Here is a 144,179-nt window from a genome sequence, read left to right as displayed (position 1 = left end):
GCGAGAGCGTTCTGCACCTGCACAGTACTTCTGCGCAGAACCCTCCCAGCTGCAGGAACGTGGCAGGGGGCACTTTCGCACGCCCTATCAGTGAATGCGCAGAAGAGTGCAGTTGGCCATATTACCAGCGACAATAAGAAGATAACGGAGTGGCTGGACAGGATGGTGAGCAAGCCCATGTACCTCATAGGGCTGATAGAATCTTTAAAGCAGCTTTTGTAAATCAAAAGTCATGAGGTCCTGTTAAGTTGTGAGCAATGAACCCTCTGTTTCTTTGTTTTGTATTGTTCTTAAAAAAAAGTAAAACTGTTTGAAATAGAGATCTGACAGAACCAACAAATTTTGGAGTAGCCAATCTCCTTATAGGGGGTTCTCAGGGTTTTCTTTTTTTTCAAAAGTACTAAGTTAATGACAGTTGCTCTGTCCAACTGCCAAAAAAGTGTGAAGCAACAAGACTACCTAGTCTAACAGGGAATGTTTGGGCTGGTTCACACGGAAGTTTTGCTGACATTAAACGCAGCGTTTTAAAAGTAACGTTTTTAGGGCTCTACTGTCCTCCCATGCAAGTGAATGGGAGCGTTTAGTACAAGCTTTTGCAGGCTTTCATGAAAGCCTGGCAGTTAGGGCTGGTTCAGACGGACGTTTGGAGGCATCGCGTTCATTGGCGTCGCGGCAGCAATGCGTTCGGGCTTTCAGCAGCGTTCGCGTTGCGTTCGGATGCGGTCGCGTTTTTTCTTCCCCTAGGGGGACATTACCCGTAGCGGTTAACCGCCCCTGGAAGCTACATGTAGCTTCCAGGGGCTCCTTGAACGCCAGGGAAAATCGGGACCCGAACGCCGCGTTCGTGCAAACGCGCATGAAAGCTTGGTACAAACGCTCCCATTCAGTTGAATGGGAGCGTTTAACGCCAAGCCCCGAACGCTGGCTGTAAACGCTCTGCAAGCGTCCGTCTGAACCAGCTTAATCCCAGCGTGTCGTCTCATCTCAAAAGCAACATGAAGCTTCTAGAAGGTGTTTGAAAGCCAGCAAAAGCCACTGAAATCCAATGAAAGCCCATAAAAGCCAAAGAAACAAAGAAAGCCCATAAAAGCCCAGCCTATACTCTCCTGTAAAAGCCACCAAAAGCCATTAAAAGCCTTCAAAAGCCATTAAAAGCTAAGCTGTTAAATGCTGGCATTCTTGAGAAAAAAACACAGCGTTTGAGCGAAACGCTAAGCAAAAGCTCAGCAGAAGCCCTTGTGAACTAGCCCTAAGGAAGGGGGTGGGAATAGTGTTGGGCGAACATCTAGATGTTCGGGTTCGGGCCGAACAGGCCGAACATGGCCGCGATGTTCGGGTGTTCGACCCGAACTCCGAACATAATGGAAGTCAATGGGGACCCGAACTTTTGTGCTTTGTAAAGCCTCCTTACATGCTACATACCCCAAATTTACAGGGTATGTGCACCTTGGGAGTGGGTACAAGAGGGAAAAGCCTCTTCGGCCTAGGGGCCCGAAACTCACCAGTCATGTTCCCCCTAAGGGTCCCTACAATGCTAAAAAATTTGGTACTGCTGAGCCATTGCCCTTTGAAAAGATGTGAGATTTTGGAAAGTGAAATAGGGAGGCAATGAAATCCTATGAGGGATTTTACCAATTTTGGACCCCTGTAACTCTGGTTTGCAGAGATGTAGGGACCCCATCTTTGGAATCCAAGTCTAACAATATGTCTTCTACCTGCATGAGACATTTCGTGAGATTCAGAGTTTGCTAACGGCCATTGCTGCGATTTATGTACGTCACCATCACTACCATTGAAATAGCCCCAATAAACAGGTTTTTGTGACCCTAGGCTATGACCTCTTCGGCCTAGGGGCCCGAAACTCACCAGTCATGTTCCCCCTAAGGGTCCCTACAATGCTAGAAAATTTGGTACTGCTGAGCCATTGCACTTTGAAAAGATGTGAGATTTTGGAAAGTGAAATAGGGAGCCAATGAAATCCTATGGGGGATTTTACCAATTTTGGACCCCTGTAACTCTGGTTTGCAGAGATGTAGGGACCCCATCTTTGGAATCCAAGTCTAACAATATGTCTTCTACCTGCATGAGACATTTCGTGAGATTCAGACTTTGCTAACGGCCATTGCTGCGATTTATGTACGTCACCATCACTACCATTGAAATAGCCCCAATAAACAGGTTTTTGTGACCCTAGGCTATGACCTCTTCGGCCTAGGGGCCCGAAACTCACCAGTCATGTTCCCCCTAGGGGTCCCTACAATGCTAGAAAATTTGGTACTGCTGAACCATTGCCCTTTGAAAAGATGTGAGATTTTGGAAAGTGAAATAGGGAGCCAATGAAATCCTATGGGGGATTTTACCAATTTTGGACCCCTGTAACTCTGGTTTGCAGAGATGTAGGGACCCCATCTTTGGAATCCAAGTCTAACAATATGTCTTCTACCTGCATGAGACATTTCGTGAGATTCAGACTTTGCTAACGGCCATTGCTGCGATTTATGTACGTCACCATCACTACCATTGAAATAGCCCCAATAAACAGGTTTTTGTGACCCTAGGCTATGACCTCTTCGGCCTAGGGGCCCGAAACTCACCAGTCATGTTCCCCCTAAGGGTCCCTACAATGCTAGAAAATTTGCCACTGCTGAGTAATTGCCCTTTGAAAAGATGTGAGATTTTGGAACTGTAAATAGGAGGCCCAATGAAAGCCTATGGGGGATTTTACCAAATTTGGAGCCCTGTAACTCTGGTTTGCAGAGATGTAGGGAACCCATCTTTGGAGCCCAAGTCTAACAATATGTCTTCTACCTGCATGAGACATTTCGTGAGATTCAGACGTTGCTAACGGCCATTGCTGCGATTTATGTACGTCAGACTCGCCACCATTGAAATTGCCCAATAAACAGGTTTTGTGACCCTAGGCTATGACCTCTTCGGCCTAGGACTGCATTGAACGCGACCCACGCATTGTGCGCATTCTGGACAACACCAATTACTGGGTTTATACCCTTCTGGATCCACGGTACAAACACAATGTTCCAAAACTGCTTGAAGAAAGAGCCAGACAGGTCAAAATGGAAGAATACCAGCAGGCCCTTGTGGAGACTTTAGAGAGGAGATTGACATCCTCCCCCTCCTCTAGCCAGTTGTACGCCGACAGACTGACTTCCGCAAACCCAGGACGACCAGGAGGGCAGCAAACAACACAAGCCGCAGCTAGTGCCCAAAAGGGAATGGTATCGGCAGTGTCCTTGGAGTGGGAAAATTTTCTGACACCCATGCAGCAGCACACAGAACAGCAAGCGTGCAGATCCACCTCCAACACCGATCGCCTGGAGAAGATGGTCAAGGACTACATGTCAGATGGCGTAGCTGTGTTGAACAATCCATCTGCACCCTTCAACTATTGGGTATCGAAGCTAGACACCTGGCACAAACTGGCAATGTACGCAATAGAGGTGCTGGCTTGCCCGGCAGCCAGCGTTATGTCGGAACGCTGTTTCAGTGCTGCCAGAGGCATCGTCACAGATCGGCGGCGTATCCGCCTCTCCACAGAAAATGCAGACCGTCTGACTCAAATTAAAATGAATCAATCCTGGATTGGAAACGACTACGCAACACTCCCGGACCCCAACCAAGTAACATGAACAATGAACATCTGTGATGGGTTAGCGTTTCCGGTCCCTGTTTATTGAACCTCTCATCTGTATTACATTTATGACTGCATGGCGACAAAATGCAAATTGCTATCCGCACGCTTCTTGTCCTCATGCAAGGCCTGGGTTGTTGTGTCTCAAAGCGTGGCCTTCTCCTCCTGCGCCACCCTCCTCTTGTTCCATCACGTGTGCTGCTGCTGGGTTAGCGTTACCGGTCCCTTTTCCTGGAACCTCTTAAAGGTATTACATTTATGACTGCATGCCGACAAAAAGCATGTTACCTGTGCAAAGAAAACAGACATTTCCCGCATTTAAAAGACAGTTTTCCCTTTGAAACTTTAAAATCGATTTTCTCAAAAACTATAAGCTCTTTTTGCAAAAATTTTTTTCCCTCTTGTACCCACTCCCAAGGTGCACATACCCTGTAAATTTGGGGTATGTAGCATGTAAGGAGGCTTTACAAAGCACGAAAGTTCGGGTCCCCATTGACTTCCATTATGTTCGGAGTTCGGCCATGTTCGGCCCGAACCCGAACATCTAGATGTTCGCCCAACACTACACGTGACCCGTTCGGCCAATCACAGCGCTAGCCGAACGTTCGGGTAACGTTCGGCCATGCGCTCTTAGTTCGGCCATATGGCCGAACAGTTTGGCCGAACACCATCAGGTGTTCGGCCGAACCCGAACATCACCCGAACAGGGTGATGTTCTGCAGAACCCGAACAGTGGCGAACACTGTTCGCCCAACACTAGGTGGGAACACTGTATAACCAAGGATTATCTAAATGGGGAGAAGGCCACTAGATAATCAGGGAAATGGATCATATGGTCCTAAATGGGGGGAAACATATTGGTCCTGGAAGCGGTAAATCAAATCAATAACTTAGCTGCCTTTCCATCGCCTTCACCACAGCGGAAGGTACTTACTATTTACCTCATTCTGTTAACAGAATTGACACTATACTTTATAGACCATAAGAATAACTTTTCTTTTGTTATCTACCCATCTAAAGGGAGGTGAAACTCCAAGCTGTATGACTTACCGTTCTGTATTCATAACAGTGCCTCTTTGTATAAAGCCTTTACTTCATCTTAAAGGGGCACTATGGCCAAATTCTTCTTTTTAAAGGTCCGTACACACGCCGGACTGGAGGCAACGATGGGTCCGTCGTCACCTCCCGCTGGGTGGGCGTTCCAACGACAGTCCGGCGTGTGTACGCACTGTCGGCGGACTGATACGGCTGTTTCTGAGCGATCCGCCGGGCCTTAAGTCCCTTTAACATAAATATTTCTATGTGCAGCATTGTTAATGGCATGTATGGTGGCTGTTCAAATTTTTTTTTTTACTCTGGCACTACCCAATTATTGTCAAGGAGGCACGTCAGAAGATTTACCTTACTGACGCCAAATCAGCATAATCCATTGTGTGGTAGGAGGCATCTATCTATTGTCAAGGAGGCACGTCACAGCTGTGCAGCCATCGTACAGCGCAGGACGGCGCCTTACCACTCTGTAGTTTCACGCTGCCTGCTTGAGACCCCTTCTTTGAAGCTGGCACAGCAATGGACACCTATTGTTGTCCGTTACTGTGGTAACCAGCACTAGTCTTTTCAAGTGCGCACACAGCGGCGGCAACTAGCAGACACGCGCGCTAATGCTGTGTTCTGCTTTATCTCGTCCTGCGCTGTAGCTGTACACATAGCTCAGTAACTGAAGTTACAGTTGGAATAATCCTCGCTGAGAAAACCAGAGGGGGGAGGAAAAAACGGCAAAACAGACAACAGTTAGATGCCTCCTAATGGATTGTGCTGATTTGGCGTCAGTAAGGTAAATCTTCTGACATGCCTCCTTGACAATAAATGGGTAGTGCCAGAGTAAAAAAAAAATTTGGACAGCCATAATGCATGCCATTAACAATGCTGCACATAGAAATATTTATGTTAAAGGGACTTAAAAAGAACAATTTGGCCATAGTGCCCCTTTAAACTGCAAAACTAACCCGCTGAACCAAAGTGTCTGGTTCATCTGGTACAGAGCCATTTCCTGCTTGCAGTAGTGTTATTCCTTTCTGACTGCACGTACTGATCTGATAAGAATGATCCTGTAAGGAATAGCGGAGATGCCGCCGCTGAGTCAAGCGGCATGGCAGCTATCTCCGCGTGTCAGCCTGCGGCCTCTGCCGCGCGGTTACATGCTCAGGTTATGCCTGGTCCTTCCATTGCTCACAGGCTAAGAGCTATGCGCGTGCGAGCAGAGCGACAGGACCTTTATGCAGCTAAGAGGGTAGTCAGCTGATCATGCGGTCAGCTGACTCCAGCTAGCATCCAAATTGGCTGAGTGACTGGGGCGGCGCTGTGGAGCATGTTGAGTATATATAGAGCAGGTCTGTCAGTAGCACCGCGTCTGCTGTTGCGAATGCTATAGTGTGTTAGCGCTTAGACCCCAGTCAGATCCCAAAGTGTGCTAGAACCGGCCGGAGCCAGGGATCCACACTTAGCCAGATTCTGTTGATAGCTTTAACCACTTTAGGATCCTTGGTACGCATATCCACGCCCTTTAAACTTCACGTGCGGATCAGGGGCGTAGATATGCGTACTGCTGCCTTACCGTCGCATTCACGATCCCCGCGCTGTTTTCCACCGATCCACCGTCGCAGCCCCTCTCCATCTGTGATCAGGACATGAGAATCTTTTGTTTCTCAATCCCGATCACCATTCCGTGTCTTCGCAGAGCTTGTTAACATCGCATAAGCTCTGAGACCCGACACTTCCGTGTTCGGCTGTGTTCTATTAATATTAACATCTTGTAGCCAAAAAGTAAAATACACATATTTATGCCACTATACTGTTTTCCATAGCAAGTTTATTATTATTTTTTTTTACTTTATTACTTTTAACCCCTTCCATCCCTGCCCCACAGTTACAGAAATAAAACACTTGTTAAAAAAAATAAAAAAAATTACATCATTTAATTTTTTTTACATAAATAGTTACCTTAGGGACTTTTGTAATACGGATGTCATGTGTATATTTTTTCAAAAAAAGTTCTTGTAATAAGTGAAAAAGTATTAAAAATCCCTCAATGGAAAAATGCTCCTTCATTTCCAGTTAAAATATTATCACCATACATTGTACTAGGGACACAATTTAAACGTTGTAATAAACCAGACAAATGGGCAAATAAGATGTGTGGGTTTTATGTACCAAAGCACATTTTATTTTAAAACTATAATGGCTGCAAACTGAGAAATAATCATTTTTTTCTTTTTTCCTTATTATTCCCTTTACAGTGCATATAAAATAAAATAATTCAGAGCAAAAACTACCACCCAAAGAAAGCATAATTTGTGGCGAAAAAAAACAATATATAGATCATTTCAGTGTGAAAAGTAACAATAAAGTTATCGCTGAATGAATGGGAGGAGCGCTGAAATGTGAAAGTTGTTTTGGTTTTTAAGGAGAAAAACCTGTGATCCTGAAGTGGTTAAAGTACTAGTGCATTGTTTATTTGTTATGACCTTTTGCTTGCTCTGACTATTCTTCCATTTGTCGATTCTGTACCTCAGCCTATCTGATTCACGTTGCCGACACTGCCTGTCCCTGACGTTGAATCAGCCTTCCGCTCCTGTACTGAATCTGTCTGCTCGTTGCTAACTCTGCCTGTCTGACCTCGCTACCCGCATCAGTGGGCTCTGCCACTGGTGAGGGAATCTAGTTTTCTACACCAACCTCTCAGGTGTAGAATACTGCTGCTTAGTCTGTGATACCCGCCCTCCAGGTATCTACAGGCTGCAGTACTATCTGTGTCACTTACTCCTAGGCTGCAGTTCTGTCTGTGTCACTTGCTCCTAGGCTGCAGTACTGTCTGTGTCACTTGCTCCTAGACTGCAGTACTGTCTGTATCAACTGCTCCTAGGCTGCAGTACTGTCTGTATCAACTACTCCTAGACTGCAGTACTGTCTGTATCAACTACTCCTAGGCTGCAGTACTGTCTGTATCAACTACTCCTAGGCTGCAATACAGTCTGTTCCACCTGTTCCTCAGGGGATCCTTAGTCCAGCATTACTGGGATTATCCTTCCTTGTACTGTGCACCGAACACTACCTGGTTGCAGTACAGTCTGAATCACTTGCTCCTTAGGTGATCAGTTGTACAGCACTATTGTATTCCTTCTCTTTGTTGTGGTACATATATACCCCTTGGCTGCAGGCAGCACGGTCTGTCTCATCCACCCATAAGGTGAGCGCTGGCTGCAGCACAATCGGGGTCACCCGCTCCTCGGGTGAACTCTCTCATCCGTATTACTGTTACACCAAACACTATCTCCCATTGCTTGTCCAGTGTCAGGCTATACTAGTATTATTGGTGATTCTGCAGATCACCATATAATCAGGTATAGCATCTGTATTATTGGTGATACTGCAGATCACCAATAATCAGAGATCTCTGTGTGCTGACACCTATCGTTACAGATCCTTACTTATTACCACAGTTGCTGGAGAGATGCGCAAATAGCACACTTCTGCAGCGTAGACTGGCCCCGACTGACGGAAGTGCATGGAACCCGATACCGAAGCTGAGAGCAGAGGAGGACAGCAGCATGGCAGCGATGAGAGCGGTTGGGGCTGGAGGAAGCCCCAGGTATGTATAAAATGTTTCCTTTAGTTCAGCTCTGAGTCCCTTTAAACAGAGACAGATTGAGATAAGGTTTTACTGCAGGATCGTTCAAAGGGTCATTATTTCTGCTTTGTTTTGAAGTTTAAGTCAGAGTGTGCTTTTAAAACCTTGTGTAACTGTAACAGAATGATGCAATGTAGCTGAAAACAAAAATATGAGACTCCTTTCTTTGCTACTAATGTCCTATTCCTTATCCGTACTACACATACAATTCATTATATCATTTTTATTTTTTTTTTGCTTCAGATTTACTTTCTTTAACCACTTCACCACTAAGGGGTTTTACCCCTTGAACACCAGAGCAATTTTCACCTTTCAGCGCTCCTTCCATTAATTCGTCTATAACTTTATTATTACTTATTGCAATGCAATGAACTATATCTTGTTTTTTTTTTCGCCACCAATTAGGCTTTCTTTAGGTGGGACATTATGCCAAGAATTTTTTTATTCTAAATGTGTTTTAATGGGAAAATAGGAAAAAATGTGGGAAAAATTATTATTTTTCAGTTTTCGGCCATTATAGTTTTTAAATAATGCATGCTACTGTCATTAAAACCCATGAAATGTATTTGCCCATTTGTCCCGGTTATAAAACTTTTTAAATTATGTCCCTATCACAATGTTTGGCGCCAATATTTTATTTGGAAATATAGGTGCATTTTTTTCAGTTTTGCATCCATCCCTAATTACAAGTCCGTAGTTTATAAAGTAACAGTGTTATACCCTCTTGACATAAATATTTAAAAATTTCAGTCCCTAAGGTAACTATTTATGTTTTTTTTATTGTATTTTTTTTTTTTTATTACAAAAAATAAATAAATTGGGGAGTGTGGGAGGTAATGAGTTAATTTATTGTGTAAAACTAATGTATTTGTATATGTAAAATGCTTTAGGGTGTAGTTTTACTATTACAAACTACAGTGAGTTTGTTGTCATGCAACCTGTAAGCGTCCGGAAGTACGCTTACAGGAAGCAGTATGAGGCTGGGAAAATTACAATGATCGCGCTGTTTCTCATAGAAGCAGCAGCTCATTGCGGGGGCTTAGATCAACAAACGGTAATGGATTTTCCCGTTCATTGATCTCCGGGCGAGTGGGCGGCGGCGTGCACGAGCGGCGGGAGCGCGCGCGCGAGCGACGGGAGCGCGGACAGCGGCGAGAGCGCAGGAGGTACGGATTTCTCCGTCCCTTGGTTTTTTAGGGGGGAAAAAGGGACGGAGAAATCCGTACCGCGGGGGGTAAAGTGGTTAAAGAAGCTTGGGAGGTGGCAGAAATGCCATTTTTTCTTACTTTAATATACATTTTAAATAAACAAAAAATTATGCAGAAAGCACTATTCTGAGATGAGCAATGTGTTTCTTATCATCTGGGTAAACCCAGTGATGAGATTAGTGCTCATCTGCCCTCATTTTTCATTTCAAACTTCACCTCGCACATCTAAAGGCCCGTACACCAGTTTTGGGCGAACACCTGGATGTTCGGGTTCGCGAACGTTCGCCGAACATGGCTGCGATGTTCGGGTGTTCGTGCCGAACTCCGAACATAATAAAAGTCAATGGGGACCCGAACTTTCGTGCTTTGTAAAGCTTCCTTACATGCTACATACACCAAATTTGCAGGGTATGTGCACCTTGGGAGTGGGTACAAGAGGAAAAAAAATATTTGAAAAAGCTTATAGTTTTTGAGAAAATTGATTGTAAAGTTTCAAAGGAAAAAATGTCTTTTAAATGCGGAAAATGTCATTTTTCTTTGCACAGGTAACATGCTTTTTGTCGCCATGCAGTCATAAATGTAATACAGATAAGAGGTTCCAGGAAAAGGGACCGGTAACGCTAACCCAGCAGCAGCACACGTGATGGAACAGGAGGAGGGCGGCGCAGGAGGAGAAGGCCACGCTTTGAGACACAACAACCCAGGCCTTGCATGAGGACAAGAAGCGTGTGGATAGCAATGCATTTTGTCGCCATGCAGTCATAAATGTAATACAGATAAGAGGTTCCGTAAAAAGGGACCGGCAACGCTAACCCAGCAGCAGCACACGTGATGGAACAGGAGGAGGCGCAGGAGGAGAAGGACACGCTTTCAGGCGCAACCCAGGCCTTGCATGAGGACAAGAAGCATGCGTATAGCAATGCATTTTGTCGCCATGCAGTCAGAAATGTAATACAGATGAGAGGTTCAATAAACAGGGACCGGAAACGCTAACCCATCACAGATGTTCATTGTTCATGTTACTTGGTTGGGGTCCGGGAGTGTTGCGTAGTCATTTCATTTTAATTTGAGTCAGACGGTCTGCATTTTCTGTGGAGAGGCGGATACGCCGATCTGTGACGATGCCTCCGGCAGCACTGAAACAGCGTTCCGACATAACGCTGGCTGCCGGGCAAGCCAGCACCTCTATTGCGTACATTGCCAGTTCGTGCTAGGTGTCTAGCTTCGATACCCAATAGTTGAAGGGTGCAGATGGATTGTTCAACACAGCTACGCCATCTGACATGTAGTCCTTGATCATCTTCTCCAGGCGATCGGTGTTGGAGGTGGATCTGCACGCTTGCTGTTCTGTGGGCTGCTGCATGGGTGTCAGAAAATTTTCCCACTCCAAGGACACTGCAGATACCATTCCCTTTTGGGCACTAGCTGCGGCTTGTGATGTTTGCTGCCCTCATGGTCGTCCTGGGTTTGCGGAAGTCAGTCTGTCGGCGTACAACTGGCTAGAGGAGGGGTAGGACAGAGCCGGATTAAGGCTAAATGGGGCCCTAAGCAAAGTAACTGATTTGGGCCCCCCCCCATCATGTCGTAATAGAATCAGAAGATGCAGCTGCACAGCAATATGCCGCACACACCGGGCAGCCGAGCTACTGGTTGCTATGGGCAACAGCACGCTTTCCTCTGTGGGTGCACAATGCAGGGAATAGCAGCGGCAAAATGCAGAGTGAGAGATGAATGGCTGGGACATTTGCACTCAGGGGCTGGGGCACCCCTGTGAAGAGTGCGCCAGATATCACAGCAGCAGCACTTTCCCCATGCATCTCCAGCCTGGCAATAGCAGAAAGCTCTGGACACCGCCAAACCGGAAGCCGTTCCCCAGACAGAATTACATAACCACTCCCACCACCGAACAACCAATTTCCTCCCAAACTAGACAGCCACCATGCAGCCTCCATCCCAGTGAATACGATAGTCCAGCAGAGAAGGCAGCCGCAGTGGGGGAGAATGACAGCACCAGATGAATCACATTCACCTATTGCGATCCAAACAATAGAGGTCCCGTCATCCGGAGCCCATCTGTCTCCTCTAGAGTGCTGCCGCTCTGTTACTACTACTATTACTACTTCCTACTTCCTGTCTGATCTGAGAATCAGGACGTTCAGAGCGAGCGGCTGCACTGTAGAAGAGACAGATGGGTTTCAGATGACGGGATCTCTATCGCTTGGATCATGGATAGGTGAGTGAGCGTTTGCCATCTGCTGCTATCATTTTTGCTGCAGCTGTGGTTCTCTGTGGGAAGGGAGGGTGGAGTGGGCAGCGGCAGAGCGCACAGTAGCAGGAGGGGGACCTAGGAGGAGAGCCTGGCTCTGAAGACAATCAGCAGCGCACGGCATCATTTGACAAGACAAGACAAATAACATTTATATCGCGCTTTTCTCCTGGTGGACTCAAAGCGCCAGCGCTGCAGCCACTAGGACGCGCCCTATAGGCAGTAGCAGTGTTAGAGAGACTTGCCTACGGTCTCCTACTGAATAGGTGCTGGCTTACTGAACAGGCAGAGCTGAGATTCGAACCCTGGTCTCCTGTGTCAGCGGCAGAGCCCTTAAAGGGACTCCAAGCAGTGCCTGTGGATATGCCTTTAAGCATACCCACAACTAATTCATTACATCCTCACACCTACCAGCATGATGTTTGTAATTATATCCCCCTGGGTTCCTTATATTTCATTGCATTGTGCTGAATCGAGCTGCCAACTTTAAGAAAAGTCGTCCTGTGGCCGTGATTTCGATCGCGAAAATATCAAAAACTAAAAGGCATAGAGCAGCCGTTTATATATCATTGGAAAGAGGAGAAAGAGAGCTTTAAAATGATATGCATCTTTCCATAGTTACTGCACTGCTCAGAGTCCCTTTAACCATTATACCATCCAGCCACCGCTGACTTTGGAGAAAAGTCGTCCTGTGGCCGAGATTTCGATCGCGAAAATATCGAAAACTAAAAGGCATAGAGCAGCTGTTTATATATCATTGGAAAGAGGAGAAAGAGAGCTTTAAAATGATATGAATCTTTCCATAGTTACTGCACTGCTCAGAGTCCCTTTAACCATTAAACCATCCAGCCACCGCTGACTTTGGAGAAAAGTCGTCCTGTGGCCGCGATTTCGATCGCGAGAATATCAAAAACTAAAAGGCATAGAGCAGCCGTTTATATATCATTGGAAAGAGGAGAAAGAGAGCTTTAAAATGATATGCATCCTTCCATAGTTACTGCACTGCTCAGAGTCCCTTTAACCATTATACCATCCAGCCACCGCTGACTTTGGAGAAAAGTCGTCCTGTGGCCGAGATTTCGATCGCGAAAATATCGAAAACTAAAAGGCATAGAGCAGCTGTTTATATATCATTGGAAAGAGGAGAAAGAGAGCTTTAAAATGATATGAATCTTTCCATAGTTACTGCACTGCTCAGAGTCCCTTTAACCATTATACCATCCAGCCACCGCTGACTTTGGAGAAAAGTCGTCCTGTGGCCACGATTTCGATCGCGAAAATATCGAAAACTAAAAGGCATAGAGCATCCGTTTATATATCATTGGAAAGAGGAGAAAGAGAGCTTTAAAATGATATGCATCTTTCCATAGTTACTGCACTGCTCAGAGTCCCTTTAACCATTTTACCATCCAGCCACCGCTGACAGGATGGCAAGGGCTGGTTTACGTGCTGATGGGGCCCCTTTGACTCTGAATGGGGCCCCAAGCGACTGCTTTTGTTGCCTGGTCGGTAATCCGGCCCTGGGGTAGGATGTCAATCTCCTCTCTAAAGTCTCCACAAGGGCCTGCTGGTATTCTTCCATTTTGACCTGTCTGACTCTTTCTTCAAGCAGTTTTGGAACATTGTGTTTGTACCGTGGATCCAGAAGGGTATAAACCCAGTAATTGGTGTTGTCCAGAATGCGCACAATGTGTGGGTCGCGTTCAATGCAGTCTAGCATGAATTGAGCCATGTGTGCCAGAGTCCTGCCAGAATCCTCATCATCCTCTTGTGAGCGTTGTGATAGTTGTGATGCATCATAGTCGTCACCTTCTTCCTGGTCTGCTTCTGCTGACCATTCGCGCTGAATTGTGGAAGTCCAAAGTGCACCGCTCTGGCCCTCGTCAGTGGTGGCATGAAATTCCTGCTCCAACTCCAGCTGTTCCTCCTCCTCTTCTTCGTCATAGCTGCTGGGGCCAGCGTTTCCTAAAGCAGATGGCCTGATGTTGGTATCATCACGCTGATCATTTTCTCCTTCAGATTCCCCCAGTTGCATCATGACAGCTGTTTCCTTGATTTTCAACATTGACTTCTTCAGTAAACACAGCAGTGGTATGGTAATGCTGACTGAAGAGTTGTCACTGCTCACAAGCAACGTGGATTGCTCAAAATTTTGGAGGACTTGGCAGAGGTCCAACATGTTGGCCCAATCGGATCCACAGAAGCTTGGCAGCTGTCCGGATGCGCCTCGGTACTGCGCCGTCATGTACTGGACCACTGCACTCTTCTGCTCGCAAAAGCGGGCTAGCATGTGCAGCGTAGAATTCCAGCGCGTAGGGACATCACACAGCAAGCGATGGTGGGGGAGATTGAAACGCTCCTGCATCTTGGCGAGTGCCCCCGAAGCAGTACTGGAATTTCTACAATGTTTGGCCACTCGTCGCACCTTCAACAGAAGATCGGCCACGCCTGGGTATGTCCTCAGGAACCGCTGAACTACTAGGTTCATCACATGCGCCAGGCAAGGGATGTGTGTCAGCTTAGCCAACCTTAAAGCGCGAATGAGATTACTCCCATTATCACACACAACCATGCCCGGTTTCAGGTCCAGCGGTGCCAGCCACAAATCCGTCTGTTCCTTTATTCCCCTCCAAATTTCCTCCCCTGTGTGCTGCTTATCCCCAAGGCAGATCAGCTTCAGCAACGCTTGCTGACGCATGCCAACAGCTGTGCTGCACTGCTTCCACGATCCTACTGCTGCTCAGTTAGCGTTTCCGGATGAGGTACAGCTTTGAGATGCGTTGGAGGAGAAGGAGTCAGAGAGGTAGGTGCTGCTGTTGTTATCCAGTGGGAGGGACGGCGGTGCAGTTGTTTGCGGCGTGGGCAACACCCGCGCCGTAGCAGGTGAGGAATCGCTGCCAGGCTCCACAAGGTTCACCCAGTGCGCGGTAAGGGAGATGTATCGACCCTGGCCGAACGCACTCGTCCAGGTGTCAGTGGTGAGGTGAACCTTGCAGGCAACGGCATTCTTCAAGCTTTAGGTTATTTTGCTGACCACGTGCTCATGCAACTCAGGCACTGCAGAGAGCGCAAAGTGGTAGCGGCTGGGAACCACGTAACGTGGGATGGCCACTGACATCATGACCTTGAAGATGTTTGTCTCCACCTCTCGATATGGCAGCATTTCGCGGGCCAGAAGCTTGGCTATGCTGGCTGTTAGTGCCACGGCCCGGGGGTCATTTGCTGGCAATTTCCTCTTGCGCTCAAACATCTCCGAGACAGACAACTGAACCGTAGGGCTGCACACTGAAGGGCTGTTGGTTGTTGTGTTTGATGAAGACTGGGAGACCTCAAGAGCACTATTCCGGAAAGTGACAGTGTCAGCGTCGTCTGATGTTTGTGAATGTTGTTGTGAACCACGCAATTGCTGGGCTACTGCTGCTGCTGAGGAGGGCCTGGTGGTGAGTCTGGTGACCCCAAGAGAGGCAGTGTTGCTGGTACCCTGTCCTGCCACGTTTGCCCACAGAGTGGGATGTTTGGATACCATGTGGCGGGTCATGCTGGTGGTGGAGAGGTTGTTAATATTTTTCCCCCTGCTCAGGCGGGTCTTGCACACCTTGCAAATCACCATAGTACCATCCTCACTGCAGTCTTCAAAGAAAGGCCAGACTTTGGAGCACCTGCCTTGCTGGCGATTTCTGTTTGCGCCTCTTTTGCGTCTCACTTGAACTTCCACACTTGTGGTGCCTGAAATTTCGCGCCGCCTACCTTGTGGCACAAGGCGAACTCGTGCAGCAGTGGGTTCTTCAACAGACTCATCTGTGCTGCTACGACGGCGATGTTCTCCTTCACATACAAAATCTGGGTCTGTGTCTACATTGTCCATACCCTCCTCTTCCATCTCCTCAAACTCGTCATATGTGATTGTGGGCCGCCGCCGTGGAGTAGAGCTCCCCAGAACAACCTCTGCGCAGCTCACTCCAACGTCATCTTCCAGATCTTCTCGGCCGACCTCCTGCAATTGAAACCCCTCCTGCCCAACTTGCACTGGGATTTGGGTTTCAAAGTCCTCGGACTCGCCTTGCATTTCAGTGCGCGGTGCATTTCCCACAGTAAATGGTTGTGAATCCGGGCACAACATTTCTGGCTGTTCCATTGACCTTTGAAAGGTGGAAGTTTGTTGGGCTGGGAATAGCTCCTGTGAATACCCCATTGTGTCCTGAGGAAATTCTTCGGACTGGTTATTTGGTGTCAGCTTTGTGCCCACTGGCTCCTTGTAACTGGCTGAGGACTCGGACCTCGTGCGTGATGTGCTGGTGCTGCTTAACCCACTGCTGGACACTTGAGAGGTCATCCAATTAATTATCTGGTCCTGTTCTTTTGGATTTGTGAGGGTTGATTTCCTGGACAACATGGGCGGTATTGAGTGGGTTTTCTTCGATGCTCCACTGTGGCCTGTACGTGAACCGTCAGGGGAAACACCTCTTCCCTTGCCCCTCCCTCTTTCACAGGATTTCTTCTTCATTTCACTTATTCTTAAAGTACACGCTGACTGGCAGCAGTACAGTGGCAGTACAGAAATGCTATATAGTGGTGGGTGAGCGGTGTACTACTATTCCCAGCAGCGACACAGAGCACAATGCAATACAGTGGTGGGTGAGCGGTGTACTACTATTCCCAGCAGCGACACAGAGCACAATGCAATACAGTGGTGGGTGAGCGGTGTACTACTATTCCCAGCAGCGACACAGAGCACAATGCTATACAGTGGTGGGTGAGCGGTGTACTACTGTTCCCAGCAGCGACACAGAGCACAATGCTATACAGTGGTGGATGAGCGGTGTACTACTATTCCCAGCAGCGACACAGAGCACAATGCTATACAGTGGTGGATGAGCGGTGTACTACTGTTCCCAGCAGCGACACAGAGCACAATGCTATACAGTGGTGGGTGAGCGGTGTACTACTGTTCCCAGCAGCGACACAGAGCACAATGCTATACAGTGGTGGGTGAGCGGTGTACTACTATTCCCAGCAGCGACACAGAGCACAATGCTATACAGTGGTGGGTGAGCGGTGTACTACTGTTCCCAGCAGCGACACAGAGCACAATGCTATACAGTGGTGGGTGAGCGGTGTACTACTGTTCCCAGCAGCGACACAGAGCACAATGCTATACAGTGGTGGGTGAGTGGTGTACTACTATTCCCAGCAGCGACACAGAGCACAATGCTATACAGTGGTGGGTGAGCGGTGTACTACTGTTCCCAGCAGCGACACAGAGCACAATGCTATACAGTGGTGGGTGAGTGGTGTACTACTATTCCCAGAAGCGACACAGAGCACAATGCTATACAGTGGTGGGTGATCGGTGTACTACTATTCCCAGCAGCGACACAGAGCACAATGCTATACAGTGGTGGGTGAGCGGTGTACTACTATTCCCAGCAGCGACACAGAGCACAATGCTATACAGTGGTGGGTGAGCGGTGTACTACTGTTCCCAGCAGTGACACAGAGCACAATGCTATACAGTGGCGGGTGAGCGGTGTACTACTATTCCCAGCAGCGACACAGAGCACAATGCTATACAGTGGTGGGTGAGCGGTGTACTACTATTCCCAGCAGTGACACAGAGCACAATGCTATACAGTGGTGTGTGAGCGGTGTACTACTATTCCCAGCAGCGACACAGAGCACAATGCTATACAGTGGTGGGTGAGCGGTGTACTACTGTTCCCAGCAGCGACACAGAGCACAATGCTATACAGTGGTGGGTGAGCGGTGTACTACTGTTCCCAGCAGCGACACAGAGCACAATGCTATACAGTAGTGGGTGAGCGGTGTACTACTATTCCCAGCAGCGACACAGAGCACAATGCTATACAGTGGCGGGTAAGCGGTGTACTACTGTTCCCAGCAGAGACACAGAGTGGCAGTAAACACAATGCTATACAGTGGTGGGTGAGCGGTGTACACAGAGTGGCAGTAAACACAATGCTATATAGTGTGGGTGAGCGGTGTACTACTGTTCCCAGCAGCGACACAATGACTGGGGGGACCCTGGCTAGCCTGGCTGGAGAGAGAACTACCCTGCCTGCCTACCCAAAGCTAAACCCACAGACAAATGGCGGAGAAATGACGTGGATCGGGTATTTATTTACCCGAACCACGTGACCCGTTCCGCCAATTAGAGCGCGTTCGGGTCCGAACCACGTGACCCGTTCGGCCAATCACAGCGCTAGCCGAACGTTCGGGGAACGTTCGGCCATGCGCTCTTAATTCGGCCATACGGCCGAACGGTTTGGCCGAACACCATCAGGTGTTCGGTCGAACTCGAACATCACCCGAACAGGGTGATGTTCTGCAGAACCCGAACAGTGGCGAACACTGTTTGCCCAACACTACCGTACACACACTTGAATAAAGACGGCTGAGGCAGCCAATAATGACCCTGCAAGGGATTCGCCAGATGGATCAACTTGGCAGAGCAATGGGCAATACTTTTATTCTCGTCCTTTTCCCCCGCATTGCAACAGAATGCGTTGCCAGCTGTACAGCTGACTCCCCTTCTGTACAGCAGTGGCCCAGCAATATTGCCCAGTAGAGATGGCCCGAAACTCCGATTTTCGGTTCGCGAACTTCCGCAAAAAGTTTGGTTCGCACTAACTTCCGCAAACCGCAATAGACTTCAATGGGGAGGCGAACTTGGAAAACTAGAAAAATGTATGCTGGCCACAAAAGTGATGGAAAAGATGTTTCAAGGGGTCTAACACCTGGAGGGGGCATGGCGGAGTGGGGTACATGCCAAAAGTCCCGGGGGAAAATCTGGATTTGATGCAAAGCAGCGTTTTATGGGCAGAAATCACATTGAATGCTAAATTGCAGGCCTAAAGTGCTTTAACCACCTTGCCGGTTATCCAGAGCACAGCTCGGGGTAACCCGCCGCAGAGGATTGGCCTGCTGGGCCGATTTGCATAATGTTTTTGTTACATGTAGCTGGCACTTTGCTAGCTGCGTGTAACATCCGACCACCGCCGATCCGCCGCTACCCGCCACGCCGCCCCCCTCCAGACCCCTTGCGCAGCCTGGCCAATCAGTGCCAGGCAGCGCTGAGGGGTGGATTCATGCCGTCAATGACATAAATGACGTCAGGCCGATCATCGCCATGGCGACGGGGGAAGCCCATACAGGAAATCCTGTTCAGAACGGGATTTCCTGTTGGGTATTTGCGCTGGAGAAGATCGGAGGGGTGGGAGGGATAGCGAAGGGAGGGGGGAAGCATGTAGCTAGAGCTAGGCTAGCTACATGCTAAAAAAAAAAAAAAAAAGCAAAAAAAAAACCTCCCGCTGCCATGCGCAGCAAATAATTAGAATGGCAGGGAGGTTAAAACATCTTGCATGTGTATACATCAATCAGGGAGTGTAATTAGAGTACTGCTTCACACTGACACACCAAACTCACTGAGTAACGCACCGCAAACGGAAGCAGGAGATTTGGGCGCATGAGACAAGTGGACAAAAAGGGCGCCCCATTCACTCCCATTATAAATATCGTTTAATGGGCGCCGAACAGGGAAAAAAAGGCGCAGGAGATTATTAACGTTTTACAAACGGCGCCCGGAGATTTTTAAGGTTTTATAACTGTGCTTGTGATGATTTAACTTTACAAAATGAGCCCGTGACAAATAACGTTTATAAAGATACTAAATCACTATTTGTAAAACATTAATAAAACATTATTATCCACCCAAAAAAATTATTTACATTTTTTTATTTAAATTTTTTATTTATTAATGTTTGTAAAATATTATTATTATCCATAGGGGGTCTTAGGTTTAGGCACCACCAGGGGGGTCTTAGGTTTAGGCACCACCAGGGGGGTCTTAGGTTTAGGCACCACCAGGGGGGTCTTAGGTTTAGGCACCACCAGGGGGTCCAGGGGTTAGGGATAGGTAAAGGGAGGGTTTTTAACAAACGTAATTATAAGTTTCAGTTTAGAAACAGGGAAGATTAACGTTTTAAGAATTGCCGATTTCATACACATTATTTAATGATTTATAAATTATTAAAACACTATTTGTAAACGAAATTCTACACAATATTTTTATAAACGATAAAACTGCTTATCGTTTATAACCACGCGCCTTTTTTACCCGACGCCCTTTTTTGATGTACGCCCGCAAACAGCTGTTTGGGTAGTGACGGCCGTGCTGGACTGGTGTACACCATGGCCAGAATGCTCTTCCTCACTCAGTGATGTCAGGTAATGTCTGACTGCCTTATCAACTTTCAATGTTTTTTTCTCTACCATTATTAAAGCTTACATCTATTTTTGTAAATACTTGTTCTGCTTGCTGTTCAGTACCTGCATCGAGAATCTGTTATGGAGGGCAAGTCTGCCATTGCGGGTGACCACGGGTAATGGCCGGGGAATCCTGGTTCGATTCCGGTCCGCAGTGGGAGCCTAAAAAATGGCTACCACCACACATCCAAGGAAGGCAGCAGGCATTGCATGCACGTCCCGAGGTAGTGACCAAAAATAACAATACAGGAGGACTTTCGAGGCCCTGCTGTATATGTGAAATTAATCAACTTTAAATCCTTTAACGAGAATCTGTTATGGAGGGCAAGGATGATGGTGCTTTCACTGCGACTCACCAGGTTGGTCACCTCCTCAAGGAGGCGAGAATCTGTTATGGAGGACAAGTCTGCCATTGTGAGTGACCACGGGTAATGGCCGGGGAATCCTGGTTCGATTCCGTTCCGGAGTGGGAACCTAAGAAACGGCCACCACCCCCACACATCCAAGGAAGGCAGCAGGCATGGCATGCACGTCCCAATGTAATGACCAAAAATAACAATACAGGAGGACGTAGTGTAGTGGGGGTGTCTCAGCGCCTTGCAGGGAAAAATATAGGAGACAAATACGGGAGCCCAATAGTGTAGTATATTAGTATGCAATTGAAAAAAGGAATTTCAATAAATTACTACTCACAAAAGGAGGTTGCAAGGGCAACCAACCGTAGGAAGCAGGTGGAGACCATAAACCCGACTCCACTCGGGGTAGTCCCAGCCGGGACCTGGATGTGGTCGCTCTCCTTGAAAAAGTAGGGACAGGTGTCCACTGTGGGGCAACCACAGGTGGTCTGTCACCACCCCTCAAACACAGATTGTTTGGGGGTATAGCTATGCCCAATTGAAGGTAAAGAGGCGCCCTGGTTGAAATAAAAGCATCTAAAAACAGCTTAAAATCGAGGAAATAATATGAGGTGGCTTACCTCAATAACTTAATCCTTGTATATGACAAAAGATTTTTATTTAGCACAGGTAACGCGTTTCACGGGTCCAAGCCCGCTTCATCAGGCCAATAAAAGTGCCAAATGAACAAGTTGATATGGCAAAGGGTAGGTATATGCAGTAATGGGTATTACAATGTGCACCTGTCACACAGACAGGTAGTGGACCGGCACAGTGACACTAAGTGCACTCACTTAGGTAGGTGGGTGCACTGTGAACAACTGGTAGGTAGGTAGGTATATGCAGTAATGGGTATTACAATGTGCACCTGTCACACAGGTAGTCACTGAATGTGCTGGGCCTGGCAGTGGCACACACACAGTATAAATTAGCCAGGCTGTCTATGCAACACAAGTGTCAGTGGGAGATACAGGAAAAAAAATAGATCACAAGAACAAGATTAGCTCTCAAAAGAGTTGTTGTGGGGTGCTATCTTAGCAATAAGAAATCAGCAAGGAGCAAGCTAACAAGCCTACAAGAGCCTAACTAATCTTTCCCTATGAGAGAGTCTGATGCAGCTGTCCCTTCTCTAATGCAGGCGTAATGCTCTAGTGAGTGTAATGGCCGGCGGGGCCTGCCTTTTATAAGGTGGGGAGTAGCTCCAGGAGAGAGTCTAGCCTGATTGGCTACAATGTGCCTGCTGACTGTGATGTAGAGGGTCAAAGTTGACCCTAATGGTGCACTATGGGGGGAACCGAACTTCCGTAAAAGTTTGCGGTTCTCCCGGGAGTTCGCCGGGAACCGTTCGCCGTCGAACCGTTCGGGCCATCTCTATCGCCCAGGGGATCGGGTCCTTAGCCCAAGTGGGAAACATCCATCCACCTGTAAGATACTAATTGAGTCGGATAAAAAGAGCTCAGGAAGATAAGAATGAGGTCCAAGAGAGTTATTTCTTGTACTGCTGGGTAAGCTTTTACTTGCCAGGCAGTGCAATGCAAGGCTATTATGCGATAAGGAAAGGAGTATGTCCGCAACACTTGGCAATATAAATAGAGTGTGCAAGGGCCCAAAACTAGTAAATTAGTAGTAAAGAGAAAGAAGGCCCATTTTGACAGCACCACTCAAAAAATGTAACAATTTATTCAAGGAGTATGTATAATAACATTAATGAACTTCAGAGAAATTAAAACAACTTCAGTGTTTGCCATAGACACTATTTTGCCCAGATACGCCACTGCATGTAGTAAAAACATACGGCTGTGTATGTATGTATGTACTGGGAACAGAGCTGCGACAAGGGACTTGTCAGCCGCAAGGGGCTGGAGGAAGCCCCGGGTAAGTAGATCTGGGGGTAGCATAGATTGCCTGATGTTTCCTTTAAGTCTAAGTGTTTTTATCTGCATGGGGAAAACACATTGTTCCTCAGTTTTCCTGTGCAGAAAGCGAGGGAGGTGGGGGGCCCCATCCAACGTTTCGCAGGGGGGCCCCATTCAAAGTTTCGCAGGGGGCCCAGTGATGTCTAGTTACGCCCCTGTATAATATAACAATATAAAAAGTGTAAATGCTAGGTGAACAGTGAATAATGGGCTGCTTAAACAATATCACACAGGAGCAGCCTATAGATAAAGTGCCGCCTCTCCATCTCTGCTACACACCTGGATTCTGATTCTGGAAGGGCTCAAGCTACTCCGGTAAGCAAGTTTATCTGCCACCCTAGCACCCCTGTTTGCACCCCTGCTCGCCCTATCTGCACAATGGATCCGAACTCTGTGCCCTAGCACCCTTGCTTGCCCTTCCTGTACATGGATCTTCAGAGGGGCCCCCATCTACTCTGTACTATTGCTGGTCTGGTCTTCCCATCTGCCTGCCACAGGGTGTATCTGCCTGTTACCTTGCCTCCTACCTGTGCCCCTTGGCCCCATCTGCTCTGCACACCTTGCTGTCTGCACTCCTTGCTGGTCCTGCTTTACAAGCTGCCTGCCACACCGCTTGACTGTTACTGCCTGTCATCTGCCCTGCACACCTTGCTGGTCCTGCTGTACCCATCTGCTCTGCACACCCTGCTGGTCCTGCTTCACCAGCCGCTTGCCACCTGCCACCAGCCGCCTGCCTGCCACAGTGACCGCTTAGTCTGTTTTTGCCTGCTACCTGACTGTTTGCCTGTTACCTGCACGTGCCATCTTATTGCTCCATATACCACAGCGGCTCCATGGCTCTGAAGCGGCCGCACTCCCCTAGCACGACGCGCATCATCACACACACCAGAGAGGAACTCCTGCTATGGGAGGCCTGCAGTGCAGCATCCTATGCATCTCTGCGGGACACAGTATGGGCACACATCGGGCTACTTACCAGGAGGGCCAGCAGGATATACCGCCCCAGGGGAAAGAGAGCAGAAGCACAAGTGAAGCTTAAAATAAAGGGCCTGCGGTCACCCATCCCAGCCATCCTCCTGGCTAACGTCTGCTCCCTCCCAAATAAGTGTGATGAACTGCTCACACTACTAGGATGCAATCGTTCAATGGGCGCGAACACCCCAGTCCTTTGCTTCACTGAAACGTGGCTGAACGACACCATTCCGGACAACTCCCTCCACCTACCTGGCTTCAACCTTTTCCGTGCGGACCGTGACAGCACACTCTCCGGGAAACAGAGAGGGGGGGGGGGGGGGGGTGGCATCTGCTTCTATATCAAGGCCACCTGGTGCACAAACACATCCATCATGGACAGACGCTGCTCCCCTGATATTGAGCTCCTACTCATAAATTGCAAACCTCAATACTCACCAAGAGAATTCTCCTCCTCCTCTAGGCTGGATAGTGTAATGGTTAAGGGCTCTGCCTCTGACACAGGAGACCAGGGTTCGAATCTCGGCTCTGCCTGTTCAGTAAGCCAGCACCTATTCAGTAGGAGACCTTAGGCAAGTCTTCCTAACACTGCTACTGCCTATAGAGCGCGACCTAGTGGCTGCAGCTCTGGCGCTTTGAGTCCGCCAGTAGAGTTGGGCCGAACGGTTCGCCTGCGAACGGTTCCATGCGAACTTCCGTGGTTCGCGTTCGCGTCCCGCAGGCGAACTTTTGCGGAAGTTCAGTTCGCCCCATAATGCACCATGAGGGTCAACTTTGACCCTCTACATCACAGTCAGCAGGCCCAGTGTAGCCAATTAGGCTACACTAGCCCCTGGAGCCACTCCCCCCCTACTAAAAGGCAGGCAGCGGCGACCATTACGGTCACTCGTGTGCCTGCATTAGTGAGAGTAGGGCGAGCTGCTGCACACTCTCTCTCATAGGGAAAGATTAGTTAGGCTTAGCTTGTCCCTGGCTGCATACCTGTTCTGTGAACCCACCACTGCATACCTGTACTGTGAACCCACCACTGCATACCTGTTCTGTGAACCCACCACTGCATACCTGTTCTGTGAACCCACCACTGCATACCTGTACTGTGAACCCACCACTGCATACCTGTTCTGTGAACCCACCACTGCATACCTGTTCTGTGAACCCACCACTGCATACCTGTTCTGTGAACCCACCACTGCATACCTGTACTGTGAACCCACCACTGCATACCTATTCTGTGAACCCACCACTGCATACCTGTTCTGTGAACCCACCACTGCATACCTGTTCTGTGAACCCACCACTGCATACCTGTTCTGTGAACCCACCACTGCATACCTGTTCTGTGAACCCACCACTGCATACCTGTTCTGTGAACCCACCACTGCATACCTGTTCAGTGAACCTGCCACTGCATACCTGTACTGTTCAGTGAACCCGCCACTGCATACCTGTTCTGTTCAGTGAACCCGCCACTGTATACCTGTTCTGTTCAGTGAACCCGCCACTGCATACCTGTTCTGTTCAGTGAACCCGCCACTGTATACCTGTTCTGTTCAGTGAACCCGCCACTGCATACCTGTTCTGTTCAGTGAACCCGCCACTGTATACCTGTTCTGTTCAGTGAACAGTTTGGTGTGTCAGTGTGAAGCAGTACCTTAATTACACTACCTGATTGATGTATACACATGCAAGATGTTTTAAAGCACTTTAGGCCTGTCATTTAGCATTCAATATGATTTCTGCCCTTAAAACGCTGCTTTGCGTCAAATCCAGATTTTTCCCGGGGACTTTTGGCGTGTATCCCACTCCGCCATGCCCCCCTCCAGGTGTTAGACCCCTTGAAACATCTTTTCCATCACTTTTGTGGCCAGCATAATTTTTTTTTTTTCAAAGTTCGCATCCCCATTGAAGTCTATTGCGGTTCGCGAACTTTAACGCGAACCGAACCTTTCGCGAAAGTTCGCGAACCCGGTTCGCAAACCTAAAATCGGAGGTTCGGCCCAACTCTATCCGCCAGGAGAAAAGCGCGATATAAATGTTATTTGTCTTGTCTTTGTCTATATATCCCCCCCAGTGCCAACACCAAGGTCGCTCAGTGTACACTCAGCGACACCATCTCACAGTGGGAGACATCCCTCCCAGACTCCCTCTTCATTGTCTGCGGGGACTTCAACAGCGCTAACCTCCGCATGGAGATGCCTCGCTACAAACAGCACATTACTTGCCTCACCAGGAATCAGTACACCCTGGACCATTGTTACACGGCCCTCAAGGATGCATACAAACCTATTCGACAGGCTCCCCTAGGAAACTCAGACCACTGCCTAATCCATCTAATTCCCACCTACAGAAGGCACCTTGAATCATCCAAGCCAGTCCTCAGGACTGTGAGAAAGTTGACAGAAGAGGCTAAGCTATAACTACAGGCCTGCTTTGACTGCACCGACTGGGCAACCCTCGAGACAGCCTGCCTGGAGGAATGGTCAGAGAATGTCACCTCCTACATCAGCTTCTGCGAGGAGCTGTGCATCCCCACAAAAACCTTCAGGGTCTACCCTAACAACAAGCCCCGGCTCCAGAAAATCAAGGAAGAACCGCACAAGTCCGGAACACCAGAGGAGTTCAAGGCAGCCAGGTACTCCCTCAAGCGCGAACTTAGCGCCGCAAAGAGGGCCTACATCAACAAGCTGGGGCTCCGCCTACGCTCAAACAACACACGTGAGGTCTGGTAAGGTCTTAGGGCAGCCACAAATTTCAAACCCTCTCCTCAACAAGCATCCTCGAGTCTCGAACTAGCAGAAAAACTCAACAAATTCTACGGCAGGTTTGAACATCAAAATTGTAAAACTTAAATTGAGTATGCGCTTCAGGATATAAGTTAACACTAGATGGTTCGCGTAATAAAGTAGTGTGATACAATGCAATAAAAATTAGAGTTATATACGCGCTCTCTGTCTCAAAAAAACACAGGAGTATACAGTCTCACACCAAGCGGCCAATAAAGTCCTTAGACTGGTTCCTCAGGGTAAACCGTATTCCAGAAAACTGGCTCCTTAGTCCAGGACAATCATCACCATGTAAATAGAAAGAAATAAAAGAACATAGTGTAATACTGTTTTCCTCCAATCACTCCTTCACCCGGAGAATTTTACACCATGTGCCTTTAAGGATCACCCTCCAATCACCAGTGCCGGGACACAGTCCCCCAATGTGCCCGCACTCACCCTAGATAGCACGTAATGCTGACAGCGCTGGTCCCCGGGTAACCACTCCGCAGATGCCGCATCAGATTCCCCTCTGCCCGATCAAAGCTGCACTTCCAGCGTCTCCAGCTCAGCTTCCGGTCTCATGTACTACTGCTCCGCCCTATGCATTTCGTCACAAGTGACTCATCAGGGGCATCTGCGGAGTGGTTACCCTGGGGCCAACGCTGTCAGCATTACGTGCTTTGATTTACCTTATGCTTGTGAGTGCACTACCTTTTAAACTTTTAAATAAATTTACAGTATTACACTATACTAGTGTTTTTTAAGTTGCAGTAAAGTTGGAAGCCTTGCCAGTGTTTGAAACGGACTGTTTTCTGGTACATACCCCCATATATGATCAATCCTGCCTCCGGAGATCTTGGAGGATATCTAGGGTGAGTGCGGGCACATTGGGGGACTGTGTCCCGGCACTGGTGATTGGAGGGTGATCCTTAAAGGCACATGGTGTAAAATTCTCCGGGTGAAAGAGTGATTGGAGGAAAACAGTATTACACTATGTTCTTTTATTTCTTTCTATTTACATGGTGATGATTGTCCTGGACTAAGGACCCAGTTTTCTGGAATACGGTTTACCCTGAGGAACCAGTCTAAGGACTTTATTGGCCGCTTGGTGTGAGACTGTATACTCCTGTGTTTTTTTGAGACAGAGAGCGCGTATATAACTCTAAGGTTTGAACATCAACCTACCCATGTAGGGGACCCGAGGGCCACCCACTGGGCACCCCCCATACCCACTTCTCCTAGTACTGGCAGTGCCCTCCCAGAACCAGTAGTAGTCCAGGGGACAGACGTACTCAGGCACCTCTGGAGACTAAATCCTAGGAAAGCCTCTGGCCCAGACGGCGTGCCTGAGATCCTGCGCTAGCCAGCTAGCCCCGGTACTGACCTCTATTTTTCAGAACTCCCTGTCGGCTGGCAAAGTACCCTCCTGCTTTAAAAGGTCCACCATCATACCAGTACCCAAAAAAACAGGTGTCACAGATCTCAACAACTACAGACCCGTGGCCCTTACCTCAACTGTCATGAAGATCTTTGAAAAACTAGTCCTCACCCATCTGAAAAACCCCACCAACGCTCTCCTAGATCCACTTCAGTTTGCATACAAGGCAAACAGGTCCATAGAGGATGCCATCAACATCAGTCTGGCATACATTATGGAACATCTGGACAGACCCAACACCTACGCCAGGATCCTTTTCCTGGATTTTAGCTCTGCTTTCAATACGATCTGCCCAAACATCCTGTATAACAACTTAGCGCAACTAGGGCTTGACGTAAATCTCTGCAACTGGATCAAGGACTTCCTCACAAACAGGACACAACAGGTCAAACTTGGCAGCTGCCTCTCCCAATTGAGGACCACAAATACTGGCGCCCCCCATGGCTGTGTACTGTCTCCGATCCTGTTTTCCCTGTATACAAACAGATGTACCTCGACTGCCGACTGCGTTAAGGTAATTAAATTTGCGGACAACACCACCATCCTTGGTCTCATCAGTGAGGACTCACTGAGGAGGAAGAACGCACCTACCGCAGCAAGATCGAGTGAATCTGCAACTGGTGTAAGGACAAAATGCTTGTCCTAAACGCTCAAAGACTGTCGAGTTGGTTATCGACTTCAGGAAATGCCCACTCTTACTCAGCCCGGTATTCATCGAAGGTATGGAAGTCACCAGAGTATCAAGCGTTCGGTTTCTGGGCACTACTATCACCAACGACTTGAGATGGAGTGAAAATACCACTAAATGCCAAAAGAAGGCGCAGCAACGGCTGTTCTTCCTAAGACAACTCAGGAAGTTTTGTATGCCGCAGTAACTGTTGTCAAGCTTCTACGCTGCCACCATCAAGTCAATCCTGTGCTCATCTATCATCGTGTGGTATGGTGGAGCCACCGGGAGTGACCGGTACAGACTGCAAAGAGTAATCAATACAGCGGAAAGAATCATCGGTTCCCCCCTGCTACCTCTGGACCTCCTCCATGCATCCAGACTGAGAGCAAGGGCACACAGGATCACGAATGACCGGCACCATCCCGGCAGCCGCTTCTTCAACCGCATGCGCTCAGACCACCGTTACAGGGCTATTTCCACCAAAACCTCCAAGCACAGGAACTCCTTTTTCCCCCAAGCAGTGTGCCTTCTGAACTCAAATCTCACACACAGAAAGCACATCTATGACCCAGGCCTAAATAAATATGTACTTATACTGACCCAGGCCTAAAAGAAAGAAATATGTACTTATCCTGTGGTTTACCGCAGGTAGTTTTTGCACTAATATACCTCAATTCCTTTGACTGCACATGTTTTTTGCACTACCTTGTTTAATGTCTTTGTCTGCTCGTCATTGCATGCTTTGATGTACTATGCTCTATGCCGATGTGTACCACAAACAATTCCGAGTGTGGCAACTGCTGCACTTGGCGAAATAAAATCTGATTCTGATATGCACTTTATCACTTCGATGTACAGTGGCTTGCAAAAGTATTCGGCCCCCTTGAAGTTTTCCACATTTTGTCACATTACTGCCACAAACATGAATGAATTTTATTGAAATTCCACATGAAAGACAAATACAAAGTGGTGTACACGTGAGAAGTGGAACGAAAATCATACATGATTCTAAACATTTTTTACAAATAAATAACTGCAAAGTGGGGTGTGCGTAATTATTCAGCCCCCTTTGATCTGAGTGCAGTCAGTTGTCCATAGACATTGCCTGATGAGTGCTAATGACTAAATAGAGTGCACCTGTGTGTAATCTAATGTCAGTACAAATACAGCTGCTCTGTGCCGGCCTCAGAGGTTGTCTAAGAGAATCTTGGGAGCAACAACACCATGAAGTCCAAAGAACACACCAGACAGGTCATGGATAAAGTTATTGAGAAATTTAAAGCAGGCTTAGGCTACAAAAAGATTTCCAAAGCCTCGAACATCCCACGGAGCACTGTTCAAGCGATCATTCAGAAATGGAAGGAGTATGGCACAACTGTAAACCTACCAAGAAAAGCCCGTCCACCTAAACTCACAGGCCGAAAAAGGAGAGCGCTCATCAGAAATGCAGCCAAGAGGCCCATGGTGACTCTGGACGAGCTGCAGAGATCTACAGATCTAGTGGGGGAATCTGTCCATAGGACAACTATTAGTCGTGCACTGCACAAAGTTGGCCCTTATGGAAGAGTGACAAGATGAAAGCCATTGTTAACAGAAAATCAGAAGAAGTCCCGTTTGCAGTTTGCCACAAGCCATGAGGAGGACACAGCAAACATGTGGAAGAAGGTGCTCTGGTCAGATGAGACCAAAATGCAACTTTTTGGCCAAAATGCAAAACGCTATGTGTGGCAGAAAACTAACACTGCACATCACTCAAAACACACTATCCCAAATATGGTGGTGGCAGCATCATGCTCTGGGGTTGCTTCACTTCAGCAGGGACAGGGAAGCTGGTCAAAGTAGATGGGAAGATGAATGGAGCCAAATACAGTATGTTGTATGTTGTTGCACCTTTACTGAACCCGGGTTCAACCATTGGTGGGCCCTGAATAGATGCCCACCAAAGTGGCAATTTAATTTATTTACATACTCTCTTGGGTATTAACCAATATATGTATAAATATTTTTACACAATAGTGCATATATTGTTTGATCAAATGGGCAGGATTGTTTGCAGCTGTAGCTATATAGGACTATGTGGTCTGTTTTAACCTCCCTAGCGTTCTGGACGAGCTGAGCTCGTCCAGTGACACCAGAGGGCACCGCTCAGGCCCTGGTGGGCCGATTTGAATAATTTTTTTTCAAACGCACAGCTAGCACTTTGCTAGCTGCGTGTTTCTCCGATCGCTGCCGCTCGCCGCCGATCTGCAGCGTAATAGGGCCCCCCCGAGCCCCATGCGCAGCCTGACCAATCAGTGCCAGGCAGCACTGAGGGCTGGATCGGGACTTCCTATGATGTCACGACATCGATGGCGTCATTTCGTTAGTTGCCATGGCGACCGGGAAGCCCTGAAGGAAATCCCGTTCAGAACGGGATTTCCTGATGGGCATGATCGGCGGGGATCGGAAAGGGTGGGCGGGAATCGGCAGGGAGGGGGGTATCATGTAGCTAGCGATAGGCTAGCTACATGATTAAAAAAAAAATAGGTTTAAAAAACCATTCACGGCTGTGCGGCTGCGCGCAATCAGAACGCCAGGGAGGTTAATTGGTTTTAATTTCTCTGAAGTTCATTAATGTCATTATATATTATATGTGATTTATATACTCCTTGAATTAATTGTTACATTTTTTTGAGTGGTGCTGTCCATATGGGCCTTCTTTCTCTTTACTGCTAAGGCTACTATGCGAACTGCAAATAAGATGCATAAACAACAACCCTTAGTACTGAAAATTGTAGTAACTGAATAAAGCCTAATGCCACATTTTTAAAGGGACCCTGAGCGCTACATATAAATGATATTTGGACTAGGGCTTCCTCCAGCCTCCCCGTAGCCCGCGAGGTCCTCTGGCATCCTCTTCTCCCCTGTCCTGGTCTTGCTAGTGGCTCTAGTAATCGCGTCATGATCGTATCGTGCTGAATTAATTATGATTTCACAAAATTTCTTGTAATTTTCAAAATTACTATTACGATCGCAATGGAAAAATCCTAATCACAAAAAATTACACTAAATTGCATGTCTTTATCACCGTACACACATTTTTCATAATTAAATTTACGATCATTTTCAGGGTGACATTCTCGCAATTATTAAAATTTCATAATTATGAGTGTTTTTCAGTACAAATTTTCATGTAAAGCAAATAACAATTTCCCGTATTTCATAATTTTGTGTAATTTTCTTGTTTTAGAAGAAATTACAAGATTATTAGTAATACAATATTAAACACAAAATTATGATTTAACGTGAAATTACAAAACAAATTGCAAAATTACGAATTACAAGTTTTCTGATCATTACAAATTACAATTTTGTGTCGTAATTACAAGTGTTGTGTCATGATTATGAAACCGCTAAATTTCAGCTCATCACCATTGCTAGACATACATTAGTCTTATCAACATACAGCATATTCCCTAACATCCAGCACCAGTGAATGCCGGATAGATGTGCTTGCAGGTTGCTTGAGCAACCCGACCTAAAATGCACAAACCTCCCCCCAAAAACTTACCAAGCTTCCAGTGACTTTCCACATCACGTAGTGGGCTGCTAGCAGCTTTCTGGCTTCCCCACAGAAGCACAGAAGCCGATATGTCAGCTGATTCGCATCGGGTCAGGTGACAAACCGACTTGTGTGCATGGACACAGGAAGCCACTAGGAGCCCGCTAAGTGATGCAGGAAGGTTGCTCCACATCACTGGATGCTCGGTAAGTATTTGAATAGCCTCAAAACCCACCACATGCAAAGTCCCAGTTATCCCTCAGGCATGCCGACTAGTTGAGACTTCCGGTTGCCTGAGTTCTGGATAACGGGGACTTTGCTGTATGTGGAAAAACAGCCATATTTAAACAAGGAATGTATCTCTCACTGTTTTGTTGCTGGTACTCCTTTGTTGACTGTGATTGCTATGTAGCATAGCAGCTGTAAGCTGAGAAAGCTGTATGGAATTTGAAAACAAAGCCCATGGGTTTGCGTGGCTGCATTTTTAGACATGCCTTCAGGGCACATCACCAGGACTAGTACATGCAGTTAATCATAAACGTGACTTGATGTTTACTTGAAAGGACAAGCATCTAGTAACTCAAGAACCTGTACTGAGCCCACCTAACATTAACTTGTAGGCAATGCAAAGTTAGAGACAGGTAATAGTCTCCTTCGAGCCCCTTAACCACTTGCCGACCGCCCACTACCTATGGGCGTCGGCAAAGTGGCACCCCCAGGACAGCGTAACGCTGATCAGCGGAGGTACCTGGGGGACTGAACAGCTGGGGATCGCATCTGCCGGCATTTGGCTCCGTCCACCCGTGACGTCAACCCGCCGGCCATTTAGAAGCGCCAGCTTGTTGTTAACCCCCGATCTGCCGCATAGTAAGTGTATAATACACTTTGTAATGTAGACAAAGGGCTTTATTCACAAAAGAGTGCTAACTGTTAGCACGGCCGTTTTTGCGCGAATTTTCGCATTGCGCGTGCTCGCGAAGTTTTGCACGAAACGATAACGTTTTCGCGCACGAACGCGAATTTTCGCACGAAAACAATATTGATTTCATGGGAAAATTCACGTTTGCGCGTGAAACCGTTATCGTTTCACGCGAAAATTCACGATCGCGCGCAATGCAAAAATTTGCGCGAAAACGGCCGTGCTAACAGTTAGCACTCTTTTGTGAATCAAGCCCAAAGTGCATTATACAGGCTGCCTCCTGCCCTGGTGGTCCCAGTGATCGAGAAACCACCAAGGCAGGAGGCAGCCCCCCTAGTAAACACACACACACACTGATCCTGCCCACCTGCCCCCTGATCGCCCACAGCACCCCCTCAGACCCCCTCCCCCCTGATCACCTATCAATCACCCCGTCACCCCCTGTCACCATCTGTCACTGCTACCCATCAGATCAGACCCTAATCTGCCCCTTGTGGGCACCCAAACAAACGCCCACACCCTCAGATCGCCCTCAGACCCCCCCCCCCCCCCCCCGATCACCTCCCCAGTGCATTACTTACATCTGTTCTCCCCTCTAATCACCCACTGATCACTCATTAATCACCCATCAATCACCACCTGTCACTGCTACCCATCAGATTAGACCCTATACTGCCCCTTGCGGGCACCCAATTACCCGCCCACACCCTCAGATCACCCTCAGATCACCCTCAGACCCCCCCCCCCCCCCCCCCAATCACCTCGCCAGTGCATTGCTTGCATCTATTCTCCCCTCTAATGATACAATACAATACAATAACATTTCTATAGCGCTTTTCTCCCATAGGACTCAAAGCGCTTAGGCTCTCTCAGATTCAGTAATTGGTAGTAGGATGAAGTATTCACACAACAAAAGTTATATTTCTGCAAATGCCAAACTGAACAGGTGGGTTTTCAGTCTGGATTTAAACACGTCCAGGGATGGAGCTGTCCTGATCTGTTGAGGTAAGGAGTTCCAAAACGTAGAGGCAGCATGACAGAAGGCTCTGGGGCCAAAAATTTCCAAGTGGACTCTGGGTATGACTAGATTATTAGAACCTGTGGATCTGAGAATGCGGGGACAACATATCTTTCATGTATCCACCTCTAATCACACCCTGATCACCTATTAATCACCCTGTCACCACCTGTCACTGCTACCCATCAGATCAGACCCTAATCTGCCCCTTGCGGACACCCAAACACCCGCCCACACCCTCAGATCGCCCTCAGACCCCCCTGATCACCTCCCCAGTGTATTATTTACATCTGTTCTCCCTTCTAATCACCCACTGATCACCCATCAATCACCCCCTGTCACCGCCTGTTACTGCTACCCATCAGATCAGACCCTAATCTGCCCCTTGAGGGTACCCAATTACCTGCCCCCCCCCCCTTAGATCGCCCTCAGACACCCCCCCTCCCCCCCAATCACCTCCCCAGTGCATTGCTTGCATCTATTCCCCCCTCTAATCACACCCTAAGACACCCATCAATCACTTCCTGTCACCACCTGTTACCCCCTAGCACACCTACCCATCAGATCAGGCCCTAATTTGCCCGTGTGGGCTCCTGATTACTCGGCCAAACCCTCAGACCCCCCTCAAACCCCCTTCCGATCACCTTCCCAGTGCATTGATTGCATCTATTATCCCCTCTAATCACCCCCTGAGACACCCATCAATCACCTCCCATCACCACCTGTCACCCCCTAGCACTCCTATCCATCGGATCAGGCCCTAATCACACCTAGGCATCAGGCCCTAATCGCAACCCTTAGCGCACCTGGGCTTTAAAAAAGTGTCAGACGTGTGGTATCACGGTACTCAGGAGAAGTAGTATAATGTGTTTTGGGGTGTATTTTTATACATACCCATGCCTTGTAAATGGACAATTGTGTGTAAAAAAAAAAAAAAAATTCTTCATTTTTGTGACCAGAATTAGTGTTTGTAGTTTTGAAGTTCACGAAGTTCGCATGTTCCCAAACTTTTGGGGAAGTACGCGTTCGAGGTTCGCAAACCTAAAATCGGAGGTTCGAGCCATCTCTAATGATAAGCAGCGTATGCACAAAATATACAACAATAGAGAAGAAAATAAACATATTAGAAGCAGATTAATATTCAGTAGTGATCAGCACATTGCAGCTAGTTTACTATCAGTAGACTAACACTTACAGTGTCACTCTTTCCCATCACTCACTTTCTATGCCTGCATTTCCAGGCACTGCTGCAGTTCACAGCCTCTGATGACTGGAAAATGACTGGAGCCTTATTAGTGTGGTTTGCACTCAGGTGTCCCTTTCCTTTCCCCCTTTATTCATCATAACAGATAAACATACATAACACATGACACATAACACTGAAGTGGCATGTGACAGGAAAGGGTTAAGGAACAAAAGGTCATGTGACAATCTAGGTGGATTATGCTATTCGTCAATTCGTTCTCTCTGTAATTTAACATGACGCAATAGAATCGGCATCCAATAAAATGTCAAAGCTGACGATCACTAGATACTTTGGGTATCATGCTGTCACCTTGTCACAATACTTACTTCATCACTTATGATGCCTATGTAAGGAATGGAAATAAGTTGCCATATTCAGATGTGCAAAGTTTATAGATTCCTGTCCACACAGACGGTAAGAGCTGCTGAACTTGGAGTCAAAACAACGGATCGGCAATGTCAACAAAAGGATTACTTAAAGTGTACTTGAGATAGGGGGATTAAAAAGATTTACGCATACCTGGAGCCCCCGTCAGGCTGATTGTTCCCTCACCATCTTCCCAGGCCGCCTCAATCCTCTTGCTAGGCAGCTTGTAAGTCCGCCAGTCTCTCAAGTCGGCGCAGGTGCAGGCCCGGCTGCTTGTGTTCCCATGTCGTGCTACCATGGCTGGGAATGTTCTACCTCTGTGCAGTAGTACTGCCCAGAACGCTCCCAGCGATGGGAGTGGGAAGGGGTGCACGCAGCTGGGCCCGTGCAGAAGCAGTACCCCGAGACTAGAGGAATTACCGGGAAAGCTAGCAGAGGATACAGGCAGCCCGGGAGGATGGCAAAGGAGAGATCAGCCTGAAGGGGGCTGGAGGAAGCCCTATGTATACACTGTATACATTTTTGTATTCCCCCATCTCAGGTTCTCTTTAAGGTGGCTATTGACTATACAGTCCCAGGGCCGATCAATCATTTCCACTGTAGTATACAATTAGAAACTATCAATATTGTTAATTAACCGCCAAATTCGCGCTAATCAATCTGATTAGATCAATGGGCTCACACTAAAAATGAATCAATTCCATTAATCGGTTTGAAGAGGTTAGTGGGAGTTAAAAATGGGCTCTGGGTCAGTTTTTCCGCAGTGCAAATGCGAGCGCACCTGCCGAGTACACACGCCGCACCAGCTCACTGGCCCCGTCCTGTCTCAACGACTGTCTGGGTCCGTGCTGCAGTAGCATGAAGCACAGACCCAGCTACACAGAGACAGCACACGCAGGGACACAGGTTTTTATTATAGAGGATACTAAGAAATGAAGTTGCTCATTTGAAGTAGCTAGATTGGTGCCAATCTCCCCATGGGTCATTTGGTAATAAATTCCAGAACATTGGTTACTGCACATTAGCTACAAGCTTGGCAAATGGTGATACAACATACCCAACACCCTAACCTTACCTCTAACTAATGAGCATAGTGTGAACCTGGGAGCAGCTGGCAGCAGCTGGCAGTGCACCCTAAGACCAGGCCACATCTGAATGACTACCAACAGAGGCGTGCAGAGCCCCCTAGAGCAGCTAGCCATAAGGTAAACTTACATTTTTAAACAGCAGGGAGATGTGGCATACAAGATGTGGAATACAAGGTGTGTATGTTGCCTCTAGGGGGCTCTGCATGCCTCTGTTGGTAATCATCTACATGCAACCTGGTCTTGGGATGCGCTGCCATTTCTCCCCCGTTGTCTATAAAAAACATCTTACCACAAAATGAGAAAAATACTGCGCTCCATAGAACCAAGACAAATTACCACAAGGGGATCCATAGCTTAAAGTGAACCTCCGGACTAAAAATCTACTAAAAAAAACACTGAAAAGGCTTGGTGTTTCTTTAACAGTTTCACAGCATCAGAACTTTGTTTTTCTTACCAAAGCATCATTTTTAGCTGCATTTTTTTCTAAGCTCCACCCATCAAAGAAAAAAAGCCCGGGCTTTTTTTCCCCTGATGCTGTGCAGAGCATGATGGGATTGCCTATGTTGTTGTTCACGTTGCCTAGCAACTGGGAGAGGTGCTCAGGACACAGAACAGTTGGGAACTGTGTCTCATGCTCCCTGTCACCTCCTTTCAACCAAAAACATGGCTGCCATCATGAAATCAAACATTTGCCTGTTCTTTTAAAACAGTGTGGGTAAGAGATTATATTACTTATCTATTTTAACTAACATAACTAATGTAACTTAATGACAGTATGTTTGTTTAGGCTGGAGTTCCTCTTTAACTAGAAGTCACCTCTCCTTTCACGTCCTTACATTAGAGTAGGAAGTAACCCTAAAACAACAAATACAGTGCGCACATAGTGCAAAGTACTGTTTACTTAAAAACACAGTCAGCACCCAGTGCTGCACTCCAGGGGGATGTGCCACCACCCTTGGCATAGCTCCCAACTGTCCCTCTTTCGGAGGGACAGTGTAACGATCAGTGTTAGCACGCAGAGAGAATCTGATTATTGGTGATCTGCAGTATCACCAAGAATGCAGATATATACCTGATTATTGATGATCTGTAGAATCACCGATAATACAGATATATAGCTAACCTCTGGACACCTATAGGTATGTGAGTGTTTGGTGTAACAGTAATACTTTGAGCAATGCACCTGCAGTGCTGGAATACTGCTCGGGAAGGCACAGGAACCTTTCAGCAGCCTGAGGCTCTCCAAGGGGAGGAGTCCGGCTGGAGGTAGGAAGGACCAGGGAGGGAGTGACACCCGAAGGTGGATGTCACTATCTGGTCTGGAGACTATCTCTTAAGGGGAGAGATAGCTCGCGAGGTCGGGCACGCCTGGTCGGTAACACACTGACAGATAAAGGACAAAGACAGAAGGCTGATTCGGTATCCAAGGCAAGCAGGGTCTGGCAACGGTATATCAGATATGCAAGGTACCGAATCAGAAGACAGAGGAGTAGTCAGAAAAGCAATAAGTCATAACAGATATCAAACAATGCCTAGTCTGAGTGCGAGGTCCTTGGTCTCAGCACCCTGGAACTAGTCTGAATAATAACACAGATAAACAGTACAAGTAAACTGGCTAAGTGTGAATTCCCAGGTCCACCTGGTTCTAACACACTGTAGGATCTGACTAAAGGTCTGAGTGCTTACACATAGTGATCGCAACGGCAGACAACCAGCAACTGACAAGCAAGCTGTAGATATAGTTGCAGGACTCTGCCGCCCCGCCCGAAGCACTCAGCCAATCAGGAGTCCAGCAGGAATCAGCTGATCATCCTGATCAGCTGACACATCTCCTGCTGGCATAAACATCCTGACTTCTGGCGCGCGCGTGCATAGCCCTAAACCTGTGTGAACTAACAGGCTCAGCCACACCAGCTGCACGCTGCTGCGTGCAAACTGCCGCGCTGGACGCGGAATCAGCCGCCTGACTGTTGTTGCATGCGGCGGCTTTTCCGCGTTCCGCTCTGCCGCCAGACACGCTTCCGCGTGCAAACCGCCGCACTGGACGCGGAATCAGCCACCTGCTCAGTAGCACTCGCGGCGGCTTTTCCGCGATCTCTCACAGACAGTCCCTCTTTGGGAGCCCTGTCCCTCTCTCCCTCGTTCCTCATTTGTCCCTCTTTTAGGACTTTGTCCCTTTCTATGTAAATATATATATTTCTCTACTCAACCTCTCTGAAGACTTGATTGCCTGTGATTGCCCTCACTCAACCCTGTGAGTAATCCTTTATCCATTATCCAAGGCATATGCACCAAGTGACTATTTTCCACATTTATGTTATCATTTATCATCTAACTCTAAAACAAGGAACTTTACTTAAAATAAATCTATGATCCAACTCTGTGTAGGAATGAAAGGATTTTGCACAGATCCCCTTTGATCTCAGCAGGACTCCAGAAGTAAAAGCTATCTAAACAAGTCTATTGTCTCTATAATGTCAACATACAAATACTCATTAAAGGATCTTCTCTCTGCCTGCCCTCCCAAGAAACAATTACAAATTAACACCTCTCTAGCTCTCCTCTTAAAATCCTTTGGGATACTTAAGAAAAGCAGAAGGGGGAGGAGAGGTAGTGGATCCAAGTATAAAAAACACAGTTGTCCCCAGGAAAGCTCAATCACAGCTACACTCTGCAATGCCAGATCGATAAATAATAAGACTGCAACTATACATGACCTAATAGAGCTCTCTGATTTGACCTTTTTGACAGAGACCTGGCTTGGGAAACATGCAGGCCCAACTCTTGAAGCAACCGTGTCGACCAATTATTCACTCTTGCACTGTGAGAGACAAGTCCACAAGGGTGAGGGGGTTGCCATATGCTTCAAATCCTCTTTGAACATAAGGCCCCTGCCCATAGGCCCCACTGAAACCTTTGAGTGTCTTGCAGCCCAACTGTCAGCAGAAGTAAACATCAACATATTGCTCATATACCGCCACCCAAAAAATGGTCCAGCCTTTCTTAAGGAAATATCTGAACTCTTATCCTGCCTAACAGTGGAACACCCTAGATGGATCATCCTGGGAGATTTTAATGCATGGGTGGATGATCACGACTCCCGCCTAGGAAGTGAACTACTTCTCATAATGAGTGAACTGGGTTTCTCTCAGGCTGTCAACCTCCCCACCCACAAGAAAGGGCACACCCTGGATCTTATATTTCATTCCGGACTTTTAATATCACACATGTATATAAACCCAGGGGTATGGTCAGACCACCACACCATCCACTTCTCTCTGACAGTACCAGCGATAAAACACAGAGGGAAAGAACTCATAAAATACCGTTCTCTGAAAGATGTCTCACCCCAGCACGTTCAGAATACCCTCAACTTCGACGCATTAACCAATCATTGCGCAGACCCAGACTCCATGGTCCTGATATACAACCATGCAGTGTCATCTGCCTATGACGCCCTTGCTCCAGTTCGCATTAAACGGTCTACACCCCTTCACCATGCACGGTGGTTTGACAGCTCACTAAAGGACCTAAAGAAAGAAGTGCGCAGACTAGAAAGGAAGTGGCGAAAATATCAGAATTCAAAAGATAAACACACCCTTGTCTCTCACCTGGAAAGCTATCAAAATGCGATCACCAAGAAAAAATCCTCCTACCTATCACAGGATATCGCAAAGGCCGCCAACAGGCCAACCCAACTATTTCGCACAGTTGATAGAGTATGTAACCCATCCTGTCTAAAACCTACTATAACTCCCTCAAAGGAGCTATGCAAGAAATTTGCTTGCTACTTTGCTGACAGACAAAGTATCCTCTATTCGGTCTCTCATTCAGTCCACAGCACCTAAGACTTATTCAACTCCTGGAAATAGTTGGAAAAACAACCTAACACCCTGGACTGACTTCAAAAGTATTAGTGAGGAAGAGATCTCAGACATCCTCCGTCGCCTCCGCCAGACAACCTGCGACCTGGACCCTGGACCAACTAAACATATGCTGAAATGCCCTGACCTGCTTGGTCCAGCATTTCATAAAATAGTAAATTGCTCTCTGCAAGCAGGGAGGTTTCCTACCTCTCTAAAAGAAGGAATAATCAAACCCCTTCTTAAAAAACCTTCCATGGATCCAGATGCTATGAGCAGCTACAGACCTGTCTCCAACCTCCCCTTCTTAGGTAAAGTTATTGAAAAGGCTGTCTATCTGCAACTTGAAACCAGGCTGTCAGTAAACAACATCCTGGACCCTCTACAATCTGGCTTTAAGAAACACCACAGCTGTGAAACAGCCCTCATCCAAGTCTGCAACGATCTGCTCATGGCAAGGGACAGAGGGGAATGCTCCATTCTAATCCTGTTGGATCTCTCAGCGGCTTTTGATACAGTTGACCACAAAATTCTGCTTAACAGACTGCACGAGTACTGTGGCATCAGTGGATCAGTCCTCCAGTGGTTCAGATCATTCCTGACTGACATAACACAGAGAGTATCCCTAGGACCTATAATGTCCAAACCTGCACCTCTACAATTCGGAGTGCCACAAGGATCAATCCTATCCCCTCTGCTGTTTGCAATCTACATGTTGCCACTCGGTACACTTATCCTACGTCATGGCCTTACGTACCACTGCTATGCCGATGACACACAGCTATACCTGTCCTTCAAACCTGGTGGAACAGACCCTACCCCAAAAATAAACTCTTGCTACTGAGCTACAGGCATGGATGAATGATAACTGGTTGAAACTGAATGCTGACAAAACTGAGGTCTTGTTTGTCCAAAGCCAGCACTCGCCATCAAAACAGCTCTATCCTAAAGCAACACCAATCAGGATTGGGAATTCAGACATAAACAGCTCCAACCTTGTACGCAGCCTTGGCGTACTAATCGATGGGGAATTGAGTTTCAGAAACCAAATTTCATCTGTAGTTAAATCTTCCTACTTTCATCTGAAGAACATTGCAAATATTAAACATCTGATTCCCCCAGAGGATCTTCCAACCCTAGTCCACGCCTTCATCACATCACGGCTGGACTACTGCAATGCCCTTTATGCTGGCCTCCCCAAAAAGGACCTGCGTCGCCTGCAATTAGTGCAGAATGCTGCTGCCAGATTGCTAACAAACCAGCCTCGCCATTGTCACATTACACCGATTCTTCGCTCACTGCACTGGCTACCAGTAGAATGGAGAATACTCTTCAAGATTGGACTGCTGACATTCAAATCCCTGCACAATCTGGGCCCTGGATACATGAAGGACCTGCTGAAGCTGCACCACACCTCTCACAACCTCAGATAAGCAAGTTCTATAAACTTGGTCACTCCCAGAGTGCACCTCAAAAAATCTGGAGATAGAGCCTTCTGTCATGCTGCCCCTACTCTTTGGAACTCCCTGCCACGCCCAGTAAAGAAAGCACCATCCCTGGAGCTATTCAAATCCAGACTGAAAAGCCACCTGTTTAGCCTGGAATTTCCAGAATTCTTCCTCTGTACCACGATGGTCGGAGACATGCTTATGCGCTTTGAGTCCCATGGGAGAAAAGCGCTTTACAAATGTTAGTTGTTGTTTTTGTTGTACTAAAAAATGTGTTTGATTGACTCTAAACTTTATTCCCATACAGTGGCTTGCAAAAGTATTCGGCCCCCTTGAAGTTTTCCACATTTTGCCACATTACTGCCACAAACATGAATCAATGTTATTGGAATTCCATGTGAAAGACCAATACAAAGTGGTGTACACACGAGAAAGGTACGAAAATCATACATGATTCCAAACATTTTTTACAAATAAATAACTGCAAAGTGGGGTGTGCGTAATTATTCAGCCCCCTGAGTCAATACTTTGTAGAACCACCTTTTACTGCAATTACAGCTGCCAGGCTTTTAGGGTATGTCTCTACCAGCTTTGCAAATCTATAGACTGAAATCTTTGCCCATTCTTCCTTGCAAAAGAACCCCAGCTCAGTCAGATTAGATGGACAGCGTTTGTGAACAGCAGTTTTCAGATCTTGCCAAAGATTCTCAATTGGATTTAGATCTGGACCTTGACTGGGCCATTCTAACACATGGATATGTTTCGTTTTAAATCATTCCATTGTTGCTCTGGCTTTATATTTAGGGTCATAGTCCTGCTGGAAGGTGAACCTCCACCCCAGTCTCAAGTCTTTTGCAGTCTCCAAGAGGTTTTCTTCCAAGATTACCCTGTATTTGGATCCATCCATCTTCCCATCAACTCTGACCAGCTTCCCTGTCCCTGCTGAATAGAAGCACCCCCCGAGCATGATGCTGCCACCACCATATTTGACAGTGGAGATGGTGTGTTCAGATTGATGTGCAATGTTAGTTTTCCGTCACACATAGTGTTTTGCATTTTGGCCCAAAAGTTCCATTTTGGTCTCATCTGACCAGAGCACCTTCTTCCACATGTTTGCTGTGTCCCCCACATGGCTTGTGGCAACCTGCAAACGGGACTTCTTATGCTTTTCTGTTAACAATGGCTTTCTTCTTGACACTCTTCCATAAAGGCCAACTTTGTGCAGTGCATGACTATGGACAGATTCCCCCACCTGAGCTGTAGATCTCGGCAGCTCGTCCAAAGTCACCATGGGCCTCTTGACTGCATTTCTGATCAGCGCTCTCCTTGTTCGGCCTGTGAGTTTAGGTGGATGTCCTTGTATTGGTAGGTTTACAGTTGTGCCATACTCCTTCCATTTCTGAATGATCACTTGAACAGTGCTCTGTGGGATGTTCAAGGCTTTGGAAATCGTTTTGTACCCTAAGCCTGCTTTAAATTTCTCAATAACTTTATCCCTGACCTGTCTGGTGTGTTCTTTGGACTTCATGGTGTTGTTGCTCCCAATATTCTCAGCTGTATTTGTACTGATATTAGATTACACACAGGTGCACTCTATTTAGTCATTAGCACTCATCAGGCAATGTCTATGGGCAACTGACTGCACTCAGACCATAGGGGACTGAATAATTATGCACACCCCACTTTGCAGTTATTGATTTGTAAAAAATGTTTGGAATCATGTATGATTTTCGTTTCACTTCTCACGTGTACACCCCTTTGCATTGGTCTTTCATGTGGCATTCAAATAAAATTGATTCATGTTTGTGGCAGTAATATGTCAAAATGTGGAAACCGTCAAGGGGGCCGAATACTTTTGCAAGCCACTGTAGCTAGCCTGTTAGTGAGTTTTTACTTCAGTTAGCTGTAGTCAGTGAGTGTAGTCATAGTGAGAGAGTGTAGTAGTGATTACTGTGCTTAGTGCAGGCAGGCAGGCAGGTTCAGACTGCTTATTCTGCTGTGCTGTATACTTGTTAGCTAGCTGAGCCCGCCAGCCAGTGATCATCTTCAGTTAGTTGCAGTTACTGTCACTGATCAGTCACTAAGTTTACTCTGTGACCTTCTACTATGTGGTACTAGTCTAGTGTGCAGCACGGCTGTTAGTTTGCTTTGCGCATAGTACAGGCAAAGCAAAGTAGCTGTCCACTACTGTTTGTGATGTTTATTATTTTATTTTACTGTATCACTGATCACTTATATTCAGCTCATTAGCCAGTGATAATCTTCACTTTCTACTTGCAGACAGTCACTGCCACTGTTGTTCAGTCAGTAAGTTAAGTCAGTGACAATATACTGTCCTACTAGCGTGCAACCGTTTGTTTTGCGCATAGTGCAGGCAGACCGCGGCGCTGTCAATTGATTTTCGTGTTCTATTACTGTACTCATTTTTTCATTTTATTTTTTTTTTCATTTACTGAAAAATCAACAAAAGCCACCTGTTATATTTCGTCTGTCCCCAGGCCCACACACATAGTGACTGTAAAAATCAGCACACTTTCACCACCTTCAAATATTTGTCATACAACATGTCTGGCAGGGGTCGTGGGTAGGGATGCTCATTCGGATTCCGTGGAAATACAATTTCCGAAATTCCTATTGGAAATTGCATTTCCGCATCGGAATGCGGAAATCGGTAATGCAAGTGCCGTAGGCGGATTTCCGCCGGAAATCGCGGAAATTCCACCCGACTTTAACATTGATTTTCTCAAAAAGTATAAGGTCTTTTTGAAAACTTGTTTTGCATCTTGTTCACAAGATTCAGTTTAATAAACCCTGAAAATTTGGTGTTTCTAGGACTTAAGGGGGATTTGCTATTAACCGCTAAAGTCGGCGGATTTTTACTGTTATGTAAAATGCAGAAAATCTGCATCTGCCTATTTTCTGCATTTTACATTACAGTAAAAATCCGCCGACTTTAGCAGTTAATAGCAAAGCCCCCGTAAGTCCTAGAAACACCAAATTTTCAGGGTTAAACAGAATCTTCTGAACAAGATGTAAAAAAAAGTTTTCAAAAAGACCTTATAGTTTTTGAGAAAATTGATGTTAAAGTCGGGCGGAATTTCCGCGATTTCCGGAGGAAATTGCGCATTGGAATGCGGAAATTGGTAGCGGAAAGCGGAATCGGTAATTGGTACATGACGGAATGCGAATTTACTGCGGAATCGTAAATTGGCATTCCGACCATCCCTAGTCGTGGGGGTGTCAGGAAAGGGAGTGCTACTGCCTCCGTCACTTCTGGGACTGCTCCACGGCCAGGGAGAGGGCTCTCAACTGTACAAGGTCAGGGTGCAACAGAGCCTGGGCCGAGTCAGCCGACGCCGGTATCACAAACCTTTGGGTCCCCATTTGGTGGTTGAGCAGCTACAACCTGAGTTGTTGATGGACATCATAACTTCATGCTAGACCTCTGCTGTGAGCAGCACTCCCAGCAGCAGCAGCAGCCTACGCCCCACGCTTGCTGTGACATTCACCTCAGCAGCCAGTGGTCAGCAGCCCTCCCCGGACGAGAGTGTTCTGTCCCTCAGTCCGGCATCTGGGAACATGTTAATAGCTGAAGCTCAGGACCTACTGGGGACTGATGTGGAGGAGATTGTGCTTGGGCCAGCATCACAAGTCTTTTTTGACGATGAAGAGGGGTCTGTTTCTGGGGATGTAGGGGCAGAAGAGGAGGTGGGGGAGTCAGAAGAAAAGCTTTATCCTGATGATGATGATGATGTTGTGGACCGTCCGTATGTGCAGCCTGAGTCCACGGAAGAAAGCTGGATGATGAGTCACCTAGGCAAGGACGTCGCCATATGTCAAGCAGGGGAAGGTCCAGCAGTGGGCATGAAAGAAGACAGGCCGCTGCTTCAGCTAACACCACCACCAGCAGTAGCACCACTACTACCACCACCACCACGCAAACCCCAACCACAGAGAGAGCCGATGCACCCTCTGCTTGCCATAGTGGCCAGGGCCACAGTTAATTAACATCCCTAATATGGAAGTTTTTTAGTGTTTAGCCAGGACAGAACCTATGCTATCTGCAATAAATAAAAATTGAGCCGTGGGCGTGACGTGTCCAAGATGGGTACCTCATCCCTCCAGGGCCACCTAAAGAGCTACCACCGTGATGAGCATGCTGAGTTCAAGAAAATGCAGGCACTGCAAGCAGGGGGTGCTCAGAGCAAAAGACCCACCACCGCAGCAGCATCATCAGCATGCAGGCGCTGGACTACACCCTCCAGTGCAGCCTCGGCAGGTGACACAGAAATTGAGGCTGGTGAGGCAAGCCAGTCCTCCTACTTGGCCTCCTCTATTTCCCCCACACCACAATGTTGGCGTCAGACCCTGCTGAGCAACACCTTTCAGGGTCTGACCAAGCCTCTGCTTCCTAATCACAAGCGCATCAGAAAATTAGATTGGTTTCTGGCCTGGGCCATGGCATCACAGCTCCTTCCCTACTCCCTGGTGCAGGAGGGGAGCGATATCCGCACGCTGCTCCAGTTTGGCATCCCCGAGTGGCAAATCCCCAGCCACCACTATTTTTCGAGGAACGACATCCTAGTGCTCCACAAGTTCGTGGTGGCAAATATGGTCCATTCGCTGGACTACGCCATGTGCAAGAGGGTCCACATAACAATGGACTCGTGGAGCAGCTGATTTGGGGCAGGCCGCTACCAGTCCTTTACGGCGCACTGGGTGACATTGGTGGAAGGGGGGAGGACAAGAGAGCAACAGCAACTCACTTGGTGGTGCCACCATGCAGGATCAGGGGGGATGCAGCAGGCTCCTGTGATCCCATTCCCTCCACGCCCCACAGCAAGCAAGCCCATCTCAGCAGCAGCAGTGCCAAGCCTTGCCACTGCCAAGCGCTGCTGAAATTGGTCAGCCTGGGGAAGGACAAACTGATGGCCGCACACACTCTGGCCGCCCTCAGGCTGCAGGAGGAGAGAGGGCTGTCCCCCAGAGGCCTGAAAGTGAGTTATGTAGCGTGCGATAATAGGGCCAACCTGGTGGCCGCAGTGCTGCAGGGAAACCTCCAGCACATCCCCTGCTTGGCCCACGTTCTCAATCTCGTGGTGCAGCGCTTCCTGCGCACCTAAGGGGGGATGAAAGACCTGCTGCAAGATGCCCGGGACGTGGTGCGCTATTTCCGCCGCTGAGCCACTGCCTCTGTACACCTGTCCAGCCTACAGCGGCAATATGGCAAGCCACAACTCCGCCTAATTATTGTTGTGCCAACTCGCTGTAATTCAAATCTGGCCATGTTGGAGCGGCTGTGCCAGCACAGGATGTCTCTCAGGGCCTATATTTTGGACCAACGCATCCCCAGCAACCAGCAAGTCCCCAAGATCAATGCAACTCAGTGGACACTGATGCAGCAAGTGTGCCTGGTGCTGAGTCCCTTCCTGGAGGCAACCAAGATGGTCAGCCAGGTGCGGGCCTCCGTGTGTGCCCATGGGTTGCCTGCTGGACAGGGCAATGTGCGATCTGATGGAAGAGGGGGAGGCAGCCCTGAGCCAGGTGGAGCAGGAGCAGTTGGCAGCACAGCCTAGCTCACTGGAGGACTTACAGATAGTGGAGAAGGAGGAGTTGGAGGTCCCTAACCTGAATGAGGAGGAGGAGGAGGAGCAGAGCACTGCTGCTGTTGTACGGGGATGGTGGCATAAGGAGGAGGACAAGGAGCAGGAAGAGGTCAGGCATGTCCAATTAGTTGAAGACGACGAAGAGGTGTTTGCCAATGCCCACATGCTCCCCATGGCTGCGCACATGTTGCGCTGCCTTTGGGTGATCCAGATGCGTCAAAGGGAGGACATCTGGATCATCTTGATGCTGGACCAGCGTCTGAAAGGGAAGCTGGGAGAGTTCATGATGCCATCCACCACTGAGCAACGCACAAGGGAGTTGCATGAGGCCCTTGTGCGCAGACTACTGGAAGCATTCTCCCAGCCTTGCACCTCCACTGCTGCTGTTCTGCCAATCCAGCAACAGGTGCCTTAGACCGCCACCAGCAGCACCACCAGCAGCAGCAGTCGGCGCCCTGGAGACCTGAGGAGCCTAAGGAAGAGCCTGTATGCAGTGCAGATGCCCAGAACAGAGGTGCCAGCAGACACAGCAGTATCCTCCTCCAAACACCACCAGCAACTGACCAGCATGGTGTCTGACTAAATGGGGTCATTCAGCAGGCTTAATGACACCGACACCCCCGTGGACCCCTTGGAGTACTGGGTCAAGAGACTGGACATCTGGAGGAAGCTTACCCAGTACGCCCTGGAAGTCCTGTCCTGCCCCCCTTCCAGTGTCCTCTCCGAGAGATGCTTCAGTGCGGCCGGTGGCGTGGTCACCGAGAAGCGCTCTCGGCTGTCCCACGCCTCTGTGGACAAACTCACCTTCCTCAAAATCAACCAGGCTTGGGTGGAAGGTGAGTTCCTGGCCCCTATTGTCGGCGACAGGGGGACATGAAGTGGCTGCTGCAATTTAACCATGCCTGCATTTCCAAAGCAAGTTAGAACCTGCCTGTCTTGGTTAATTTTTGTGGCTGTGGTACTACCAGTGAGTTGCCACGGTCCTTTTATGCTGCCACACTGACCGGCCACTTAGTCCTCCTGGCTCAGGTGCTACTAAAGTCTGCATTCCCACTGCCCGGGTCCACCGATGCATATAATTTTTTGGGCAGCATTATCATACTATGGTACTACCAGTGAGGTGCCATGGTCCTTCTGTGCTGCCGCACTGATCGCTTAGTCCTCTTGACTCGCTACAAAAGTCTGAGTTCCCACTGCCAGGGTCCATGGATGCATATAATTTTTTGGGCAGCACTATCAAACTGTGGTACTACCAGTGAGGTGTCATGGTTGTTCTGTGCTGCCGCACTGACCACTTAGTCTTCCTGACTCGCTACTAAAGTCTGCGTTCTCAGGGAACACTGACAACTCTGCTGCCATGTCATTGCTATCACTGCAAGGGGGAAAAAAAAACATTGACAAAAACCTCTGGGTTTTTTTGTGGCGTCGTCCACATGTCTCATCCGCCTCCCTCCAGTGGTACCGCCACCGCCAGATGCCATTGGGACTCATCATCACCTATGCGATTGCTTAAAGTGTATTTCCCTGTTTCATTTTCTCAAAAAGTAAAAGTTCTTTTTGATGTTTTTTAAGTTGTAGCCCCTTATCACCTTTATAATCCATGCAATGTATGGGAGCTTTGCTATAAACGTTAAAAGAAAATCCAGATCCGGCCGTGAATCCGGGCATGATTGACTCATTCACTGCAAAAATCCGGCCAAATTCATGGATCAGTTTCAAATCCGGAACGCAATCATGATGGTATTGGATTTTTTTTCCAACCATGGCCATGGTTTCGAATCCGTGGATGGGGGGTATCCGAGCACCACTAGATTGGACCCACAGGGGCTCAGGGCAGGACGAGTGGAGCCCTCGTCATTGCCAATTAGCAGGCATAAGTTTGTAGCACTGCTATGCTACTCTAAGGTGTGTTAACGCTGATAAGGCGTGTTAACTCTGATAAAGCATGCTATTTGTCTTAGTGAATCCCAAGCCCAAGGTGTGTATGTTGTGTGTATGTTGCCTCTAGGGGACTCTGCACACCTCTGTTGGTAATCATTCAGATGCAGCCTGGTCTTGGGATGCAATTGTCTATTAAAAAAAAATTATAAATCATTTTATGGCCAGCTGCTCCCAAGTTCACACTATGCTCAATCTTAGCTAGAGGTTATGTTCCCTTCCAAAAGGATGGCTTCATCACGGTGGAAGGGTCTAGTACGTAATACTTTGCATCTTAACTGTTTTTAGAAGCTAGCATCCGCCATTCATGTTAATTTAGTGCATCCGTTTTGAATGCTAGGAGTGTACCCTGCCTATAATTACTCTGCACTCTTTTTAGCCATTTACATGAAGCCTGCTTTAGGAAACACTGCCACGCTCTCTATGCTGTCTAAAAAATGCACGTTTGCCTCATGGCTAGCTGCTCCCATATGATATTTGTGTGCATTAAGTTTTTCTCAGAGGTTATAGTATGCCCAGGGTGGTCACTCCCGGGGCAGCATGTCAGTGTGCCTGCCCCTTGGGAGAAAGCCAAGGTGGGGTTGGTTTCCCCTTTAACCTCCTTAGCGGTATGCCCGACACTGTGTCAGGCATACCGCTCTGTGGCCCCAGGAGTCCCCCATAATTAAATAATTGTCCCAACTGACTGTAAAGCCTTTAGCTAGCACTAGGCTAGCTAGTAAAAGTGTCGGGCACCCGCCGCTCCCCTGCGATCCCCCCTGATCCCCCTGTTTATACATTACACCCCCCCCCCCCATGGATCCAGCGATTGCGCAGCCTCCCTGCACAGCTCCGGTCTCTCTATGGGGAGGATCGGGTTTGAGCATGATGTCATGATGTCAGTGACATCACAACGTCATGTTTGATCCTCCCCATAGAGAAGACCGGAGCTGTCCGGGGAGGCTGCGCCAATCACTGGACCCAGGCTGGGTAATGTATAAAGGGGGGAACGCCGGGGATTGGAGGGTGCCGGACACTTCTACTAGTTAGCCTAGTGCTAGCTAAAGAGTTTACAGTCATTTGAGACAAATATTTATTAATCGGGCAAAAAGTAACAAAACCTCCTGAGCGGCGTAACGCTCAGGAGGTTAAGGGGAACGTTTGTGGTGGGAGGGAACAGAGGAGGAAGTGGGCATTGGCCTGGGGGTATAATGGAGTCAGAAGTGACGCAATGTCGCTTCACTGGCAGCCGCACGGGAAAGTCCCACCCTCCCTCCCCCTTATCTATGCGTAATATGATTTTAATTTGTTATGATGTTTTGTTAAGATTGAACATATCTGTAATTTTAGTTTTTTGTATCAAAATGTTAAGTTGTCTTCTTTGAAGATATTGGCCTCAATTCACTAAGATTATGCTGGAGATAATAAGGCAAGAGAAAACTTACCTCCACACGTGAGAGAGTTATCTTACCTCTTCATTCCTTAAGTTACCTCTCCTGTAGTTAATTTACCTCCTCTGTAGTTAATTTACCTCCTCTGTAGTTATTTTCACACGCAGTTAATTAACAGCCTGTCTTTAACTCTGGAGTTATTTTAAGGATTGGAGAGTTAATTTAAAGACAGAAGAGTTAACTTTAGGCTTGCCTGAGGTAAAATGTTTCCTGAATACTACATGCCTTATCACCATGGTAACAACTCTAGAAGAGTTATTAAAGACAGGAGATACGCTTAGTGAATTGAGGCCATTATGTTAAGAATTTAGTGTTCGCTGAGTTTTTTCCCGTCACAGCTTGGCAGTATTCCTTTGCTCCTTGAAGGTGAAAGGTCAGGATATCTTCGTGGTCAAGCCTGAGTTGAGTCGAATGGCATGTTTAGCCCAGATAGCCCAGAGTTAGCGATGTGACTTGTGCTGTTTGATTGGCTACATGAGAAGATACCCTTGAGATTGCTGCTGGTAGTGCGTCACTCAGAAGGGAGCAAAGGAATCTATTTTCTCTTGTTAAAATCGGATTTGATTGTAAGCTATGGCCGATATCCATGAAAGGTATCATTCCAACATTAACAGTTAGTTGTGCCTTATGTGTAGTATAAGTCGGGAATGAGAGGGTATCGGTAAAAGAGGGTATTGGTAAAAGACAAGTGGGGTTTGGTGTTGCACAAGTCAAGATGTAAAGGTTTAAGATATGTCTGCTGATGGAAGAGGGTTCAGGCTGCACCTGTCATGCTCTAGTGCATAATTGTAGCATCTGTTTTGAATACAAGGTGTGTATGTTGCCTCTAGGGGACATTGCATGCCTTTGTTGGTAGTCATTCAGATGTGGCCTGGTCTTAGGATGCGCTGCCCTTTCTCCCCTGTTGTACATGTATGTTGCACATGGAAGAGGGGGATGCACATGGCATAAGAAGGTGGTTGCTGCACAAGTAAGAGGATGTTGGACTGGGGAAAAAAATGTTAAACTGACCTTGAAGCTAGCAAACTTACATGTTTTAAATGTGTTTTAAATCTTCAAGATGCATTATAAATCCTTCCACGCTATATAAAAATTCCAACCCCGCTGCCAAGGGTGTAATTACTAAAAACTGGCTATGGGTACTACTGAATGCTTTTGTACATCACTGTCAAAGAAAAAAATAAATTCAACTTTTATAGTTCTGTTACAATAATACATGAAAACTTTAAAGGGTAAACACTTTTTATAGGGACTGTATGAGTGTTGCCAGCCATCAATAATGTCATGGAAAGTATGTAAAAAAAGTATGCATATTGGGTTTATCCTACTGTCTGTGATTTCTTCATAAGCGACCATAAAAAAACTTGCTCTACCACAGCAGAATACTGCACATGTACCATCTTCTGCTGGCCTGCTACTTTGCAGAGGAATTCACAGCACCACCCAGCCCTTGGCCTTGGAAACAGAAAATTGAGTTATCGTTAAAGGAAAGGGGACCTGAACTCTTGCACAGGACAGAAGGAAAACATAAATAAATGCACCCTGTATGTATTTACACAGTTTAGCCTAATTCCCCCTCATCTGTGACTAATCACAAGTGTAATTTGATATCTCTGCTGTGTCAGCTCAGGTATCTCGGCTGCCTTGTAGGCACAGGATGTTAACAATATGTCTGTTTCCATAAAAGCAGGAAGTAGACACAATGTAGATTTATTTCAGGATTTGTATCAGCTGTAAAGAAACCTTTAAAGAAAGGTTTTTCTTTAAAGGTTATTATGCTGTTGTTTATCTTTTAGAGCAGAGAGGAAGTTCTGAGTTCCGGTCCACTTTAAGGAGGGGAAATTTTGGCGGCCATGGCACCCGTTAAATATTGTGCCCATATTTCCTCTCCTTGAATAGAATACCAATAATACTGATATAATACCGATATACTATTGACTTTTCTGGGCCCCAAGCACTTTTTTCGATGCATGCCTTGGCGCCACCCTTCACACCTATCCCAAAAGAAGGGACCGTCAAAGCTTCCAGGGGGTGTGTCTTCATGGCCCATCAGGCCCAATAGCACTGACTAGGGGCAGATATGAGGTCATTGGCTGCACTAAGAAGTCAGCACTCAAGGCCAACTGCCCTGATCTCCCTGATAATGTACTTGATGGATGCTACTGTGACAGCAGATCTTCCCCCAGACTTGCTGTACAGGTAATGCAAAATGGTGGAACTGCTTATCAGGGCAATTCTGCATCGCTGACGGCTCATGTGCCTTACCTGCCTGGCTAATTGTGCAGGAGGATGGACTACTAGCCTGACCTTTACAGGTGACTATGATGAGACTATGGGCTCGATTCACAAAGCGGTGCAAAGTGTTAGCACCGTGGTGAAAAGGCCCTTATCACGCCTAAAGTCACTTTAGGCATGATAAGAAGAAACTCGCGCGAAGTTGCCGCGCGTACGCGCGTACGCGCGCACGCGCGTAAGTGCGCGCGCAACACCCGACGCTTCGCGCGAAGCTCCCATTAAGCCCTATGGGACTTTGCGCGCGCTCTCACTTCGCGCGAAGAGCAGGAAAAATCGGTGATAACTCAGTGGTGAAAAGGTCATCACGCCTAAAGTCTTTTAGGCGTGATAACTGGGTTATCACCGCTTTGTGAATCGAGGCCTATGAGACTAACAGCATTGGTGTGAGAGTTCTAGCAGCCAGTGGTCTGGCCACGGCAGGCTTGCTGGTGCATTCAGTCCTATAGTCTCGTTTTCCTGCTTTTCTGTCTAACCAGACATATTGGTTGTCATATCATTATTTTCGTTCTTCTGGGACAACTGTAAGTGCAGCATATTTTACCATCTGCAGCTATGCCATATGTACAGACAGCTAAGCATTCTTGAAATGCCTGAACATTTACCTGACAATGCACATAGAAAAGTAATACATTTAAGTCTGCACACCTCTGGCTATTCGAAGTCCCATGTACTTTCTTTCATTAAAAGCACACAAAGTACAAGATGTGCTCATCAGTGCCTTGAGAAAGGGGACCCTTTGTGGCCCTGGAACAGTTGTTGGACAGCTGTTGGTTTGAACCACGGAATATCTTGGCGCTTTATAAATCAATAATAATAAATAATAATAATCATAGAAGTAGTTATATGTGACTACGCGATTGTACTTCTCTGCAATTGCGTTTTTCATCGTTTTATCATAAAGGATAGATGTGCTGCCATTATCCAACTGGCAGTACACTAATTAACTAGCAGGTAGAGCATGGGCATAGGGATCACCATAACAACCATAGCATTTGCTATGGGGCCCGGAGCCCTTAACCACAACAGAGGACCCGACTGTCCTGCTGACTATTTTTGTTTTCTAGTTTAAGGGTCCGATTGATACATAGTGAATGGCAGGGGAAGTCATCTACTTGGTTAGACCTGAGACGACCTCTGGGGATGTTCACATGCTCCAAGTGCAAATTATGTCCCTATGTTAATTGTTCGAATGTATTGTCAAACAGTTCAGGGAGTACTGAATTTAAAATTAGATCCTTTATCAATTGCGAGACCACTAAAGTGGTCCACATGATAGGGCGCCCATGCAAACTGAAATATATTGGTAAAACAAAAAGAGCGTTGAAGGATCGAGTCTTGGAGCACTTGGGCAAAAACCTCAGGAGGCAAGGCCACGGGGGGTTATTTATGACCACTATATGGAATGTCATCAGAATAGCTTAAAGGGGACTAGCGCCAAAGAAATTTACAACTTGAAAATTTCAGGCAGGATGGGTGAATGATGAAATTCTCTATTACAAGGAGGCCATGTGGATTTTCAAACTTGGTACTGTCTCCCCTTCTGGCCTGAATGCATTTTTTTTAAATTGTAACAGGTAGAATTAATGCCTATGTGGGAAATGAAGAGGCTTGAGGTGGCTGGGTAACTGCAATATAGTCCTGTGGAGGGGCATGGTTCATTGTGTGGGAATGGTTTTATTAGGCCACAAGTAGTGTTCTGTCATTTTAGGTGCTGAGTGATATGGGAAGAGCATGCTACCTGCATGGATCCGCAGTGAGTAGTCGTGGTGCCACATAAGGATTGAGCCTGTGACATTCATCAAAAATATCAGAGATATTGAAATATGCTACATATGAATTGAATTGATGTTAGAAATACCACCGATTGATCCTTTCCTTCAAATAATTATATGCAGTGGAGTTGTGATGTAAATAATGTAAAGACTGGTAAAGCTCAGCTATCTGGATGCTATCCTAGTAAAGTCGGCATGAGAGGAAATGTGTTTCAGAAAGACTGTTTTGCCTCTGATCGGAGCTGTGTAAAATGTGGAGAATCTGCATAGTTGAAATGAGCATTGGACGCTCCTAGCAGCCCCTGAGTGCGCTGTGCAATAGATTGTGGGGTTGCCATGGCAGCGAGTAAGGGGTGTGGCTTGAGCATGGTTAAAAAGTGCGCAATGACATGGTTGGCCACACCCTGATGAAACATCTAATGGGGATGTGAAATGCGTAGGTGGGCAGACCAAATGCGGTTGCGCGGACTACAGCGCTCTCCACACCACGCATTACGAGATCCCGAGCTGACGTCTTCCGTGTGCTGGCGGCGGCAGTGCAAAGCAGAGGGATACTATCTCCGGCCAGAGCCCCGCACACACAAGTGAATACAACTAAGGAGTGTCGCAACATGAATTAATCCTACATATCCATAAAGGGGTGAGACTCATCCATATTCCTTGATTTGCTAGCAGTGAAGTGGACTATTTTACACGTTACTTACCCAGTTCTCTGCATTCCACTGACAAGATCTCCCTTCAGTTGCGGGTGCCTCTAGCTACTTAATACTGAGGGTACCTCTGGCCAGAGCCGGCTCTACGCAGGGGTAATAGAGAGCGGGGCCCCCTCAAAAAAATGTTGTGCTCCCGCAAGCAGGTGGGGTGGCAGCGGAGAGAAAAGAAGGAGCGATGGGCACAGCGGTGGGGAAGGGGGAATGTCTCCCCACCCCCCCTTCCCTTACCTGAGGCTCCCCCTCTCTTGCTCCCCCCTCCAGATGTGAGACTAGAGAGTAGTGGCGCACAGATCTCTCTCGCGCGCTGGGAAGAGAGGAAGTGTTCTGCCGCCACTGCCAGCTGCTCATATCTGGAGTGAAGAGCGAGAGAGGGGGAGCCCCAGGTGAGGGAAGAGGGGGAGGGAGACGTCCCCCCTTCCCCACCGCTGTGCCCATCACTCCCTCTTCTCTCCACTGCCAGCCCACCTGGAGACATCTATATACTTGGCTACACTGGCAGTTGGGACACGGTAAGTCCTGGCTACATAAAGTTGGGACACCTATATACCTGGCTACATATACTGGGTAAACCTATGCACCTGGCTACATATACTGGGGACAGCTATACGCCTGGCTATCTATACTGGGGACACATATATCTCTGGCTACATATGTTGAGGACAGCTGTACACCTGGCTACATATACTGGGGACACATATACCCCTGGCTACATATACTGGGGACACATATACCTCTGGCTACATATGCTGGGGACAGCTTTACACCTGGCTACATATACTGGGGACACATATACCCCTGGCTACATATGCTGGGGACAGCAATACACTTGTCTACATGTACTGGGGACAGCTATACACCTGACTACATATACTGGGGACACCTATAGACCTGGTTACATATACTGGGGACATCTATACACCTGGCTACATACTGTATACTAAGGACAGCTATATGCCTGGCTACCTATACTGGGGACACATATACCCCTGGCTACATATACTGGGGACAGCTATACAACTGACTACATATACTGGGGACAAATATACATCTGACTACATATCCTGGGGACACCTATAGACCTGACGACATATACTGGGGACATCTATACACCTGGCTACATATACTGGGGACAGCTATACACCTGGCTACATATACTGGGGACAGCTATACACCTGGCTACCTATACTGGGGACGAAAAAAGAAGAAAAAAGGACCATGAAGTGGCTTGTGTCTTGGAATGTCTTTGTTGACTAGCCCACTAAAAAAGTAGATTGTGGGCGGAGCTAACCCTAAATTAATTGCAAAAAAATCATTACTATTAGCCGTTATCAGAGGAATTTTTTCTTAAAGGGGGCCCCCCACCGTTGCATACACATGTATTATTTTTGCATGGCATCTGTATGCTTGCGCGGAGCTTATGTTGGCATGCAGGGTTGTGTGACCTCTCAACATAGTTTAGCCCTGTTGATACACAAGCTGCTAGGTATGGCTGAATCCGCTTCTTATATACGTTTTTAATATTCAAATTCTTGTTGGGATGTCCCATTTACATTTTGCTATATTGATATTTTGTGTCTAATTTATATTTCAATAAAAGAAATGATCTTTCTATACTAAGGAGGCTTATGACCCATTATATGTTGGTCCTACTTTCTTTTTTTTTATCTATACTGCGGACACTGGCTGTCTGTCATTATGTGCATTTACTGGTTAAAGGCTGTCTGTCATTATATGCATTAACTGGTGAAATGCTGTCTCTTATTACATGCATTTACTGGTGAAAGGCTGTCTGTCATTACGTGCATTTACTGGTTAAAGGCTGTCTGTCATTATGTGCATTACCTGGTGAACCAATGTCTCTCATTACATGCATTTACTGGTGAAACGCTGTCTCTTATGTGCATTTACTGGTGAAACACTGTCTCTCATTACGTGCGTTTACTGGTGAAAGGATGTCTCTCATTACATGCATTTACTGGGGAAACAATGTCTGTCATTATGTGCATTTACTGGTGAAACGCTGTCTCTCATTACATGCATTTACTGGTAAAAGGCTGTCTGTCATTACATGCATTTACTGGTGAAACACTGTCTCTCATTACATGCATTTACTGGGGAAACAATGTCTGTCATTATGTGCATTTACTGGTGAAACGCTGTCTCTCATTACATGCATTTACTAGTGAAAGGCTGTCTGTCATTACATGCATTTACTGGTGAAACGCTGTCTCTTATGTGCATTTACTGGTGAATCGCTGTCTCTCATTACGTGCATTTACTGGTGAAAGGCTGTCTCTCATTACATGCATTTACTGGGGAAATGATGTCTGTCATTATGTGCATTTACTGGTGAAACACTATCTGTCATTACGTGCCTTTACTGGTGAAAGACTGTCTGTCATTATGTGCATTTACTGGTGAAACACTGTCTCTCATTACATGCATTTACTGGTGAAAGGCTGCCTGTCATTATGTGCATTTACTGGTGAAACACTGTCTCTCATTACATGCATTTCCTGGGGAAATGATGTCTGTCATTATGTGCATTTACTGGTGAAACACTATCTGTTATTACGTGCATTTACTGGTTAAAGGCTGTCTGTCATTATGTGCATTTACTAGTGAAACGCTGTCTCTCATTACATGCATTTACTGGTGAAAGGCTGCCTGTCATTATGTGCATTTACTGGTGAAACGCTGACTCTCATTACATGCATTTCCAGGGGAAATGATGTCTGTCATTATGTGCATTTACTGGTGAAACGCTGTCTCTCATTACATGCATTTACTGGTGAAATGTGACGTATGCGCACTCACCCACCAATTCCTGTTCCCTTTACCATAAAGGCTTAGACCCTGAGGGAATCCTGAAGGCAGTCAGAACTGCAGGCAAAGTAACCTTTTGGATTGGTTGGTGAGTCCACACACAGTCCAATTTCAATTGTATATACAATTGATACAATCTGTGCTCTCATATAGAGGCCAGGTCGCTGCCACCAATCCGCAATAAAAGCGTGCGAATGCGCTAATTCTAACTCTAGCTAAATCCTGTAGGAAAAAGGGTTAATTTGACAACCTTTCTAGAGATAGCAAAACTAACAATATTTAATATCAAAACAGTTATGGTAACATGTCTCTCTTCAAAGATGTGAATTCTTTTGGCAGAGATTTGTTTCAGAACAGCACTTAGACGAACGATTTTTTTAATCGTTTATTTAAAGAAATAATGCAGAACAAAATAGAGCAATAGAAACAAATTGATACAGAAATAATAAGGATTCAATATGAAAATAATAGCCGATTACAGTCTGAGCAGTTTATCAAGTTACCGTGTCCTTTGCGATATGAAGTCCAACAGAAGATTTAAAGTCCAATTCTGGAAAGTTCTGTGGAATTGGTATTAATCCTTTTATCATCCAGCCCAAATCCGTGATGGTACAGGATGGCTGGGGTCTCTCACTCCAGGCTGAGTGTCAGTCGGTTTTAACCCGTTCTCTGCCAGAGGGTGTGGACGGTAACAAGAGAGGTTTCTCCACCCTTAGCAATCTGACCTCAGGCTGCTGAAGTCCGCCCCTATTGTCTGAGGGACAGAATTGGCAGTTTCTCCAAGTATGCTATAACTCAGCGGATATCTGACATATCATATAAAACCCAACATTTTACATTCCGTCATCATGCGCTGAACCAATCGATATCAAACTCGCTTGGAGTGACACCTTCCCTGTCTAGGTAATCGATATCTCAGGCTGTGAGGCCGCTATGTGATCGATTAACGTCTCAGATAGTGTGCTACGCTGGTCGCATGACGCACTGCGAGTTGTGGACCGCTGGGCCCAAACAGTTCCGCAATATCCATTGAATTATGGACTACTGTGAAATGAGATATCAAAAGTCTCTAGGTATCTGCAGGACAGGCAGGAATGTCACCTAATGATTTTACGATGCGTTCCTGTATCCTGCTTCTTATCAGCAGTTCCTTGTAGTAGATCTGTGAGCTATGTGAATGGCTTTGGTTTTAGGGTTTTATTGGGGATCTTGGGAAGTACAAACAAACACTCACTCAGTGCAGGGGTGGTGAGATGGAAGAGCACTGAGTTTCTAAAAGCCAGGCTAATGAATTAAAGGGGCTCTCCAGATCATAGTTTGGGCGCATTTACATGCGTTCGCGAAAACGTGACAAAAGGCTGCCTGTCATTATGTGCATTTACTGGTGAAACACTGTCTCTTATGTGTATTTACTGGTGAAATGCTGTCTCTCATTACGTGCATTTACTGGTGAAACGCTGTCTCTCATTACGTGCATTTACTGGGGTAATGCTGTCTGTCAATATGTGCATTTACTTCATATTTTTTTATGTAACTTCATTAGCTGGTATAACTACATTACAGACAGTTAGCCCCGCCCACATGACGTCATGACTACGCCCATTTTTTCACCACAGAAAATGTCCTCAGACATGATGCCCCCTACCTATTTTTGACTGCTCCCTCATATGTGCCTGTCTAGAACTGGCTCTGCCTCTGGCTATCTAATAATAAGGGGGACCTGTAGCTACCTATGACAGGCAAAGAAAGTAAGGAAGAAGTGACAGTGGGGCCAGCCAACACACTTGCAATGCAGTTTGGCAGGGGTTTGTAGGTTCATGGAGGGCGAAGTCTAGGGTGCCAGCACATCTGTGCCTATGGGCTCCTGTGATGTAAATCCACCTCTGGTGATGGCACGGACACAAGTGATGTATGATATTATTCTCTGGCCAGAGATAAATCAGTTTACATTGTGCAATTTTGGTACCTGTAACGATTGTGGAACTTTCTCAGAATACGAGGATAGCAAAGGCACAGCAAATCATACAATGAGGAGATACGGAAAATAACAAACGCTAACTGAACGCGAACACCACACTCATTCGCAACAGTGCACGTGTTCATGCGCGGTCTCCACGTGATAAGCACAATAGAGAGAAGCACGCCTAACTAACCATTGACAGACAAACATGTAACAGAGGACGCGAGCGCTTGCTTAACGGTTACCTCACCGAGCCTCCAGCAAGCGTTCGTAGCAGACAAGACAGACACACGAAAACAGGGACAAGCGAGAGATAGGATCCACAGCACTAGCGAGAGTGGCTAGCGCGATCCAGGAAGACAGAACAGAAGGATCCACAGTACTAGCAGGATGCTAGTGCGATCCAGATACAGAGTAGCAGAACAGAAGGATCCACAGCACTAGCGCTAGGCGAGTGCGATCCAGGCAGACAGAGTAGCAGAACAGAAGGATCCACAGCACTAGCGCAGGATGCTAGTGCTATCCAGGAAGGCAGAACAGAAGGATCCACAGCACTAGCGGAAAGTGGCTAGCGCGATCCAAGGAGACAAAACAGAAGGATCCACAGCGCTAGCGCAAGATGCTAGTGCAATCCAAGTGAGACAGATCAGAAGACATAGCTGGTAGCAACCGCTGCACCAGCTATACTCCAAGAACAGAGATCAGAACGATTTCCTGTCGACCACCGCTGGGACAGGACAATCGCAACAGAACAAACAAAACAGATAAGCAATCCTAACTGCACTAGGGGAACCTGCCTAGCGCAGTTTCAGAAATTACTCTAAGCTGATCTTCAAACAGAGAGTAAGGCTGACACTCCTCCAGGAGTGTTTCACAGGAAGGAATCCTTATGACCAGCCCAGCATTGTGGGAAACACATAGTACTTATAGTACACGCCTCCAATGAATGTGGCCAGGCAATTTGCATGACAACGTATGCAAATTCCTCAGCAAACACAAGCTGCAAAACTGACAGAAGCTCTCCTTTCCAGAGTCCTGCAGCATGCAAACCTAAACAATGGTCAAAAAGCTGCCTGCCTGCACAGGCAGCTGAGCAGATCATTACAGTACCTTTGTAACCAGCGTTATAGCAATAATCTCCGCTATTGACACTTGTTTTTAATATGATGGGGAGAATTGCTGCATCATTTATCGTTGGTATCTACGGGAGAAAAGTGTTTTAGGCACATCTGCATTTTGGAATAAAGCATTATTGGTATATTTAATGAGGCCTTGTGACACATACATTTTATATTAATATATTTTTGGTTTTCTGCCTTTTTTTCCCTAATCCATGGGCCCACAGCCAGGTTAGGATTGCCAGAGTGACATGCCCCTCCCTACGGTCCCCACGCTGCCGCTCTTTGCAGAAAGGCTGGCAGGTGGAATGGAACTATTTTCCATCCACCACCTCTCTACATATTAATTTTCCCCGACACTTACTTTATAGTTCTGGCCCCGGCCTGCCTGGGCCAGTCTGCTGACAAAATAGCCTACCCGTCGAATGTGCCTACATTCACTGAAAAAATGCATAGGCAGGAGGGTTAAGGGTTAGGGTTAGGGAGGAGAAGGGGATAGTAAAGTCAATGGGATGTGGGTTAGCTCGACGGTGTAGGTTAGTTCATTGGAGGACCGGAGCACAGAAGAGCAGCGCTGGTGGTGGCTCCACCCCCGAAGATGGCTCCACCCCTACAGCTTGTGGCTCTGCCTCTCCCATACAGAGCTGTGCATTTCCCCACCCCTCCTGCTCGTAGCTCCGCCCCTCCTCGCCTGTCTGGTCTGTCACAACACCTAGAAGAGGGGGCAATGGCTGCAGGGGGACTCACTGACCAACAGCCAGCAGGACAATAATGTTCTCTGCTGCTGCCAGCCTGTGAGATTCAGTCCTCAACCTAACCTTATCTGATCTCACCTAAGTCACCTGCCTGCCAGTGCCCCACCTCACCTGCTGGAAAGCTGAAGTCTGAAGAGGCAGAGACCTGCCAGGGATGACAGCAGCACAGTGTGCCACCACCCACCCACCAGTGCCACTGTAGGGAGCTGGAGCCTGGAGGGGACAGCAATGCCATCACCCATCCCACCCACTGTCAGCAGAAGCAGGTAAGCTTGTACAAAGAAAATCGCCAATGAGGGATTGTTACTTGATCCCTAAGGTGACATTGTAGAGCCAATACTGTACATACTGTACATACGCATCAGTAGCCTGGGGGGGATGATGGAGCAGTGAAGTAGTCATGTGTTTCGGCGACGGGGGTGAGTGGAGAGAAAATGCTCTCGTCCAGCAGTCAGTCAACTTGATCTGTGCCACAGATCGCTGGCTGAGGGGATCAATTCAAATGTACAAACACTGGATTAGTTGGAAGCAACCGCCTCAGCCATTTTTTATCTAATGTGTGTATGGGCCTTTAGCCCTCACCACACTAGACCACCAGTGACCAATTTGAATGTGGTTCAGGGCAGTAGGCCACTGTGCATTTGAAAATAAATCTACCCCTACAGGAGCTTCTAAAATCAGTTTGCTGGTATGGCAATTGTTACCTGTGGGGGGCTGATCCGTAGCCCCACAGCATCCAGGGCCCCCTTCATGATGTCCCCTCTTCTCTTGTGTCTGCACCAATAATGAGTGCTGGAGCAATGCGTGACGCAACATGTAGTACACTAATGTAATGCAGAAAGATCAGTTAACATCAAGAAAACATTCACAGAGATTATGTATCCTATATGCCCCTATCCTTATTGTGCAGCCTGTGCTCCTTTTCTTCTTTGTCCGGCCATCCCTCCTCCAATTGCTGTCCTGTGTCTGAACCCCACAAAACGTCCCAGCACCGCGGACACTTTTCTCTCTGTCCGCGGTGGGACGCTCCGTATGTTTGGGAGTTGCCTAGTAACGCACCAAGCGAATGTTGTCTCGCTTGAGTGCGACAGGCAAGCGGCGGAGTTCCGGCTTGGGCGGTTACGCGCAGATGCGCTCCAAGTTGGAGCGCTGACGCACTTCCGCCTAGGGATAGCAGGGGGAGGAGGGTTTCCGGACTAATGGAGGATGTCCTGGCGTCTTTATAACGCCGGGCTTTTTGAGATGGCGGCGAGCTTCTCCCCGCCAGGAGTCAAGTCTAAGAAAAAGCTTAGCTTTAGCGCGAAACAATTGTCGACAAGAACACCATCTCTGTGAATGTTTGCAGCCCCGGAAGGGTGATGTATTAAGATCTTACATCGTTTATTTTGTCATCAGTCTGCACATGCTCCTGGAATAAATGTAAGCTCAAAGTAACTGGTGCCCACGGAATGTTTTCTTGATTTTAACTGATTGATGCTCTTAAAACGTGAAGGCACAGTGAAACGCTGATACCAGCAGCGGTAAAGGTAACCCAATCATTGTGTGCGGGGTAGACACTTCTGCTCTTTTTAGACAGTAATGCAGAAAGATGTAGTACATTGGTGTACTGCATCTCCCGATGCGCATTGCTCCGCCTGCCTCATTATTCATGAAGAGCAGAGGAGGCAGCATGGATGGGGCCCCCTGGCTGGGGGGCTATAGATCAGCCCACAGGTACTGATTTCCCGACACCACTGACACCCCTTTTTTGAAGGCTCCCATAGGGGGAGATCTATTTTTAAATTTCTACAGTCAAGTTAGCCTTACATTTTGAGATGACCACCTGATGCGGCAGAGAGATCTACCCCTTTGATCAGATTCTGATTTGAGAGGGATCGATTTTCCACACACTGCCCAGAGATTCTCTCTAAATTTCATTGTGAAATCTATGGGGAATCAATCGAGCCTTAGCGTTGCATTGTTTGATTCAGAGCAGCGCTATGTCCGCCTGATACACTCTCGCACCTCTCCTGAAGTCTAGTCTGAAGAGTATTTTTGAGCCATTTTAGCTTAAAGATTGAAACTTAATTGAGAATTTAGGGCAATAGATTCCTGGTAGATTCATTAAACGGACCCTGACTTGAGGCAAAAAAAAGAAACTGAACTTACCTGGGGCTTCCTCCAGCCCACTGTAGTCCGCAAGGTCCCCATCATCCTGGTCCCTTCCTTTCTCCTGCTGGCAGCTCTGGTAATGCGGCGACTTCGGGTGAAGTTGCACGAGTATGCACCACAGCGAAACCGTCACGTCATCACGATGGTTGCCTTTAATCTTTAGAGAACTGCGCATGTGCAGGACTCTTATGACGACTGGCATGGTGATCGAATCTCCTGGAATTCGAATGGAAAAATTGATAAATGTATGGCTACCTTTAGAGCGCTAACTCTTAATCAACAGAGATTTTCATCCGGCCTGATTAAATTTTAACCACAAATCGATTAAAAATATTGTTTGGACTAGATGGAAAATCTTTGTCTGGGTTGGGGGTCCGGGATGAGTGTGTTGATGTTGGGGTTTGAGGCCCGGGAGGAAAGGGGGGGGTGGAGGGGCCCCATAAAAAAAATTGCTATGGGGCCCAGTCATCTCTAGCTACGCCCCTGAGTTAGAGGCTTTGATTAGCTTGGTTCAACCCCAAACCCAGGTCAGTAAAAATCAATCAGTAACAACAATCAAGTATTTATTCACAAAACTTATCTATATATATAATAGAGTAAGTGCCTCAACCTTCAAACAAGAAGAAGAAGTAGCGCCCTGCCCCCAGGGCCGGTCCAAGCAAGAAGAAGGGGCTGGTCCAAGCAAGAAGAAGAAGTAGTGTCATATCAAACCAAGGGCAAAGAGGGATAATTTGCATATTCAGTAGTAGTGCATTGTGGGTAACCACAAATGTTAACTTATAGCGGAAATATTGCAGATTTGCTTCTGTTTTAAGAAGGAAAATTATACCAAGCTTTGCTTTTTTTTAGTAGGAGGGATTTTTGGTCTCTTTTATCCCCCTATACATTCTTAGTAGTTTGGGTTACCCTGAGCTGCTTGGTCACTCTGTTGTACTGGTCCAAGTCCTATCTCATACAGCCATATCAATCCCTGTTATGGCTATCATTCATGAAAGTGCTGTCGGTATGGAGAATCAGTGTGGGAAAACACCACTGATGGTGTTTTTGACTTCTGGCTGCTGATTCATAAAAAAGTATCCAGGTGCGGTAGCAGTGCGGAGATTCCCCGAACTAGGCAGGCGGTAGGTTTGCGAAGACACGGAAGCTGCCGAGTTGATACATTTCTCTGTGTTCCGCTCTACTGCAGCTGCCTGGGAGGTCTCTGTGTCTCCATTCACTTAACATTGGTATCGCCACATCAGAGGGACGGGACTTCCCGACCTCACACCACTTGCGGTGATCTTTATGAATTAACATTTTGCTACATTTTTTACAACAATCACCGCACAAGGCGGTGATTTATCGCTCTGCTCGGTAATGTCAGCTTTTGATGCGGAAGGAGCCTTTATGAATGCAGATTTTGCTACGTGTGCGGGAAAGTCAGCTGTTTTAAGCATTTCCGCATGCGGAAATGCTTTATGAATGATAGCCTATGTAGTGATGAGAACCAAAGGTCTGAAATAGGCTGTCACATGTGGGTTTGATATGACTGTGTAAAACTTAAAGCTATAGGCTTGCTTGGCTTACCAAGGGTGAAAAGGAATAATTTGCATATTTAGTAGCGGTGCATTGTGGGTAATCACAAATGTTCATTTATAGTTGAGTAATTGCATATTTCTTTCTATTTTAGGAAGGCAAATTACACCAAGCTTTGCTTTTTTTTAGTAGGAGGTCTTTTTGGTCCCTTTTATCCCCCTATACATTACGAGTAGTTTGGGTCACCCTGAGCTGCTTGGTTACTCTGTTGTACTGGTGCAAGCCCTATCTCATACATCTATATCAATCCCTGCCATGTGCTGATGAGGACCAAAAGTCTGAAACAGGCTGTCTACATGTGGATTTGATATGACTGTGTAAAATTTAAAGCTATATTCTTGCTATACACCAGCAGCTCTGGATGCTTGCTTGGCTTACCAAGGGGGAAAAGGAATTATTTGCATATTTAGTAGCAGTGCATTGTGGGTAACCACAAATGTTCACTTAAAGCTGAATTATTGCAGATTTCCTTCTGTTTTAGGAAGGCAAATTACACCAAGCTTTGCTTTTTTTAGTAGGAGGTCTTTTTGGTCCCTTTCATCCCCCTATACATTACTAGTGGTTTGGGTCACCCTCAGCTGCTTGGTTACTCTGTTGTACTGGTCCAAGCCCGATCTCATACAGCCGTATCAATCCTTGCCATGTACTGATGAGGACCAAAAGTCTGAAACTGGCTGTCTACATGTGGGTTTGATATGACTGTGTAAAATTTAAAGCTATATGCTTGCTACACACCAGCGGCTCTGGATGCTTGCTTGGCTTACCAAGGGGGGAAAGGGGTCATTTTCATATTTAGTAGCAGTGCATTGTGGATAACCACAAATGTTCACTTATAGCTGAATTATTGCAGATTTCCTTGTTTTAAAAAGGCAAATTACACCAATACAGTGTGCGGCATTGCAGGAAGTGACGACAGTGGAACGCACGATGGAACACAGAAGAGGTGAGTCATCCCCGCCCGCTGCCTCTTACTAATAGTAGCGGCTGCTACTGTGCTTAAGCAGGAGGGGGAGTGCACATGGGGGACCAAGGTGAGGGGGGGGTTCCTGCTGAGCTTAAGCTGGAGGTAGAGCACACATGGGGGACCCAGTTGAGGGGAGGTCCAACCCCCTCCCCACCGCTGTGCCCAATACCCCCTTCCAGCCCTCTACCCTCGTATGCGGCGTATGTTACGCCACGGGTCGGCTAGTAAACCATATTAGGCAGTGGAGAAATAGGTTTTATTGATGCAGGGGTTGTGCAGTTGGGTTTCAACTAAATGAAAAGTATTAACTCAATTCACAGTAAGAATTCTTTAGCATACTATCCCTCTGCCATCATCGTGGGAACCTATTAATCAGGCAAACGTGCCAATCGAAATGAAAACATGTCATACGTAAGCAACGATTTGCAATCATGTATACACCTAGCTATTGCCTTTATTTATAGTTGAGAGACTGGCGTGAATACAGTTATTTGTAGTTGGTGCAGCATTCTTTTCTCACCACTCCCTTTAGCTTGTTACGCAGGATGCTTCTCCCATGTCTTCAATTGTTCTGTTCACTTGTAGATCCTCACACTCTGCTGTAAAATGCTGCTGCTGTGCACTCTCTTTCTGCTCACGCTATTGACTCCAGGTAATGCTCTTTGTTTACTTAGCTTTGAAGTGAGACTTAAAATGCTTTAGTTTTCATGCGAGAGTTTGAAAAGACCAGTAAGAAAATGGGAAAATTAAGATAGATTTGCTTGGCATGGTGGAATTTAAGACACTGATTGGTGCTAGCAGTACTCACCTGTAATATATGGTACCTGCTCAGACATGGTAAAGTCTGAGATATTATTTTTGGTAGAATTTCCACTTTGGGGATGGTGGTTTTTGTAAAAAAAAAAAGAAAGGAGTGAAGTGTCACTAGGGTTGCTTAAACTATCCAGTCGCACATTGAGACATTCTGCTAATAAAGTATTGGTGAAGTGGAGTTAAAATACACCTAAAGTGAAAGGGATATGAAGGCTGCCATATTTATTTCTTTTTAAAGTGTACCAGAGCTCTCCAAAATAAAAATATTTAAACATACCTGGGGCTTCCTCCAGCCCCATCCACTTGGATCGCTCCCATGCCGCCGTCCTCCGATGTCTGCAGCTCCGGTACCGGGTCCCGCACTTCTGTCAGTCGGCTAGAGTCTACGCTGGAGAAGTGCACTCTTTGCATATCTCTCCAGCAGCTACTGGAGAGATACATAGAGGGCGCACTTCCCTTACGTCAGACTGGCTCCAATTGACAGAAGTGCGGGGACCCAGTATGCTGCAGAAGACTGAGGACGGCGGTGTGGGAGCAATCCAAGTGGATGGGGCTGGAGAAAGCCCCAAGTATGTATAAATATTTTTATTTTGGAGAGCTCTGAGTCCCTTTAAACAATACCAGTTGCCTGACAGCCCTGCTGATCATTGTGGCATCTGTTGTGGTCTGCCTTTGAATCAAACACCTGAAACAAACATGTGACTAATCCAGTCAGACTTCAGCCAGAAACAGCTGATCTGCATGCTTGTTCAGGGTCTATGGCTAAAAGTATTAGAGGTAGAGGGTAAGGGCAGCCAGGCCTGTTTAAAAGTAAATATATACGGTAGATTACTTATCCCTCTTACTTCAGGTGTCCTTTAATGATGCTCTATTACATTAGCCTAGCAATGCTATTTTTATCTGTAGTTAGCTGTCTCTCCCTCATTGATTGTACCCTTCCCCCATTTAGCCTCTTTCTAATACTGAATCCCAAAGCTTCCCCCTTATTGTTATACCCTTTCTGATACCTAACCCCAACCTCTCCTTTCTAATGTTCACTGTTTCTTGACACCTCACCCCAACTTCACCGCTTACTGTAAACCCTTTCCTAATAATTACCCTAGCACCCCCCCTCCCCCCACACCCAACATTAACTCCTTCCTGAAACCTAACCCTAACTTCCTAATGCTAGGAATACATGATGGGGAGGGGGGGGTTGGCAGATAGATGGCTCGATAGATAATTTCCAACAGGTTCCAAACTGATTTTGATCATTTTTCTGATCGATTTTCTCATAGAAGTGAATGGAAATTGATCAGAAAAACGATTGGAAAAGTGATCGGAAAATCGATCGGCTAGTAAATCTGCCGAAAAAAACCTCATTATGTATTCCCAGCATTAGTTTCCTAATTAATTAATTCACTAATCTTCCATAATATCAATTGCACTTTTGCATTTAAACTATAAAATAGCTGTAATTCTTGATCAAAGTCAAGCACTCTATCCCGAGCATGACCAGCAATAAATTAGTGTGGCATATATAATGCTATATAATAATATATATAATGCAAAAATGAAGCACCTTATCAAAATACCTAAGCATGGACAGCTTAGGTATTATATAGGTGTAATCTACTACAGGATTTCTACTATATAATCGTTGAAATGCTTTTAAAATTACACCTTAAAGGAGTTCTTTCGCGAAAAAAGTAGGCAGTTAAAAAATGTGACAGATGACAGGTTTTGGGCCAGTCCATCTTTTTAAGGGGGATTCTCAGGGCTTTCTTTGTTTTCAACAGCATTTCCTGAACAACAGTTGCAAAATGTAACTGACATAATAGTGTGCAAGTGATTAGGGAGGCCGGCTGGTATCTTGCTATTTTGGCAGTTAAACTGTTGTCATCTGTCACATTTTTTAACTGCCTACTTTTTTCGCGAAAGAACCCCTTTAAACACCTTACCCTGATATCCTAGTGTGGCCAAAATCACCTTGTACTGCAACTCTTTATATTATATCATAGCTAAAACGCCAATGTTGAAATTACCTATCTCAATACCCTACTGTGGCCAACAGTGACCTAGTGCAGCATTTCCATTATACTGTATAATTGCTGAAACACCAGTGCCAAGATACAGCACCCTATCTTGATACCCTAGTGTGGCCAAAAATCTCCTAGTGCAGCATTTCAATTATATAACAACTAAAACAGCAATGCTAAAATTGCCAGTCCCAATACTTAGGCATGGCCCACGGTAAACTGGTGTAGCATTTCTACTACATAAAAACTGAAAAGGCAATGTAAAAATGTAGTACTTTAACCTGATTCTCTAGTGTGGCCAAAATTTACCGAGTGCAACATTTCGATAACAAGTGTCAAAATAGTTCCAAATTTACCTATTCCAATACTTGAGCATGGCCATCAGTAGCCTGGTGTGCCATTTCTACTATATAATAGCTAAAACAGCAACGTAAAATTAAGCACCTAATATCAATACCATAGCATGGCCAATAATAACATAATGCAGTATCTCAACTATATAATAGTTGAAACACCATATCAAAATTAAGCACCTTACTTCAGTATTAGTATCCCAATGTCCTAACAAAAGCTGAAATGCCAATGCCAAAATTATGGTGAGCACCCGATGCCCTAGTAATAACTGAAACACCAATGCTAAAATAAAGAAGGTAATTCCGATGCCCTAGTAATAAATGAAACACCAATGCTAAGATATACATGTCCCAATGCCCTAGTAATAGCTGAAGTATGTCTTTCACCTATGTAGTAAATTATATTGTTTGACTTCACGCCTGTGTCTATCCTTTCCACAGCAGCCACTGACTCTTAGTTCATTTGTGCAGTGTTATGATGTTCCACTCAGCTTGTTTTGGTTATAGACCACTTTTTTTGCCACTAACGTAATATTAAAGCTCTCCACTCTCCAATTAAAAAAATTCAGCTGTGGCCCTAAGGGTGGCCACTAATGATCCAATCTTTTTCATCCAATCTTACCATTTCTATGTAATATAAGGTAACTGTCTGAAGTATCCATTCAGTATATTCACTCTGTTTACCCTTATACTACATAGATTTGGTAAGATTGGATGAAAAAGATTGGATCATTAGTGGCTACCATAAGCGAGTTTACAATAGGCGGTGGATTGGGTTTCTTCCAATTTTGGTGATTAATTTCTTGCCTACAATTGTGGCTACTGTAGTAAGATTTTGGTGTATATAGTCTCCTGTTTCTTCATCTGCAATACAAAAAAAGCTATTTTACTGTTAATAATAGTGTCCAGGTTGGAAATCTGTAGAAATCGTTGTATATTAGACCAATAATTTGCCAATTTGTCACATTCTCTCAATATATGAAAATAGCTTGTCCACACCTCCAGCATGGTTGTCAGGACCAAGTTTTTTAAAGGTGTTATGGTTAGGGGTTAGGTACCATCTATTTACTATTTCAATCTGTGAATTTTGATTTCTGGGGTTTCTTGTAATCCATATGTTTTTACAGATTATGGTCATCAATATTGTCTACTAACTCTCTTACCCAACCATTTTTCATAGTTCTGTATACCGTATCTCATCAACTTTATCAACTCGTATCAACTCAATTTTTTTTACATAACGTTCTACTTGAATTTGGCCATATTTTGTTGTACAGTGCAATATTTTTATTTTGTGCTTCAAACATACATACAATCTAACCTCTGGGTTTATTTTATTCACTCATTATAATCCTTTTTCAATCCTTGGGGAATTTGTGCAAGGGTAGAGATGCGGGTCCTTTGTTGACGCTGTTGATTTGATACAAAAGGTTAATAGTGTTATGTTTGCTTTAATAAATGGGTTCAGACAGTCCCTAATTAATTTCCTTATAGTAACTAGGTTCTAGGAAAAAGCTTTACTACATTGGTACTTCAATTTTTCCCCTCATCTTTTTATTATTTTCTTTTCTCCAGTTTAGAACGCTTGTTAGATGTGTACTGTGGTATCATATGTACAAGTCGGGAGTGTTCAGTCCTGCTCTTTCTATTTTATTTGTTAATTTTTGGTATGCTATCCTAGGTTTTTTTCCCTTTTTAAGTAAAAATTTTAAAGATTCTGTTGAATTGAATGAATTTTGGGGCACACTGAATAAAGAATATTTTGGGGAGTATAAACATTTTGATAATTTAAATCCTCCTTATTAAATAGAACATACTTTATTATATTTTTGAAGATGTGGATAAACTTCCTTAGTCATATTTTTAAAACATTTTCACATATATCCTCTAAATGATGGCATAATTTCATAGTTTATTGATGTATTTTCCCAATAATTACAAAATGCAGGTATTGATTTTTTTTGGCTTCTTCTCTACATCCTATATCCAAGATTATATTTTTTCATACTTTACATTAAAGCTTCATATAGCGCTAAATTCTGCCAAAATCTTTTTATTTTTTTTATTATTGATGTTAATGGCTTATTGGCTTTGTTATCTATCATTAATAACAAATCGTCTGTGTACCCCAACATTTTTATATTCATATATGCTGTTTGTTGTTCCACCCAAATAAGTGGTTCTATTGCTAAATATAATAATAGTGGAGAAGTGGACACCCCTGTCTAGCACCATTTCTTAAGTGATTGAAAAGATGTACATACACACATATGCCACATAGAGATGTCACGAACATAGAGTTGTTCGTGAACAGGTGAATCTGGCGAACTGCCATAGACTTCAATGGGCAGGCGAATTTTAAAACCTACAAAGACTGTTTCCGGCCACAAAATTGATGAAAACGTTGTTTTAAGGGGTCTAACACCTGGACAAGGGTATGCCAGATGGGGATCCATGCCAAAAGTCTCACCAAAAATGACGGAGTTGACGCAAAGTCGGGTTTTAATCCCTAAAGGGCAGGAATCACATTATGCACAGCTCTGGGTGTCAGTGGGCTGTGGAGTCTCACAAACAGAGAAATGTAATCGTACTATCAGAATACAGTGAAATAATAATGCACTGGAGTGGTTCTGTGCCTGTAACTTAACCCTCCTGGCGGTTCGGGGTAAGCCGCACAGGAGGATTTCTCAGGCCCTGCTGGGCCGATTTGCATAATTTTTTTTTTTGCTACACGCAGCTAGCACTTTGCTAGGTGCGTGTGCACACCGATCGCTGCCGCTACCCACTGATTCGCCGCTACCCGCCGCGCCGCCACCCCCCCCAGACCCCATGCAGTGCCTGGCCAACCAGTGCCAGGCAGCGCTGAGGGGTGGATCGGGACTCCCTTTGACGTCACGACGTCGGTGACGTCAGCCCGCCCGTCGCCATGGCGATGGGGGAAGCCCTAATGGAAATCCCGTTCAGAATGGGATTTCCGGACTGGCTTGATTGCCGGAGGCGATCGAAGAGGGTGGAGGGATGCTGCGGCACAGCAGCTATCATGTAGCGAGCCCTAGGCTCGCTACATGATTTTAAAAAAAAACAAACTGCTGCGTTGCCCCCTGGCAGTTTTTAATAGACCGCCAGGAGGGTTAATGAGGCAACAGCAGTAGTGTGCACACAGCTCTGGGTTTCAGTGGGCTGTGGAGTGTCACACACACAAAAAACACAGGAGACCGACGTGCTAGCTCTCAATAGGGCTGTTTGAAGTGCTTTCACAGCAAGTGAGGAACAAGAACACAGGCCTAGCTAATGCTTTCCCTACCTATCTGCAGCAAGTCTGTCCCTGCTCTCACTAACAGTCAGCAGCCAGCAGAGAATTGATCCAATATGGCCACTGAAACTGTTTTTAATAGGGGGTGGGGGGTCCAGGAAGTGGTGCTAGCTGATTGGCTGCCATGTGTCTGCTGAGTGTGAGGTAAGGGGTAAAAGTTTAGCTCAATGATAATGTATAGGGGCGAATTGAGTACGCCAAATGTTTGCTGTTCCCCGCAAATGCAAACAGCCGGTGTTCGCAGAATACTGCTTGCCAGAGAACTGTTCTGGCCATCTCTAATGCCACATGGTGCACAAGCAGTTCCCCATTAAAGAGCAAAAAATGAGACAGTCAAGGGGTAATATTGTATGCAAATACCATCTTCATGTGTAACAATTAATGCCAATGGAAAACCCAGCCTGTATTTCCAGTTTCTTTTCTCTGGTCCTATCGGTTAGGGGTTTCAGAATTCATCTTCCCTGGATGGACCTGCTAGAGATGTGAATGAAAAAAATCAGTTTATGATTTTCTCCTGTTTTCTTGCCTTTACCAAGATTCTTTCTTTTTGCCTAAATAGGTGTACCCCGCACAGTACATCCTGAACAGAGCCAAGATCTTTTTTTTTAATTATCCTTACTCGGTGCTCCTAGATTGTCTTGAGAGATCTGTGTGGGCAGTTCTCTAACTTTGACATTGTTTGTTCTTGAGCGATTTTGTTAGCTGTCTTTTTTTTTTTTTGGTCCTAATTTCTCGCAATTGCATTGAGTGTTGGTTTATAGCTGCAGATAACTTGATAGCAATTGTGGTTAGGTCTTATTCTATCTCTTCAATTCTTTTAGTCAAAGTGACAATGGCCTATTTTAATGGTTTTATTTCTGCCTTGGTTGATACAGTTTTCCTTATAGACTCAGTTAATGGGTCTTTCAGCTTGGTAGCCTACTCCTCAAACATTTGCTTAACTCATTTCGGACCATGAGTCTTTGGCCCCTTTTTTCTTTAGCTTTCACTTCCTGATCACTGTGATTGGCTCACGGTGATCAGGGGGTCAGGAGCCAATTTCATTTAAAATGAAACATTTTCTTTTTGTGTACTAAGTTTATGCTGCTAGATCCTCAACCTGTTAGTCATTCAATGCAGTTTCAATTTATGGTGGGGGGTCTTCACTGAGGGTTATTAACTGTGTTTATATTTGTAGAAGAACCTCCAGCCTCTTTTGTTTCTATTTTGTAAGTCTAGGTTCTATACTAAAAAAATCAATTAAAAATCAATTAACCCTTCGCACACTCACATGCAAATGTTCAAACAAATGCATTCACAGATTTACTCATCCAGGCACAACTGTTATCCCTACAGCTAAATTAAAAGCCAGGGTTTTAGTTCACAGAAGAATGCATTCTTAGGCTTAGTCACCTATACTGCGTAGAAGTACCCAGGTAAACATAGGTGTCCTAACTCTGGCCCTGTAACATGCATAGTGCAGACATGCAAACACATTCATTGCATCAAACCTATCAATGGATTAGGAGCACACATCCTAACTTCCTCTCCTGGGAAAGACAGTGCATCTTACCAATCGCACAAGGGAGCTAATGTTATGTGTCCATGTGCACCATGCGCATACACCAGCAGAAGCTGTCTGCATGCTGACAAACATACAGGGGAAGGGGGGAGTGCACCGAATTGGACCCTAGCCACAGGGGTCAATGATAAGAATAAACATACATATATCCAGGCACATCGCCTCCAGCTAGGACATTAAATAAATTATTAGGGAAAGGGAGGTGCTGAAGGGGGTGTGGCTAGAAACAGCAAAAATCAATTAACCCTTCGCACACTCACATGCAAATGTTCAAACAAATGCATTCACAGATTTACTCATCCAGGCACAACTGTTATCCCTACAGCTAAATTAAAAGCCAGGGTTTTAGTTCACAGAAGAATGCATTCTTAGGCTTAGTCACCTATACTGCGTAGAAGTACCCAGGTAAACATAGGTGTCCTAACTCTGGCCCTGTAACATGCATAGTGCAGACATGCAAACACATTCATTGCATCAAACCTATCAATGGATTAGGAGCACACATCCTAACTTCCTCTCCTGGGAAAGACAGTGCATCTTACCAATCGCACAAGTGAGCTAATGTTATGTGTCCATGTGCACCATGCGCATACACCAGCAGAAGCTGTCTGCATGCTGACAAACATACAGGGGAAGGGGGGAGTGCACCGAATTGGACCCTAGCCACAGGGGTCAATGATAAGAATAAACATACATATATCCAGGCACATCGCCTCCAGCTAGGACATTAAATAATTATTAGGGAAAGGGAGGTGCTGAAGGGGGTGTGGCTAGAAACAGCAAAAATCAATTAACCCTTCGCACACTCACATGCAAATGTTCAAACAAATGCATTCACAGATTTACTCATCCAGGCACAACTGTTATCCCTACAGCTAAATTAAAAGCCAGGGTTTTAGTTCACAGAAGAATGCATTCTTAGGCTTAGTCACCTATACTGCGTAGAAGTACCCAGGTAAACATAGGTGTCCTAACTCTGGCCCTGTAACATGCATAGTGCAGACATGCAAACACATTCATTGCATCAAACCTATCAATGGATTAGGAGCACACATCCTAACTTCCTCTCCTGGGAAAGACAGTGCATCTTACCAATCGCACAAGGGAGCTAATGTTATGTGTCCATGTGCACCATGCGCATACACCAGCAGAAGCTGTCTGCATGCTGACAAACATACAGGGGAAGGGGGGAGTGCACCGAATTGGACCCTAGCCACAGGGGTCAATGATAAGAATAAACATACATATATCCAGGCACATCGCCTCCAGCTAGGACATTAAATAAATTATTAGGGAAAGGGAGGTGCTGAAGGGGGTGTGGCTAGAAACAGCAAAAATCAATTAACCCTTCGCACACTCACATGCAAATGTTCAAACAAATGCATTCACAGATTTACTCATCCAGGCACAACTGTTATCCCTACAGCTAAATTAAAAGCCAGGGTTTTAGTTCACAGAAGAATGCATTCTTAGGCTTAGTCACCTATACTGCGTAGAAGTACCCAGGTAAACATAGGTGTCCTAACTCTGGCCCTGTAACATGCATAGTGCAGACATGCAAACACATTCATTGCATCAAACCTATCAATGGATTAGGAGCACACATCCTAACTTCCTCTCCTGGGAAAGACAGTGCATCTTACCAATCGCACAAGGGAGCTAATGTTATGTGTCCATGTGCACCATGCGCATACACCAGCAGAAGCTGTCTGCATGCTGACAAACATACAGGGGAAGGGGGGAGTGCACCGAATTGGACCCTAGCCACAGGGGTCAATGATAAGAATAAACATACATATATCCAGGCACATCGCCTCCAGCTAGGACATTAAATAAATTATTAGGGAAAGGGAGGTGCTGAAGGGGGTGTGGCTAGAAACAGCAAAAATCAATTAACCCTTCGCACACTCACATGCAAATGTTCAAACAAATGCATTCACAGATTTACTCATCCAGGCACAACTGTTATCCCTACAGCTAAATTAAAAGCCAGGGTTTTAGTTCACAGAAGAATGCATTCTTAGGCTTAGTCACCTATACTGCGTAGAAGTACCCAGGTAAACATAGGTGTCCTAACTCTGGCCCTGTAACATGCATAGTGCAGACATGCAAACACATTCATTGCATCAAACCTATCAATGGATTAGGAGCACACATCCTAACTTCCTCTCCTGGGAAAGACAGTGCATCTTACCAATCGCACAAGGGAGCTAATGTTATGTGTCCATGTGCACCATGCGCATACACCAGCAGAAGCTGTCTGCATGCTGACAAACATACAGGGGAAGGGGGGAGTGCACCGAATTGGACCCTAGCCACAGGGGTCAATGATAAGAATAAACATACATATATCCAGGCACATCGCCTCCAGCTAGGACATTAAATAAATTATTAGGGAAAGGGAGGTGCTGAAGGGGGTGTGGCTAGAAACAGCAAAAATCAATTAACCCTTCGCACACTCACATGCAAATGTTCAAACAAATGCATTCACAGATTTACTCATCCAGGCACAACTGTTATCCCTACAGCTAAATTAAAAGCCAGGGTTTTAGTTCACAGAAGAATGCATTCTTAGGCTTAGTCACCTATACTGCGTAGAAGTACCCAGGTAAACATAGGTGTCCTAACTCTGGCCCTGTAACATGCATAGTGCAGACATGCAAACACATTCATTGCATCAAACCTATCAATGGATTAGGAGCACACATCCTAACTTCCTCTCCTGGGAAAGACAGTGCATCTTACCAATCGCACAAGGGAGCTAATGTTATGTGTCCATGTGCACCATGCGCATACACCAGCAGAAGCTGTCTGCATGCTGACAAACATACAGGGGAAGGGGGGAGTGCACCGAATTGGACCCTAGCCACAGGGGTCAATGATAAGAATAAACATACATATATCCAGGCACATCGCCTCCAGCTAGGACATTAAATAAATTATTAGGGAAAGGGAGGTGCTGAAGGGGGTGTGGCTAGAAACAGCAAAAATCAATTAACCCTTCGCACACTCACATGCAAATGTTCAAACAAATGCATTCACAGATTTACTCATCCAGGCACAACTGTTATCCCTACAGCTAAATTAAAAGCCAGGGTTTTAGTTCACAGAAGAATGCATTCTTAGGCTTAGTCACCTATACTGCGTAGAAGTACCCAGGTGAACATAGGTGTCCTAACTCTGGCCCTGTAACATGCATAGTGCAGACATGCAAACACATTCATTGCATCAAACCTATCAATGGATTAGGAGCACACATCCTAACTTCCTCTCCTGGGAAAGACAGTGCATCTTACCAATCGCACAAGGGAGCTAATGTTATGTGTCCATGTGCACCATGCGCATACACCAGCAGAAGCTGTCTGCATGCTGACAAACATACAGGGGAAGGGGGGAGTGCACCGAATTGGACCCTAGCCACAGGGGTCAATGATAAGAATAAACATACATATATCCAGGCACATCGCCTCCAGCTAGGACATTAAATAAATTATTAGGGAAAGGGAGGTGCTGAAGGGGGTGTGGCTAGAAACAGCAAAAATCAATTAACCCTTCGCACACTCACATGCAAATGTTCAAACAAATGCATTCACAGATTTACTCATCCAGGCACAACTGTTATCCCTACAGCTAAATTAAAAGCCAGGGTTTTAGTTCACAGAAGAATGCATTCTTAGGCTTAGTCACCTATACTGCGTAGAAGTACCCAGGTAAACATAGGTGTCCTAACTCTGGCCCTGTAACATGCATAGTGCAGACATGCAAACACATTCATTGCATCAAACCTATCAATGGATTAGGAGCACACATCCTAACTTCCTCTCCTGGGAAAGACAGTGCATCTTACCAATCGCACAAGGGACTGCATGCTGACAAACAATGTTTGTCAGCATGCAGACAGCTTCTGCTGGTGTATGCGCATGGTGCACATGGACACATAACATTAGCTCCCTTGTGCGATTGGTAAGATGCACTGTCTTTCCCAGGAGAGGAAGTTAGGATGTGTGCTCCTAATCCATTGATAGGTTTGATGCAATGAATGTGTTTGCATGTCTGCACTATGCATGTTACAGGGCCAGAGTTAGGACACCTATGTTTACCTGGGTACTTCTACGCAGTATAGGTGACTAAGCCTAAGAATGCATTCTTCTGTGAACTAAAACCCTGGCTTTTAATTTAGCTGTAGGGATAACAGTTGTGCCTGGATGAGTAAATCTGTGAATGCATTTGTTTGAACATTTGCATGTGAGTGTGCGAAGGGTTAATTGATTTTTGCTGTTTCTAGCCACACCCCCTTCAGCACCTCCCTTTCCCTAATAATTTATTTAATGTCCTAGCTGGAGGCGATGTGCCTGGATATATGTATGTTTATTCTTATCATTGACCCCTGTGGCTAGGGTCCAATTCGGTGCACTCCCCCCTTCCCCTGTATGTTTGTCAGCATGCAGACAGCTTCTGCTGGTGTATGCGCATGGTGCACATGGACACATAACATTAGCTCCCTTGTGCGATTGGTAAGATGCACTGTCTTTCCCAGGAGAGGAAGTTAGGATGTGTGCTCCTAATCCATTGATAGGTTTGATGCAATGAATGTGTTTGCATGTCTGCACTATGCATGTTACAGGGCCAGAGTTAGGACACCTATGTTTACCTGGGTACTTCTACGCAGTATAGGTGACTAAGCCTAAGAATGCATTCTTCTGTGAACTAAAACCCTGGCTTTTAATTTAGCTGTAGGGATAACAGTTGTGCCTGGATGAGTAAATCTGTGAATGCATTTGTTTGAACATTTGCATGTGAGTGTGCGAAGGGTTAATTGATTTTTGCTGTTTCTAGCCACACCCCCTTCAGCACCTCCCTTTCCCTAATAATTTATTTAATGTCCTAGCTGGAGGCGATGTGCCTGGATATATGTATGTTTATTCTTATCATTGACCCCTGTGGCTAGGGTCCAATTCGGTGCACTCCCCCCTTCCCCTGTATGTTTGTCAGCATGCAGACAGCTTCTGCTGGTGTATGCGCATGGTGCACATGGACACATAACATTAGCTCCCTTGTGCGATTGGTAAGATGCACTGTCTTTCCCAGGAGAGGAAGTTAGGATGTGTGCTCCTAATCCATTGATAGGTTTGATGCAATGAATGTGTTTGCATGTCTGCACTATGCATGTTACAGGGCCAGAGTTAGGACACCTATGTTTACCTGGGTACTTCTACGCAGTATAGGTGACTAAGCCTAAGAATGCATTCTTCTGTGAACTAAAACCCTGGCTTTTAATTTAGCTGTAGGGATAACAGTTGTGCCTGGATGAGTAAATCTGTGAATGCATTTGTTTGAACATTTGCATGTGAGTGTGCGAAGGGTTAATTGATTTTTGCTGTTTCTAGCCACACCCCCTTCAGCACCTCCCTTTCCCTAATAATTTATTTAATGTCCTAGCTGGAGGCGATGTGCCTGGATATATGTATGTTTATTCTTATCATTGACCCCTGTGGCTAGGGTCCAATTCGGTGCACTCCCCCCTTCCCCTGTATGTTTGTCAGCATGCAGACAGCTTCTGCTGGTGTATGCGCATGGTGCACATGGACACATAACATTAGCTCCCTTGTGCGATTGGTAAGATGCACTGTCTTTCCCAGGAGAGGAAGTTAGGATGTGTGCTCCTAATCCATTGATAGGTTTGATGCAATGAATGTGTTTGCATGTCTGCACTATGCATGTTACAGGGCCAGAGTTAGGACACCTATGTTTACCTGGGTACTTCTACGCAGTATAGGTGACTAAGCCTAAGAATGCATTCTTCTGTGAACTAAAACCCTGGCTTTTAATTTAGCTGTAGGGATAACAGTTGTGCCTGGATGAGTAAATCTGTGAATGCATTTGTTTGAACATTTGCATGTGAGTGTGCGAAGGGTTAATTGATTTTTGCTGTTTCTAGCCACACCCCCTTCAGCACCTCCCTTTCCCTAATAATTTATTTAATGTCCTAGCTGGAGGCGATGTGCCTGGATATATGTATGTTTATTCTTATCATTGACCCCTGTGGCTAGGGTCCAATTCGGTGCACTCCCCCCTTCCCCTGTATGTTTGTCAGCATGCAGACAGCTTCTGCTGGTGTATGCGCATGGTGCACATGGACACATAACATTAGCTCCCTTGTGCGATTGGTAAGATGCACTGTCTTTCCCAGGAGAGGAAGTTAGGATGTGTGCTCCTAATCCATTGATAGGTTTGATGCAATGAATGTGTTTGCATGTCTGCACTATGCATGTTACAGGGCCAGAGTTAGGACACGTATGTTTACCTGGGTACTTCTACGCAGTATAGGTGACTAAGCCTAAGAATGCATTCTTCTGTGAACTAAAACCCTGGCTTTTAATTTAGCTGTAGGGATAACAGTTGTGCCTGGATGAGTAAATCTGTGAATGCATTTGTTTGAACATTTGCATGTGAGTGTGCGAAGGGTTAATTGATTTTTGCTGTTTCTAGCCACACCCCCTTCAGCACCTCCCTTTCCCTAATAATTTATTTAATGTCCTAGCTGGAGGCGATGTGCCTGGATATATGTATGTTTATTCTTATCATTGACCCCTGTGGCTAGGGTCCAATTCGGTGCACTCCCCCCTTCCCCTGTATGTTTGTCAGCATGCAGACAGCTTCTGCTGGTGTATGCGCATGGTGCACATAGACACATAACATTAGCTCCCTTGTGCGATTGGTAAGATGCACTGTCTTTCCCAGGAGAGGAAGTTAGGATGTGTGCTCCTAATCCATTGATAGGTTTGATGCAATGAATGTGTTTGCATGTCTGCACTATGCATGTTACAGGGCCAGAGTTAGGACACCTATGTTTACCTGGGTACTTCTACGCAGTATAGGTGACTAAGCCTAAGAATGCATTCTTCTGTGAACTAAAACCCTGGCTTTTAATTTAGCTGTAGGGATAACAGTTGTGCCTGGATGAGTAAATCTGTGAATGCATTTGTTTGAACATTTGCATGTGAGTGTGCGAAGGGTTAATTGATTTTTGCTGTTTCTAGCCACACCCCCTTCAGCACCTCCCTTTCCCTAATAATTTATTTAATGTCCTAGCTGGAGGCGATGTGCCTGGATATATGTATGTTTATTCTTATCATTGACCCCTGTGGCTAGGGTCCAATTCGGTGCACTCCCCCCTTCCCCTGTATGTTTGTCAGCATGCAGACAGCTTCTGCTGGTGTATGCGCATGGTGCACATGGACACATAACATTAGCTCCCTTGTGCGATTGGTAAGATGCACTGTCTTTCCCAGGAGAGGAAGTTAGGATGTGTGCTCCTAATCCATTGATAGGTTTGATGCAATGAATGTGTTTGCATGTCTGCACTATGCATGTTACAGGGCCAGAGTTAGGACACCTATGTTTACCTGGGTACTTCTACGCAGTATAGGTGACTAAGCCTAAGAATGCATTCTTCTGTGAACTAAAACCCTGGCTTTTAATTTAGCTGTAGGGATAACAGTTGTGCCTGGATGAGTAAATCTGTGAATGCATTTGTTTGAACATTTGCATGTGAGTGTGCGAAGGGTTAATTGATTTTTGCTGTTTCTAGCCACACCCCCTTCAGCACCTCCCTTTCCCTAATAATTTATTTAATGTCCTAGCTGGAGGCGATGTGCCTGGATATATGTATGTTTATTCTTATCATTGACCCCTGTGGCTAGGGTCCAATTCGGTGCACTCCCCCCTTCCCCTGTATGTTTGTCAGCATGCAGACAGCTTCTGCTGGTGTATGCGCATGGTGCACATGGACACATAACATTAGCTCCCTTGTGCGATTGGTAAGATGCACTGTCTTTCCCAGGAGAGGAAGTTAGGATGTGTGCTCCTAATCCATTGATAGGTTTGATGCAATGAATGTGTTTGCATGTCTGCACTATGCATGTTACAGGGCCAGAGTTAGGACACCTATGTTTACCTGGGTACTTCTACGCAGTATAGGTGACTAAGCCTAAGAATGCATTCTTCTGTGAACTAAAACCCTGGCTTTTAATTTAGCTGTAGGGATAACAGTTGTGCCTGGATGAGTAAATCTGTGAATGCATTTGTTTGAACATTTGCATGTGAGTGTGCGAAGGGTTAATTGATTTTTGCTGTTTCTAGCCACACCCCCTTCAGCACCTCCCTTTCCCTAATAATTTATTTAATGTCCTAGCTGGAGGCGATGTGCCTGGATATATGTATGTAGGTTCTATACTATTCTGCTAACTGCTAATTTTGATTATGTATGGAAAATTAAAAAAAATGAAAATGTGACTAAACACTGCACTGTTTAACAGCATTGTGTTCTTCAAAAGCACTGTTTCGTGAACTAACAAGTCTTGCGTTGTGCTGTGATAGCCTAATATTTTCTTATATGTATTTATCAACTTTTCCTTTTGTTTTTAGGTGGTGAAGCTCAATCTCAATGCTACTGTAAGTATTTACATTGAAGGACAGAGAATAGGCGTGCTTACCTACTGTCACAAATTCTGTTAAAGGACAGCAGAAGTGAGAATAATATGGAGGCTGCTATACTTGTTTCCTTTTAAACAAATCAGTTGCCTGGCAGCCCTGTTGTTCTATATGGCTGCAGTAGTGTTTGAATAACACCAGAAACAAGCGTGTGGCTAATCTAGTCAGATCTGACAAGAATGTCAGAAACACCTGATCTGCTGCATGTTTGTTCAGGGTCTATGGTTAAGCGTATTAGAGGCAGAGGATCAGCAGGATAGCCAGGCATCTAGTATTGTTCAAAAGGAAATATATTTTTCAGCTTCCATATCCCTCTCATTACAGTTGTCCTTTAATGAAACATAAACTTTAACATAATGTTTGAATTAACTGATAAAATGACCAGTCTTAAGCATAGCAGAAAATAGGGACCAACACTTAACTGTTGATGCAATAGAAATTGATAGAACACTTAAAGCAGCCTTCTGCTTTTCTTGAGAGAAATTGATGGTCTCTGTCCAGCTGGCTGCAGAGTGAAATGGAAATATAATATCATGAAGCTGTCAAAAGACTTGTGCAAACTCCATCAATAGTTATGACAACTTTATAAAGACAATGGAATTTCCTTTTAAATAGTATACGTTCCCTTTAAAGAATAAGTTCACTCAAAAGCAAAGTGCACTTATAATTTTACCTGAAGAAGTACCTTCATATACTCTTTCAGTTCACAGTGCGTCAGCAGACTCCCTGCTGATGGATAAGCATCAACATTTGAAGTGTTTGCAGAATCAAGGGAAGTTAGGTTAGGGTATAGGTGTCTTAGCATTCCTTAGGTGCATACACACCTTTGACATCGCCGGGCTGGGCTGTACACACGCGTGTCAGCTGTGTAGCTGATGACGCACTGTGTTGCTATGCGAAGGGACGACGAGCGGTGCATGCAGGCAATGGGATCGCCGGGGGATGCGGCATCACTGGGGGTGAGTAGATCTGTCTGACATATCGAGTGTGGGTTGGGGGCTGCCGCACACACGCCTGATTATTGGCTGAGGCGGTCGCTATCAGCTGCCTCAGTCGACTTAAGTTAGGGGTGTGTACAGGACTTTAGGGGGTAAATAGTGTTAAGCTAGGTTTGTCTACAGTAATCTAATCATATGACCTGGGTTTCATTTCACAAACACATGTTAAGCATCATACACATGCAAGATGAAACTCGACCGAGGCGGCCGATAATGACCACTTCTGACAAGAATCTAGCGTGTGTAGAGCAGCCTCAGATGCCCCCCCCCCACTCATAGCAACAGAACATGTAGGCTAGTGACGGGTCTGTACAGTGTTGGTGCGGCAATGTTGCCTGAGGGATTGATTCACGATCCCTGCGACATGCCTCATACATAAGTACAAGGCTTTGAGTCTATAAGTGCTTGCCCATACATTGCAAGCAAATAAAGGCATAATCTTATTGCGTAGGTGCCCACCAAGTGATCAGGTGATCACCAAGTGAATTTGTATCAGCTTTAGCAAACATGGTCATTTTGAACACTTCTTTAGCCTGTGTGTGGTTGATTCCTTTGACTTTAAAAGTAATCTAGACAAATTAATAATTTAACCTTTTAATTATTGCATTAGTTTTGTTTACGTTTTGTGGCGGGTCGTATTATTGATGATGCAATAATATAACCTAGCATATGCAGAAATCTTTCTAGTCATTATGTTTAATTGTTGACTATAATTAAAATATTGTTGACTAAGCATTTATACATACTTTATTATGTAGAGTTTTGTGGTAAAATAGTTTGATTGAAAAAAGACATCCGTCCATCAAGTTTGACCTGATACTTCTTAGGTTATCTAAGCCTTCACACAATATTGTACATTAAAGTCTATGAAGCGCATTACAAGATAAATGATAAATACTTACCTAAGGAGCAAAAAGCCTCTGGTTAGTCCAGAGGCAACCCCTAATCTTCCTTGAACCCTCCTTTTCAGTGCTGGGTTCCTCTGAACATATTGTTGAATATGTTCTTTCCCTTGGCCACGCTCTCATCTGTGTATGCGCTTGTCCGTACTGATGACAAATTTGGTATTTGATGACAAATAGGGCATAAACGTACTGAATTCCTTTTTACCAGCTCGTTCATTTCCTTTAGTTCAAATGGGCAATTTAAATAAATATGAATACATAGCATAACAATCACAGTAATACACGTTGATAGTGGTTGATGGCAGTTAAGGTATTAACATTTTTCTTACCACCCACCCTTACCCCACAAAAAGAAATACAATGAGCAGGTATTCTGATTTTGTAAAGTGTATGAAGTTATCGTTTATTGAAGAAGGAACTGTGGGTAAGATTGCACATAACAATGACCTGGAAATGAAGCAGCACCTAAATATGCAGAGGTTAGGCTTCTCCACCAGAATAACAATTCATATTCAGACTCGATATTTTACTTGAAAAGTGCATGTTTTAAGGAGATGATTGATTCATTATACAGTGATTTATTCACCATGTATTTCCTATTACATTATATCTGATTAGCAGTGTTTTATTCCTCTCTATACAGCTGGTAGTAACCCTCCAATATGTGGTACATGTGGTGGTTCATGCACTTCTGACAATCACTGCTTCTGCGGTGATGAAGTGACTTTATGTATCCCAACGACTGAGTGTTTAACAGTGCCCTATGAAGTGTGCTGCCCCAACGGATTATACTGGGACGCGGATAACATATGCTGTTCAAGTAAGTAAATGAGCTAAACATGACCACTCACTGACACTATGCATTGTGAATTGCATATACAGTATATAAAGGGATGATTTATAAAATTAAAATACTGCAATTTTTTATTCACATACACTATTTAATAAATACATGTGCTGGTGCCCTGCGGTCCAATGCCTGTTGAACATTTGTTAAGCTCTTGATCTTTCATTTTTATCTTTAAAAAAATTCACTCCCTTCCCAAGCATTGATGAACAACAAAAAGTTCCTGGCGCTCGTTAAACAGCAAGACATGTGTCTCTCTTACCACTCCTGAGCTGCTGCTTTGGCAGGAGAGTCCTCGTTTTTGGAAGATGTTCAGAGATATGAAATAACAGTCTCCTTTGGTTGCTCCCTCCTCACCGTGTGTCAGCAGTGCATCCTATCAGTCCCAATCAGCTGGCTCTGTCAGCGTGTGGTTCACTCCAATGCTCCCTCTCACTTTCACCTACACCACTGGCAGGGCAGGCTGACCAATTGTGGGCATGGAGGAGGGGAGAGGAAGAGTATACATTGTAGTGCTGACTACACTAAAACTTAACAATGCACACTCCAAGGTTATACTCACAGGATAATTTCTTGTTTATTATAATAATATAAAAAACAGGCATTCCCAACACCCGGGTTTCAGCTCTAAACCCTTCATCAGGGGATAATGCACATACAAATACACATCCTTAAAGTGGAGGCGGTCAGCTATATTATATACGGTACACATATAGTATATAAATAGATAAATACTTGCTTTACCTACATAACATATGTTTTGCACTGTTCACATTTTGATTTTAGTGGTTTTTCTATAGTAACAAAAGAGAAAATAAATCCTTCTTAGGATTTTCCATTTTGTTTGTTTCTATCTTGAAGCCAACCCTGACATAATTTCCTCCCTTACTCTGTCTGTGTAACATTGGCCGCCCCCCTCCCAGTGTTCAGAGCAGACACTCCCACCCAGGTCTGCAGTAGAAAGTGCATTGAGAAATATTAGCCAATCAGAGAGTAACAGAGGTGTAGAAGGGGAAAACAGGAGGGAAAGAGGCTTCAGTCAATCAGGCTGCATTAGGTAAGTCTGAGGGGAAAGTAAAGAAGAAAAAAAGAAAACCCAGCATGCCCTGCAACTTCCTTTGTGCGGCAGATGTACCAAATAAAAGCCAGAGAAACTGGGGAATGATGTGTTATGGAGAAGAAAAATAAGAGTAATTTTTAACTTTTGGATTGCCCGGTTAGCATCCTTATTACTTGTTTACCAGATAAAAATAAAAATAGATTTTATGCCCGACAGTTACACTTTAAATACATATAACATCATTAAATGATCACTCCCACTTCCCTCCAAAGGTCGGCCTACTCCTTGCAGGTGCAGTGGGAAGGAAACCCTATTAGCACTCCATTTTTCATTGCATTTAAAATTAGTGCAAAAAGTATGCAACAAATATAAAACACTAAATGTATAACAGTAGAAGATAATGATAAAACATTTTAATGAATAAAAAGAGGCATACACCATAAAAAAAGGCAAATTTCTACTTATCGGTAAGGAAATCATTAAAGTGAATGGTAATATTCAGGGCCGGGTGGCCCATGAAGCCAGGTGAGGCAGAGCTAGTCTACTTTAGGGGACCCACCGCAAATCCCCATTGACAAATTGCCTAGCACAGATCAAAGCAAATGGCTGCTACAAACGCGAGCGCAGCATTTCGGGGCCATTTATTCTGTGAGTATGTATCACATCCTAAAAAGGTTAAGATATTTCGTTAGAGGAGATTCTGAGCTAATGATATATCACATGTGGAGGTTGTGGCTGCGGGAAGGCGGAAATTTGCTGCGGTTTACACTGAGGTCAATTAGTCTATGGGGATTTGCCGTAGGTCCCCTAAAGTAGACTAGCTCCGGTGAGGCAGCTTCCTCAGGCAACATGGGCCCTGGAGTGACATCCTGCTCTCCCCCTCCCTCTCCGCAGCATACTGCCCTCCCCCACTCCTCCCTCCCTCCCTGTGGCTGTTGCTCTGTTACCTTTAGAGGCTGCTTCCTAGAGGAAGCAGAATAGCAGTTCCCTTCAGTGGCCATATACAAGAAGTAAGTATTTCCTGTATATCACCGTTACTAGGGGAACAGCTATATTGCTTCCTCTGCACCTCTGCACAGCAGCCGGGTCGCGCTGCTGTGACTGTCTGAAGAGATGTTTTCTATGACAGAGGAGATAGGGCCGGGGAAGAACATAGAGGAAGTAGCCTCTGAAGGTAACAGAGCGGCGGCCACGGGGAGGGAGGGTGGAGCAGCCAGGCACTAAGGGCAACTATACTAGCTATACTGGGGCATTTATACTAGCTATACTGGGGCAACTATACAACCTATACTGGGACAGCTATACTACCTATACTAGGGCAACTATATTACCTATACTAGGGGCAACTATACTATTTTTGGTGCTGTGCGATCATTCCAAATGGGGGAGGTGCATTTTCACAAGTTTGCCTCAGGCAGCAAAAAGTCTAGAACCGGCCCTGGTAATATTCAATCCAATAGGCTGGAGAGTAGTTAGTCCAGCTATGGCCAGTTTTAGACTTTTTTATGCCTGAGGCGAACTTGTGAGGATGCACCCCCCTCCCCCCAACAAACTGCTCACCCTCAGCCACTCCATTCTTCCTCAGTCAGGACAGCAGTGCCACTTCCTTTCTACTGTGCAAGTCAAATTAAACTTTGCTGCTCTCCTGCCTCCCCCCTCCTCATTCAATGTCAGACTCCTCACACAGCACAACAAGCTGCTTTTCCCCAATGATGATCTCTTCATCTCACCCACTCTACTGTAACTTCTCCTCCTACTCTGACTGCAAGCTGTTAGTGTAAACACAGTACAAACATGCTACCCCTGTAATCTCTGCCACCTGATGCAATTGTTTCACCTTGCTTCATGAGAGAATGTTGGGTGGCCAGGAAGGTGGAACTAGCAATTGTGGAGCTCTGATCCCTGGCCAATATGACCACACATGAAAAACACAACATACAAACAATAGCATTCAAAGCAATGCAAACAGATGTTTTAGTGAGCATATATTGGAATTCTATATCAACTAAAATAGTCTGTCAAAACAACCACAATCAGAAATATTACTCCTAAGCGGGTTACCGAGGCTCTCCAGAATATGATGAACCTTCACTCCCTAGTTGATACGTGGAGAGAACATAATGGCACTAAACGAGGTTACTCCTATTACTCACCTGCTCACAATTCTTATTCTCGATACTACCCTATCTACCCCTACTCCTAACCTAAAGCGACCATAGTGGCGTGTTAACGAAAATCTTTTTCTTAACCCAGATATCTATGAGAAAATGTCTGAATGCCTAACAAATTATTTCCATGAAAATGACACTAATGATGTTAATCCAGGGATTGTTTGGATGGCTCACAAATCAGTGATTAGAGGCGAGCTAATCTAACAAGCTTCTAAACTAAAACGAGACAAGCAGGTGATTGTCCAAGATTTGGAATATAAGCTCACTCAATGAAACCTGTTAAATCAACAAAGCCCCTCCCGCTATCTTATTAAACAAATTACTGACCTTAGGCTACAGCTAGATTCCATACTTAACCTCCTGAGCGTTACGCCGCTCAGGAGGTATTGCAGACGAGAGTCCCCCAGTATAATTTTAACTTATTCCATGGCTGTAATAGCTTCAGCTAGCACTAGGCTAGCTAGTAGTGGTGGCCGGCATCCCCCCGATTACTGTTGATCCCCCCGATCGCCCGCTAAATACATTACCCAGCCTGGATCCAGCGATTGGCGCAGCCTCCCCAGACAGCACCGCTCTTCTCTATGGGGAGGATCGAACATGACGTCATGCACAGTCCGGATCCTCCCCATAGAGAGGATCGGAGATGTGCAGGGAGGCTGCGCGATCGCTGGATCCGGGGGGGTAATGTATTTAGTGGGCGATCGGGTGGATCAACAGTAATCAGGGGGATGCCGGCCACCACTACTAGCTAGCCTAGTGCTAACTGAGGCTATTACAGCCATGGAATAAGTTAAAATTATACTGGGGGACTCCTGGGAACAGCCAGACACAGTTTTGGGCATACCGCTAGCGTCAGCCCGACACAGTGTCAGGCATACTGCTAAGGGGGTTAATAAGCAAACAGAGAAATCTCTACACTGGCTAAAAGCTAAAGCCCATGAACAGGTTAATAAACCAAATAGATGGCTAGCCCGCAAACTTAGAGCGCAAGAAACCATAAACCATATACACAAAATCAGAGACATCTCTGGTAGAGTAACCTCAGACCCTGACAAGATATATAACACCTTTTTCGCCTTTTATGAAAAACTGTACTCTGACACTGATAATAAAGATCTTTCTCGGTCTCAATCCTCTTTTCTAAAGGAAAATATACCCTATCATTTATCTCAAGAAACGGCTAAACGGCTGTATTTCCCACCCATGAGCCAACTTTCCCTTCCCCTCCACTCCTTTCCCGCCCCATTTTTTTCCTTTTACTTCTAAATAGAAAACTACTGCATGCTGTAACCACTAGCTTACTACTATTATTGTATAATCTCTTTTTATTTGAACCCCTGCGTCAGCCAGTATCTTGGAATAATGTTTATATTTCATGTAAGTTTTCTAATAAAAACCTTTTGAAACGAAATAATTGTAATGATAAGTTGGGGCACAAGGTGGTTTATGATCATTTGGGGTTACAGTGGTATGATGATGATGATGATGATGATGATGATGATGATGATGATGATAATAATAATAATACAAACTTTGTGTGGTGTTCTCAATATTTTCTCATGTTATAAAGAAATAGTAAATTGTATGGCTACTATCTCTTGTTTCAGTTGCATTAGCTATGCCATTATATACAAGAAGAATTTCAGACATCTTTCATTGTTGCCTATTCCTTTGACTCAGGTGCATTAAGCTGTAACCCTCCCTGCTATGAAGATGAAACATGTATTCCACAGAATGGTGCTGCGGTCTGTCAGTGTAACAACACCTTCTATGCTGGCAAAAGTAAGTAACATGAAAGGAGGGTATAGGTTTACCAAGGGAGGTGTTGTATACCTATCTAAGATCATGGACTGAGTCTTGGGGACACAAACAGAAAGGAAAGTAGAAGGGAAAGAGTTCCCACTGCAAGACATTTAATAATAATAATAATTCTAGTATTGTGTAGTGCCTTTCTCCTGTCTGACTCAAAGGAGTAATGCACAAGAGCACACTCAGTAGGCAGTAGCAGTGTTAGGGAAACTTGCCCAAGAAACTCCTTACTGAATAGGTGCTGGCTTACTGAACAGGCAGAGACAAGATTTGAACCCAAATCTCCAGTGTCAGAGGCAGAGCCCTTAAAGGACTGTAGGGGGGTAGGGGGAAAAAGAGATGAACTTACCTGGGGCTTCTAATGATCCCCTGCAGACATCCTGTGCCCACGCAGCCACTCATCTATGCTCCAGGCACCGGTTCACTTCTGGAATTTCCGACTTTAAAGTCGGAAAACCACTGCGCCGGTGAAGCCACGCCCTCACTCCCGTTGACGTCACCAGGAGTGTATTGCGCAGGCCCAGTACAGTCTGCGCCTGCGCAGTACGCTCCTGGTGACAGCGGGAGCAAAGATATGGCCGCGCAGGCGCAGTGGTTTTCCGATTTTAAAGTTGGAAATTCCAGAAGTGAACGAGAGGCAGGGACCGGAGCATCGGTGAGTGGCTGCGCAGGACGTCTGTGGGGGACCATTAGAAACCCTGAGTAAGTTCAACTCTTTTTCCCCCTACAGTAGTCCTTTAACCAGTACACTATTCAGCCACATTTGGAATGAGCACTTGGATAACTAGGAGGTGAACCAAGAAAGAGCACTTTCATCTTTACTGGTAAATTGAAGAGTATAGAGTAGGACAGAGCAATATCAGAAGCTGAAGGATGGTCCCGCAAAAGGAGGAGAAAGAAGTGATGTTGTGAGCTGGCTACTGAAGAGGTCATTAGCCTATTTTGTGAGAGCTTCCTCTGTGGAGTGTATGGGGTGGAAGCCAAATTCATGATGGTTGAGTAGGGAATTGGAATTGAGAAACTTTGTAAGTCTTTGGTAAACAAGGCACACGGGTACATAGGAGGCAAGTGAAAGAAGGGAAATGAGCTGTATAGTAGGGAGTAGTCGAGGGAGGGTATCTTTAGTACTGGAAGGACTATTGCAAGTTTGAAGGCAAAAGGGAAAGATACCCGTGTAGAAGGAATGGTTGAGCAGTTTATGCCCTCAGGGGTGCAGTTTTAGTGCTTGCCCTAGGCACTATCTTCCATAGGTATGTCACTGCAAATGGGGCAAAGCAGCACGGGTTTGATTCTTGGGATGATATGAGTGCAAAGTTTTTTTTGCTTGGCAACAGTAAGTGCTGGCTTGACGTTATGCTTCTTAGACTTGTAGAAAGTGTCATCAGAGGCCAGATCTCCTTCACTTCCATTGCACAGTTGTATGCTGCATTAATGTAAGGTATTGTGAAGCAAAAACAGGCAGCACATGCTGCCAGTTCCACTTACAGTGGGATGCGAAAGTTTGGGCAACCATGTTAATCGTCATGATTTTCCTGTATAAATCTGTGGTTGTTATGATAAAAAATGTCAGTTAAATACAGTGGTGTGAAAAACTATTTGCCCCCTTCCTGATTTCTTATTCTTTTGCATGTTTGTCACACTTAAATGTTTCTGCTCATCAAAAACCGTTAACCATTAGTCAAAGATAACATAATTGAACACAAAATGCAGTTTTAAATGATGTTTTTTATTATTTAGTGAGAAAAAAAACTCCAAATCTACATGGCCCTGTGTAAAAAAGTGATTGCCCCCCCCCCCCCTTGTTAAAAAATAACTTAACTGTGGTTTATCACACCTGAGTTTAATTTCTGTAGTCACCCCCAGGCCTGATTACTGCCACACCTGTTTCAATCAAGAAATAACTTAAATAGGAGCTATCTGACACAGAGAAGTAGACCAAAAGCACCTCAAAAGCTAGACATCATGCCAAGATCCAAAGAAATTCAGGAACAAATGAGAACAAAGTACTGTAATTGAGATCTATCAGTCTGGTAAAGGTTATAAAGCCATTTCTAAAGCTTTGGGATTCCAGCGAACCACAGTGAGAGCCATTATCCACAAATGGCAAAAACATGGAACAGTGATGAACCTTCCCAGGAGTGGCTGGCCGACCAAAATTACCCCAAGAGCGCAGAGAAAACTCATCCGAGAGGCCACAAAAGACCCCAGGACAACATCTAAAGAACTGCAGGCCTCACTTGCCTCAATTAAGGTCATTGTTCACGACTCCACCATAAGAAAGAGACTGGGCAAAAACGGTCTGCATGGCAGATATCCAAGGCGCAAACCACTTTTAAGCAAAAAGAACATTAAGGCTCATCTCAATTTTGCTAAAAAAAACAGCTCAATGATTGGCAAGACTTTTGGGAAAATACCTTGTGGACCGACGAGACAAAAGTTGAACTTTTTGGAAGGTGCGTGTCCCGTTACATCTGGCGTAGAAGTAACACAGCATTTCAGTAAAAGAACATCATACCATGAGTAAAATATGGTGGTGGTAGTGTGATGGTCTGGGGTTGTTTTGCTGCTTCAGGACCTGGAAGGCTTGCTGTGATAGATGGAACCATGAATTCTACTGTCTACCAAAAAATCCTGAAGGAGAATGTCCGGCCATCTGTTCGTCAACTCAAGCTGAAGCGATCTTGGGTGCTGCAGCAGGACAATGACCCAAAAGACACCAGCAAATCCACCTCTGAATGGCTGAAGAAAAACAAAATGAAGACTTTGGAGTGGCCTAGTCAAAGTTCTGACCTGAATCCTATTGAGATGTTGTGGCATGACCTTAAAAAGGCGCTTCATGCTAGAAAACCCTCAAATAAAGTTGAGTTACAACAATTCTGCAAAGATGAGTGGGCCAAAATTCCTCCAGAGCGCTGTAAAAGACTCGTTGCAAGTTATCGCAAATGTTTGATTGCAGTTATTGCTGCTAAGGGTGGCCCAACCAGTTATTAGGTTCAGGGGGCAATTTCTTTTTCACGCAGGGCCATGTAGGTTTTGAGTTATTTTTCTCACTAAATAATAAAAACCATCATTTAAAACTGCATTTTGTGTTCAATTATGTTATCTTTGACTAATAGTTAACGGTTTTTGATGAGCAGAAACATTTAAGTGTGACAAACATGCAAAAGAATAAGAAATCAGGAAGGGGGCAAATAGTTTTTCACACCACTGTATATCATATAGGAGACACACACAGTGATATTTGAGAAGGGAAATGAATTTTATTGGATTTACAGAAAGTGCACAGTAATTGTATAAATAAAATTAGGCAGGTGCATAAATGTGGGCACTGTTGTCATTTTATTGATTCCAAAACCTTTAGAACTAATTATTGAAACTCAAATTGGCTTGGTAAGCTCAGTGACCCCTGACCTACATACATAGGTGAATCCAATTATGAGAAAAAGTATTTAAAGGGGTCAATTGTAAGTTTTCCTCCTCTTTTAATTTTCTCTGAAGAGTAGCAACATGGGGGTCTCAAAACAACTCTCAAATGACCTGAAGACAAAGAGTGTTCACCATCATGGTTTAGGGGAAGGATACAGAAAGCCGTCTCAGAGATTTCAGCTGTCTGTTTCCACAGTTAGGAACATATTGAGGAAATGGAAGACCACAGGCTCAGTTCAAGTTAAGGCTCAAAGTGGCAGACCAAGAAAAATCTTGGATAGACAGAAGCGACGAATGGTGTGAACAGTCAGAGTCAACCCACAGACCAGCACCAAAGACCTACAACATCATCTTGCTGCAGATGGGGTCACTGTTGCATTGTTCAACCATTCATCGCACTTTACACAAGGAGATGCTGTATGCAAGAGTGATGCAGAGGAAGCCTTTTCTCCGCCCACAGCACAAACAAAGCAGCTTGAGGTATGCTAAAGCACATTTGAACATGTCAGCTTAATTTTAGAATAAGGTGCTATGGACTGATGAAACTAAAATTTAGTTATTTGGGCATAACAAGGGACGTTATGCATGGAGGAAAAAGATCACAGCATTCCAAAAAAAACCACCTGCTACCTACAGTAAAATATGGTGGTAGTTCCATCATGCTGTGGGTCTGTGGGGCCAGTGCAGGGACTGGGAATCTTGTCAAAGTTGAGGGACGCATGGATTCCACTCAGTATCAGCAGATTCTGGAGACCAATGTCCAGGAATCAGTGACAAAGATGAAGCTGCGCCGGGGCTGGATCTTTCAACAAGACAACGTCCCTAAACACGGCTCAAAATCCAGTGAGGCATTCATGCAGAGGAGCAAGTACAACGTTCTGGAATGACCATCTCAGTCCCCAGACCAGGAAAATTTGTGATGTGAGTTAAAGAGAGCTGTCCATGCTCGGAAGCCTTCAAACCTGAATGAACTAGAGATGTTTTGTAAAGAGGAACAGTCCAAAATACTTTCAACCAGAATCCAGACTCTCATTGAAACCTACAGGAAGTGTTTAGAGGCTGTAATTTCTGCAAAAGGAGGATCTACTAAATATTGATTTCATTTCTTTTTTGTGGTGCCCAAATTGATGCACCTGCTTATTTTGTTTAAACAATTATTGCACGCTTTCGGTAAATCCAATAAACTTAATTTCACTTCTCAAATATCACTGAGTGTGTCTCCTATATGATATATTTAACTGGCATTTTTAATCGTAACAACCAACGATTTATACAGGAAAATCATGACGATTAGCAAGGTTGCCCAAACTTTCGCATCCCACTGTATCTGTGGTGCAAACAATAGTAGGCGGAGCAGAGTGTGTATGTGTTTATTCTGTAAAATCGGTCTTCAATAGCATTTTGCAGTCTTTGATAAGAGTTTTTTCATCCTTTCTTTTTAGCTACAAATGATTTGTCTCCCATAGTCACATGTGGTCCCATAATAATGATTTTTGCATTGAATAAATGCTTGCTGCAAGCACTGGGTTATGATTCTACCAGCTACAAGCTAATAAATGACTCGAAAGAATGTGGCAATACGTATGTAGACACAGATGGAACAGTTGAAACAGAAAATATTCAGGTGGAAGTGGCCAACGGTTGGTGTGGGAATGTAGTTAATGTAAGTATGTTTTCATCTTTGTATTTGCATGGTTATATCAGCAATTTAGTTATCTCTCTGATGTTTTCCATCCCATCCTATTCCTAGGCATATATTTTGCCTACCATGTATATCATGTGTAATTCAGTCAGTGGAACTGTTATTTCCTGGGTGCTCCCAATTGCAATCCTATGATTTGGCAGCACATAATTCTGTGTCAACATTTTTTTTAATAACGTGGTTTGTATACAACAACAGCAAAACTTTTTAAACTAATTTAATGTTTTTTGATCCCCAACTGAGATCAATATAGCTAAAGATATCATATTACCTGTGCATTGATCCTCTCCTACCCTTTCAACATTTTCAGTGGGTAAAAAATAAGTTCTTTGTGTGAAAACACTAAGAGCACAAATGGAGTGCATAGTAGGCATCTGTCACGCTAACTAATATTGCAGCTTCAACCCTTTGTGTTTTCAGGTTAAAAGTATCACATGGTGCCTGGATTAATTCACGCTATACACGCTATAAAGTTTGATCTGTATTCTAGACCTCTATACAGCTTATGATGCTGCAGTTTGGGTGGGATGGGGGTGGGTTTGTGGGGAACTCAGCTGCTTACTGTATATAATTTTCACTGTTTGTTAGGGTTTTTTGTTATATTATAACATGTCTCTTTGTTGGTCAACTTATTCTGTCAACTGAGTACATCCCCTGCTGGACTTCCTAATCCTTGTAGTACCTACACAATGTCTCAATGCTCCACACCATTTACTCCTCAGTTTGTCATTACAAAGTAATTGCCGCGGTTAAACAACTGCCTTGTAACGAACTGCATTTTTTCCAATAAAGTTGACATGTTAAATCAAAAAAAAAAGTATCACATGGTGCCCCATTTGTATGGCAGAAATACCTCAGTGCCATAATACAAAGTGCAAATACCTGTCTCCACAGCAAAATATTAGTGTCAGCCTTTGGTTATATAAAAGAATCATTTTCTGATCCCACTTGAGCGATTTGATCTTATAACCCCCCCATAGCATTGCATTACCAAGAGCTTTTTCAAATCACTAGCGCTTAGAAAAGGCTTCTAGTGGGTTTGAGCCGTTAAACAGCAGCACTGCCACCCTCAAAAGACTTTGAGTTAATTTAGTTTCAAGGGTGTTTATTGAAAGAAATAGCAAAAATGGCAGAGAGTTACAATTCACACACTGGGCTTGATTAACAAAGCAGTGCTAACTGCTTAGCACGGGCGTGCTAAACAGTTAGCACGTGAAGTGCCGTTCGCGGAGTTTTGCGCGCGCAAAGTGCCGCGATTCGCGCGATCGCTGACTTTTGCGCGTGCAAATTGCAACAATTTGCACGTGCAAAAGTCCGCTTTTGCGCGAATCGCGGCACTTTGCGCGCGCAAAAGTCAGCGAACGGCACTTCACGTGCTAACTGTTTAGCACGCCCGTGCTAAGCAGTTGGCACTGCTTTGTGAATCAAGCCCTCTGTGTTCCCCTCGCAGGGGGTATATATATATATATATACTGTGTATATATATATATATATATATATATATATATATATATATATATATATATATATATATATATATATACACATATATATATACTGTATATATAGATAGATAGATAGATAGATAGATAGATAGATAGATAGATAGATAGATAGATAGATAGATAGATAGAAAGGGAGGAGCTCAGCAGGTGTGGAAGGCACCTTAGATCTAACCCTAGTTCACTTTGATTATGGTCAGAAGGCAAGGGCATAGCTACGCCCATAGGAACCCCAAAAGAAAATGTCATCAGGCCCCCTCCCTAAGTTCCATCCCCTCCTTCCCGTGGTTATTCGCAGTCATATATTCACAATAAGTGGTCTCCTTATCCCCCCTCATCTTTCCCCTAGCAAGTGCACAAGCCCCCACAGCATGTGTGTCCATAACTCCCTCCTTTCTTAATAACAAATGTGACCGCCATTAATTTCCATCTATTACTTCCCCCCACATAGCAAGCATAACTCCCATTCCCCCACCATGTGAGGGCAGTATCATTTCACACCAAGAACAGCTGTAGATGGTGTAACCCTGGTATAACATATTCCTATTATTGCCCTTGAGTAATCAAAAGATATTGCCTCTTGGCATGACTGAAAGGTAAGCACAAATTATGCGTCTACCATGTATCCTGGCTTTTTCCACTTGGGTTCCCTCGAACTCCAGGGTTCCTTGAGGACTTTTTTAGGGGTTCCCTGCCATTTTCCCCTCCCATGACATTGTTGGGATAAGAACGTTTCAAAATTGCCTCTTTGGCTCATCATGTCCTCCTCAAACATTGTATGCTCACCTTAAATGGTGCTTGGGAGGGAAGTAAGGGAGGATAATAGTGCACAATATCATAGGGGGTTCTTTAAAAAGAAGCACTAAATTGGATCAGAATAATAAGGAGCACACTAATGAAAGCACTAGATTTGGGAGTCAGTATAATGAGGGAAACTATAGTATGGGGTAGTATAATAAAGAGTACTTGTAAATGAGAGCATTATAATTGTGGGAGTTATAAGAAACACTATCTTGCACTACCATTATAGGAAGCACTGTAAGGAAGAGACATGGAATGGCGGTTAAACAACAAGGCTGTTACAATGAACATACACTACCATGCCTCTTACAAAATAAATCCCCACTCCTCCGCCAATGCTGATGTTCCTTGAGCTTGAGATCCAAAAATTATTTAAAGCGTCCCTCCAGGGTAAAAAGGTTAAGAAAGGCTGATGTAGGCAACCATTTTATTTAAAACCCACCACTTTATTTCTTCACACAGAATGATGTAAATTTAGGTTTGAAGAAAAACAGATTTTTGTTTCCCTTGGTTTGCCAGCATGGTTCCGTTTAGGGACTGAGGAGGAGGAAGAATATGGAAATTCCAGGAAAATATATCGTTTTTTAATTTTGCATACACCAGAAATATATAAGAACCTTTTTGTTGTTTTGCTGTGTTCTGTGACCTTAATGATAGTTTTCCTCTCATTTATGTGTAACTTCATGGCTTTACTACAAACACAAACACTGACATGCGAAGTAAAGCGTCAAGGGAAGGGCAGAGTGCTTTGACAATGAAAGTACAAGAAAGCTTAACATTTTCTTTTCATAAATCTGATTTAACTACAGTATGTTAACTGCAACACACACAATTGCTCACTATCAGCTAAAGCGCTTTCCTATCTTTATCTGGTCAGCAGGCGCCAGTCAGCCAATCTGGGGCCCCCCGGCTGTCGTGCGAACCAGTGTTTATGATTGTAACTACAGTATGTGTAAGAAATTACAGTATAAGGTTCCCATAAAGCAGCCTGCTGTTTTCATTTGCCATACATTTGGTACTGTCACATGTCATCTGACGACATTTTACTCAAAAGGTAAGTGGAGTTTAATGTCCATGAATTCCATGAATGCTTTAAAAAGAAGGCAGAACAAATAAGTAAAATAAAGTGCTAGAAGCAGCGTTCCTCCCTGAGAAGATTTAGCCCCTTCTCGATGATGATGTCCCACGTCGCTCTGTTTGTCCACCAGCAAATACTTTCATTTTTTGACCTTTGAGGTCACAACGCTGCACACACAGCTCTCTGCTCTCCTCCGAGAAAGAGACACCTCTGTGTCCCATTTGTGCCAATTGTATCCGCCTCGTACACTTTAAAGGACAACTGAAGCAAGAGGGATATGGAGGCTGCCATATTTATTTTCTTTTAAACAATATTAGTTACAAGGCAGCCCTGCTGCTCTTCATAGACCCTGAACAAGCATTTGCATTTCAGGAGTTTCTGACATCATTGTCAGATCTGACTGGATTAGCTGCATGCTTGTTTCTGGTGTGATTTAGATACTACTGCAGCCAAATAGATCAGCAAAGCTGCCAGGCAACTGGTATTCTTTAAAAGGAAATATGGCAGCCTCCATTTTCTTCTCACTTCAGTTGTCCTTTAATATATCATCTGTTACATAAAACTATAGTTAATAGTAATGAAGATCAACATTCATATAATACATGATTTAAACATGTTATATATTGCACTTTTAACAATAAAAATATTTTCTATTTTCAGCCCTCATCCGTCTTTGTTTCTTATACAAACTGGGTCCATATCTCTCCCTATTACACAGGCAATATTCTGACATATCCTGTCACGTGTAGCTATATAGATGGTTCAGCCAGGTGAGTTTACAAATCTATCAAGGTATCACCTCTCAAAAATAGATATTTAAATGGTTTATCTATCTATCTATCTATCTATCTATCTATCTATCTATCTATCTATGTTGTTGTTAGTGGATTAATAATGTATTGGCTGTACTCACAGACATATCTAGCAGCCACAGATAACATTTCATGGAGTGCAGGGGCGCCGCCAGCATACAGGCGAGCCATTCCCCCGCTTGGGGCCTCACATGAAGGGGGGCCTCGCTCTGCTGCTGGCATAGCGGCAGGAGGGTGGGCGCAGTGGCAGGGGCTGGGGGGAGCAGGTAGAGCAAAGTTTCAACTCACCTGCTTCGATCCTGCACACAGCTTCTATATTCTTCCTGTCCCGGCATGCAGCATCTTTGTCGCTATGGTAACAGTGCCCCCTGTGATGACATAACCGCATGTCATCACAGGGGAAACTCTTACCGATGTTACAGACCCCGCACGCCGGGACAGGAAGAAGATAGAGGCTGTGTGCAGGATCGAGGAAGCCAGGTGAGTTGAAACTTCACTCAGCCTGCTCCCCCCGCCCTATGCTGGAGACACCTACCTATCTAACCTATACTGGGGGCATGCATCTACCTAACCTATACTGAGGGGTACCTACCTATCTAATCTATACTGGGGGCATCTACTTATCTAGCCTACACTGCCCAGATCCACCTATCTAACCTATACTGCCAGCACCTACATATCTAACCTATACTGGGGACAACTATACGGGCTACCTATACTGTGGGCACCTGTACCTGTCTCCAGGTGGGGGGCACATTTTGTGCACTCGCCCTGGGTGCAATTTAGCCTAGAAACTGCTAGTATTTGGCTCCTCCCACATCATGTTTTGGCCATGTCCATTTTTCGCATTTTGTGGTGGGGTTGCCCATTTTTTGTTTCATGGATGGGGGCCTCAAGTTATGGACTGCTTGGGGCCACCAAAACCTTAGCTGCGCTCCTGATGGAGTGGTCAGCTATTCCACAATGTATATTTTCAGTATGTAGCATCCTAGTGGATTTAGATCCTATTCTGTCTTCTCATACTGGAGCTACCAGTGGTAAAATTATTTCATGGGACATGCCAGCTTTGCTCACCCAACCACAGACAACTTCATAACTAAGATATCCTCATAGATAAGTACTACTGTTACCAGTACAGTTTCCAGCCACAGAAATAAGACAGTATTCCTAAAGCAGGATTATCCACCAGGCAACCCAGGCAGGTGCTTGGGGCCTAGTGGGTGTCAAGGGGCCCACCTGCCACCTTCTCTGACCTCTCTCCGCATCAGCTATCCAAAAGGACCACAAGGGGGCCCCAAATCTACTAACTTGCCTAGGGCTCCATTACATCTTAATAAATCTCTGAGTATTCCTTACCAGCACCTTGCTGTGAGAACTTAGCTTGAAGCTTCTGCAATGACAATAACCATTTGGTGGGAGCGAGTCATCTAGTAAATCTATTGAGCAAAGATCTACAATGATGCAAGCCAGAATTATTTGCATCTCTGTAATCATTTCTACTGTAGTGCTGGACGTGTAAAGTCGCCATGGAAGGGACAAGGAAAAGGTAGTGCTGCTAAACATTTTTAGTGTAAGGACAGGGCACAGATCATTTCCATGACTGCCCACCTCATACTTATTCAGTGCTTTGCATGAAATATGGGTGTTGATCTCCTATCCTCTACAAAAGGACACAGACTTTTAAGTCAGAAAAAGAAGGTCCATAACCTCCTAACAGGATACTATGCAGACACTGATCTGTACGGTCTAAGAGCTAAAGGTAGCCACTAACGGTCCAATTTCTAGCGAAAAATCGTTCGAGCGATCAGAAATTCAGATCGGAAGTGAAATATTGTAATAAATCGTTCACTACACCATCAACAAACCAATCTTTACTTCCTATCTATCACAACCAACAAAAAAATCCAAATTTTGGTTCGACGAAAATTCATTCGGGCGACATTTTTTTCACTCGTTTATAATCGATTGTGTCCACCAATGGAGATTATTTACAACCAATCCGATCAGAATTTCTGATCGCTCAAACGATTTTTCGCTAGAAATTGGACCATTAGTGGCCACCTTTAGTCTGTATGGATAGGTACACAGTTATAGGCAAGTGCAGCAGCTCAATGGATTTTTACAGAGGTCATTTTCAAAAGCAATGTTTATCATTTTACACTAATCAACATAGTTTTTCTTTTTGAGAATATGTCTTGTCAGCTCTGCGCGTAGTTTTAATACAATGCTAGTTGTAGAGTATAGCTATCCTAGGGCATCTATTCACATTACTCCATTTAGAAAAAAATCAGATTGGTTATTATGCCTTAGCTGGCTATGAACTTACCACTAAATTACCAGAGCAGTAAGGATCAATGGGATGGACCAGCATGATCCTATTTTTTTTAGAGAAAACAGGGATTGCAGGAGATCGTGCGCATTTCCGCTCTGATGGCGGAGCTCCGCCTTCAGTCTCCCAGCGGCTATCGCCGCTGGGAGACTGTTAGACGCCGTCTTTTATCACTGTACAGCGCTGCGATCTAAGGCAGCGCTGTACTGGGCACAGCTGGCCTATGAAAGCTGATCGCTGTCATAGGCTGGCTAGGGGAGGGAGAGGGAATTATAAAAACTTTAAAAAAAACAGTATATTTATTACAAAACTAAAAAAATATATATTTATAAAAAATAAACACTCCTGGGAGCCATCACAGCCCACCAACAGAAAGCTCTGTTGGTGGGCAGAAAAGGGGTGGAGAATCACTAGTGTGCTGAGTTGTGCGGCCCTGCAGCGAGGCCTTAAAGATGCAATGGCCTAATTACCAAAAGATGGCCTAGTCTCCCTGTAAAATGCATATAAAATAAAATAATTCTTAGCAAACAATACTGCCCAAAGAAAGCCTAGTTTGTCCCACAAAAAAATAATATATAGATAATTTCAGTGTGATAAGTAGCAAGAAAATTATTGGTGAGGGAATGGTAGTGTGATGTGAAAATTGCTGTGGTTTTTAGGGGGAAAACCTGAGGGTGGGAAGTGCTTAAATAACTTTCAAGCACTTTGCATTCAAAAAAGTACCAAAAATAGGTGAAAAAATACAGTCAGAATCAGAATTATTTTGAGTATTTTCTTGCTTGATGATAGCTTAACCTCCCTGGCGATCAATTTCCCCAGGATTTCTGTGCAAAAAGTGATCAATTCATTTTCATAACCTTTTTTTTTCCCTGTAACTTGTGTCAAGCAAGGGTCTAGTATACAGTGCACGAGAGTAGTGAGTGTGTTCACACAACATGGTGTATGGACGTGTATAACTGTCAATATCGCCAGGGAGGTTAAAGGGCATCTTATTAACAAGATGGGCTCATTCATATGTGTGTAAATGAAATCATGAAGGCCCTTATTTAATTGACGTTTTCTCCTAAGTTTTCTCCTAGGTGATATTTTCACACCGTCTCAATAAAATGGCCTTGATTCATAAAAGTGCTGTCGGTAAGGTAACGTCGAGCGGGGAAACACCGCTGTCGGTATTTCCGCCTTCAGGGTGGTAATTCATAAAAATTTTACTAGTTGTGACAGGCGTGCGGAGATATTCCGCTGTAGGCAGGCGTTAGGCTGTCGGGAGACATGCGGAAACAGGAGAAGCAGGCGGAGTCCCTCCGTGCGGTGTTCTCTCTGCAGCTGCTTGGGAGGTCTGTCCCATTCACTGCAATGTATTCCGCACGCTTCTCGCCACATCAGAGGTAGCGGTAATACCCGTCCGCATACCGCTACCTATAATCTTTATGAATTGACATTTGTTACTTTTGCTATGATAATCACCGCGCAAGGCGGTGATTGATCACTCTGCTCGCGAATGTCGGCTTTTCATGCGGAAAAAGCCTTTATGAATACAGATTTTGCTGTGTGGTCGGTAAAGTGAGCAGTTTTCAGCATTTCCGAATGCGGGAATGCTTTATGAATCGAGGCCAATGTCTTTTAAGCCACCAGCAAAAAAGAAAATACTCATCATTTTAGCAACACTTTTTCACCTACTTTTGGTACTTTCTCAGTTGCAGAGTGCTGAAAAGTTGAAAGGTTAATTTAAAAAGAAGATTAAAGATTATCTTCAAGTAAAAAACTTTAAATAGAATCTGTACTCTAATATTCTTACAATAAAAAGCATACCATTCTATTCATTATTTTCTCCTGTGCCCCTCTGTGCTGTTTCTGCCACTCTCTGCTGCAATCCTGGCTTGTAATTAACAGTTTTAGGCAGTGTTTACAAACAAACTAAGCAGCTTCTAATAGGCTCAGCTAAGCATAGTGTGTGAGTCACTCAGAGTATGCAGGGGGCCTGCAGAGGGTGTGTATCGCTTCTACTAATCACAAGCAGCCCTGCACATTCCACACAATCAAGCTTTAGCCCGACAAACAGGACAGAGGAAAGATACATTGATTTATTACAGAGACAGTGCAGTTAGGAAAGACTGCAGTAAGCCAGAGCAGATTAGAACAGGCATAGGAACTTATAGGATAGAAGAACTAAGGCTGAAAAATTTGTTACAGAGTCTCTTTAAGAGAAAAACTGAATTGAATTAGAACTTTCTATATTTTCTCTTCAAGATGTATACTGGCAACAGAATTTGAAACATTTTGTAATCACGATTACATGATTTCTTTTTAGCGTCACCGGATTTGGCCTTATTAATACCACGGCACAGATATTCAGTGATGCTGGTTTCCAGAATGCGATATCGAGTGGTGCACCTGTCTCCCTGGGCACGTATGTCTACTTCCAACTGACTCTCGTATCTCCCATAGTAGACGGTTATGTCCTTAGAGCTGAAAATTGCTATGCCACTCCATTCAATGACAAAGACAGCTCTCTACGTGTGAATCTTGTGGTTGGTGGGTGAGTATTGTTTCACAAGCCACATATTGTGTTTGTTATTGTTGATTTATGAACAAATTAAAGGAAATTAGTTTTGAGAGATGTTGGTTGCCAATACTGACGTTTCCTTCAGGGATGAGGATCCGATGGATAAAATATTTTTTAGTTACTGATCAGAAGAAGTACTGTATGCAGAATCAGTGTTGTGACATTATTGTGATTTCACTGGCTGTATGCTACTTCCAGCTCCAGGACACAGACATGACTGGGGTCACACATACATATAGAAAGGAAGCTAGTATTTTCAGAAGGAAAAGAATAGAGAAGTTCTTCTTATTTCTAATGCACATCTGAGTTCTGCAGGATATGGACCTTGAACAAAACAGATATTAGATTGCACCAGCAGTTTCACAGGCACAAAGTAGATTTATTGCAAAATAAGATCCAAATACTACACAAAACATACCTAGAGCTTGACTGCCAGAAAGAGACTATACTATCTACTGGGCTGTTGCATGAGGCATCTTTGATTAGAGAAGGAGTCCCCCTAATCAGGGCAAAATTGTCTTTTTCTTTGTCTTTTTCTGAAAAATAGCCATGTGGCCTGTATAGGGAATAAGAGAACTGGTGATACCAACCACATTTCTGAGACTGCCAGATAAAACCAGATGACTATGACTAGATTAGGACAAACGCACTTCTGCTCTTTATTTTTTGTTGTTGCGGGTTTCCGTTGAGCTATTTGTTCAGAACACTCTCTTTTTTTAATATGTGAACCTTCAGGAAGGATTGTATACCCAAGACATGATTCTGTTTCCATTATAATTGTAATGTAGCATATGATGCAAAAAGTGGCATAGTCCTATACTGAGGCAAGATCCAGCTGTCTGTTGTGTAACTCTTCTCAGGATTGCTTTAAGGCAAACCTGAACTAAAAATAAACTGATGAGATAAACAATTAGGTCCCCAACCTTTTTTGACCCAAGGACCGCTTCAGCATCAGGCAATTTTTCCAAGGACCGGGCAGGTGCAAGCGTATGTGGGGCTGGGGGGGTTATTGCGCGGGGGGCAGGGTCATTACATAAAGAAGTCCTGGCAACACCAGCCCTACCTAACCACTATCTTCATCACCCTCAGCACTTTGGAAAAGATGTCTTCACACTGCACTGGGGCTGCTGCATAAGCCACCAGCACAAGGTACATTTGGTGTGACAGGTCGTGTGAAGGGGGGGGTACTGCCTGGGCTTCCTTATCTATTTACACAGTAATTTCCTCCCCTCATCTGCCTCCCCTCACTTTTACCCTTCCCTCCCACAGCCCCTTTACCCTCCTCCCCACACTCACTTCACCCTTTCCTCCTCCCTACACCCACTTCACACTTCCCTCCTCCTTACACACACACACACACACACACACACACACACACACACACACACACACACACACTCTTCCCTTCTCCCCACACTCACTTCACTTCTCCCCACACTCACTTTTACCCTTCCATTCTTCTTCCCACACTAGCTTCCAGCATCAGCTGCTCACCTCTAGTGTTGTCCGGATCATGAGCGATTTGGATCTTCGATCCGGATCTTTGTTGTGAGTCGAATCATCCGGATCATCAAAATGAACGATTCGGCCTCTCAGCGGGCAGCAGGGTCCTGGAAGCAGAGCAGAGATAGATCGCTCAGTTGGAGGGGAGCCAGCCTTGCAGGGACAGGTAGATGAGAGAGGGGACATGGTTGCCACTGCCTGATATGTGTAGAGCACACGTACTGGCTGTAATGTGCTGCTCATTTTAGGCTGTCTGTTCCTGCATAGTGAACAAATGGGAAACTTGTGGCTCAGAAGCACAGCTCAGTGACTTTGCAGACAGCGTGCTGTAACCCAGCACGCTGTCTGCAAAGTTACTGAGCTGTGCTTCTGAGCCACAAGTTTCCCATTTTTTCACTATGACAGGGCAGGCACTGTGATTGCTGTGCAATATGATCCTCCTGCACTCTGCTCTAAACAGCTGCACTTCACTTCTGCCTAAATGTATGATGTGTGTTGGAGGTGAGAAAAGGACACATTGGGGAATGCTTTCTTTCACTGTGAGACGTTTGCATTTAAAGTATACAGATGAACATATAGGTGAAATATATTTAAAGCATATGATTGCAACATGTGGGTAATGTGTGCAAAAAACATTTCTGCTCTCCCCTCTTCGTCCACCTCCTCCCTTCTCTGTCCACTCCCTGCCCTTCTCTGTCCTTCTTCTCCCCTTCTCTGTTTGTTCACCCCCCTCCCCTTCTCTGTCCACTGCAGGGAAAGTCCCGCCCTGCTAGTCATTTCACCCCCAGAACGCTTCCGTAGTAAAAATGATTTGAGATTCAGTTCAAAGATCCGGATCTTTTCAATGATCCGACTTAAATTATCCGAATCATTGAAAAGATCCGGACTTCCCATCTCTACTCACCTGGTGCAGACTGAACTCTGTGGCTGGCAAGAGACCAGAGTGTACCAGTCATCCTGACTGCTGCCACCTGGTGTCCATACAGACAGAAAGCATGCTGCATTACATATAACAGACACTGGGTGGCAGCAGTAACAATGGCTGCAGACGGCTCTTCTCTAAGGCTTCCTGCAAACCAGGGGCGGACTGACCATTAGGGCACTCGGGCACAGACCGAGGGCCCGTGGGCAGGGGGGGCCCGCCGCCCACCAGAGAACCCTGAGCAGGAGGGGAGACAGCCAGTGAAGGAGGGCGATGGGCATAGCAGCGGAGAAGGGGGGAAATTCCCCCCCTTCCCTCACCTTGGGGCCCCCCTTCCTGGCTCTCCCCTCCAGAATCTGTAAAGTGTCGGACTCGCACAGCGAGCAGCGGCTGACAGCGGGCAGAGACTTACCGCTGTACAGCCACCGGAGGGAGCGCTGATCTGTGTGCCACTAGTCTGGGATTTTCAAGCCCAGACTAGTGGCACACAGATAAGTGCTCCCTCTGGTGGCTGTACAGCGGTAAGTCTCCGCCCGCTGTCAGCCGCTACACGCTGTGCGACACTTTACAGATTCTGGAGGGGAGAGCCAGGAAGGGGGGCCCCAAGGTGAGGGAAGGGGGGGCGGGAAACTTCCTCCCTTCTCCGCTGCTATGCAAATCGCCCTCCTTCACTGGCTGTCTCCCCTCCTGAAAACACCTGCAAGCCTGGCTGCATATACTGGGGGCACTTATAGACCTAGCTACAGTACATATACTGAGGGCACCCATAGACCTGGCTATACTGGGGAGACCTATACACCTGGCTGCATATACTGGGGGCACATATACACCTGACTACATAAACTGGGGGCACGTATACACCTGACTACATAAACTGGGGGCACTTATAGACCTAGCTACATATACTGGGGGCACCTATAGACCTGGCTATACTGGGGACACCTATACACATGGCTGCATATACTGGGGAGACCTATACACTTGGCTGCATATACTGGGGGCACTTATAGACCTAGCTACATATACTGAGGGCACCTATAGACCTGGCTATACTGGGGAGACATATACACCTGGCTGCATATACTGGGGAGACCTATACTCCTGGCTGGATATACTGGGGGCACTTATAACCCTGACTACATATACTGGGGGCACTTATAGACCTAGCTACATATACTGGGAGCACCTATAGACCTGGCTATACTGGGGACACCTTTATACCTGGCTGCATATACTGGGGAGACCTATACACCTGGCTGCATATACTGGGGGCACTTATACACCTGACTACATATACTGGGGGCACTTTTAGACCTAGCTACATATACTGGGGCACCTATACACCTGGCTGTATATACTGGGGACACCTATAGACCTGGCTATACTGGGGACACCTTTACAACTGGCTACATATACTGGGGACACCTAAAGACCTGGCTATCTATACAGGAGACACCTATAGACCTGGCTACATGTACTGGGGACACCTATAGACCTGACTATCTGTACTGGGGACACCTATAGGCCTGGCTACCTATTCTGGAGACACGTGTAGACCTGGCTAGTGGCTACCTATACTGGGGACACCTATAGACCTGGCTATCTTAACTGGGGACATCTATAGACCTGGCTATCTTAAATGGGGACATCTATAGACCTGGTTATCTATTCTGGGGACACCTGTAGACTAGGCTACTTATACTGGGGACACCTATAGACCTGGATACCTGCACTGGGAAAACCAATAGACCTGGTTACTTCCACTGGGGATACCTTTTGACCTGGTTACCTATACTGGGGGCACCTATTTTGGGGGAACTGCTGCCAGATTAACTATTTTGGGGAACTGCTGCTGCCAGATTAAGTGTATTTTGAGAAACAGCTGCCAGATTATGTGTATTTTTGGGGAACCGCTGCCAGATTGTGTATAATGGGGGAACTGCTGCTTCCAGATTCTGTGTATTTTGGGGGGAACCACTGCTGCTACATGTATTTTTGGTGATCCGCTGCCAGATTACGCATATTTTGTGGAGCCGCTGCCAAATTATGTGTATTTGGGGGAACCGCTGCTGCCAGATAACGTCTATTTTGGGGGAACGACTGCGCTATAATCTGTATTTTGGAGGAACCTCTGCCAAATTGCATGGATTTTTGGTGAAATGCTGTCAGATTACATGTATTTTGGGGGGAAACACTATGGCAGAGTTCAAACTCCCCCAGCAGACCTTTTACACCACTGCTAAGGTTATGTATATTTTGCCCCACCCATGACCACGCCCACATTATGTTGCGTGACCACACCCATGGGGGGTTTTATCAGTTTAAAATATCACAATATAACATATTTACTGTTGTCAGTAAATTATTATATCTTAGTCTGTAAAAATATATAATGTGAAAGGTGGTAAACACTGGTATGGGGGCCCCATAATCTCCTATTGCCCGGGGGCCCCATGAGTTGTCAGTCCGCTCCTGCTGCAAACTTCACATGACACTTCTCTCTGCACTGTTATGACAGATGGCACGGCCCAGCTCAGAACAGCCTGCGGCCCAGTAATACATAGCAGCCCTGAACTGCTCTAATCTAATACGCAGCAGCCCTGAACTGCTCTAATCAAATACGCAGCAGCCCTGAACTGCTCTAATCTAATACGTAGCAGCCCTGAGCTGCTCTAATGTAATGCGTAGCATCCCTGAGCTGCTCTAATCTAATACGTAGCAGCCCTGAACTGCTCTAATCTAATACGCAGCAGCCCTGAACTGCTCTAATCAAATACGCAGCAGCCCTGAACTGCTCTAATCTAATACGTAGCAGCCCTGAGCTGCTCTAATGTAATGCGTAGCATCCCTGAGCTGCTCTAATCTAATACGTAGCAGCCCTGAACTGCTCTAATCTAATACGTAGCAGCCCTGAACTGCTCTAATCTAATACGTAGCAGCCCTGAACTGCTATAATCTAATACGTAGCAGCCCTGAACTGCCTCTAATCTAATATGTAGCAGCCCTGAACTGCTCTAATCTAATGCGTAGCAGCCCTGAACTGCACTAATCTAACATGTGGCAGCCCTGAACTGCCCTAATCTAATACGTAGCAGCTCTGAACTGCTCTAATCTAATATGTGGCAGCCCTGAGCTGCTCTAATCTAATGCGTAGCAGCCCTGAACTGCTCTAATCTAATATGTAGCAGTCCTGAACTGCTCTAATCTAATATGTAGCAGCCCTGAACTGCTCTAATCTAATATGTAGCAGCCCTGAACTGCTCTAATCTAATACGCAGCAGCCCTGAACTGCTCTAATCTAATGCGTAGCAGCCCTGAACTGCTCTAATCTAATGCGTAGCAGCCCTGAACTGCTCTAATCTAATATGTAGCAGCCCTGAACTGCTCTAATCTAATACGTAGCAGCCCTGAACTGCTCTAATCTAATGCGTAGCAGCCCTGAACTGCTCTAATCTAATACGTAGCAGCCCTGAACTGTTCTGATCTAATATGTGGCAGCCCTGAACTGCTCTAATCTAATGCGTAGCAGCCCTGAACTGCTCTAATCTAATGCGTAGCATCCCTGAGCTGCTCTAATCTAATATGTAGCAGCCCTGAACTGCTCTAATCTAATATGTAGCAGCCCTGAACTGCTCTAATCTAATACGTAACAGCCCTGAACTGCTATAATCTAATACATAGCAGCCCTAAACTGCCTCTAATCTAATATGTAGCAGCCCTGAACTGCTCTAATCTAATAAGTGGCAGCCCTGAACTGCTCTAATCTAATGCGTAGCAGCCCTGAACTGCTCTAATCTAATAAGTGGCAGCCCTGAACTGCTCTAATCTAATAAGTAGCAGCCCTGAACTGCTCTAATCTAATAAGTAGCAGCCCGGAACTGCTCTAATCTAATACGTAGCAGCCCAGAACTGCTCTAATCTAATACGTAGCAGCCCTGAGCTGCCCTAATCTAATACGTAGCAGCTCTGAACTGCTTTAATCTAATATGTGGCAGCTCTGAACTGCTCTAATCTAAAAAGTGGCAGCCCTGAACTGCTTTAATCTAATACGTAGCAGCCCTGAACTGCTCTAATCTAATACGTAGCAACCCTGAACTGCTCTAATCTAATATGTAGCAGCCCTAAACTGCTCTAATCTAATGCGTAGCAGCCCTAAACTGCTCTAATCTAATGCGTAGCAGCCCTGAACTGCTCTAATCTAATACGTAGCAGCCCTGAACTGCTCTAATCTAATACGTAGCAGCCATGAACTGCTCTAATCTAATACGCAGCAGCCCTGAACTGCTCTAATCTAATGCGTAGCAGCCCTGAACTGCTCTAATCTAATATGTAGTAGCCCTGAACTGCTCTAATCGAATACGTAACAGCCCTGAACTGCTCTAATCTAATGCGTAGCAGCCCTGAACTGCTCTAATCTAATACGTATCAGCCCTGACCTGTTCTGATCTAATATGTGGCAGCCCTGAACTGCTCTAATCTAATGCGTAGCAGCCCTGAACTGGTCTAATCTAATATGTAGCAGCCCTGAACTGCTCTAATCTAATATGTAGCAGCCCTGAACTGCTCTAATCTAATACGTAGCAGCCCTGAACTGCTCTAATCTAATACGTAGGAGCCCTGAACTTCTCTAATCTAATACATAGCAGCCCTGAACTGCTCTACTCTAATACGTAGCAGCCCTGAACCACTCTAATCTAATACGTAGCAGCCCTGAACTGCTGTAATCTAATATGTAGCAGCCCTGAACTGCTCTTATCTAATACGTAGCAGCCCTGAACTGCTCTAATCTAATACGTAGTAGCCCTGAACTGCTCTAATCTAATATGTAGCAGCCCTGAACTGCTCTAATCTAATACGTAGCAGCCCTGAACTGCTCTAATCAAATACATAGCAGCCCTGAACTGCTCTAATCTAATACGTAGCAGCCCTGAACTGCTCTAATCTAATATGTCGCAGCCCTGAACTGCTCTAATCTAATACATAGCAGCCCTGAACTGCTCTAATCTAATACGTAGCAGCCCTGAACTGATCTAATCTAATACGTAGCAGCCCTGAACTGCTCTAATCTAATATGTAGCAGACCTGAATTGCTCTAATCTAATACGTAGCAGCCCTGAACTGCTCTAATCAAATACGTAGCAGCCCTGAACTGCTCTAATCTAATATGTAGCAGCCCTGAGCTGGTCTACTCTAATACGTAGCAGCCCTGAACTGCTCTAATCCAATACGTAACAGCCCTGAACTGCTCTAATCTAATACGTATCAGCCATGAACTGCTCTAATCTAATACGTAGCAGCCCTGAATTGCTCTAATCTAATACGTAGCAGCCCTGAACTGCTCTAATCTAATACGTAGCAGCCCTGAACTGCTCTAATCTAATATGTAGCAGCCCTGACCTGCTCTAATCTAATACGTAGCAGCCCTGAACTGCTCTATTCTAATACGTAGCAGCCCTGAGCTGCTCTAATCTAATATGTAGCAGCCCTGAGCTGCTCTAATCTAATATGTAGCAGCCCTGAACTGCTCTAATCTAATATGTAGCAGCCCTGCGCTGCTCTAATCTAATACGTAGCAGCCCTGAACTGCTCTAATCTAATGCGTAGCAGCCCTGAACTGCTCTAATGTAATGCGTAGCAGCCCTGAACTGCTCTAATCTAATACGTAGCAGCCCTAAACTGCTCTAATCTAATATGTAGCAGCCATGAACTGCTCTAATCTAATACGCAGCAGCCCTGAACTGCTCTAATGTAATGCGTAGCAGCCCTGAACTGCTCTAATCTAATGCGTAGCAGCCCTGAACTGCTTTAATCTAATACGTAACAGCCCTGAACTGCTGTAATCTAATACGTAGCAGCCCTGAACTGCTCTAATCTAATACGCAGCAGCCCTGAACTGCTCTAATCTAATGCGCAGCAGCCCTGAACTGCTCTAATCTAATACGTAGCAGCCCTGAACTGCTCTAATCTAATATGTAGCAGCCCTGAACTGCTCTAATCTAATACGTAACAGCCCTGAACTGCTCTAATCTAATGCGTAGCAGCCCTGAACTGCTCTAATCTAATACGTAGCAGCCCTGAACTGTTCTGATCTAATATGTGGCAGCCCTGAACTGCTCTAGTCTAATGCGTAGCAGCCCTGAACTGGTCTAATCTAATATGTAGCAGCCCTGAACTGCTCTAATCTAATATGTAGCAGCCCTGAACTTCTCTAATCTAATACATAGCAGCCCTGAACCGCTCTACTCTAATACGTAGCAGCCCTGAACCGCTCTAATCTAATACTTAGCAGCCCTGAACTCAGGGGCGTAGCAATAGGCCCTGCAGCGCCTGCGCCCGCGGGGGGGCCCGCTCGGGGCCGTTTTTTGGGGGCTGGAGGGGTGGCAGCATGAGGGGAAAGCCTTGCCCACAGTCGGCGGGGAGAGGGGAAGTTCCCCCCTCTCCCTCACCTCGGGGCTCTCCCCTCTGCGCTCCCCTCCAGCTAGTGAATGTGTGTGGGCAGCGGGCAGCGGCGGCGGGATACATACCTTCTTCCTTGCGTTCCATCGCGGCCTTCTCGCTCTAGCGGCTGACGTCACTTCCGGATTTTCAGGTGTCTGCTGCCCACATTACGATTTTCTGGTCACTGCTGCCCACATTGCGATTTTCTGGTCACTGCTGCCCACATTACGATTTTCAGGTGTCTGCTGCCCGCATTACGATTTTCTGGTGTCTGCTGCCCACATTGCGATTTTCTGGTCACTGCTGCCCACATTACGATTTTCAGGTGTCTGCTGCCCACATTACGATTTTCTGGTGTCTGCTGCCCACATTGCGATTTTCTGGTCACTGCTGCCCACATTGCGATTTTCTGGTCACTGCTGCCCACATTGCGATTTTCAGGTGTCTGCTGCCCACATTACGATTTTCAGGTGTCTGCTGCCCACATTACGATTTTCAGGTGTCTGCTGCCCACATTACGATTTTCTGGTCACTGCTGCCCACATTGCGATTTTCTGGTCACTGCTGCACACATTACGATTTTCAGGTGTCTGCTGCCCACATTGCGATTTTCAGGTGCCTGCTGCCCACATTACGATTTTCAGGTGTCTGCTGCCCACATTACGATTTTCTGGTGACTGCTGCCCACATTACGATTTTCAGGTGCCTGCTGCCCACATTACGATTTTCAGGTGTCTGCTGCCCACATTACGATTTTCTGGTCACTGCTGCCCACATTGCGATTTTCTGGTCACTGCTGCCCACATTGCGATTTTCAGGTGTCTGCTGCCCACATTGCGATTTTCTGGTGTTTGCTGCCCACATTACGATTTTCTGGTGTCTGCTGCCCACATTACGATTTTCTGGTGACTGCTGCCCACATTACGATTTTCAGGTGCCTGCTGCCCACATTACGATTTTCTGGTGACTGCTGCCCACATTACGATTTTCTGGTGACTGTTGCCCACATTGCGATTTTCTGGTGACTGCTGCCCACATTGCGATTTTCTGGTGACTGCTGCCCACATAAGGATTTTCTGGTGACTGCTGCCCACATTAGGATTTTCTGGTGTGTGCTGCCCACATTATGATATTCTGGTGACTGACTGCTGCCCACATTAGGATTTTCTGGTGACTGCTGCCCACATTACGATATTCTGGTGACTGCTGCCCACATTAGGATTTTCTGGTGACTGATGCCCACATTGCGATTTTCTGGTGACTGCTGCCCACATGGCGATTTTCTGGTCACTGCTGCCCACATGGCGATTTTCTGGTGAACTCTGCCCACATTACGATTTTCTGTCCCACATTACGATATTCTGGTGAACGCTGCCCACATTACGATTGTCTGGTGAATGCTGTCCACGTTACAATTCTCTGGTGACTGCTGCTCACGTTACAATTTTCTGGTGAACTCTGCCCACATTATGATTTTCTGGTGAACTCTGCCCACATTATGATTTTCTGGTGAACGCTGCCCACATTACGATTGTCTGGTGAATGCTGTCCACGTTACAATTTTCTGGTGACTGGTGCCCACATTACGATTTTCTGGTGAACTCTGCCCACATTATGATTTTCTAAAGGCCCACATTACGATTTTCTGGTGAACTCTGCCCACATTACGATTTTCTGGCCCACATTACGATTGTCTGGTAAAATGCTGCCCACTTTACAATTAATTTACAGTGAAACGCTGCCCCATTACGATTATTTGGCACCTATGGGGGGGGGGGGGGCCCATCCAAATATTCGCAGGGGGGCCCAGTGATTTCTAGTTACGCCCCTGCCTGAACTGCTTTAATCTAATACGTAACAGCCCTGAACTGCTGTAATCTAATACGTAGCAGCCCTGAACTGCTCTAATCTAATACGCAGCAGCCCTGAACTGCTCTAATCTAATGCGCAGCAGCCCTGAACTGCTCTAATCTAATACGTAGCAGCCCTGAACTGCTCTAATCTAATACGTAGCAGCCCTGAACTGCTCTAATCTAATATGTAGCAGCCCTGAACTGCCTCTAATCTAATATGTAGCAGCCCTAAACTGCTCTAATCTAATACGAAGCAGCTCTGAACTGCCCTAATATAATACGTAGCAGCCCTGAACTGCTCTAATCTAATGCGAAGCAGACCTGAACTGCTCTAATCTAATGAGTAGCAGCCCTGAACTGCTCTACTCTAATACGTAGCAGCCCTGAACTGCTCTAATCTAATATGTAGCAGACCTGAACGGCTTTAATCTAATACGTAGCAGCCCTAAACTGCTCTAATCTAATATGTAGCAGCCCTGAACTCAGGCCCGGATTTCTGCAAAGGCCACAAAGGCCACGGGCTAGGGCGATAAAATCAGATAAGATCAGAAGGGCGGCAGGACTTGGAGAGAAAAGAGGTCATATGTCAAAGTAAATCATCTCCTCTGTTCCCACAGCGCAGCCATCCAGCGCCCTGCTCTGCACTAATAGATGAATTCCAGAGTTCCCCAATCCCTGTACCTCTCACTTCCTGATGTGTTATAACAATCAGGATCAATCATTACTGTTACCTGATGATCCAATTATGATCGACATACAGTACAAGTGGATGTGAGAAATACCAGGGATTTACATTACAAAGCAGATAAAACTAAGTTCAGCTGAGTTCTAATGCAGGCATTCACAAACATTTCTGCTAGTTTCTTTGCCTTTTTTTTTACAGCTGTGACACTGACTGACCCCGGCAGTTGTAAATTACACTTTCTTATCTAGCCATAATTTATTGCTTTTTTTTCTTCCTAGCCAGTGATCTCCTCTCTGCTTAAGTTAACTCTTTCCTGACTCATTTTCTGTCCGTCAGCTCCGACCATCTATGAGAACTGATGCAGCCTGGAATAAAAATGCTGTATGCTTCCCTTTCATTGCTAAACTGTCACTGTCACCTGAGCTGTTACTACCTCTATGCTAGTGTGTATGGTTTGGCACCCTTCTGCTTTCCTGTAGTGTTAGAGCATTCTACCATCTTAGCCATCAGTAAAAGCAGAGAGTTTTGAATCAGGATGATACCATTTATTGGCTTAAAAGAAAAAGAGTAATCTTTCTGCTAATAAGCCTTCTTCATACTTTGTTGCTGTATACTGCCAATATGTTATTATTATGTACATTCAGCATTCAAAAGAGATACGTAGATTTTTCAGCAAATATAAATAAATGTCATTCAGATGCTTTAAAGTGGAGCTGAACTCTTGCACAGGAAAGAAGGAAAACAGAGAAATGCACCCTGTATGTATTTAGAGAGCCTTTCGAATTCTTCCACATCTGTGTCTAATCACAAATTTGATATCTTCCCTGTGTCACCTGACTGCCACAGCATATAAGCTTATTTTAAAGCACAAGATGTTAATATATTTGCTTCCATGAAAGTAGGAATTAGACACACTGTCTATTTATTGCAGGATTTGTATCAGCTGTAACAAAAATGTTTTTTTGTAAAGGTTATGTTGTTGCATATCTTTTAGAGCAGAGAGGAAGTTCTGAGTTCAGGTCCACACTAATTACAACCAAACATCCAAAGTGGGTCTTGACAGGATGTTTGCTACTTACCTGTTCTCTGTTTTGGATGGGCTTCTCTCCATTGCTCTGCCCTGCCACTTATTTGTGGCTCCGACTGCAGCCAGTCGCACAGAGGACAAAGAAGCAGCGCATGCTCTGGCCACTCACGCTCCCTGACACCTGTTTGTGGCTCTGACTGCTGCCAGTCGCACAGAGGATAAAGAAGCAGTGCATGCTCTGGCCACTTGAGCTCCCTGTAATTTCCTGCTCCTGCCCAGATGTGCACAGCAACCGAGGCCAGTATAGTGTTATGCATTCTTGACAAGTACCGATCATACATCACCGTAATTTCTCAAGTATGCATTCCCAGAACACTATCGGCTGCTGTGCACATTCGGGCAGGAGCGCAAATTTCCATCGTGAGAGGACAGAGAGCATCCACTGATTCTTTGTTCAATGAGGGGCACAGCAGCACAACTGAAATGGGCCCATTCAAACCAGTGATCGCTAGTCAGATAGTTGGCCAGAATGTTTTTTGGTGGTGGTGGTGGTTGCGGGGGGGGCGCTTGGTGACAGCAGGCCTAGGGCACTGGTAAGTACAAATCCGGCCCTGCCTGAACTGCCTCTAATCTAATATGTAGCAGCCCTGAACTGCTCTAATCTAATACGTAGCAGCCCTGAACTTCTCTAATCTAATGCGTAGCAGCCCTGAGCTGCTCTAATCTAATACGTAGCAGCCCTGAACTGCTCTAATCTAATACGTCGCAGCCCTGAACTGCTCTAATCTAATACGTATCAGCCCTGAACTGCTCTAATCTAATACGTAGCAACCCTGAACTGCTCTAATCTAATACGTAGCAGCCCTGAGCTGCTCTAATCTAATATGTAGCAGCCCTGAACTGCTCTAATCTAATATGTAGCAGCCCTGAGCTGCTCTAATCTAATACGTAGCAGCCCTGAACTGTTTTAATCTAATACGTAGCAGCCCTGAACTGCTCTAATCAAATACATAGCAGCCCTGAACTGCTCTAATCTAATACGTAGCAGCCCTGAACTGCTCTAATCTAATATGTCGCAGCCCTGAACTGCTCTAATCTAATACATAGCAGCCCTGAACTGCTCTAATCTAATATGTAGCAGCCCTGAACTGCTCTAATCTAATACGTAGCAGCCCTGAACTGCTCTAATCTAATATGTAGCAGCCCTGAGCTGCTCTAATCTAATATGTAGCAGACCTGAATTGCTCTAATCTAATACGTAGCAGCCCTGAACTGCTCTAATCAAATACGTAGCAGCCCTGAACTGCTCTAATCTAATATGTAGCAGCCCTGAGCTGGTCTAATCTAATACGTAGCAGCCCTGAACTGCTCTAATCCAATACGTAGCAGCCCTGAACTGCTCTAATCTAATACGTAGCAGCCATGAACTGCTCTAATCCAATACGTAGCAGCCCTGAATTGCTCTAATCTAATACGTAGCAGCCCTGAACTGCTCTAATCTAATACGTAGCAGCCCTGAACTGCTCTAATCTAATATGTAGCAGCCCTGACCTGCTCTAATCTAATACGTAGCAGCCCTGAACTGCTCTAATCTAATACGTAGCAGCCCTGAGCTGCTCTAATCTAATATGTAGCAGCCCTGAACTGCTCTAATCTAATATGTAGCAGCCCTGAACTGCTCTAATCTAATACGTAGCAGCCCTGAACTGCTCTAATCTAATACGTAGCAGCCCTGAACTGCTCTAATCTAATACGTAGCAGCCAGGGGCGTCGCTAGCCCTATTCTGGGGGGGCACGTGCCCCCAATTTGTCCTGGGGTGCCACGGATCTCTTCGCGCCGCCCGGCCGCCGCTCACCCCCTCTGTCAGCGGCTCCCTCCAGCCGCCGCCGCCGCGTCACTCAGACCTCAGGATCAGGCGGCGAGCCGGCGACCAATCGTGCGGGCGCTAGGACCCAGCGCCCGCACTGATATGCGGAAGTGACATCACTTCCGCATATAGAGCGGGTGCGTCCGGCGCCCGCTCGTACTGGTCGGGTCGCCGCTGATCCTGAGGTCTGACTACACTGCCAGGTGAGGGGGGAGCGGCGGCGGCTAGAGGGGGAGCCTCCCTGTCACTCACTCACTACCTAAAGGGGCTCCCTGGCACTCACTCACTACCTAAAGGGCTTCCCTGTCACTCACTCACTACCTAAAGGGGCTCCCTGGCACTCACTCACTACCTAAAGGGGCTCCCTGGCACTCACTCACTACCTAAAGGGGCTCCCTGGCACTCACTTACTACCTAAAGGGCCTCCCTGTCACTCACTCTCTACCTAAAGGGGCTCCCTGGCACTCACTCACTACCTAAAGGGCCTCCCTGTCACTCACTCACTACCTAAAGGGGCTCCCTGTCACTCACTCACCACCTAAAGGGGCTCCCTGGAACTCACTCACTACCTAAAGGGGCTCCCTGGCACTCACTCACTGCCTAAAGGGGCTCCCTGGCACTCACTCACTGCCTGAAGGGGCTCCCTGGCACCCACTCACTACCTAAAGGGCCTCCCTGTCACTCACTTACTACCTAAAGGGGCTCCCTGTCACTCACTCACTACCTAAAGGGGCTCCCTGGCACTCACTCACTACCTAAAGGGGCTCCCTGTCACTCACTCACTACCTAAAGGGGCTCCCTGGCACTCACTACCTAAAGGGGCTCCCTGGCACTCACTCACTACCTAAAGGGGCTCCCTGTCACTCACTCACTTCCTAAAGGGGCTCCCTGGCACTCACTCACTGCCTGAAGGGGCTCCCTGGCACTCACTCACTACCTAAAGGGCCTCCCTGTCACTCACTCACTGCCTAAAGGGGCTCCCTGGCACTCACTCACTGCCTGAAGAGGCTCCCTGTCACTCACTCACTGCCTAAAGGGCCTCCCTGTCACTCACTCACTGCCTAAAGGGGCTCCCTGTCACTCACTCACTGCCTGAAGGGCCTCCCTGGCACTCACTCACTGCCTAAAGGGGCTCCCTGGCACTCACTACCTAAAGGGGCTCCCTGGCACTCACTCACTACCTAAAGGGGCTCCCTGGCACTCACTCACTGCCTAAAGGGGCTCCCTGGCACTCACTCACTGCCTGAAGGGGCTCCCTGGCACTCACTCACTACCTAAAGGGCCTCCCTGTCACTCACTCACTACCTAAAGGGGCTCCCTGTCACTCACTCACTACCTAAAGGGGCTCCCTGGCACTCACTCACTACCTAAAGGGGCTCCCTGTCACTCACTCACTACCTAAAGGGGCTCCCTGGCACTCACTCACTACCTAAAGGGGCTCCCTGGCACTTACTCACTACCTAAAGGGGCTCCCTGTCACTCACTCACTACCTAAAGGGGCTCCCTGGCACTCACTCACTGCCTGAAGGGGCTCCCTGGCACTCACTCACTACCTAAAGGGCCTCCCTGTCACTCACTCACTGCCTAAAGGGGCTCCCTGGAACTCACTCACTGCCTGAAGGGGCTCCCTGGCACTCACTCACTGCCTAAAGGGGCTCCCTGGCACTCACTCACTACCTAAAGGGGCTCCCTGGCACTCACTATCGGGGTCCCTGTCACTCACTACCTAATTGGAGGCGCCTGTCACTCACTAGCTAACCTGGGGGTCCTTGTCACTCACTACCTAACTTGGGGGGCTACCATATTAAGGGGGCATTCTGCCTATTTATGTGAAATGCTGTCTATTTATGTGCCTCATGACTGCTGAATTTGTCTTGTTGGGAGCCTTATGATTTGTTGGGGGCCTCAAGATTGCTGAATTTATCTTGTTGGGGGCCTCATGATTTGTTGGGGGCCTCATGATTTCTGAATTTGTCTTGTTGGGGGCCTCATGATTTGTTGGAGGCCTCATGATTGCTGAATTTGTCTTGTTGGGGGCCTCATGATTTGTTGGGGGCCTCATGATTGCTGAATTTGTCTTGTTGGGGGTCACATGATTGCTAACTGCGAGACTATGGGAAAAGCTGAATCCTTATCATATGAGACAATAGCATTAAACCTACTTTTTTAGCTTTTTAAAACAGAAAATAAAACTGGGAGGTTCTAAAAAATTGAATACATTTTTCAGGAGTAGGATGGATGAAATTGTTTATCTTCACAGTTTATTTTCAACTTGGATTTTCCATAATGTTCATGTATGAGTTAAAACGTTTGTACAGTATTTAGTTTAAATTGCTGTTGCCACTTTGCGATAGATAAGTGACTTTTGGGTTGCAGTTTGGGCACTCGGCCTCCAAAAGGTTCGCCACCACTGTCATAATGTAATGTCCCACCATTGCTAGGTTCATGTAAATTTGTCTCCACCCGTTACCACACCTATATTCTGGTCCATGGCCCACCCATTTTTCGGTGCGGCGCGATAAGCACGCCGCACAACCTGATCCTCATATTTTTGGCACGCTAGCTGCAGTGTGCTGAATTCTGCTGCCTACAGTATGTACAGTATACGCTGTTTTCTAGTGCCTGCACTGTGTGCTGATTTACCTCCAGTGTGTACAGTGTAAGGTGTTACTCTGTGCCTTTACTGATTGTAAACCAGCTATATTGTATGCTGATCCCTGCTACTTTCAGTATGTACAGTATTAGCTGTAAAGCCTGGTACACACATACAATTTTGATTAGCCAATTTTAGCTCTGTTCATAAAATTCATTGTCTGTTGGCCCACTTACTGCACGGGGGTGGTAAAATTGGGGGTCAGTGATTGACCAATCAAAATTGTATGTACGTATACATCTTTGATCTATGCCTATGCTGATTATAAATTATCTAAATAAAGGACAGGGGGCTCCATCCAATATATCGATGGGCAGGCCCGTTATCTGTAGCTTACACCGCTGCTAAGTTCATGTACATTTGGCCGCACCCATGGCCACGCCCACTCACCTCATGCCCACGCCCATTTTCACCTCCCCACCTGGTGCCCACAGGTGCCCCCGATCTCCAAGGACCCTAGAAACGCCCCTGGTAGCAGCCCTGAACTGCTCTAATCTAATAAGTAGCAGCCCTGAACTGCTCTAATCTAATACGTAGCAGCCCTGAACTGTATAATACCTTGAAATTGCATTAAATAAAACTATTGTCCTTGTTTTATTCGTACTCTGCTTAAAAATGTATATTACGTAATTCTAATTAATGTTGGATTATTAATTGATATTTTTTATCTTGTATTATGAGTGAATCACTGCGGCTGGATTCACAGTGGTCAGTTGCATAACACACGTGTTATAATGTTTGTGAGACTGGACATTGACTTTAATACAAAGCCTGCATGCAGCAAGTTAGAATAACGCGATCAGTTACAACACAGTACTGTTAACAGGCCCATAAAATTGTATGGACAATGAGTTCGAATGCAGACTTAAAGAGAGTCTGAAGCGAGAATAAATCTCGCTTCAGACCTCATAGATAGCAGGGGCATGTGTGCCCCTGCTAAAACGCCGCTATCCCGTGGCTTAACGGGGGTCCCTTCACCCCCAAATCCCCTCCGTACAGCGGGGGAGCGCTTTTGCATTGGGGTAGGGCCAACCGCCGCAGCCCTGCCCCACGCGCGTCTGTCAGACACGTATCTTCGCCTCTCCCCCGCTCCTCTCAGTCTTCCTTCACTCAGAGGGGCGGGGGAGAGGCGGCGATGCGCGTCTGATAGACGCGACTAGAGGCAGGGCTGCAGCCATTAGCCCTGCCTCCAGGAAGAGATTTTTCATGACCAACTTTGCGACCAAGTCTTGCGGGGGTGGGTTTGGGGGTGAAGGGACCCCCGTTTAGCTGCGGGATAGCGGCGTTTTAGCAGGGGCACACATGCCCCTGCTAACTATGAGCTCTGAAGCGAGATTTATTCTCGCTTCAGAGTCTCTTTAATCTGCAATGCAACTGAGCACCGTGAACTAGCCCCCCTTTATGTCAAGGGATAAATGCTGCATAATGCCGTTTCTCTTCTTTTTGTTTTTTGGGTTTTTTTTGTAATTGCAGTAAATACTGAACAAATTTTTATTTTTTAAAAAGAAAAAAGGCTCAAGAATAGATGCACAGCATGTTTAACTTGCTACTATAAACCTGCATTTTGCTCCTAGGTGTGCTGCTGATGAAGGCGTGGACACCGTTGTCATCCAAAATGGAGTTTCCACAGACGTGAAAATGGAAATGGTTGCTTTCCGATTTACTGGGTACCCATTGGTTTACATGTTCTGTGATGTATCACTTTGTCTTAAAAGTGACAAATGTACACAGGTGAGCAATAGTATTGGTGAGATGATAGTGCAAAGCTTGGTGCCCACGTGGTATACATTTAAAGTTGCTGCAGACAAATTCTCATTACAGCCTATGACACAGCCCAAATCAACTGCACAGTTGTGTGGCAAAATTATCCATCTCGCCCATGTGAAGATGGATCAGAGGATCAAAGCCAACAAACGATCATTCCTCAATCTATCTTCACAATTGATAAACAACAGCACGAACAATCATTTAAACTATAGTTTAAATGATTGCGATAACATTTTTACGCATGTTCAGCAAAAATTGCATAATGGCTATTGACCTTTTGTGTCATGGTGTCATGGAGTGCATTGACATTTGTAAACATGCTGTGCTTTAACACCTCATTTATTAATTAATTAATGATATATAAGTTGGTCATTTAACCAGGGGTGCCCAAATGTGTGTTTATACTGTTTAACAGTCTCTCTATACATGCAATGGACAGTTTTCTTCACATAGGCCTAGTGCACACCAGAGCGTTTCGGCTGCGGTTTGCGATCCGCTTGCGGGTGCGGATCCGCTTGGGTAATGTATTTCAATGGGCTGGTGCACACCAGAGCGGGAGGCGTTTTGCAGAAACGCATACTCCCGGGCTGCTCCAGATTTTGGATTGCGGATGCGTTTCTGCCTCAATGTTAAGTATAGGAAAAACGCAAACCGCTCTGAAAAACGGCACTTCAGAGCGGTTTGCCAGGCATTTTTTGTTACAGTAGCTGTTCAGTAACAGCTTTACTGTAACAATACATGAAATCTACTACACCAAAAACGCTTCACAAAACCGCAAAATGCTAGCTGAAACGCTACAGAAAAATAAGAAAAAGCGGATCTGCTAGCGGTTTTTGGTGGGCACCAGGCCTAAGTTGGGGTTCACCATCACTGAGAGACAATCTTAGCACAGCATGATTATCAACGGATGGAAAGATAGGTGTGAACTATGTTTAATCACAGAAAGGGCTCACCTGAAAGACAACCAACCAGAAGACAGGCGGGAAGAATAAACTCAGCCACACTTGGCTAAAGAACCTCCTATATCTGCCGTACTCCATATAAGATGGGTAAAAGATGGGTAATAATGTTAAAAGAGGTGGCACCAAAAATTGTTAATGCAATTATGAACCATTTGAAAAGGAGAAGAGAGATGGATCTCCAATATTCATACACCAAAATGGACATTAATGTATTGCTTACGATTTGTGGAGGAGCTTGTGTTGCTTATTTTTGACATGATTTGTAGGCAAGCGAAACACTTTTTCAATTGAATTAAATAAATTATATAGCCTATTATGGAGTGTGATTGCTGGAGGTAAGTGCACTTTTTTACGGATCCATCTGAAAATGGCGCCTGCAAATAATGGCGCACGGTGTTGCCGCTAATCCGTTTGTCGCTTATCGCTATTTAACGTTAAAGCCTTATCGCTATTTAGCGTTAACACACAGAACCCTCTCTGTACCCATCCCTAAACCCTAGACCCTCCCCCCCCCCAGGTGGTGCCTAACCCTAACCACTTTCCTGGTGGTGCCTAACCCTAAGACCCCCCTGGTGGTGCCTAACCCTAACCACCCCCCTAGTGGTGCCTAACCCTAAGACCTCCCTGGTGGTGCCTAACCCTAACCACCCCCCTGGTGGTGCCTAACCCTAACCACTTCCCTGGTGGTGCCTTACCCTAAGACCTCCCTGGTGGTGCCTAACCCTAAATCTCCCCATGTGGTGCCTAACCCTAACCTTGACAGTGTTACATTAAATCCATACACCGTTTTGCACTTAAATAACTTCTGCAGTTTGGCTTATGTAGGTTAGCTATTGATAAATAACGTTACTGTGCGCAATAATGTCTGCTGTTTGGCATCTGAATGGCGCTATTGATAAATAACTTTACTGTGTGCCGTTTTTCTTCTTTTTTCCTTGTGCGCCATTATTATGCAGTACTAACGATAAATAGCGATAAGCGTATCTTTTTAATGCGCGCCATTTTTATTCATAGGCGATGAGCGCCATTATTCACTGATCCGCTTTTTTACACATTTATAAATTGTTCCTGGTTATTTTAACAATTTTTGGGACCTCCTAGATATTATATTTCTTTTGGACAATAATGCCATTGCTGCAGGGTGTCAGTAAAACAGTCCATGGTGTCATGGGTTAATTTCATTGGATCAAGACATACAGGCCAGTTAATCCTTCAATCTGTAACCCATAACTCTGATATTTTTGTAAGCATTTGTGCTGTTGCTTTATGCAGTGCAAGCAGTAGAGGTAGAAATAGTAACATGCCAATGTAACAGGGGGTCCTCAAAAGTAGTACAACCATCTGCTCACCAAAATCTGGGTGCAATGAGTAAGCTAGTAATACTTTATTTTGAATCATTTTGAAAAGATCTTGAAACAATCTGCCATTTGCCTTATTAGCGCTGGTTCAAAAGGAAGGCTACGCGGTATTTCTATTTAATATCCGTCTTATGCTGCCCAGTTTAAAAATAAAGTCAAATATTCAGCTTGCAACACTATCTGAACCTGAGGTTGCTTTATGATCCCTCTACTGCATTCCTTCATTACCTGTGTTAGCATCATGGTTGGCATCACCAACATGTCTGCAAGGTGGTTTCTCCATTTGATCCATAAGATGAAGTGGCACAGACATTGCATATTATAATGATGACCCTCCTTCTCCTCCATTTTTCCTCAATTCCAATTAAAGCAAATTAAATTTTGAAAACTGTATGTGTTCTTGCTTTGCTCTATTGAGGTGAATGCTATTTTTTAAATAAAAAATAAAGGCAGGAAGTTTTGAATCAGGATGGTACCATTTATTGGCTACCTTTAAAGAGAATCTGTATTGTTAAAATCGCTCAAAAGTAAACATACCAGTGCAGTAGGGGACATCTCCTATTACCCTCTGTCACAATTTCGCCGCTCCTCGCCGCATTAAAAGTGGTTAAAAACAGTTTTTAAAAGTTTGTTTGTAAACAAACAAAATGGCCACCAAAACAGGAAGTAGGTTGATGTACAGTATGTCCACACATAGAAAATACATCCATACATAAGCAGGCTGTATACAGCATTCCTTTTGAATCTCAAGAGATCATTTGTGTGTTTCTTTCCCCCATGCACTGAAGTTTCAGGCTGCTCTTTTCTTCCTGCAAACAGCTTTGCCCTTGTTTGTAATTCCTCAGTATGTGAAAGCCCAGCCAGCTCAGAGGACGATTTATTCAGCTGATTAGAGCAGCTTCTCTCTTCTCTCTTATCTAAATAACACACAGGCAGTGTGCATAGAGGGGCCAGGAAGGGTGAGTTCATAGCAGAACCACAACACTGAAGAACTTGGCAGCCTTCCAGACACAGGCCGACAAGTCTGACAGGGGAAAGATACATTGATTTATTACAGAGACTGTCATAGTAGAAAGTGCTGCAGTAAGCTAGAACACATTAGAATAGCTTTTGGAACTTGTAGGATGATAAAAAACAGGATGCAATTTTTGTTATGGAGTCTCTTTAAAAGAATAAAAGAGTGAGTTTTTAACCCGGCAGGTCTTCTCTAAACTCTGTACATCCTTGTGTATAGCATCTGAAAAAGACCTACTGGGGCAAAGCTTACGCATTCTAATTCAAAACTTCCTTCATTCACTGATGGCCAACATGGTACTACACCACACTTCTACTAAAGTAAAAATGATCAAGTGGATGCCAATGTTGTTACTGCATATACAATGTATATATCTTTAAACTGCCATTTTCAGCCAGGACATACTGTGTTTACAGCTTAGGTACCAAAAGAACCACTTGTTTATTTCTTGTAAACATGAAAAGTAGGCTAGAGCTTCTTCATACGTGGAATGGGTTTCAAGAAACGCAGCTCAGTTTCTCCCAAACAGCACTTTAACACTTACAAAACTGATATCAAGGACAGTCACCTCTCTCTCTAGAGAGAGAAGAGGAAGGCGAGAAAAGGAGCAATATCTATCCTTGTTACTGGTTGCCATTATTGTGCTCCGTTATTATCAGGAAATTGGCTTTGAGGGTAACGAATGATTGGTATTTTCCCTGGCTGCAGGTGATTTACACATCAGCATTTGTCTACACTTGATTAGGGTATACAGTATGAAATCCAGGGAGAGAGCACTATATTACCAGAATCAGAGTGGTACTGCAAAGACTGTAAGACCTGTATCTTTAGCCAGGGAACATTGGTTTGGTAAATGAATGGATGGTAAAGCACATATTTGTTTAGTGCTCGTATCTTTCACCACTGAGGACTGTTAGTCTGGTCAGGATAACCAACAAGAACAAAAAAAAGAAGAAAAAGAAACCCCAGTAATGTCTTATTAATAATAAGATTCAAGGTCCACAATTATTTTTTAAACACCTGGTTCCAATGATTTAAAAAAAAAATCAAAACAGGCCTGTAGATGGCGCCAATCAGATGAAAATACATTGAAAAATCTTCTTGACGCAATTTATGAGAAATAGTAACCATGTATGTTTGGTATGCACTTTGAAGTGGCAGAATTAAGGTTTGTCGAAAGCACAAAAAGCTGTGCTGCCACAAAAAGGCTGCCCAAAGAAACAAAATCTTTTTTTTTTTTTTTTTAAGTTTACATGAATATATACCACATAATATAGACATATGGCAATGGTAGGAATTAGATTGTGAGCTCCTTTGAGGGACAGTTAGTGACGACAAGATATATATATATATATATATATATATATATATATATATATATATATATATATATATATACACACTGTACAGCGCTGCGTAATATGTCGGCGCTATATAAATACTAAATAATAATATCTAACAACAATCAATCAACTTAAATTCATCAATTATAATATAACTTTAAATGTGCTGCGGCAGCTGATTTCAATGTATTTTCATCAGATTAACACCATCTACAGGACTTGATCATGTTTCTTAATTGTTTATTACGTTATTGAAATCAGGTGTTTAAGGGTCCATTCACACTTTAGCGGGAATTGCGCAATCCCCGATCACCGCAAACCGCTAGCGGTTTTTAAAACCGCTTAGCACATAGTTTGCTATGGCAGTGTTCTCACTCACAGGCGTTTTGCAATTAGCGATATTCGCAAACGCGTTACATGCAACGTTTTGGCAGCGATTCTTGAGCGATCGCAATTAGCATGTATAGAACCGCTAATCGGAATCGCTCCCAAAACGCTACAGTGTCTAGTGATTTTCTGCGTTAATTGTGGAAAAATCACTCCCGCAAAACGCTAGTGGTAGTCGCTAGCATTTTGCGATTTTAGATGTGAACGGGGCCTTATAAAAATGTTGTCCTAAGTATAGTGGACCTTGAATCTTATTATTAACAAGACATTAACATATTAACAAGTTTATAATAAGATCTGTAACCTATACCCCATGCTCACATCTAGTATCACATATGGGTATGATAGATGATAATTCTTAGATGGATTTTTGCTCTATAAAGTTGTATTTTAGTCTGGCCAGGATAATGCTGACTTTAGGTAACAGGCTTAAGTTTCTCCAGTTCCCATCCTACCCCATTCATCGCTACTACCTCTGGCTGGAAAAGGCAACAGCTGGAAAGGATGATGATGATTAAAGTGGACCTGAACTCTTGCACAGGACACAAGGAACACATAACAGAAATGCACCCTGTATGTATTTAAAGAGTTTAGCCTGTGTAATTCCCCCTCATATGTGTCTAATCACTAGTTGTAATTTGATCTCCCCCTGTGTCACATGACTGCCTATGGCAGAAAAGCAGATAAGCCCATTTGAAAGCACAGGCTGTATACAATATGTCTGCTTCCATGAATCAGGAAGTAGAAACAGTGCAGATTTATTTTAGAATTTGTATCAGCTGTAACAAATACATGTTTTTTTGTTTAAAGGTTATTATGCTGTTGCGTATCTTTTAGAGCAGAGATGAGTTCTGAGTTCAAGTCCACTTTAAGATTACGACAAAGCACTTTTATTGTGTGAAGTAAAGTTATGGTAAGGATAGTAATGATAAAAGAAATGAGCAGTCCTTGCAGGCCAATGTGCTACAATATATCAATGCAATAGGGCTTGTTTCCACTGTTGCGACGCGATTTCGGCCGCATTCCGACGCTTGTAAAAACGCATGCGGATGCGTTTCCACATGCGTTTTTACCCGCGATTTCGCCTGCGATTTCGCATGGCAGGGTGCCATGCGAAATTAACCATGACACTGCCAGGGCTAAATAAAATTGAAAAAGGTGCGAAATCGCACGCGAAATCGCGGGTAAAAACGCATGTAACAAACGCATGCGTTTTTACTATTAAATACATTAGCGGCGATTCGCACGGATTCCCGACGCAGGCGAAATCGTTGGCTCTTTTGTGCGTTTTTTTCACGCTGAAAAAAATGCACCTCAACAACGCTACAGTGGAAACAGGCCCATCCACTTGTATTACATGTGCGGATCTGCATGCGTTGGACGCATGCAGATTCGCGATAGTGGAAACGAGCCCTTAGTATGTATTTTGCCAAACCCAGCACTGATGTTCCCAAACGTTTGCCTAGGTAGCCACAGCTGTATAGGTTGCATACAGTGATGTATATGATGCCTGGCTTTGTGGTTAAAAATTTGCAGACCAAATATACCTTTTCAATCATTATCTTGCAAACGTGCATGTTCTAACCCAGCACCCAGAAAAAAAACTCAATAGCTGCATCACTAGTGCCAGAGCCACCCATGTAAGATGCAGATCTAATGGCAGTTCTTCATTTTCTCCTTGACTATTCTATCCTATCTGCTGAATCGGAGTCTGAGTTGATGAAGGAAATTGAATCTATAATGCCTAAATGCCTGTTACCAGCACTTTAATTGGAAGAACCACTGTACTGCTTTGTTACTATTACTATAGTGTTGTGACTAATTGCAGGAATTATTTAGGTACAAAAATATGAGCCTTTTTTTGCATTCATTTCAGTGCAACACGGGACGTGCGTTAGATACTGATCTACAGACCTTTCAAGCAGGATTTTTTTCTGCAACAGGTAATCAGTTTTTCTATTGTTTATACCACTGCTTACTTATATGACCTTTTTTCTGAATTCAAACTGTTATTGTTGCAATCAATATCTATACATTTATTTTTGTATTTCAGAGGATAAGAATCTCAGCAGTTCTGGATCACTTACAGGTAAAGTGATAGAAAAAAAAATATGGGTGGACGGATTGAGTATAATGAATGTATTTTGAATACTCAAAGGCAACCTCTAGAATAAGTTGCAACATGTAGTGTGAGTACAGGCAGTAGAACGCTTGAATACACATTCTTGCCAGTGGTGTGCCTCTTCCTTACTCATAAGTGACGCAGTGCGCACAGTGGGAGAGGGGTACCTGCATAAAAGATTGTCACCAGCATTTCTCTCCCAATAGAGGATTGAGGAGCAAGATTACAGGTGGAACATTGATTGCATTGTGTAGAATAATTTGACCCTTATAAGTTGGAAAATGTGAAGGCTTAAGGATAAGTTTCCAAGAAACAACTAAAGCCCCATCCGCCTCATAGATATAGTCATTTCTCCATAAAACGAGTATTGTCATTGCCCTCTTTCCTCCACCCCCAAGAACTGCCATGTCCCTCAAGTATTGACTCCAGAATTAGCATATGCCACTCCAGTATTGTCCTCAGTATTGTCATATCCTCCAAGTATTGCCCCTAGTATTGCTATGTCCTCTTTTTATGCCCCCCCCCCCCAGTTTTGCCCCACATATTGTCATGTTCCTCAAGTATTGCCAGTAATATAACCATGTCCTTCCACAAGTATTGCCACCCCACTTCTACCCCCCATACAGAGCCAGACAGAGACACATTAAGGTGTTTTATAGTTATCTGTGTGTCATGGCATGGGTGGCACTCCCTATCCTCCTATATCACACACTCATTGCCCAGTTCACACATAACACGCACCAGTTAGAGAAGAGGCAGACAGCATGGCTGAAGAGTACAGGGAAGGTACAGCTGCCGCCCACTGGGACAGGTGAGGGATTAATGCTGCTACATGTAAGGGGGCCCAGGGGAGCATTGAGGTAATGACCATAGGGGGGGGGGTAGGGGGGCCTCCCACTTAAGTTTTCCCCTGGGCCCCTTAAACTGGCCCTGACAGCTGCCCTAACATATTTGTCAGAGGGGAGGAGAAAGAATGCTACCCAAAACGTTACAGGTAAACATAAAACACCCTAACACTGTTTTGTATTATATAGCTAAAGTTAACTAAAGCCTTGGTTCAATCCAACACCTTTAAATGCACACGATAGTAAATTTGCCTGAAATTGCAGTGCACAGTGTTTTCGCCATTGCACTTGTGCACTTTTTGCAATAAATACTGTATACTGAAAGTCCATGCCTGGTGGCAGCCAGTAGCTCCTTATTACCAGCAGAATGTGCGTTCCTTTCCCAATCCAAAGTCTATTATCTTACTTGCCCAATCTTCTCCCACTGCACACCTATGTAGTTCTTCCCTAGGAGACCCATTTTACCTGCTTTTGTTACAAATCATGACTGAGTATAGCACATGCAAATCTATTGTTACCTTTAAAATGAAAATGTTCTTATTGTTGTACGCAAGAAACTGCATGGTGTGTTATTTACTGATCCTGTGATATTTTTTTCTCTTTTCAGCTGTTTCCTGGTCTTTGCTGACAACTTGTTTCATACTATTTACATCAATAGTGTCCTTATATTGGTGACCAGCTTTTGTAAAAACAAAGACAAATCCTAAAATCTTCCTTTGCACATGTTTATAAAGCATGTAAAAGCATTAACAAATGTAGTATTTGTGTGTGTTTCTATGTATACAGGTTATTTAAATCCTTTATTTTATGTACATATTAAAGAAAATCTAAGTGGTTATTCTTTTCCATGTTAATCTTTTTTTCACATAATGACATGTAATGTTCCCTTGGTGGCACTTCTGGATGTTTCTTTGTTTTTTTACCCTGAATCCAGGCTCCTAGTGTATAAATTCCTGAATATTAAAAAACCAAACAGTTGGGCTCCTTCCACACTTCAAACAGTCGATTGTGGTGTGATTCTTCTACAATCCCAAAAGGTTGCATGATTACGGTGCAGTGCGACCATACAGTGAGGCATACAGTTCAATAAAAAAAATGCCTCACTCAGGTGGTAAACACGCAGGTTGTACTGTTAACATACTGCATCCAGTGCATTATTTCATCGGGACCAGCTAAATCATGATCAATGTGATAGCCCATAGGGCTATCACTGCTCTTACAATGGGATACTGCATTTTTGTGCAATGTGAATCAGTGTGGTAAGTGTGAAAGGGGCCTCAACAACCAGGGAATTATGGAGAATTGATTGGCTCTCTCGATGGGGCAAACCTGAAATGAAAATAAACTTAAGCGGGAAACAACTGTATCTACTGTATAGAGTCCTACTTCTAAATAACACAATCCTAGAGTCTCCCAGCTCTATTTTGTGTTTAAAAGCTAAAAACATAGGTTTGAAATTTTTATTGTCTAAGCTGAATGATCCGGACTTTTACTGTTGCACAGCTACAGTCTTGCACTATTCACCTTTTTATATATTCCCTGCACTCAGACTGTTTCTCTGCTATGCAAGAGTTTAATGGTTTGCAATTTGTTATCAGTGAAAGTTAGGCTAGGTTCACGCCTAGAATTCTGCTAAATTTATGCAATTCGTGCAATTCCTGTTAGATTTGATATGGCAGACTAAGGGTGTATACCATTGCACCTGATTGGCCGACAGGCGTCTGCTGATCAGATATAAGGTAGGAATGTGCTAGCTGGAGTGTGCATTTGCTTTTCGTGTTTTGTAGGTTCACGCCTATACCGGATGAAAATGTGTACAGTTTATGGTTAAATGCAAGGCATAATATTTCCCCAGCCTTAAGTGTCTCAGAATTTTGTTGTGTTGATCAAGACTAAAAAAAGAGACTCTAAAACTTTGACTATATTATAAAACAAATGTGTTATGACACTAAATTCCTTGCAAACATTTTAGGCATAAGATTAAACACATGTATAATGGATTGGATAGATAAAACTTTTTTGCCCACTGGAAGAAAATGTCATAATACCATGATTATTTTACTAAAAACAGCTTTTCTATCCCAATTCATTATACTGCCCCCTGTGCTTGTGGGCTCAGATGTACTCAATATCCTCACGGGTCCTTCTGCTAAGAAGCTAATTTCTGTGTTATACGCATACTTCTGGGAGCCATGCATAGAGCATATACAGTGGCTTGCAAAAGTACTCGGCCCCCTTGAAGTTTTCCACATTTTGTCACTTTACTGCCACAAACATGAATCAATTGTATTGAAATTCCACGTGAAAGACCAATACAAAGTGGTGTACATGTGAGAGGTGGAACGAAAATCATACATCATTCAAAATATTTATTAAAAAAAACAACTGCAAAGTGGGGTGTGGGTAAATATTCAGCCCCCTGAGTCAATACTTTGTAGAACCACCTTTTGCTGCAATTACATCTGCCAGTCTTTTAGGGTATGTTTCTACCAGCTTTGCGCATCTAGAGACTGAAATCCTTGCCCATTCTTCTTTGCAAAACAGCTCCAGCTCAGTCAGATTAGATGGACAGCGTTTGTGAATAGCAGTTTTCAGATCTTGCCACAGATTCTCGATTGGATTTAGATCTGGCCTTTGACTGGGCCATTCTAACACATGGATATGTTTTGTTTTAAACCATTCCATTGTTGCCCTGGCTTTATGTTTAGGGTCATTGTCCTGCTGGAAGGTGAACCTCCGCCCCAGTCTCAAGTCTTTTGCAGACTCCAAGAGGTTTTCTTCCAAGATTGCCCTGTATTTGGCTCCATCCATCTTCCCATCAACTCTGACCAGCTTCCCTGTCCCTGCTGAAGAGAAGCACCCCTAGAGCATGCTGCTGCCACCACCATATTTGACAGTGGGGATGGTGTGTTCAGAGTGATGTGCAGTGCTAGTTTTCCAAATTGGTAGAAAAAAAAGGGTTTTAAAATAGTGGCACTCCCCAGTTGTTGAGCAAAAATAGAGTGAATAAAAAGCAATGTATTCTCACCATACCATCTGGGGTTTCCCTCTGTCTTCCGCTGGGACGTGTACTCTGAGGATATTGAATGAAGAAAGTGTAGTCTCAATTTTCCAAGTAGAGAAAAAGTAAATGACTCCAGGCACCTTCCGTCCTGTGCTTTATTGCAGGTGATAGCAGACAGTTAACAGGGTACCATACCCAAAAGATACCTTCATCTAGTGGTCCTCGATGGTGATGGTGCGGTGGAGGTGGGGGAACCAGGGCACTAGGTGGGACGTGCCCACCTAGTCTGACCTAGTGCCCTGGTTCCCCCACCTCCACCGCACCATCACCATTGAGGACCACTAGATGAAGGTATCTTTTGGGTATGGTACCCTGTTAACTGTCTGCTATCACCTGCAATAAAGCACAGGACGGAAGGTGCCCGGAGTCATTTTCTTTTTCTCCACTTGGAAAACAGTGCTAGTTTTCCGCCACACATAGTGTTTTGCATTTTGGCCAAAAAGTTCAGTTTTGGTCTCATCTGACCAGAGCACCTTCTTCCACATGTTTGCTGTGTCCCCCACATGGCTTGTGGCAAACTGCAAACGGGACTTTTTATGCTTTTCTGTTAACAATGGCTGTCTTCTTGCCATTCTTCCATAAAGGCCAACTTTGTGCAGTGCACGACTAATAGTTGTCCTATAGACAGATTCCCCCACCTGAGCTGTAGATCTCTGCAGCTCCTCCAGAATCACCATGGGCCTCTTGACTGCATTTCTGATCAGCGCGCTCCTTGTTCGGCCTGTGAGTTTAGGTGGACAGCCTTGTCTTGGTAGGTTTACAGTTGTGCCATACTCCTTCCATTTCTGAATAATCGCTTGAACAGTGCTCCGCGGGATGTTTAAGGCTTTAAAAATCTTTTTGTAGCCTAAGCCTGCTTTAAATTTCTCAATAACTTTATCCCTGACCTGTCTGGTGTGTTCTTTGGACTTCATGGTGTTGTTGCTCTAAGATTCTCTTAGACAACCTCTGAGGCCGTCACAGACCAGCTGTATTTGTACTGACATTAGATTACACACAGGTGCACTCTATTTAGTCATTAGCACTCATCAGGCAATGGCTATGAACAACTGACTGCACTCAGACCAAAGGGGGCTGAATAATTACGCACACGCCACTGTGCAGTTATTTATTTGTAAAAAATGTTTGGAATCATGTAGGATTTTCGTTCCACTTCCCACCTGTACACCACTTTGTATTGGTCTTTCACGTGGAATTTCAATACAATTGATTCATGTTTGTGGCAGTAATGTGACAAAATGTGGAAAACTTCAAGGGGGCCGAATACTTTTGCAAGCCACTGTAATAAAAACCCCACCTGGGGGCGAGATGTTGGTGCCCTTGATGGTGAGGATTGGGAAAGTGCCTTTTCTGCAGTAGGCCAGGTATCGCCGCATCTTCCTGATAGGTTGACTGCTTTGTATGTTCTCCATAGGGCATATCTTACACCTGCAGTGCTAGCTAAATATAGACCAGGTTACTCTGATCTTTGTCCTAACTGTGGCCTAGAGAAGGACACCTTTTTCCATATGATGTGGCTCTGTTCTGAAGCTAATATGTTTTGGATACATATCATTCATTTCCTTCACGATCGGTTGGGGTGACTAGTGTTGGTAGACCCTAAGTTATGCCTATTGAACATTCTCTCTGATAATATCAATAGTAAGTCTACTAACATTCTTCTTTATGTATCTTTGAACCTTGCTCGTTTGCAAAATTCTGGACCCAACCTTTGGTTCCTGCAATGGAAGATTGGATCAGACTGGTAAACAAGACTCTCTCATACCATGAGGCCAGGGCCGGGCCGAGGCATAGGCTGGAGAGGCTCCAGCCTCAGGGCGCAGTGTAGGAGGGGGCGCAGAATTCATTCAGCTGTCATTCCTAATTGTGTTTGAAGCAGAAAGAAATAAGAAAAGGGGATACATGGCAGTGACTGCAAGCCAGATAACTAAATATTAAGGTGTTGGGGAGGTTGTGGGCCCTGTGGCGCTTCTTAGTCTAATAGCAATCAGTGTTTGATGGCTCGGGTGGCAGGGATGGAGGGGCGCACTTTGGTGTCTCAGCCTTGGGTGCTGGAGGACATTGTCCCGGCTCTGCATGAGGCTATGTACCAATCTAGAGGGGTTCACTTTAGATTTAACAAGATTTAGTCTGAATGGCAGCAGTTCTTATATACTAAAATACAGTATACGTGTTCAATATAGAAAGGTTCATGGTTTATTATTATCGCTTGGTCATTAGATACTTATTTGCAGACGGGTTATGTTGGGAGGTTGCTTTGGGATGTTACCACTGCTATCTCCTTAAATTTTACTAAAGAGTTATTCTGCTAACGCGTCAGGTTTTTCTGAGTTCTGTCCATTGGTTTTTAGTCAATAATTATGTGTTGATTACCACTGCCTTGCTCTTTACATTTTTATTTTTGACTTTATTTTTAGATTGCCAATATTTTGTACGTGCAGTTTGAAGGTATTGCATGCAGTGTTGTAATATTTTGTTTTGACAGTGGATCCGAGATGAACTTTTACTCATTGCATAATTGTGTTCCTTTCCTATAGTTTATAGGGCATTCCTCAAGCCAAATATTTTTTGTTTTAATACTCTGATTCCCTATAAGCTAAATAAGCCCCACCAATAGTTTTCAGAGAGCCTTAGTAGTAGCAAGGGCTTATGGGAGCTCAGTCTGGGCAGGAGGAGGGGGAGGTGTTACTAGCCAGAGATTTCAGAGGCAGAGGGGAGGAAGGAGGAGGAGGGGGGGTAGGTTTTTTTCAGTCTGAGTGCAGATGGTGCAGATAAGCCTGCCTCTGTGTAATGTTTACAAACAACATGGCTGCTGTCATTGTATCACAGGAAGAAATAATTATATTCTATTAAAGCAGTATGCAGACAGATTTGCTGTTTAAACCATCTAAACTGTACATAAGATATATAGACAAGTATAACAAGTTACTAGTTATAGTTAGTTTTTCATCTCGGATCCGCTTTAAGCCTTTCTACTAATAAATCTGATGTGTTAAGCAAAAAAGAAAAAAAAACAGTTTTTCTGATCGATTAAATTGTAATCAAATTATCACCTTTAGAATCAATCCGTCAATATAGGACAGTGGATTTAGGACATCAACAAGGTTTAATCTGAGTGCCTGGGCAATTCTTCACAGAAAATTGTACCATTAGTGGGCACCTAAAGTATTCTCAACCCACATCAAAATATTTAGTAACAGATCAGTAAACAGATTACCCACAGAGAGTTTTTTTCCATTTAATAGGTCATAATTTGCAATTGTAGTTGTAGTTTTTGTAAAATAAAGGACTGCTGCATATATTATTATTATTTATTATTATTATTATGTATTTATATAGCGCCGACATCTTACGCAGCGCTGTACAGAGTATATTGTCTTGTCACTAACTGTCCCTCAAAGGAGCTCACAATCTAACCCCTACTATAGTTATATGTGTATGCCAATTTTAGAGGAAAGCCAATTCACTTATCTGTATGTTTTTGGGATGTGGGAGGAAACCGGAGTGCCCGGAGAACACCCACGCAGACATGGGGAGAACATACAAACTCCTTGCAGATAGTACCCTGGCTGGGATACGAACCAGGGACCCAGCGCTGCAAGGCAAGAGTGCTAACCACAATGCCACTGTGCTGCATATACGTTAATCTTTACTTGAATCTTATCTTCAACAGATGGGTCAGCACCACCGTAGGTATTCAATGCTCTTTTATTGAAGTGGCTGCAATTACAGACCGCTGTTTCGGGCAAGCATGCCCTTTCTCAAATTGCGTATAGCCGTGACAAAGTAAAAACATGTCTCTCATCTTAAATAGTCAGCTTCCCACGCAAAGCACCAATCAGCACTCCCGTGGGCTGAGCCAGCATGCGGACCTGATGGAGAACCTATCATATATGTTAGCAGGTGCATATTAATCACTGCCTACCCAAACACTCACCATACAAACTCCACCAGTGCCAAGCTCTCCTACGCAAACACTCACGGACGAGTGATGCGTCCATCAGTCACGTGGGGCGGCTTCCCCATGACATGATGATGTCATCGGGGCGGCGCGGCATGTGATTGGTTGAGCGGGCTAAACAGTGTGAGTCATGCGCTGCTATGGCAACGCTAGACTCTAGTATGTGAATAAAAAAGTAAACAGCGCCGCCTTCAAAGCTGGCAGTGCCCCTCTATCAGCGCATCCGCTGATGTAGACCTATATCCTTAAGGGAGCTCTGCCATTAATCATCAGGTCAAACTAAAAATAAAAAATCACGTACCTGCACCGCCAATTAGATAGGTATAAAGAGTTACCATCAGAAGACCGCAGTATGACTCTGAGATCTAAAAACAAGAATACAAGAACAAAGAAGAACAACATTAGTACAGTAAATAGAAATTTCTAAAACATCAAGCCTAGCCCAGAAACACCAAATCACATCAAATGCAGAACCCCAGATCGTATTCCCTATTTAGTCCCCCACTACCCATATGTCACGGAACAGCCGTGAGAAACGAAAACGCAACCGCAATCGGTTTCCTGCCTCGATTGCCTTGCGCTGCCAAATCAGAATCTCATGTCTGTGGATACCATTCAGTCCAGCCTGGAGGGTCTCTGCTGTCTTCATAAGAGCAGCAGAGTTCTTTTCATGAAACCTGGTGCCTGTGACCTGTTAGCCAGAGGTGTAAACTCAAAGCTTGCCCCAGCTGATTTCACATTCAGATGCTAATTAAAGGAACCAAAAGGTCCCTTTCATACAGGGCTATCCCAGGGGAAGCAGTAGATTTGGGCGCATGAGACAAGTGGACAAAAAGGGCGCCCCATTCACTTTCATTATAAATATCGTTTAATGGGCGCTGAACTGGGAAAATAAGGCGCCGGAGATTTTTAAGGATTTATAACGGCGCCCGGAGATTTTTAAGGATTTATAACTATGTTTGTGATGATTTAAGTTTACAAAATGAGCCCGTGACGAATAACGTTTATGAAGATAATAAATCACTATTTCTAAAACATTTCTACACATTATTATCCACCCAAAAAAATAATTTACATTTTTTTTCTTTACATTCTTTATTTATTCATGTCTGTAAAACATTATTATCCATAGGGGGTTTTAGGTTTAGGCACCAACAGGGGGGTCTTAGGTTTAGGCACCTACAGGGGGGTCTTAGGTTTAGGCACTAACAGGGGGGTCTTAGGTTTAGGCACCAACAGGGGGGTCTTAGGGTTAGGCACCTACAGGGGGGTCTTAGGTTTAGGCACTAACAGGGGGGTCTTAGGTTTAGGCACTAACAGGGGGGTCTTAGGGTTAGGCACCAACAGGGGGGTCTTAGGGTTAGGCACCAACAGGGGGGTCTTAGGGTTAGGCACCAACAGGGGGGTCTTAGGTTTAGGCACCAACAGGGGGTCTAGGGGTTAGGGATAGGTACAGGGAGGGTTTTTAATAAACGAAAATATAAGTTTCACTTTACAAACAGGGAAGATTAACGTTTTAAGAATTGCCGATCTCATACACATTATTTAGTGATTTATACATTTTTAAATCACTATTTATAAACGAAATTCTACACAATAATTTCTATAAACGATATTTCCATTTATCGTTTATACCACGCGCCCTTTTTTCCCGACGCCCTTTTCGTACGTACGCATCCCAGGAAGCTAGTCACAGCTTGAAACTAGACATCCTGGCTGCAGCAAAAAGCAGGAAGAAATGAATGTTGTATATGATTTTTTGCATATTTAAGGAATACCGTTCAGGTGAGAAGTGTGAAAGTTATATCATTCTGCTTGTGAGTATTTTGATATTAAATTGGGGCCACTGGCATAACCAGAACTCGGGGACTTCCACCGTTTTTTAACCGGGCATGCAAACATGCCCAAGTTTGGTATCATATGAACTGGCCTAGTCTGAGAAATATGAATATGTGATGGTCATGTGTGTGCAGAAAGCGTAAGCCGAGATATGGCAAATGTCATATTTGGTGGGCCTAGAGCACCCCTCCAGGGAGCTCACCGCCCCTGTCCAACCCCTGGGCTGTACATGAGGCACCACCCAAAGGTGGGCATTGTTCATAAATGTTTGCAAGGGACCACTCCCTCAGTCCTCCAAATTCCACCTTCACGAAAGCACTCTGCCAGCCAGGGGACCATGTGGTTGACGGCCATCTTGTCTAAGCTGAAACAAAGCATACATGGCTAGCGGCCATCTTGATCGGCCATCTTTGCTGAAACTAAACAAAGGACATTTTCCAGTTTGCTTGGATTTTAAACTTTGCTGAACTGAACAAAAGGAACTCTACAAGTTTTCCCAGAACGGACATATTTCCACAAACCCTAAGTATTTTCTCCTTTTTTTATTTCATACTGGCTATTTCTGTTTTAATAATTGTTGATTTTAATAATTTTCTGTATATATTAATTATTTATATTGCTTTCAATAAACCTACGCTATCGTCAGTTGTTGTTCCAGCTGCCCTATTATTCAGCATACACAGGAACTGAACTCAGATCTCTGAAGAGACGCTACTATTGTTTGTTGTTGGCTAGACAGAATACAGCGTGTTTTAACCGTTTTTATTTGTAGATCTAGGCACAGACAGTCAGTGGGCTCCTCTGTCCCATAGTAACAGAGGTGGTGGCAGTTATACCCTGAACTAGTGTGTAAAGTTGTAATTACCGTATCTCACAGGCTCCCTTCTGGTTTGTCTGCGGCCAATTCCCAACGGTTCCTGTGCATTGACTGCGACCAGAGTTCGCACGATCCGTGCGCTGGCACCGTTTGGAAGGCATTTCGCGGTCTGACCACTAGGGCTCCTGTGACACCATAGTTCCCAATTTTCGTATCCAGTAGGCCTTTTTTTTTCGGAGACCCTTCTCCCTATCACCTCGCCAATTAGGGGGCACCCCATCAATAACCATGGCACTCAATTGTGCCACAGTATGTCCAGCTGCAGTGAAATGTTCGGCCACCGATTGTCCACTCACACTATTACTAATGGCCGACTTATGGGAGCAAATTCTATCTTTGAGGCATTGAGTGGTCATGCCAACATAGGCTAAGCCACAAGGGCATTTCAATAAATAGACCACATATGAGGAGTCACATGTGTAGAATCCACGTACCTTATAGTCAGTGCCCATAGATGGATGTAAAAACGTATTGCCCCATATGATACAATTACACATGTGACAGCTCAGACAAGGGAAGGTGCCCGATCTGCCACTAGGTTCACGGAACACCCTCCCATGAAAGAGCTTGTCACGAAGTGTGGGAGCCCTCTTAAAAGACATGATTGGTGGGTAGTGGAACTCAGGGACTAAAGGGAGTCCATCACTAAGAATTCTCCAGTGTCTTTTAACAATGCGTGCAATATAATCACTGCACACATTGTATGTATTGACCAAGGGGATTCGTGATCCCCAACTTCTCCTATGGCTCTTTTCTCTGGGAAAGAAACAGGACTCAGGGTATCCTCTACTTCTAAATTTACTTCTCATCTGGGATCTCCTGAGTCCTAACTAATCTAGTGTCCTCATCACTTACTATCCTGTCAACCCGCATAAGTTGACTACACGGGATACTGTCCCGAGTGGCCCTGGGATGGAAGCTTCCATAATGTAGAACTCAGTTCCTATCGGTAGCCTTCACGTACAGATCTGTCACAAACCGTCCCTCCTGAACCATCACCACAGTATCCAAAAATGATACCTGCGCATTGTGGCAATGAATCGTCAATTTGATATGGGGCATATACCATGCAGCTGGGACACGAATAATTCCAAGGACCCACATGACCCCCTCCACAAGCAAAATACATCATCTATAAAACGCCACCAACAAACCGAGTGCCGGCGGAAAATATCATTTGTATAGACGAATGCCTCCTCGTAGAGGCCCATATATAAATTTGCGTAGGAGGGGGCCACGTTGGATCCCATGGCAGTGCCACATTGCTGTACATAGTACACATCCCCATGCCCAAAATAATTGTACCGCAACACAATCTCCAGCAAATTAACTTTAATCTATAACTAATTAACTATACTTTAATCTTATGCAGTGTACTGTCAGTCACTCTTTAACCACTTGCCGACCGCCCACAGCTGATGAGCGGCAGCAAAGTGGATGCCGAAAGGACCGCAATACGCCATTCGGTGGCGGCTCCTTTGGGCGTGTCGGGGCAGCGATCGCGTCACTGGTGATGCGCGCTGCCCCTGGCAACAGGCTCCGCCCACCCGCGACATCATCCCGCCGGCCATTCTTAAGCGCCAGCAGGATGTTAACCGCTCGATCGCCGCATACAAAGTGTATAATACACTTTGTAATGTATACAAAGTGTATTATACAGGCTGCCTCCTGCCCTGGTGGTCCCAGTGATCGAAGGACCACCAGGGCAGGCTGCAGCCACGCAGGTAAGCACCCAAGCACACTGATCCCCCCCCCCCTTCCTTCTGATTGCCCACAGCACCCCTCAGACCCCCCCTGCCCACCCCTCAGACCCCTGTTTGCACCCAAACACCCCCCTAATTACTCATCAATCACTCCCTGTCACTATCTGTCAGCGCTATTTTTTAAATTAGTCCCTAAACTGCCCCTGGGGGCTCCTGATCACCCCCCCCCCCCAGACCTCCCCCAGACTCAAGGGTGTACTGTATACATCTATCCTCCCCTATAATCACCCAATGGTCACCTGTCAATCACCCATCAATCACCCCCATCACCACCTGTCACTGCCACCCATCAGATCAGACCCTAAACTGCCCCCTGCGGGCACCCAAACACCCACCCACATCTGTTCTTCCCTCTAATCACCCCCTAATTACCCATCAATCACTCCCTGTCAATATCTGTCAGCGCTATTTTATAGATTAGGTCCCTAACTGCCCTCTGGGGGCTCCTGATCACCCGCCTACCCTCAGATCCACCCCAGACCCCCCCCCCCCCCCCCCCCTGTGTACTGTATACATCTATTCTCCCCTGTCA

At 45.1% G+C, this 144,179-nt stretch overlaps 1 protein-coding gene across 3 annotated transcripts; it reads left to right on the top strand.

Moving 5' to 3' along the window:
* The first annotated feature begins 31,946 nt into the window (after positions 1–31,946).
* On the top strand, positions 31,947–132,924 carry LOC137544399 (pancreatic secretory granule membrane major glycoprotein GP2-like). Of its 3 annotated transcripts, none has more exons than XM_068265467.1 (11): positions 31,947–31,996; positions 83,327–83,353; positions 85,939–86,115; positions 91,054–91,155; positions 96,051–96,271; positions 100,352–100,461; positions 105,141–105,368; positions 123,919–124,075; positions 131,053–131,119; positions 131,230–131,265; positions 132,751–132,924. In XM_068265467.1, exons 1-11 carry the CDS (start codon positions 31,990–31,992, stop codon positions 132,816–132,818), a joined length of 1,200 nt encoding a protein of 399 aa, XP_068121568.1. In that variant the 5' UTR covers positions 31,947–31,989; the 3' UTR covers positions 132,819–132,924. The 3 variants fall into 3 exon arrangements, with proteins under 3 accessions (XP_068121568.1, XP_068121567.1, XP_068121569.1); XM_068265466.1 differs by lacking the exon at positions 31,947–31,996 and adding an exon at positions 67,415–67,493; XM_068265468.1 differs by lacking the exons at positions 31,947–31,996; positions 83,327–83,353; positions 85,939–86,115 and adding an exon at positions 88,248–88,376.
* Positions 132,925–144,179: the final 11,255 nt, after the last annotated feature.

The sequence above is a fragment of the Hyperolius riggenbachi genome, chromosome 2, assembly GCF_040937935.1.
Source record: "Hyperolius riggenbachi isolate aHypRig1 chromosome 2, aHypRig1.pri, whole genome shotgun sequence".
NCBI lineage: Eukaryota > Metazoa > Chordata > Amphibia > Anura > Hyperoliidae > Hyperolius > Hyperolius riggenbachi.
Note: the sequence above shows the minus strand (reverse complement) of the source record. Positions and strands in the feature narration are given on the sequence as shown.

Bases quoted from the DNA above. Each gene is read 5' to 3' on its own strand.
- LOC137544399 (XM_068265466.1), top strand. From the start codon at position 67,448: ATGCTGCTGCTGTGCACTCTCTTTCTGCTCACGCTATTGACTCCAG. The intron at 83,354-85,938 runs GTAAGTATTTAC...CTCTCTATACAG, and splicing joins AGCTCAATCTCAATGCTACT to CTGGTAGTAACCCTCCAATA. The intron at 131,120-131,229 runs GTAATCAGTTTT...TTTGTATTTCAG, and splicing joins AGGATTTTTTTCTGCAACAG to AGGATAAGAATCTCAGCAGT.